General features: G+C 37.0%; 6 protein-coding genes across 15 annotated transcripts in view; 3 read left to right on the forward strand and 3 right to left on the reverse strand.

Moving 5' to 3' along the window:
• The first annotated feature begins 8204 nt into the window (after window positions 1-8204).
• On the forward strand, window positions 8205-9446 carry LOC121323050 (DEAD-box ATP-dependent RNA helicase 45-like). Its single transcript, XM_041263773.1, has 2 exons — window positions 8205-8659; window positions 9283-9446. Exons 1-2 carry the CDS (start codon window positions 8206-8208, stop codon window positions 9444-9446), a joined length of 618 nt encoding a protein of 205 aa, XP_041119707.1. The 5' UTR covers window position 8205.
• A 2025-nt stretch (window positions 9447-11471) lies between these two features.
• On the forward strand, window positions 11472-51572 carry LOC121322917 (glutaminase kidney isoform, mitochondrial-like). 5 transcript variants are annotated; one of them, XM_041263515.1, is made up of 18 exons: window positions 11474-11907; window positions 21927-22023; window positions 22846-22967; window positions 27221-27350; window positions 27844-27923; window positions 29164-29327; window positions 33747-33805; window positions 34685-34717; window positions 34807-34865; window positions 36113-36179; window positions 36545-36595; window positions 37977-38153; window positions 38544-38675; window positions 40183-40275; window positions 48292-48353; window positions 49057-49133; window positions 50640-50703; window positions 51109-51572. In XM_041263515.1, the coding sequence occupies exons 1-18, from the start codon at window positions 11588-11590 to the stop codon at window positions 51263-51265; spliced, it is 1944 nt and encodes a 647-aa protein (XP_041119449.1). In that variant the 5' UTR covers window positions 11474-11587; the 3' UTR covers window positions 51266-51572. The 5 variants fall into 5 exon arrangements, with proteins under 5 accessions (XP_041119451.1, XP_041119452.1, XP_041119453.1 ...); XM_041263516.1 differs by having other exon boundaries at window positions 21933-22023; XM_041263517.1 differs by lacking the exons at window positions 48292-48353; window positions 49057-49133; window positions 50640-50703; window positions 51109-51572 and adding an exon at window positions 40888-41939 and having other exon boundaries at window positions 11472-11907.
• A 3713-nt stretch (window positions 51573-55285) lies between these two features.
• On the reverse strand, window positions 55286-76252 carry LOC121322927 (signal transducer and activator of transcription 1-alpha/beta-like). 5 transcript variants are annotated; one of them, XM_041263552.1, is made up of 24 exons: window positions 76173-76252; window positions 75114-75245; window positions 73840-73984; window positions 71088-71186; window positions 70163-70252; window positions 69862-69940; window positions 69200-69291; window positions 68597-68748; window positions 67366-67524; window positions 66749-66841; window positions 66340-66399; window positions 65826-65852; window positions 65640-65733; window positions 65230-65271; window positions 65056-65139; window positions 64629-64727; window positions 64041-64176; window positions 63724-63776; window positions 62684-62772; window positions 62410-62549; window positions 61987-62175; window positions 61600-61678; window positions 57388-57490; window positions 55286-55680 (listed from the first exon to the last, which is right to left on the reverse strand). In XM_041263552.1, the coding sequence occupies exons 2-24, from the start codon at window positions 75239-75241 to the stop codon at window positions 55657-55659; spliced, it is 2256 nt and encodes a 751-aa protein (XP_041119486.1). In that variant the 5' UTR covers window positions 75242-75245; window positions 76173-76252; the 3' UTR covers window positions 55286-55656. The 5 variants fall into 5 exon arrangements, with proteins under 5 accessions (XP_041119486.1, XP_041119485.1, XP_041119488.1 ...); XM_041263551.1 differs by lacking the exon at window positions 76173-76252 and adding an exon at window positions 76040-76154; XM_041263554.1 differs by lacking the exon at window positions 76173-76252 and adding an exon at window positions 76040-76153 and having other exon boundaries at window positions 62684-62769.
• A 10514-nt stretch (window positions 76253-86766) lies between these two features.
• Window positions 86767-112817, reverse strand: LOC121323308 (signal transducer and activator of transcription 4-like). Of its 2 annotated transcripts, XM_041264294.1 has the most exons (24): window positions 112495-112813; window positions 108086-108214; window positions 105661-105796; window positions 98398-98496; window positions 97837-97929; window positions 97405-97483; window positions 97179-97264; window positions 95776-95927; window positions 95265-95423; window positions 94865-94957; window positions 94315-94374; window positions 93735-93755; window positions 92386-92479; window positions 92247-92291; window positions 91612-91695; window positions 91184-91282; window positions 90396-90531; window positions 89952-90004; window positions 89499-89593; window positions 88889-89025; window positions 88346-88537; window positions 88075-88117; window positions 87859-87967; window positions 86767-87351 (listed from the first exon to the last, which is right to left on the reverse strand). In XM_041264294.1, exons 2-24 carry the CDS (start codon window positions 108211-108213, stop codon window positions 87328-87330), a joined length of 2217 nt encoding a protein of 738 aa, XP_041120228.1. In that variant the 5' UTR covers window position 108214; window positions 112495-112813; the 3' UTR covers window positions 86767-87327. The 2 variants fall into 2 exon arrangements, with proteins under 2 accessions (XP_041120228.1, XP_041120227.1); XM_041264293.1 differs by lacking the exon at window positions 86767-87351 and having other exon boundaries at window positions 87389-87967; window positions 112495-112817.
• Window positions 112818-113405: 588 nt separating this feature from the next.
• Window positions 113406-124991, forward strand: LOC121322538 (bifunctional purine biosynthesis protein ATIC-like). Its single transcript, XM_041262640.1, has 16 exons — window positions 113406-113516; window positions 114150-114276; window positions 114563-114639; window positions 114738-114804; window positions 115383-115471; window positions 115563-115714; window positions 116549-116705; window positions 118092-118217; window positions 118676-118783; window positions 119646-119731; window positions 120191-120280; window positions 120521-120646; window positions 121260-121352; window positions 123883-124065; window positions 124285-124440; window positions 124734-124991. Exons 1-16 carry the CDS (start codon window positions 113498-113500, stop codon window positions 124851-124853), a joined length of 1776 nt encoding a protein of 591 aa, XP_041118574.1. The 5' UTR covers window positions 113406-113497; the 3' UTR covers window positions 124854-124991.
• A 2685-nt stretch (window positions 124992-127676) lies between these two features.
• Window positions 127677-144179, reverse strand: part of LOC121323388 (fibronectin-like) — a 26260-nt gene continuing 9757 nt past the window's right edge. The window contains exons 16-46 of the mRNA XM_041264424.1: window positions 144076-144179; window positions 143900-143989; window positions 143587-143781; window positions 142146-142424; window positions 141581-141844; window positions 141018-141112; window positions 140547-140715; window positions 140206-140289; window positions 139690-139881; window positions 138659-138931; window positions 138086-138268; window positions 137726-137815; window positions 137230-137496; window positions 136995-137111; window positions 136573-136737; window positions 136218-136373; window positions 135917-136030; window positions 135500-135769; window positions 135135-135322; window positions 134797-134884; window positions 134442-134618; window positions 134262-134351; window positions 133371-133559; window positions 133092-133181; window positions 131986-132464; window positions 131502-131640; window positions 130905-131069; window positions 129732-129857; window positions 129357-129463; window positions 128745-128849; window positions 127677-127858 (exon numbers count right to left, since the gene is read on the reverse strand). The exon at window positions 144076-144179 is cut by the window's right edge and continues 25 nt beyond it. Of these exons, the coding sequence (XP_041120358.1) occupies window positions 127787-127858; window positions 128745-128849; window positions 129357-129463; window positions 129732-129857; window positions 130905-131069; window positions 131502-131640; window positions 131986-132464; window positions 133092-133181; window positions 133371-133559; window positions 134262-134351; window positions 134442-134618; window positions 134797-134884; window positions 135135-135322; window positions 135500-135769; window positions 135917-136030; window positions 136218-136373; window positions 136573-136737; window positions 136995-137111; window positions 137230-137496; window positions 137726-137815; window positions 138086-138268; window positions 138659-138931; window positions 139690-139881; window positions 140206-140289; window positions 140547-140715; window positions 141018-141112; window positions 141581-141844; window positions 142146-142424; window positions 143587-143781; window positions 143900-143989; window positions 144076-144179 (5122 nt within the window). The 3' untranslated portion in view covers window positions 127677-127786. The remainder of the gene's footprint in view (window positions 127859-128744; window positions 128850-129356; window positions 129464-129731; window positions 129858-130904; window positions 131070-131501; window positions 131641-131985; window positions 132465-133091; window positions 133182-133370; window positions 133560-134261; window positions 134352-134441; window positions 134619-134796; window positions 134885-135134; window positions 135323-135499; window positions 135770-135916; window positions 136031-136217; window positions 136374-136572; window positions 136738-136994; window positions 137112-137229; window positions 137497-137725; window positions 137816-138085; window positions 138269-138658; window positions 138932-139689; window positions 139882-140205; window positions 140290-140546; window positions 140716-141017; window positions 141113-141580; window positions 141845-142145; window positions 142425-143586; window positions 143782-143899; window positions 143990-144075) is intronic.

Below are 144179 nucleotides of genomic sequence, written 5' to 3' on the forward strand. Positions count from 1 at the left end.
CGTTGGAGTGGCTTTTATGCATGGTTTCTCTTTCTGTCTCCTTGTTCATTGTTTCCCTCCTGGGCCCCAATGTATCATACTGCTAACTGCAGAATCCTTATTACATTGATCCCCGGGAGGGAAGACGCTGGTCTATCTAGTACTGCCCCCAGCAGACAGCACCTTTCATTTATATTGATCAAAATTATCAAGATTTAACCACGTCACACACTGAAGCATCACTAGATGCTGCAGTGAAAATACTCTGCAGACATTACATGCAGCAACAGTCCTACATACTCTATAGCCGTAATGTATTATATGTTTGCTGTTTTGTATTTCAGTGTTATCTGTGAAGGCGGCTTTGTGATGCAGAGCAATATGGCAGGATTTGAACAAGTCCCAGAGGTCGACAGTGTCTGCAGCAAGGGCATTCTGCACTGCCCAGGCCTCTAAGTGGGGGATATGCTATTGTCCACATGTTGCCTCTGCATGCCATGCATGGAGAGGATTTGCATTTTTTTCTCAATTTTATTTATTTAGCATACACCTTTATCCAAGGCAACTTACAGAGACTAGGGTGTGTGAATTATGCATCAGCTGCAGTCACTTACAACAACGTCTGACAAGGTTGTGACGGTTAAGGTCACACAGTGGACCTCCCGGTTACAAGCTCTTTTCTTTAAGCACCAGACCACACAGCCTTCATTTCCGCGCTTAACAACAGTGTTACTGTGCAGAAGGGTGTCTGTAAGGTATTCTTGGTTTTCCTGATATCAGAATGTGGATACGGCAAAACCAAAGGCACGTGAACTCAGGTAGCAGGTTCTAGGTTGCAGGTGGTGCAGAATGCAACTTCCTCCAGTGTGTACCTAAGATCACAGCAAGTAATCTACCATGCTTTCATGGTATTTACTGCCTACTTGAATATCTTTTTCTACACTTTTGTTGCGGCTACAGTGCTACTGTGAAATTCTAAAGCAAGTCAAGTCTCAAAACATTCACCAAATCTTTTGCAATGCAGAAACACCTGTAAATATCTGACCTAATTTACATCTGTAAACTCAATACTTTCTTTATTTGAAAAAATGCATTTAAAGGCAGGTCAGTACCCTGGTTCATCACCTCAATAAAAAAAGGTTACTTAATAACCACTGATGGGTAGGTTGGTTGGTCGGCCAACACATACACTTTTATTTTTGTCTTGTAAAGATTAAAAACCTGACGGTATATCAAAAGTTTTGCCAAATTTCTCATTACGATGTGCAGGTACCTTGGCTTATTCTCACGCAACAAATTTAGCTGAACGTAGCAAACCGCCTGTGGGCTGGCCTCCTGCGTCGCTCTTCGTTAGCATGTGCATCATATTTACACATTCTGAAACTCATTAATGACTCATCCATACGCCATCACAAAAGAAAAAGGGCTCTCTACTGCTTGTGCTAAACAGTCTGAAAAAGTACCACAGTGAACACCCACATGAACGGGCCCCATTCGAAGATGACTGTCTTCAGGACTGACAGATAGGTCACAGCACTCGCGCATTGTGTGGGTTGTAGCTCACTGGTGGGAGAGTGGGAGGAACCTTATTGTTGCACAGAGATGTTAGTAATGGACAGTGTTGCAGTGCTGAACGAAGCAGCCTGAACACATGTAGGCGGCAAATACTTTTTTTTTTTTATACTGTGAGATCAAGAACTCCACCAAACTGAATGCCCTATTTTATGATATTTCTTCTTCCTTATTTTATTTTTGTTTTGATTTTTTTAATATTAAATGCTTTTTACCGACTGCAAACTGGTGCAATGATGCAGCGTTCCAACAATGTGCACATCAGGCTCCGAGTTTGCTGATGTTACCAGCTTTACCTCTTACCTCTTGTGGAAAAGCTTCATATCTATTTCAGAACACAACTTGGCCCCTATTATCTGCTCTACAATGTGAAAGGAAAAAAAAACTGTCATTGTGCATAAAGTCCAACTGAATCTGTCTCTCGGAATCACACTGTGGAATGTCCCGTGGCCCCTTACATTATGTAGGCCCTGTCTAAATGTAAGGGATTTATCTTCATAAAGTAGGGTAAAAAAAGGCTTGCTCAGGAAACTACAGAAAAAGTAAACCTTTTGGATGGAGTGCTTCAACTATCTGAAAGCTGCTAAAGTCGAAGAAAGAAAAAATAGAAAAAGTAACTGAACTGTTCTAGTAAAAAGTGTGTTTCATAAACTACAGTCACAATTGATTTCACTTATCAACAAAGCGTCTGTTTAAGACAGGCATTTGCTTTTTCAGGGTGCCTCTGTAACAAAATCACTCAGAGCATCGATTTTCTCAAGTGCTAAGAATGACTTGTTTGGTGCAATAAAATGTACTGTACAGTCAACTTACCTTGCCTCCTGGAAATAACTATCTATGAAGTGCTGATCTACCTTCTAATAAAATGCATGCCTTATTGAAATTGTGTCCTAAGACATCTTGTGTATGCTCAATATTTATTTTCCATTTGAAAGCTCTTGTTTGGTTTGTGTGCTTTTAATTATTTTTTTCCAGGAGAAAAAAAATCTTCTCCAACTGTACCTTAGCACAATGCGCTCCCAATTACAGCATGATTATGTGCTGTACAGTATATCCACAGGTACAATGCAGAAAAGAAGATTCAACCAATTGCCATCTAATCAGACCGATTTTACTATGAAACATTAAAAAAAACATTCTGCTGGGCAAGACATTGATAACAAAGCACACAACAAATTGAATGAAGTAAGGATTCAGTTGCGGCATATTGTATAAGGGTTCAAATAATTTGCTTAATTAATTAATACTGTACTACAGGGATTCCCATCAAAGTCCTGGAGGACCATTCCACTCCAGGTTTTCATTTTAGTATGCAAGAAAATGTGTGATGTGTTACAAAATGCACCTTTTATTTTTTCTACAAATGTTCACTTTTAATAACCAGCACTGTACAGTTCCAATTATCCAGCTCTGTTTTAAAAAGTTATTCTCCTACAGCAGCTTTACCATTTTTGCATTGTCCAGTTCATCCAGAATGCTTTCTGGGATTATACAATGCTGTACCATACACTCATGTGCTTTATACAATTGCAGTCTTGTGTGCTGCAGTTTTCTTGTAAACATGTAGAGCAAATATTCAGAAACCTAATCTTGGACAACAACCTCATTTCAAAGTTGTGATAATTAAGGTTTTAAAATGCACAAACTTCTCTTTTGATGGCATTAATTGGACTGATCACTATGTTGTTTGCTTGTTTTTTTAAGTCATTTTTTTTTTACTTTAATATTCAGATTTTCTGATTACAACACAACTGGTTCAGAAGGTTAAACTGCTGTTTTCCTGTACCTTACTACATGTGCTTCACTTCCTTTTGCTTTATTTTCATTATTATTATTATTTTTTATTTAGAGTGTCCAATTACATTCCCTCACCGCAGCAATTCCCCACACAGCTCAGGAGAACTGAAGGTTCAGTGGGCGTCCTCCGATCCCACGACTAAGCCAATTTCCTCTTTTCCACTCAGGAAATCAAGAGCGGATGTCAGTGAGCTACCCGCCTCTGGAGGACAAAGATCAGTCCTGCAGGTGTCCGTTTGCACTCCCCTGGCTATGACTAATCCTGTACACCATGCTGCTGTGCCTTTTAGGTGAGCCACCAAGGAACCCTGTGTGCTTCACTTCCAAGCCCTGGCCTCTATGGTCTCATCACTAGCTTCTAAACTTTCTAAATCTAAATAAATGTGAAATTGAGGTAACAAAGTGGATTTCAATGGTTTGGCTATCCTTCTGTAACCTTGTACGCAGTAAAGGGAGCCACGAACATAAATCACCATTCAAGTGATCCTGCACGCTGAACCCACTCTGTCTGCCTCTCTGCAGTCTTAATGCCAGCTTACATTTTAAGATAACAGGTTACAGGAAGAAAATCTCTGGGCTTCTCAAAAGTGTGAGTGTGCAGCTGTCCACCCACTCCACTCCCCACAAATCATTCTGCACAGAACAATGTTATCATCAGCTCCAGCTGAAGGAGGGTCCAGATCTTAACTGCAACACCTAGTTCCACGCTTAGTTAAATGCTTGTTTATATTACTTCTATTCTTCTCAGAGGGTTCAAATTGTAATAAAATGAGAGCTACCTGTACAAACTCACAATTCTGGTGTCTGGCCATGTGTGTATGTATGCGGGGTGGAGAAGTGGGAATTCACCAAAAACAACAAGATTGATCAGATATGATAAATACAAAATTGGAAGCATGACGAAATAAATACTTGACATAGTGGGAGGATATAATATGAAAATGTGCATTATACAGTATTATAATATGAAAATGTGCATTATACAGTATTAAGTTACAGAGAAAATTCCCACCAGAAATACAAAATGAGAGTTATCGGTATCAAGAAAAAGCAAATAATTTCTATGAATTTGTAGACAGGTGAGTGTGGCATACAGATACATGTACTACACAGATTCATTCATACATACCCAGATTTTTACCTAACCATGTTCAAATAGGATATGCCGGTATGTGAAACTGTGTGGCATACACACATACAAATTGTCATTATTTCAAAGAGGAAAGTCCAACCAAAATACTGAGCTTCCTACAATTTGTGATAAATAGCTACGAAAATCTAGCCCATCATGTTTTAAAATGCTTTACCGTGCTTTCACAATGCCTTTATTTACTTTACTGCACTTTGCTATGCTTTTACTATGTTCCACCACAGTGCATATTAAAAGGACATTTTAATCCAGGCATAACTTATTTTACATGTTTCCAGAATGTTGTTAATTACACAAGCTGAATGTTTGTCTACCTGGTTTAATTTGTTAGTGATTGACTGCTCGAAGCCATGGGTGGATTATTTTTGCATTTCATTGTAACCGTTACTATTAGGTTTTACAGAGCTAAGAAGCCTAGCAAAGGGCACTCGATGAGTCATCCGACAAATGGGCTAAATATAATTTAAAGCTGACGTATATTAAACGCATGCTGGGACTATACTGTAAACTCTGCACTGCCAAGAGAGATTAAATCAAATTATCAATAATTTTATTATTTTGAAACTAGTATGTTAGACCCCTTTTTGTTTATTATATTTTCTGCTGTGCTTGTTTAGATATGTGTTTATTTTAACACTACAAAATGCCATTGAAGCGTGCATGGGGGAAGGCAGCATCAGGGCTGGTAAGTGACGTAATCACACACAGACACACCATAAGCCTGATATACCCTCCTTGTAAGGGCGCCGGCTCTTTTGTGCTATGCTTTAGTGTGTGAGGTCCTGGGTTCGCGCCCGCCCTCCACTCTGTGTGATGCGCCTGTCTGCTTTAACTGAGTTCGCTACATTGGTGTTAGGATGTGGAATGCAGGTATCCCAGCACGCTCTCGTCGGACTGTAGCCTGGTGAGCAAGTACGGGGTGGACTTGAGACTGGCAGGGGAGAGTGTAGAGTTCACGGGGAAGGGAGCAGCTGGGCTGATAGGGGGGCTGGTAGGTTACGCAAACACACATAAAGACATAACCCAATATACCCTCCTTGCAAGGGCTCCGGCTCTTCTATACAGCAGTATCGGCGCTATGTTTTAGTGCGAGAGGCCCTGGGTTTGCACCTGCCACCTAAACCTGTGTGTGGATTGCCTTGCCCTGTGTGATGCGCCTGTCTGCATTAACTGAAATCACTACAATATATAATAACACTGAGAGTGCTGAAGAGAACTTGAAGCATAGAATGTAGTTATCTGCTTCTAGTTTTGTAAAACCAACAGGCGTTTTACCTCTTTTTTTATTTTACCAAAAATATAAATGAATCAGAGACAAGAGCAAACACAGAAAATATGGCCCAATGTTTTGGAATAGAGCAATAAAGCAGCAGGGTGTGTTGGTGAAAGAGCAGCACTTACAGGAAAAATGAATTGGGTTAAAAAGAGTCAAAGGTATGAAGCTTATAATGCTATTGTAATACTGTTTGTGTTGTTGTTGTTGTTGTTGTTGTTGGTGGTGATGTTGTTGTCGTTTTTACCTTTTTATGAAGTTTGCAGTCATTTAGAGTGATTCTCAGCAGAAGCAATCCATTTTTCAGATATGTCCCCTGCCACAGTGCTACAGTAATCAAAATAAAAATGATGAGAAAATCAAAGGCATGTTTCAGCTAGTGCCATTATCAGTGTTATATTGTCTATTTGATTTTTACGTTTTAGAGGGTTTTTGACGTTACAGTAATTGCCTGCCACTTTTGTCTTTGCTTTCCCTGTTTCATTCTTGGCTGTGACATTCATTCGGCTAGATAAGGGAAGCCATTACACCGAATGGGTTCTCAGTTATTTTAAAAAAAAACTTGAATATATCATGTTAGTTTTTCAAGAGTAGGCCAGCAGAGGGTATTGTAACCCAAGAATGAAGTCTTTTCAAGAGTTTCCTAAATTAAAAGTACTGTATTGACAGTGGTTGCAGTTCCAAATAGCACCAGCAGGTGACAGCCATTCACTGTTTTCACATGCATTAAGTTACCTGCACATAACCAACAGTGACGTGTACAAAAGAACCTTTTTGTTTTCTTTGACTCTGGCAAACAACGCAAATATATATATATATATATATATATATATATATATATATATATATATATATATATATATATATAAAATAACTGTTTTACAGTTTGAGTCAGTTTAATTACTAATTTTGCATTTTTGTTGTTGTTGTTATAGTAAAATTGATATAAGTAATATAAGCTCTTAATGCTTAACACTTTGAATAAAAAACAGAAAACAGAACCAGCAACAGCTGGAAAGAGAAGGTTTAAAGGAGATTATTTTTAGCCTCAGCTCATCACTACCACCCCCACGCTGACTCGGGAGCTGCGAAGACAAACAAGCGCTGCCCTCGGAAGCGTGTGCCATCAGCCGACTGCTTCAGAGCTACAGGGTGGGAGGACAACACAGCTCTGGGCAGCTTACAGACAAGCAAGACTACAGGGGTCGCTGGGGTCCATTGAGCTGAGGACACCCTGGCCGACCCAATTCCAAAAATGCTCCACCACATATATTCCATTGTTTTGTTTAATTTCTCTAATCTTTCACCACATGTAATTTGCTCAATCTCCACAGGAAAAACTTGAAGTGACTCCACCTCGGCGTATGTTACATGCTACCCCAGGTTGTGTGACTGCACGCAGTTAAGGCTAAGCAACTGCCCAGTACCCCCTCGGTGCCTGAGAGCCTCAGTGCCTCAGGGCTTTGGAGTCCTGTGTGCTTAAATGCTCAATACCTCTGTGCCCCTGGTGCCCTCAGTTGCAAGTGCCCTTCAGTGCTTCGGTACCCTTGGTGCTTCGGTGCCCCAGCAAGTCGAAACTTCCATGATAAACCCTCTCCAGCTCTCGGCCCACAAACGAGAAGTAGCTTCATTACTTCTCAAACAAGCCATCCACCTTGTTAAACCCACCTCCCAAGACGAGGGGTTCTGAGGTATTTTTTGGTGCCAAAGAAGGATGCCGACTTTCGCTCCATCCTAGACCTGAGACACCTCAACGGGTTCTTGAGGGAGAGGCGGTTCCAAATGGTCACACACCATCACATTGCAAGTCTGTCTGGCCGTGTGACTGACTCACTACTGTGGACTTAAAGGATGCATATTTTCACGTCCCTATTCATCCTGCTTCGCTTTTCAGGGAAGTGACTTTGAGTTTTCTGTGCTACCATTCAGCCTCTCCTTAGCCCCCCGCACATTCTGAAAGTGCGTAGATGCCATCCTGGCCCCCCGGCTGCAAGGGATTAGGGTGTTGAATTACCTGGACGACTGGTTGATCTGTTCCCAGTCACAGGAAGGAGCAGTGGCCTACACAGTGATAGCAGCTGAGCATCTGTCGAGGTTCGGTCTCACCCTCAATGATGCCAAAAGCCAATTAATTCCAGTGCAAACTACAGTTTACCTGGGACTCCGGCTGGACTCCCTCACAATGTGGGCCTACCTGCCAGATGACAGAGTGACCACTATTCAGAACTGTCTATCTGTTGCTGAATTTGTATAAACTATTTGGAATGAGGAGTGGTGTACAATAAACTGCAATACAACCAACATCTACCAGTGACATCATCAGTGATGTAGTGTTTTGCATTATGCCATCAGTCCACTGTTGATGTCATCAATTTCTCCTTTTACAGATCACAAAGCTACTGATGTAATAAAGAGGAGCAGGCCATAAAAATAAATGACCTGCTATGATTTTCAACAGATTTCTTCCAGTATTGAAGACAAGAGCTTTGCTATATCCTGTTTAATAATAATGGCTAACTGTTGTATGTGCTGTGGAGGGAAAGGAACAGCAGGAGAGGAAGGTACTAGAGACAGTGTCGAGAGAGGGAGAGAGAGGAAGCGAGGCAGAGGAAGTGGACTCAGAGTGAGCAACAAAGACGGGGACAGGAACCACAGAGATAAAGAGACAAAAGAGAAGAAAGAAAAGAAAAAAAAGGAGCGATGGATGAAAGAAAAGATAATACAAAGAAATGGAAGAATAGAACCCAGGAAGAGGCTGGAGGAGAAACTAATACTAGAAGATGTGAAGATGGAGGATCTGGAGATGGAAGAGGAGATAAAGAAAGAAAAAGACAAGATAAGCGAGAATGAAGAGGATAACATTGTGAAGAACCAGCCATCTGTAAAAGGTAAGGAGCAGGAGGAGTGGGTGCAGAACTGAGGCCTGGAAAACAGAAGCCACAGCAACCACCAGGAGGCCAGACCCTCTGTGCCCAGAACCAATCTCTTAGTGCATAAAACATGTGGTTGTTTTATTCTATTGCTACTGCCATTAACCTGCTAATACTTGGAATAAAAAAGGTAACCTTTCCAATCACTACAACAACTAAACAGTCACTGCAACACTTAATATTCATGATACAGAACTTGAAAAAAAAGTCGACAATGTTTCTTAGAAATGCATTGTTTGTCAAAACAGATTCTTCTGTTTTGTACATGTGGTTCAAATTTTCAAAATCACCTCTCAAGACAGCGCATTAGTAGGAAGTTAAATGTAGATTTATTTGTAAAACTGTTTTTTTGGGGGTTTTTTTATGTTCCCAAAAGTTTCTCAGACAGCGTATTTTTAAGATTTATAGAAACTCTACACCATATATGAGGCCTAGTTAAGCGAAATTAGTTTTTAAGTGTACAAGGCCACATTCTGAATTCTAATAAACAACGAGGCCTGCCATTCCTTTATAGAGAGACACCCTGAAATGTGTTCTGTTTACTTTCTTATGTTTATATTCTTCTTTCTTGTGTACCTCAGTGCAGGACTCTGGGAGAGGAGGCAGGGTACAAGGGGGCGACCCACAGCTCTGGAGCCCTCTGGAGCAGCCCGAGAAGGAACAATCTCTTGTAATTATTTGTGAAGACAAAACCAAACCAAACAAACAAAATGATTCTTCCATCAATATTAATAAATCACTTTGAGAAAACATAATGAATTGGCTATTCTTTTATGTGTATTCTTTCTCTGTATGTTAATTCCCCAAAATTGCTTGTGTTTTGAAATGCAGGTGATATGATTGGATAGCTGTGTTATACTGCACACTGAGCTAAAAAATAAAGTGTTATGATATTGTGGTGTGCCAGGATTGTCAACTTCAAAAGATACATAACCTAATTAATCTGTTCACCTTAAAATAGAAGTGGGGGTAAAATTCGATCTGGTAAACTCATCAACAAAGTCATAATGTTTGACTGTCTTAGGTTAAAACACCTAAAGATAGCCTGCATTGTTTATAATGGATTTATTATTTATTAATGCCCAAGATTGCCTACTCCTACTCCCACTGTAACACCACCATAGCAATTCAACTGATGTTCATTGATCTCTACTGTCTCTAATAGGAATGAATAAGCTAAAATGTAGGATCAAAACATATTCGTACTATGATGGTAAATCTGCCCCAAACAGTATCAGAAAAGATTTATCCCATGCCACATTCAAGACTTGGGTATGATGTTAGATCGAATAGCAACCAATGTGGTGGTACTGTGCACGTCATTCATTTTAGACTGCCAACAAAGTTAAAAACATATATTCCTTTCAATCTGCAACAAACCACTGTGTTTCACCTCATCAGTGAGTCATATAGATAAATCAATCAGCCTGTTTTAATTTACAAGTGTCAAGGATTACAAAAGCTGCAGTGTCCCATAATTGCCATTTCACAGTAAATTAAAATGAATTAGTTTCTGTTTACTACTGTACATTCTCCACTAGACTTCTACACTCTGCTGTATCGTGACAAGGGTATCTTTAGCTGAAGGCACAAAAACCCAATATTACTCTTTGACACAACCAGGAACACTTGCACACGGGTTCTACTTCTGAAAAGCACGGGTCTGTAAGACGGGAATGTTTCCTACGACAGCCAAAAATGAAAAGTTTTACCATGGAAGTTGTTTGACCTTAAATGGAATAACCATCAGGTGCATTTGTAGAAATTAACTTGTCAATGGCCACATTCCTATTGTTTCCATGTACAACACATCCTATGTAGGCCCGCTTGTGAATTTTCCTACTTATTGTATTGTATTGTATTGTATTTATTTATTTATTTGTCAGACGCCTTTATACTTTGCATCAATTTGTAATCTCAGCACCATTTTTAACCAATATCATATATTTTTATTATGTATCATAACTCATAACCCTAAACAGCATACTGAAGACTCAAGTTTAAATGCAATCTATAGCATGCAATATATGTATCTGAACATGAAGTTATTTTGAGATATCTTTAAATGATTTAGAGATATCTCTAAATGAACAGGAATTAATGATTTAGAGATATCTCTAAATGAACAGGAATTAATGATTTAGAGATATCTCTAAATGAACAGGAAGTCATTTCGAGATATCTTAAATTGAATTTCAGATATCTAAAAAAACATTTAACGATATCTCAAACACATTTTGAGATATCGGAAATTATTTAAAGATATATGAAAATGCATTTTAGATACTTCATTTAAAGCTCCTTCTAACGGTATCTTAAAATATGTAGAGATATCTGGAAATGATTTAGAGATATCTTAAAATATTTTTAGATACAGTATCTATACATTCATTTGAAACATCTCTAAATAATCATTTGGCTTGCCATACGCCTTGCATAAATAGAATGTTAATGCAAGATATACCAAACCAAACCAATATGAAATGTTAAAAATGACACGTTATGAATAATGCATTCTGTATACCTGTAGTGTATGTGGTAGCAGTTTCAGTTCAAGGTAATCTGAGAAGCCAAGCCAGTTCTATCGCTCTTATTATCCACCGTATGCAAACCCAGCCGGCAAATCGCGTGTGTAGGAAGTGATGCAGCCAATAATTTGATTGATATGTCACAGTCCTAATCAGAACACAGAAATATGAGAGCCCTCAAATAAAACAACCAATAGGATTTCAATGGGCGTGTAGTCCAGGGATTGTGAGTGGATCGAGATGTTGTGAATGAGTCATTGCTCAGAGTATAGGACAGGGGGGTTGTTGAGGTTGCGTTTTATTTGTCTTTATTTTAGAATTAAAATTGTTCAAGTAATTACCGCTACGAGATTAAAACATGTTACAATTCAGGTCTTCGGCAGTGTTAAATGAGTTGTTTCAGTCTAGCCTAAAGCGCCCTTTGCCAGGTATTGTTAAAAATAAAAAGTTAGCGGTCTCCTACTGCTTTACTACTGCCTGCCCCGATGTCAAAAAAGTGGTGTCAAAATTCAAGTACCACCACGCTGGGAGGTACCGACCATTTCTTCAGCCGTTAGCCTGGGTCAGATCCTTGGGGACAGGATGCATGAGTTTCTGCACCAAGTCAGAAGATGTGATATCTGCTAATCAACAGCAAAAGCTTGATAATATTAGCAGCAAAGAGGCAGCTTCAGAAAAGTGAGTATTAAACGAGGGAAAATAAGTCTTTGCTTAACACGGTGAAGGGAAATACTTTACAAATGTTAAATTATGTAGTTTAAAAAAAAAAAAAAATCCGTATGTGACAATGTGACACAGTTACATTGTAGATTTATACAACCTAAAACGTAGTTCATTATTTTTAAAACTAAAAAAAAAAAAAAAAAAAAAAAAAAGCTGTAAAAATGTCTGTAAAGATTTTGGGGTTAAATGTATCGGATTTTACATTTCTTTGGTTGGGCGAAGATGCACAGGTGCAGGTGTGCCTTTTAGCCGGGTAATAATTAAAGAATCAGCTGAAGGTAAGGTAAAACGTGAAATGGCACAGTTATGAGGAAATAGATGGTTGTGTTGCGTGTGTGGAGAAATACTGTATTTGCATTGCCACACGTGCTTTCACCGAGGTCAAGGGGAGTGGTGCAGGCCTATCTTTTTCTTGCACAGCAGAGTCACACGATGACACTGAGGAATATGACTGTCTTTGGTAACCTCACACCGGCAACAAATATGCTGTTCTGGTATTTGTGAGAAAATAATAATACAATGAATGTTTAAGACTATTTTTTGATCATTTAAAACTGTATTTTTACACACACAAAAAAAAAAATTGTTGAAAGATAGTAGGTTATCATTTAAGGTGTGTACATGTAAACAAAAGCGTCGTGCCTCATTCCAGTCAGAGCGGTAAAGTTAACTGCCATTGACAGCCCTGTAAATATTACTTGTCAGTTTGTTTGAATGAGCTTATTGCCAATATCAATTAAATGCGACTGCTGTACAACACGAATAAAGGAATAAATAATTTGCTAAAGAGTAAAGATTTTTACAAAAACGGATCGTTCACAAATCTGATTTTATGGAGCTTTTACAAACTGAGCATTCTAGAATAATCCAGAAGTCCATATGTTCTTCCTGACACATTCCCAGACACAAGCATATTGAAGAGGTTTCTAGTGAAACTCCAACTTTCTATTTACTGTTTTCAGGTGTAGGAGGCTGATCTAATACTCTTAAAGGCACAAGGCTGAAGCGAACACAATGACTTTTAAAAAATAAGTTTTTCACATGCTAAATGAAGCTTGAAAATGCCCAGGTCACTTACTACTGTATTGTTTTTCCTTGCTGTAATATACATAGCGTTTCTTAATATTATTAACATATATTTTACGAATTTTTAAATCATACCCCTGTATTTATAAAATAAGGATTCAATTAGTCAGGTTTTTGATTTATTCATCTGCAAAGGTCCTTTGTACTTTAATTTAGTCCTAATGCAAAAACCGGAAATACGGCTGGAAGGTCATGCAAAACAATAGGTGTTCAATTTGAATGACTTTATTGATGTGCATAATATTTGGTAGTATAAATAGTGAGGTTTAGCTTTGTCCTCAATATGGCAAGGTTAAATGGGGAATGTTTGTGTATTGTATGGAATGCAGAATTTCCATTACGTTTGACCCTAAGATTTAGGAAGAGAAAGTGTTCAGTCACCCAAAGAGTGAACGAGAAGACACACTTAAACCGTAAGAGACAGTGGTAAACTACTAAAATATTTATACTGTATTAATGTTTTATAAATCAACTTAAAACAAAAAAAAGCATGTACTGTATAGGCCTAAATTCTGTTAACATCCACAATGTTGCCTCCTCTTTATAAAATAGTAAGTGCTTGTCATGGATTTGTTTGGTCAGTTTTCTATGAACAAGATTGCGCGGTTTCAAAACATACATCTCAGTAGGTGCTGTAACATGGTGTTTTGAGATCAACCAACTTGACTATGTTTTGAACCTGTTTGTATTTTTATTAATTAATGTATTTACTAAAGATTATATCTGTTGTATGATTGTCTGGTGCTCCACTGCTTCAGTTTATGTGCTGTTTCCTATGGCTTAAAATCTGCATTATTCCTGTTGAAAAAGAACTGCTCCAATTAAAACTGATGCAGTATCTATAGAAGTCATCTGTACATATCTGTTAGAAAATATTGCTTTCAGGTTCTAGAAGAGTACAGCAGCAAAGTCAGAGAGCACACTTTCTGGTTTGGTTTCAGGAACGCATGGGTCTAGCTAGAAAAAGTATGCAAGCTGACTGACTTAAGTTTCACAATTGCTAACCAAAACCGAGGAGATAACACATTACATACCGGTACATGTGCTTTTTGCCCCTCTATGTTAAAGAAAGCTGTATCTTCGGGAATTCAAACATTCCATGGACACTCCTACAACAAACTAATTTTTTATAATGGTTATTACAGCCTTTGTGGGGGATTCAATACTGTACATGCATTTTCTTTATTATTATTATATTTTTTTACATAGAAGTGATAAGCATTGGTTTAGCAAGCTCTAAATCCCAACACAGTGGCTTATCGCTGCTGCTACTGTAAGCCGTGTATCGTGATGTCATGCAGGCATAAACGATATCAAGCAGCTTTGGTCAAGTACTGAGAGATTTGCATTCTTAAGCACCTTGTACAAATTGATCAGTAGTTGTGAAATATCTTTGGTACTGTGCTTCCATTTGGTAATGCAGAGCTACTGCCCTCTCTGTGTCTTTGGTACAAATATTAGAAACCTACGAAACAATAAAACCTTTTGCTTTAGTATAGTGGAACACAGTGTTTTTGATTTGAGCCAAGCCATTCATGCTGTACATGTTCCATTGAATAGTGATATCTTACTGTCAGTACTAGGGTCAATCCAGAATAAGCCACTAGATATTGTACATGCTGTTATATTTTTCTGTGTCATTCCAGTACTCGTCAGCGATGCATCCTGTGCTTTTGTTTAAATTCTAGATAGTTGTTTTGTTTTTTGTGATTGATTGCTGTAATTGTCACAATCAGCTCACCTACAATAGGACTATATTGGTTCCAATAAGTACCCAGTATTAGAATAGCCTATATCAACATTTGTAGGATTTATTTTATGCCTGAAAGTGATGTTTTCACATTGAATCACATAAAGTCAGAAAAAAACAACATATGAATCCAAATTAACATGTATTTATACTAGAGTAATACAAAAATGACTACAAAAGATTTAGAAGTGAGTAGTTTTTCGAGACTTATGATTATACTGTAAATACTTAATTTAATTAGAAAATAACACTTATTATCCAGGAACAAAAAAAAATAAGAAAATTGTTACACAGTGATATTCAACGTGTTATACAGTTTATACAAAATTAGCTACAGTAGGACAGGTAGAACATTGTAATAAATTAGTCTACATTATCATTTGATGAAATATTTAACAGTTGTTGTCATGGTGATGTGATACAGTAATAAATTCCAGCATAATTAAAAAAGTGTCTCCTTAACTGTTAAGTTTCTACTGGACTATAAATAGACCAATAAATGTCTTTTATTTATTTATTTTTATTATTTACTGTATACATAAAAATCAGTCATGCTTTACCAAACAGGGAATATTTACTTTCCACTAAGGTTAACTGATACAAGATAAGGGCTTACACAAATAGTCTGGTTACAATTCCTCAGAGAAAGAGTATGGATACATAGTATAATACAGTGTAGGCCTAGTAGAGACAGAATATAGTACAGTATAAAGTCTCACATTTCCCTCCTGTCTTAATTGACGCTATAAAAGCAGTCTTAAACCCCTTTCACACTGGCACTCCTACCCGGGTTCTGGCTACCCGGGTCACGATCCCGTGTAGTGTGAAGTCACGTCCCAGTGGCCCACCTCAGGATGTGGGTCGACACGCATTGACCAGGGTTGAGTGAGACAAAATGTGTTCGTAAGCCGACAAAATAACAAACAGTTACACCTGCGCGTAGGTTTCACTTCCACAAGGAACTATTCTGTTTAGCCATATTAATGTTGCTTGAGACACATCATGAGCCAGATTGCATTAGGGATGAAGAAACATTTGCTCTAATCAAAGTTTGGCCCGACTGTTCAATTCAGAGAAGCTTGGATGTAATCGTCCTTAACAAGCTGCTTCGGGGGCATTGATATGTGCATTGTGCACTTGCATCTGTCACCCAGCTCAACCCTGCTTTTTTAAAAGCAGTGTGAAATTACGTAGTCGACCTGAATGATACCAGGTCCTGACCTGGGTAGAGCATACCAGTGTGAAAGGGGATTTAGTGGGCGGGTAAATACCGTATAGGTACCAGGGTTGTCCCCAGGAATTCTCTACAGCTGGGCAGCAGAACATTTAAGCTGTGTGCACTTTTAACGCAAAAATAAACTTGCCTTTCCTTAAATATATAATACGACAAAGAATTTGAATCCTGTGTTGTATTTCATTGACTATATCTGGTCGTTCTTTTTTGTGTTCTACATTTTTCTTTATTATGATAAATTACCATGATTATCTTGGCACCCTACGATTTGACTGGGGAAAGATAGCATAGGTTTATTGCAGTTAACAAAAAAAAAACCCAAAAAACTGTAACCTCTTTCCTTCCTTTTTTAGCTTAATTATTGAGTTTATTGCTTCATTTAAATTATTTTCTTTAAGTATTCAGTGCATTTTGTTAATGCATATCTATTTTTGTTTTTTGCTATTCGATATTTTTGGAATGCAATTTTTTTTTACAAAACAGTACTCGCAAACATTTGGTCACCATCATAACTGTTGCATGAAACCAGAGTAATAATCCAGCACCTCTACAGTTAAGCAATTGTATATCAGCTAACAAGTGTTCAGCTGATATCCCATCATGCCTTTTTCTTAAAGGCATACAGCCTCTATACATGGACCTCCCCCCTGCCCCGCAAATGATATAGTCTGCTAGATGTGCAATCAGTCCTTTTTGTTAAAGACACAGTAGCATTTGCAAGACGGGTAGATCAGGTTTTTATCTGAACAGGCCTGGGGAGAACCCTGGGTACATTTGGAAGAAGTGAGGTTGATTTTTTTTCTCTTTTTTTCTACAGGTTAACTGATTTTAAATGTTCTTAAATGAATGTCACATTATATGTTCCTCTAGAAACTGCTCCCCTGCATGTACTATTGGTACTGCCCATTGCCATGGATACTATAGTTAGAAGCTTGTTGCCATTGCTCCTGCAGAGGAACACACGCACACACAGAGCATCAAAGGGAGCTGCTGTAAGCCACTAGCTGAATGGCAATAGATGTGCTGTCACACTGCTGTTCTGTTGTCAAACGATGGATGCCCTTGACAACAATGCTAGATGCATTTCAAGATTATTGGTATTTAATTACAGTAATATGTTGCATATCCAATGCTGTGGAACCAGAGTAAGGGCGGCTATGTAAAAAGGCAGATGAATGATTCCTGTTTTAAATACCATTATGCACAGCTGTAACAATTACTATATTCACACAATTATTGTTTTGAGATTCAGCTTTTATTAGGGAGCTCTCATAAATCCCTTGTTTAGAAAGATACAGGGTATTAATGCTGTGACAAGGTATCTGTCTACCGTGTGGATGTGTGCATTCACTGCTAAATGACAGGCAGGAGATCGAGATGGAGGTTGAAGTTGATATGTCCGCAGGTTGAAGTTGACACAACCAGCTATGGTAGCGCATGGATCACGTACAACAAGCTGTACGAAAACTTTGGTAGGATCTACAATATCTGAACTAGTCTTCTCTTTTCAGTAATAAACTAATATTGCTGTTGAGGTTGATCATGGCGGATAAACAGCTAGGGAGGACGTGTGACGTGCATACTTTTCTGCTTAACTACAGACGGGATGTAATAGATTTATTTAATCCCATAGATGTCCTAGGTTAACCTTTCAGAGAGTTATGTTTAGATAATGACATCAGTTAATTGCAACAGAAATTGATGTTTGTTTTGACCATATTCCTACGCCAGCTGGTGCCTGCCCTTTTTTCCTGTGTTAATCATTCTGGTGATTTTTGTGTTCTGTAAACACACACTGTATACACAGCTAATTGGGCTGTTTGGCACTTAGACACTGATGTAAGAAAAATGTTCAGAAACTGCTACGGTCAGTAAAAATCCTTTAGTTGCACTTTTTCACCTAGCAAGCATAGGCCTTTGAGCAGATTTATTTTTTATTTATCTCATCAATTTAAAAAAAAAACGAAAATATATATATATATCAGTTTATTTGTGTAGTGGAGATTATTTTAAAAGCTAGACGCATGTTACTTCCAGTCTACAAAGCAGACAGTGATAGAGGTTTGCTCTGCTCTATAAAACAGTAACAGTCGACTTATTGATTCTGGTTCAGTACACGTGAAACGAATCAGTAGTGGAAACAGTGAAGGTACAGTAAGCACATGGGAGTCAAAATCACAAGACATGAGCCTCGCAGTTAAAGCTGTTACATAATGGGGAGAAAAACATGGAGCAGATTTAATTTTTTTTGTAAATGATTCATTACTTCTTTTTAAGGGTGTAACGAAGGGTACATTTTGACCTTCGAAGGTTCGGAACACATTACCGAAGGAAGATTTGAATCTTTAATGGTACTAATTTGCATAATTTACTGGTGACATCACCATAGCTACTAGTTTATATCTGATTACAAATACTATTATTTTATAGTTAATCCATAAAAATGGACATGTAGTTTTAAAAATATGTTATATAGAGCAGTAATGATGTTTTTATAATTTATATAAAAATACACATTGTTTAAGTACATGTAACTGATGCTGCTTGCGATTTTATATACAGTAAGCTACCTCTGGATAACATGAGCTGGAGTGGAGGGGGCTCAGTTTTTGATGTTAGAATTATTGGTGTTAGCGTATATTTTGAATGTTTCATGCTTATTCTATCATAACACTTCTCTTACTATGTCTTGTACACTAGGTATATATTTTCCTGAAGCAATACAGCCGCTACAGGTACCCCACCCTAATGCTTTTGGCATAATATACCCTGCTCCAGTGCACATTTGGTAGTGAATTTTAATACAACGACCTTTGTTTTTAAGTAATATGCATTTAACAGTAGTGAAACAAACAAAAGGAATGGATTCTATTTGTTCATCTTTGACATTTCATCTTGGGCCATGTCACTCTGCATAGCTTAGTTAATTGTGTACTGCACAAAATAAAATCTTGTGGTGGACACTGCCCTATCCCTTTTCTGCCATTCTGGAAATTTAAAATCAGGTTATATTTTGAGCACATTTACTAAAGCGAGGTAACTTTATCTTTTGAAGATCATAAAAAAATCCAGTTGAAGGACCATGGGAAGAAAATTCCAAGCAATTCAGAATTAATTTTAATGCAGTTGTTTGCATGGATTCTTTTGTGTTTTTCGCTTTTCTGTATGTACATTGCTGTGCCAGCAGAACTGATAGAGTGCCTGGATGTATTACAGTAATGTTATGTTCTTACATTAAGTTTCAAGAAAAACATCACTTAACCTAAAGCGACAAAACCTGATGTGCACTTTTTTGTTCTTTCTAAAAGCTAATGTAAATGCCCCTGTTTTTACATTTGGTCTGTTTGCAGTGGTTATAATCCGTGAATAATCTGAATGTTTACGCACCTTACGCAGCTGTTAATAAAGTTGTTTTTTTTTTTTTTTTTAGTGTTCATCTGCTGGGATGAGGTGTCGGTATAATAATTTACTTTTGACTAAAAAAGAAGAAAAAAAACCCGACTGCGGTGCTTTCTGTGTGACTACAGACTTATTTTAACATTGCAACTTCCATCCAGCAGACCTATTGCATGTTCATTGTATTTGGGTTTTAATTCTGCTAATTGACCTTATGGGATGTATTTAATGCTACATACCATTTTATATACCGGTTGTGTGTGGTTAAATAAAAAAGAGAATGGATCTGTGAAAACCGAAGTCGGAATAAACTTAAAAACATAACGTTTTTGTTGATGTTTGGTCTTGTGGATCTGTTTTTAGCAATTGTCATTAGACCACATCTTCTCCATTAGCCCCTACTGTCATCAAGAGTGATCAGCATTCATATGTCAGATGTTTGCACCCTAGACCACAACAGGTGGGTTTAGAGGATTGTTAATTGGGTTTAGAGGATTGTTAATTGGCACTGATACATATTTTGTTGTACAATTTTTAAAAGCAAAAATAAGTGTGTGGGCTGAATTAAATGTATTTTAACATACACTTATTTATTAGTACACTAATGGTCTGGATGTTGTATTTTGTTGTAGTAACACTAGTTCAGCTTTTTTTTTTATTTTTAAACTGCACCTGTAATGCTGTTTATGGGGTCAGTGGATCAAGTGATATTATTAACTTCTGTTTACATTGGAAGGATCGGAATAGAGAGAACCTTAGTACAGAAAATGACATCTCTTGAGTAGATCTTTTTCCCTAACCAGTAGAATATACCAAAATCTTAATGGAAAGAAGCATTCTGTTGATCCAGTGGTTCTCAAACTTTCAGGACCGCACCCCTTGTCCTCTGGTCTGTGGTACTTGACAAAATCCAACATGACACTGTTTTTTCTGTATGTCACTGCTGCTGTTTTTTTTTCTCTCTTTTGCTACCAATCCATTGTAATAAGAGCAAACTTAACACGGCAAATAAGTTTACCTATTGTGTCCAGCACTTATTATGTGGTGTGCACATTAATAAGCTGATCAATTAAATACATCACCAGCAGCAGACTTTATCCAATAATATACATGCTTAAAAGTCACCAGTCAGATGCACAACGCCATCTCAAAGCTGTGACGTGCCAGGTAGGTGTAAGCAGTTAGATTTGATTTAATTTAAAAGTTTAGGATGTGTGCAGTACTTTTTTTTTTTTTTTTTTTTTTTTTTTTTTTTCCCTTCTCATGGCCCCTCCTTCATACACTGACCTTCATAAACCCTCAGAGGAACAGCTGTGTCTCATGGTAGTAATTCAAGATGTCCTCTAGGACTTGCATGCTAAGTGACGTTTCCTGCATTCAGAAGAGGTGTTTTCTATTTTTATTTATTTTAGTCTTTAAACTGAGAGAAGATTGCCATCTACATCCATCCAAAAAATATGTAGGCAAAATAAACTCTATTTAAAATGACAACTTTTCAACATTATACACAAGAGTCATTTTATAAATTTAACACATCAATTTATGTGCACATTTGTGGACCCAGAGCCTGAAGAGCATGTAGAAATTGATGTTCCTGTTTTATTTATCATACATCCCTGGATATTATGAATTTTTGCTTTTCAATATAACTTCTCAGTATAACTTTTCTATTATTATTATTAATGTTATTTTAATAAATTGCTATATTTAACTATATATTCGTGTTGCAATCCCTATGTTTCATGACATTAATCTGGATACGTTTACACAAATAATAATTACACAGTACTAGCAGTGACTTGTGCCACTCATGGATTTGGGCCTGGCGAGTTTCCGATTAGCAGCACAAAAGGACACGCTGACAAGCCACGGGGGGGGGGGGTTTGATTAGCAAACCATTATGATTCATGCATTACTGTGCTGCAGTTTTGTATCGCTGCAGTATCTGAATGTTATGAAAGCTTGCACTTATTTTACGCATTTATATTCCCCTACTTTATACAATATCTAAATACATAAATTATTTCCTGTATGCACATAATCATGCAGGTACAATGCATGGTTTTAGATGCAAAATAAAATTTAGCAAATTTAATTAGCATTTATTTCTGTTCATTCTGTGCTTATCCAGTTATACTGTAGACTACTTCTGCTAAAACAGGCCAATCCAAAGGTCTTTTGTTGTTGCTATATATAGCCTAATCCGGACTACAATTGCTTAGCATATTGACCCATTCCAGGCTTTATCATAATTTTTTCATAATAGAATATCATAATAAAACTTGGAATTGACAGCTCTGTTTGCAATTTAAATCTAATTTCCATATCTGTTTATGTCCGCTTTGATGTTTCATTGAGCCGTTCTTGTTGTTTGGATGAGTTTATGCTTCTGTACAGTAACTGCTGTTTTTATTTTTTCCTCTGTGGCTGTGCACTTTAGCAGATTTCCTAATTCAGCTTCAAGGTGGATTTCCAGGCAGCAATTAATGTGTGTTTCATATTTTCCAGGAGAAGAAAAGCAGGTATTTTGCCCAGCCTAGAGGATCTCCTGTTCTACACAATTGCAGAAGGACAAGAAAGGATCCCTGTTCATAAGTTTATCACTGTGAGTGCTGCTGACAGGTGTAGGTCACTGTGGTTCTGTAGTTGCACACAGGTAACAGGTAATCTCTGCTTGCATCAGGAAGTAGTAACTCAACCCGATACCAGCCATGCCTGTCCTCCGTAAATGAATAGTCTGATACTATCAATTTCCATTTCACTCACTGCTTGGATTCTCTATTTATACATCTTTTTTTGCAAGAAGTTTAAAACAAAATGGAAAAGGAACCATTGTTTACCATGTGGTTCTGTTACTTTGTACTGTGCTGCTCCAATTACTGTAGGACTAATGTAGCTCATGAAACTGTTCCCAACATGTTGTTGAAATTCTTTCATGACAAACTTAATCTAATCAGTTAGCTGTTGTGTAAGATTACAATATGTCTAAAAAATGCTTAGTTTTATTTTTTGATAAAGGGCTCGTAGACTGAAAACATGCTTTGTACTCATCATCAATTATCAATCGTGGTGGTATAGAAAGTGTTCAGCTGTGACATCCACAAAGTTTATATTACTTTAGCAAAAGTGTCTAGTTTATACGGATGCCAGAGAACAAATTCTTAGATAATTGTAGGAGTACAGACCCTTAATAAACTAAACTATGAATAAAATTGTATGTATCCATAACTTGAAAACACTGTGTGTATGTGTGTGTGTGTGTGTGTGTGTGTGTGTGTGTGTGTGTGTGTGTGTGTGTGTATGTATATATATATATATATATATATATATATATATATATATATATATATATATATATATATATATATATATATATATATATAAATAAACCTTAATTACTTATATTTAAATATTTCAATCTGTACAGGCATTAAAAGCAACAGGATTACGAACTGGAGACCCAAGGCTGAAGGAATGCATGGATATGCTGAGACTGACCCTTCAGAACACTTCTGATGGAGTGATGCTTGACAAAGAGCTCTTTAAAAAGTAAGACAAGTCCACCAGTGTGTGCTTGATTTGCTTAGTTATAAGGATTTATATATAATCAAGAAGTGAGTACCTGAAATGTATTCAGCCCTGCATAAAGTTCAGTATATTGGGCTTTCTCCATGTAAAAGCATTTGAAGCGCCTGAAGTGAAATTACGTAGTACATGTACGTGAGAGCTTACCAGCAAGTGTCAGGGTGCAGCACCTTTTGTGTAAGGATAGTTAGGAAAACAGAATTTGAGTAATGATTGGTGTAAGCAAGCGATACCGTAATCTGAAATGTCAATCATCAAAAAGCAAATATTAAGCGTTTCTTTTGACAGGTGTTTTTAGCATTGTTCTGTGTGGTTTTGAGCAAAGAAACAAAGGCTGTGAAAGACAAGTGAGTTGCTTTATGAAGGATGCTTGTCTCATCCCTTGAAGGTCTGTTCCTTTGGAATATATAACAACACTACGCTCCACTTACACTACTTTTCATGTAACTTGTTTATTTATACTCTTGCTAAGACTCCTGTCAGTAACGAAACACTATCTTGGAAGTGGGTCAAAATGAAGTATTCAGTTTCGGCTTAGTTCTTCTTGCAGTTAGCAGTTGTTCTTTGTCTGGACCTTATCTAGTACTTTAGGTAGCAGGGGTAAATGCTGGCAGATTTAGACATTTAGTTTTTTTGTTAGGTTCCTGTTGTTGCTGTCATGGTATGTGTAATTTGTAGCTAAAGGCTGCTACCCACGAGACGCGATGTGGCAAGCGGAACTGTGCAAAATGAGTAGAACCTGTACTTTTGAGAAGTATCTTTCACGTGACAGATGATGCAGGAGTGGCATCAGGGCGGCACTGGAGCGACGCAAAATAGGATTGAGTCCTATTTTTTCGGTTTGACGCACGTCAGCTAGGGCATTAAGCAATTAGAGAACAGCTTCAGTGCACGTGGCCCAGCAGGTTGAAACAGTATTCAAAATGACAGAGGAAGCAATAATATTTGTTGTTTGGAAAAAATACCCAGAACATTTATAAAGATACTTCTCAACTATAAAGATATAGATTAGAAAGATAATATATGGGAGTCCATTTCGAAGGAACTGGATAAGTCTGGTGTGCATTATTTATTGCCAAATATGTTGAAATACCATCAGAGAAGACATTCATAATTTCCACATCATGTTGATGAATATGTACCAGTCTTAATCATAGTTTTTTCAATAGCAGTTTTGGATAGCTGTATAGATCTAGCAGTTTTCAAACCTGTCACATCACCTCTTTGTCGCTTCTGGTGTGCATGGTCATGTTGCTTCTAAAAGTGTCTCATCACCAATTAAAAAATCGCACTGCGTCTGGTGTGTGGAGACCTTACTACTTTATGTGCTGCTTATGTGGGTCGCCAATGATTGATAAAACAAGATCAGAGTGGGAGCGCTTCGTTGCACATGAGTAAGTCTATACATCTGAAACTGCCAACGCTGCTATCGCTCCGAACCTAATTGGCCATTTTATGCTGCAGTTTAAACAGCATGCATCAGCCAGACAACAAGTACTGCTTATGGAGTGGTGTGCGACTTGCTTGACACAGCAGTATAGATTCATAGATTCTGACATGTAATTTTTGTTGTTGTTGTTGTTGTCGTCATATGACCTTAAATAGAGGGCTCTGGCTTTCTCCAATGTTGGAAATTGCAGGACTTGGCTCAGCGTTGGCTACCAGCCGCGCCATCTGCTTCCTTGCCAGCAGTACATTTCCATATTCCTTGTGAAATGGATATGATTATGTCATGAAAGAGGCTTTAAACCACATTGCAGAAAAACTTATTTACAATTGGCTTTTAATATTGTGACACATGGCTTTTGATGTTGTTGCATATAAAGGAATGTCCTTACATGAAAAATTGAGATTATTTGACTAGCTTTACTATGGGTGGTGTTCCTTCTGACACATCTATCATCCGAGGTTAGTCTTACTGATTTTAATCCTTTCCTTTCTTTGTTCATTTATTACATTCTTTTAAACAATTTGCAAAATGTTCAGTTACTTAATACTTTAACAGATACTCTATTGCAGCATGTTATGTGGTTTCCAATTTCAGAAAATATACCTTCAGGTAAGACTCAGTACTTAGTCATTCTCTTAAATGACAGTTTCTTTATTTAACAACAATAGAACCATTTTGTTGCAGTTACTTGCAAATTTTGTTTAGACTGTTTTTATTTCAACCTAAAGACAAGTATTTCTGTAGCAATCAAAGGTACACCATTGGCAGGGAAAACAGAGGGGCTTTACTATTAAAGTAAAATCAACATGCACACCTATTATGAAAACGCTATAATTTGCAGCTTATGTTGAGCTTCAACTGACAGAAGCATGAACTGCAAATTGAATATATTAATGTCAGTGGTTTTGATGCTTGTCTATGCAAAAAGCCTCCAGCATATTTATTTTTTCCCCTTTTCTCAAAGGACCAAGGCTGTGTGTTTCAAATACTTTTAAGCCTTGCCCTCTGTCAATAGTAGCCATACTGTGTCTAAAATAACAAGACCTTCAAATGCCAGGGAAGATCACTGAGTCAATGGCCAAAATGCAGTTTATTTCCTTGTCTTCTACAAAGTCCACAATAACAACATATTGCAATGGAATGTCCATGCTGCCAAAATAAGCAATGATTTAGTTTCCTGCCTCTCCCACCCTCACACTCCAAACATGGCCCCATATAATTGCACATTATTTCCAGATCTGGCAGAGGGAGAATAGGGAAGCTGATAAGTTGCTGTTAGAGCAGTTCTTCTGTGGTCTGCCACACAATTACCTGTACTTTTTGCAAAACTGCAGGTAGGCCATTTTGGGGGGGAAAAAAAATAAAAAAGCGTAGAGTTGTCACTATAGAACTCTGTGGGTGTTTGGGTTCCAGAGCAGGTTCATCAGTTCTGTCAGTCAGACATTTTAAATGGAGGGTTTGACGGACAGGAGGTTTGGGTTGAGCGTGTTGTTAGGAATGAGGTAAAGGATAGGGTACTGTTTGACTGATTTACCAACCTGACACTATTTGTTTGGCTGCTAAACACATAGCCACAGCCGTTTTGAAAAGTTGACAAAAAGGTATAAATGCAAAATGTAACTGAGTTTTGTCCACAAAGTCCCACTGTTTTCAACCAGGTAAGTGCAAAGGTGTTTTTCATGCTCCTTTGTTACATGTGTTATGTAATAATTGTATTCCTGATTAAAATAAACAACATTGACCTTGCCCTATTGATCACTACACTATTTATATAAATCTATTTCAAGTAACGTCTCTAGTGTGTTTTATTGCCAGTGTACTGCTGTTACTGGGAATGAGACCAAGTTGCATGATAGTTAAATCAGTAAGATATTTGCATATAAAAAATACCACATGGCATTTGTGTTCATTATGGAAACCATTCTTCAGAGTTAAAGTAATATTTCAAACAGTTTTTTTAAATAACCACCAAGTATTAAAATGGTAACATAATACCCTGTTCTGTTTACAAAAAACGCATTCCTTTATATATATCGGAGGGGTGTATTTTTCAGCATCACCTTTTTATTTAATTTTTTTTTTTTTTTTTCAAAATTTGGAATTGCCAATTATTTTTCTTTTTAATTTTTTTTTTTCTCCCCAATTTGAAATGCCCAATTATTTTATTTCAACCTGGCCATCCGCTGCCACCCCTGCACTGACTTGACGAAGAAACAAAAGACGGACACACGTGTCCTCTGAAACATGTGCCATCAGCTGCCTGCTTCTTTTCACTCTGCAGGCCTGTCATGCAGCCACCCCAGAACTACAGCGTCGGAGGACAACGCAGCTCTGGGAAATTTACAGGCAGGCCTGCAGGCGCCCGAACAGAATAAAGGAGTTGCTGGCGCATGGTGAGCGGAGGATACCCTGGCCGAACTAAGCCCTCCCCCACCTGGACGGCGCGCGGTGCGTGGCCAATTGTGCACCGCCACCTGGGAGCTCCGGTCCATAGTCGGCAGTGGAATAGCCTGGACTCGAACCGGCGACCTCCAGGCTGTAGGGCGCATCCTGCACTCGCCCCCTAACATCTGTTTTGATATTTGATATTTGTATTCACACATCATGAGTCATAAATCAGCCAGCTAATGCAACTGCCATAATTTCTCAGTTTCCTTCAGGATTGAGGACAGTTTGGTGCGTCTGACAGATGCTGAAACAATAAAAGTTTCTCATAAAATCGTTCTACCATTTCAGTTTTCATTCACAGTATTGCCTGTGCTTGCAGGTGTGTACAGAGCAACATTGTGCTGCTGACTCAGGCATTCAGGAAGAAGTTTGTCATTCCTGATTTCGTGCCTTTCACTTCACACATCGACGAACTCTATGAGAGTGCAAAAAAGCTGTCTGGAGGGCAGGTAGGTTTCAATGCCAATCACATTTCAGTTGAACTTAAGATGACTTAGAATAAAAACTGCATAGTATACCGTTTCTGGATAAAAGTGGTGTGGCATAAGAAATGTCATTGGGACTGTGAAAATCTGAATCCCCCCCGCCCTTATCTAAATGCTAAATGTTCCGCTCAATGAGTCAAAGAGCATCTGTAAACATGTCAGCGCTCAACTGGAGCGTCTCCTGCCTTGAATAGCATAATGTTATGTTTTTTTTCTGTCGTGGTATCTGACTTTTGCCCCATGCGTTCTCTAACTTCAGCTAGTAAAGTGTTACAGATGAAGAACATCATTGGACAACAAACCTGTCTGCACTTGAAACTTTTTCTATAAAATGACTGAAGAAACCATGCATGCGTTGGCATTTGTAATGTGCTCATATTCTTTTGAATTGTGCCATTTTATTGTAGTTTTTATGGCCATCATTTGAATAAAATACTTTCTGAATTTTGTTTTGCAGGTTGCTGATTATATTCCCCAGCTTGCCAAGTTTAGTCCGGACTTGTGGGCAGTTTCTCTTTGCACAGTGGATGGACAAAGGTAAATGTGTTCTTTTTTTTTTTTTTTTTTTTTTTTTTATTAGGGCAAACTACTTACAAGGGAAAATATATTCATGATGTGTTTAACCAGTTAAAATAAATACATGTTCCTGAAGCTTGCCCATGTACCTTTTATATGCACTCATTTTGTTTGCCAGTTTAGAATATTTTCAAGTGGCAGTTGGTAAAGGGTATTTTAATGCCTGTACATTTTTTTTGTCTTCATGGTTGCAGCCGAAAAGCAGTCATTTGTATTTATTACCATGTTGAGTGTTTCACGAAAACAGTGTTACAGTAATCTTATGTTCCTGGGTAACATTAATGCAGTGAATATCTTTCTTCTGTACAGTACTTTAAAAGCATTGCCTTGTGATTGAAATTGGGTCAGATTTGTTTAATCCAGCAAATGCTAGTGGAAACGCTTTCCCGTTTTAGCCTTTGTGTATTATATTTAATCAGTAATGACTAGGGTTCCTAGTTTTCTGTGATAAAATCTAGAATTCTCAGATAATCTGTGTTTTTCCATTAGTTAAAATATAACGTTAAAGTTAAGTATTCAATGTCAACCCAAGGGACTTTACGACCTGAAAAAAGAAACAAGGACCAGGGGTCACAAATGGAGATTAAATAAAGAGGCATTCAGAACAGAAAATAGGAGGCAGTTTTTACACAGAGAATTGTGGGAGTCTGGAACCAACTCCCCAATAATGCGATTGAAGCTGACACCCTGGGATCCTTCAAGAAGCTGCTTGATGAGATTCAGGGATCAATAAGCTACTAACAACCAAACGAGCAAGATGGGCCGAGGTAGCATCCTCTCATTTGTAAACTTTCTTATGTTCCAATACTGTCCATGTGTAAATAAATAGTTCTGTTATAATACAGAATACGTAAGAAAATGTCACCTTCATTAATGCAGAAGGTCGAATGATAAACTGCTCAGGTTTAGAGCTGTTCTGGTCAGTATGGCTAAGGGAATAGGGTTCCATTTCAGTGACTGTATGATTAAATCTTTGAGCTGCATGGCTGCAGTTACCGTAGTATAATGGCTAACCTTAGTCTAGCCCATTGTATGCATGTAAATTATTAACGGAAGAGGTAGTTGGGAAGGTTACACTAAGTGCATTGTAAAATGTAAAATGATATGAGGTAACTAGCATATTTAACTGAATGGTCAGTTGTATTAAATGTGACATGTGCTGTTGTGACAGAATTATCATGTATATCTTTTCCTAACTCAGGCATTCAGTTGGAGATACGAAGGTCCCGTTTTGCCTGCAGTCTTGTGTGAAGCCTCTAAAGTATGCCATTGCTGTGAATGACCTTGGCACAGAGTATGTACACAGATATGTTGGTAAAGAGCCCAGCGGATTACGATTCAACAAACTGTTCCTGAATGAAGATGGTAGGGATCACAACCAGTAATGCAAATCTTTCATTTCCTGATTGGATTTTAATGGTCTACTACTTAGATTAGCAATTGTAATTAACAAGGAAATATTGCTTTTTGTAGATGTTTTATTGTTTCATAATGATTTTGGTGAATTTAAATTGCCTGCATATGTTTTAGGGCAGTAACGAAGGGTACATTTTGACCTTCGAAGGTTCGGAACACATTACAGAAGGAAGGTTCGAACCTTCAATGGTACTAATTTGCATAATTTGCTGGTGACGTCATCATAGCAACTAGTTTAGTTTATATTTGATAGAAAATCCTATTTTACAGGTAATCCATATACAGTGCCTATAGAAAGTCTATACCCCCTTTCAAAATGTTCACCTTTTGTTGCCTTATAGGTCGGAATTAAAATGCATTAAAATATATGTAATTTTTTTTTTTTTCATTTATCTACACATCCTACCCCACAACTTCCAAGTGAAAAAAATATTCTAGAAATTTGTAGAAAATTAACAATTAAATCTGAAGTAGCTTGGTTAGATAAGAGTCTACCCCCCTTGTAATAGCAATCCTAAATTTAACTTAGGTGTAAACAATCGCCTTCAGAATCAGACACCAAGTTAAGTGGCCTCCACCTGTGTTAAATTGTAGTGATTCACATGATTTCAGGATAATTTCAGCAGTTCTTATAGGTTCCCTCTGCTGGGTAGTGCATTTCTAAGCAAAGAATGAACCATGAGCACCAAGGCGCTTTCAGAAGAACTCTGGGCCAAAGTTGTTGAAAGGCACAGATCAGGGGATGGGTATAAAAAAATATCAAAGGTCTTGAATATTCCTTAGAGCACAGTCAAGACAATTATTAAGAAGTAGAAAGTGTATGGCACCACCAAGACTCTGCCTAGATCAGGCCGTCCCTCCAAACTGGAAGACGAGCAAGAAGGAGACTAATCAGAGAGGCTACCAAGAGGCCAATGGCAACTTTGCAAGAGCTAGAGGCTTTTATGGCCAAGACTGGTCAAAATGCATGTGACAACAATATCCCAAGAAATCCACAAATATGGCCTGTATGGTAGGATGGCAAGAAGGAAGGCATTACTCAAGAAAGCCCACCTTAAATCCCTGTTGAAGTATGTAAAAAAAGCACTCGGGAGATTCTGTGGCCATGTGACAAACAGTTTTGTGGTCTGACGAAACTAAAATGAAACTTTCTGGCTTAAATGCAAAGCGTTGTTTGGCGCAAACCCAACACAGTGCATCACCCAAAGAACACCGTCCCTACTGTGAAGCATGGTGGTGGCAGCATCATGTTATGGGCATGTTTCTCATCGGCAGGGACTGGGGCGCTTGTTAGGATAGAAGGGAAAATGAATGGAGCAAAGTACAAAGAAGTCCTTGAGGAAAACCTGCTACCCTCTTCAAGAAAGCTGAAACTGAGACGGAAGTTCACCTTTCAGCAAGACAACGACCCAAAGCACACAACCAAAGCTATACTGGAGTGGGCAAGGAACAAAAAGTTAAATGTCCTTGAGTGGCCCAGTCAGAGCCCTGACCTAAATCCAATCGAAAAATTCTGGCATGACTTGAAGATTGCTGACCATCAACGCTCCCCAAGGAACTTGACAGAGCTTGAACAGTTTTGTGAAGAAGAATCGTCAAATATTGCCAAATCTAGGTGTGCAAAGTTGGTAGAGACCTATCCCAACAGACTCACAGCTGTAATTGCTGCCAAAGGTGCTTCCACCAAGTATTAACTCAATGGGATGGAGACTTATCCAATTGTGATCTTTCCGTTTTGTATTTTTAATATATCATTTTTCTCAATAAAGACTTTTTTCCCCTTAACAGTGTGGAGTATCTTATGTAGATAAGTAGAAAAAAATCATCATTTAAATGCATGAAACTCTGAGGCACTGGCACAACAAAATGTCAAAAAAGTTCAAGGGGGTGTAGACTTTCTGTAGGCACTGTAAATGGAATAAAACATTTACATGTAGTTTAAAAATGTTCTGTAGAACAGTAAGCCGTGTTTTTATAATTTAAATAACAAAAAAGATTACACATTATTTATGTACACCTAACTGATGCTGCTTGCGATATATATATAATTACGCTTGCATTGCAGCAGCACCTTTTTGCAGCCAATTAAAAGAACTTCATCTGACTTGGGCAAACAAAGCTTTATTTAAGTCACCGTTCCAAGCAGGTTATCAGTCACATTTACTACAACTAAAAATGTAACAATAATAATAATAATAATAATAATAATACATTATTATTATTGTTATTAATATGAACTTATGCTTGTCAAGTGATCCCGGAGATTGGTTGTGCCTCCATGATACATCAAGTCGCTTGAAGTTTACATTCAATTTTTTTTTTTTTTTTTTTGGTCGTCAAGATATTTACAAAAAAATACCAAACAGAGGGGTTTTGAGACATTCTATCAATACAGCTTATGCTATACAACGCTTTGAAACATATTGTACCATAGCACTTCTCTTACACTGTCTTGTACACTAGGTATTCAGTACATATTTTACTGAAGCAATACAACTGCTATTGGTACCCCCCCTCTCCACAGTGCTTTGGCATAATATACCCTGGTCCAGTGCATGGCAGCAGCGCCATATACTTTTATGTATTAATGATCTCGTAGTGGATTTTAATACAAACACGTTTGTTTAAGCAATGTGTATTACATAAATCAAAACATCAAATTCTGCATGCTAGTGACATTTAATCTGTGAGTTTCATAGTATTCCCTCATTATCTAACAGTTTCTGTAAACAGAGAAAAAGAAAATAACATACAGTGCGTGAATGCCGCCTGACGAACCTTCGAAGGTTTAGAACTACCTACAGATTCCTGTCTAAGCAAACGAACCTTTGAACATAGCCCTAATATATTTCTTTGAGTTAGACATTGTTTATACAATTATTTTTTTTCTCAAATAATTGATTTTCAATCCTTAATAATTGAGTTTATGTACTTCTAATCTGTTTTTAGATTCAGTGTTCTTTTTGAATAGACACAATTCATTTAGTTAATTAAATAATAACTACCTTGTCATCACAATGGCTACAAATCAGATGTCCTTTGCAAATTAAAATAGAAATTAAAAAAAAAAAAAAAAAAAAAAACATACGTTACAAATGCAAAAGTGATTTAAGAAAGTTGAAACGCAGGGCCTTGGGTGACTGGCTTTTATTTGATTTAGGTCTTGACGCACATACAAATTCCCAGTAGATTTCATCTGAAATATGATGATGGAAAGTAAGCTGAGAAGGCCTTTACAGTCATTGTTGCCTTGGTGTTGCAATCAAATTTTAATGAACAAGAACTACAACAGAAAAGTGGACAAAGAAAAAAGAAAGCTAGAATCAGTGGTTTTAGTAGCAGTGTTGTGCTTTTGTTAAGTGTTTAAAAATACTTGTAAGTTATATATATTTTTTTTTTTATGTTTAACTCAATGTGATTATGAGTTAGATTTCACAACAGGGAAATTTAATGAATAGTAATATAACTAAAAAGTGGTCTCTTTTTTGTGTTTATTTTTCACTTTGCATCCTGTGATGTCTTCACTATGAATTTGGAGATAACAGATTGATTTATTTTGAAGGTTCAAGTCGGTACAAAATCACCTGCACCTTGAGAAAATTCATTACCTTTCTGTGGTTCTTTCAGTAATGAGCGTTGTGTTCACAGAGTTTTCACAGTAATCCTCTGGGTTTGGTGACCTTATTATCTTTATGATTCTGACTGTAGATTGTGGATTAGGAGAGGAAGTTTGGGGCCCTTCCCCCATTTTTATGACCACAGACGAAACCCTTGGAAACTATGGCCATAAAACTGGGATAATACAAATATTCCCTCCTAGTTTATTGATTGTTTTCAGCAGCCATTGGTTAAAACTTAAAAGATGGTTTCACTTTATTGTGTTATTAATTAATGGTTTTGAGGGCGCTACAGTGTGGCTCTGGCAGGAATACAAAAACTCTGGCCTTTTAAGACTGCTAACCTGCTAACCTGCTAACATTATACACAATGGTACATATGATTTAACAACAAATAAAAATAAATGAAAGCATCAGTAGTCTGAGCAAATATTCTTAAAAGTTGAATAAAATATAGATGAGCTGAGGGTTGCTCCCCAGAAGGGGGTAATTGTCATCTACCGGAAGCCATAATAGTAGTACAGTATTATGTTGGATTTCAAAATGGCCCATTTTTCAATTTGTCAGTTTTTCGTTAAGTATATGGGAAAACTACAAAGCGGTATGTAATTATATATGTTCACTTGACATTATTCAGCAAGTTTCATTTGACTTCATGAAGCAAAATTAGTGAATTCTGTAAGGTGATGCAAAACTTTTAGCCATAGCTGTACATGTTGTCCTCAACCTGTGTTGAAATTGTATTTTCTAGATAAGCCTCACAACCCCATGGTGAATGCTGGAGCAATCGTGATTACTTCCTTGATAAAGGTAAACAAAGCTGTTGTCCTGCCTTTTCTCTTATGAAGATGTTAGCTATGCAGGGATTGTTCTGTAAGTGACAATAGATGCTTCACAGTTAAAAATGTAGGTAGAGTAGGGGCTCCCGAATGGCGCTCTTTAGCCTGGAGGTTGCTATAGGGTTCGTGTCCAAGCTATTCCACTGCCGACCGTGGACAGGAGTTCCCAGGGGGCAGCGCACAATTGGCCGAGCGCCACTCGGGTGGTAAGGGTCTAGGTCAACAAGGATGTCCTCTGCTCACCGCGCACCAGCGACCCCTGTAGACTGGCCTGGTGCCTGCAGGCCTGCCTGTAAGCTACCCGGAGCTGTGTTGTCCTCCGACGCTGTAGCTCCGAGGTGGTGCATGGTGGGCTCGCAGAGTGAAAAGAAGTGAACGGCTGACGGCACACGTTTTGGAGGACGCGGTGTCCGTCTTTGTTCCTCTCGAGTCTGTGCGAGAGTGGCAGCGGTGAGCCGTGTTGAAATAAAGAAATAATTATACATCCAGATTGGGTTAAGTTGAGAAAGTAAGAAAAGTAATTGGCGATTCCACATTTTCTCAAAAAAAATAAAAATAAAATGTACACCTAGACTTTCCTGTAATCTATAAGTAAACCTGACACTGCGTACAGGGATTAAATAGCCAAAGTACAGTACTGGGTAATCGCTCAATAACGAGGTGCAAACAACTGATTGATCGATCGTCAAGCTTTTTTACTACAGAAAGTGCTGCCTCCTTTTCATTGAAATCTATGTGAATGGCAAGGTAAGGAGGTGCATTCATCTGATTTGTGGATTAGTATATAGTTTTTCCCACAATAGTCCTAATTAAAAGGTTGATGCTTATTTGAATATTTTTTGTCTTTCAGCAGGGGGTGAGCAATGCAGAGAAGTTTGACTATGTAAGTAATGTATAATATTGTACTTTTTATAACAATTTGTAAAGGCACCTTTCAACAGATTTACTCAATAGCGTGTTGCTGTTTTACAGGTGATGAGTTTTTTAAATAAAATGGCTGGCAATGAGTATGTTGGCTTCAATAATGCAACGTAAGTAAACTATTTTGCATTTTTTTAATTATTATTTTAAAGAATAAGAAACAAGAATAATGCACAATGGTGATGCCAGTACGTACTGATACATAAGTCGCATTTATAGACTTCTATTTTTAACTGCTGTATATCACAAGGTATGGACATTTCTTAGTCTACAGTAGGTAATAGAGACTTACTTCTGACCTCTAGTTCTATCATGCACATTTCTTAAAACTTTGCCTGGACATTTGCACTGATAACCTATTTCACACACCCAGTGTAGGTCACGGGCTGATGTTGAAAGCCACTTATCCTGTTTTTTTAATGGAGCTATTTATTTGTTTTGCGATATGTGTTCTACAGCACATGCTGTATGTAGTTTGTAGTGACCTGCTGTACTCTCTCTGTACTGACACTTGTAATGTGCCATCTCAGGTGGGGGTTGTGAATGGTAGTGACTTACCTTGTGACTTGCATCATTGTCAATCCAAACACGGTTTTGGGGTAGATGTAATAGAAAAAATAGGTGCACGTGTTATTGTAGACGATATGCATATACTACTCAGGGAAGCGCTGCCCAGGCACAGTCCAGGGGGGCTGTTCCACTCCAGGTTTAATAGGTCAAAGTATATAATTAACTACTTCAGTGTCTGGATGCAGCTTTAATTCATTCAATTAAACAATTTAGAACAGTTGGAACAAAGACCAGGGGCCTCATTTATCAGACTTGGTGTAAATTTTATTTTAATTTGGAGCGTACGCTCAAACCCATAAATTGAGTATGCAAGAAAAAATGATAATTTCACAAAGTCATTAAATGTGTTCATCATGTTATTCTTTGGATGTACATCGTTGTAATTATATTAACCATATGCTATTATCACAGTCTGGTTATCCACTTGTGCTGATACATTGATATGCTAATATATTTATTTGGACATTAACAGCAATAAAACAATAGCCCTTGAATAACTATTGTACAAACTCACAATATCTTATTTTACTTAACACATGTTTCAAGCGTGCAGTATCACTTTTCAGCCACTGGAAGTAGCGTAGAGTGTAGAGGTACACGCTATTCCACGTCAAGTTGAAATTTGATAAATCACAAAGTTTGCATGGAATCGAGCGTTCGCAGTTTACGCGCAGATCTGTGCTTACGCACTGTTGATAAATGAGGCCCCAGGAGTGGAAGGGCTAACATTGGCCAGCCCTGAGTTAAGGTAAAGGTGGTTGTTTAACATATTTTTTTTCTGATCCAGGTTTCAGTCTGAACGGGAAACTGGAGATAGGAATTTTGCTATAGGCTACTACCTAAAAGAGAAAAAGGTTTGTTTAACTAGTTACATGTATTTTTCTATTTAGCTTCACAACTTTTATTAAAATGTGTCTCCTAACTGTTTGTGTTTGCATTTTAAAAGCGTTTCAGGTGTGGTAGACCAAAAGTCAAAGCTTTTAATCACTGGTTACTCAACAGACAGCATGATTTGTACAGATCTTGATTGTTGTTTATTGTGTTTTGTTAAGTGCACATTTTGATTAAAGTGCATGTTAGGTCTTACTGCACAACAAGCTATAATGTTCTTTACGTTGTATTACTTAATCTAATTTATACCGTTAAAAGACATAGCCAGAGCAGTATAATACCTTTTTCAGATTCATGAGAGCTATTTTTAACCTTGTTTCTTTTACAGTGTTTCCCAGAAGGCACAGACATGACTGGAGTGTTGGATTTTTACTTCCAGGTGATTTAATTTGTTTACTCACAAAGATGCTAAAAAAATATATATATATTTTTGCAGATTTTCATTTCCCATGTATTTAATTCAGACCAGGATAACATTTTGTTCCTTTAGCCCCCAGAGGTGGTATATGCAAGGTTTTGGCAGACAGTAGTAATGTGTCTGGGACTAAAATATCGACGAAGCAGATCTGTGTGCCTGAAGGGTCTAAGTGAAATTCCAGTAGTCAGTGCTGGATATTCTGTTCCCATGGACAAAACTGAAACAATCCTGATGTTCATAACACTATGTAACACAATTTTTGTTCCTGGGTAGTAAGTGTTATTTCCTAATTGCTTATGCCTCAAAAGTATAGAAAATGGCTATTGTTCCCCACAAACTTTGCTTTCGTGACCGGGACAGTGATATTTCAAAATATCACTATGACCAATGGGAAAACGGGCAAATGTGTGTCTTTTCGTTCACATAGTCAGAAAAAAACAACATATGAATCCAAATTAACATGTATTTATACTAAAGTAATACAAAAATGACTACGGAAGATTTAGAAGTGAGTAGTTTTTCGAGATTTATGATTATACTGTAAATTTCTCATCTGGTTGAGATAGATATGAAAGCCCCTTCACGTTTAGTCATTTATGCATATCAGCTGCCTTTGTGTCCAACACAAACCCAGTCAACCCAGTATTCACTCCACACCATCGTTGAGCAATTATTGGGAGAACACTTTCCAGCAATAAAACTTGGTTGTTCATTTACCAGAGAGTTTGATATTTTTGAAGTTTTGTTAATCTGGTAAGTTCATGTTGACCTTGAAAAAGTACATCTTGCACAACTTGTATTATTAAATATGAATAATTTCAGAATATTGTATTGTGCACGGGTAGAGGTGAGGGCTGATAGGTGATGCAATCTAAAACATGAAGACATAAGCCTGATATATGCTACTGCAAGTGAGCCTGGATATTTTGTACAGTGGTATCGGTGCTATGCTTCAAAGCAGGAGGTCCTGGGTTCACATCCAATCTCCACCTGTGAGAAGCCCCTGCTTACAGGAACCGAAGTCAGCCACATTAACTTTCTAATGCTTAAGGAGGGATCTTTAGTGTTTACTGTATGCCATGGAATCACTGCCTCTGTTTTGAAAGATTATTTAAGGGGTATTATGATACAATGAACATGTGAAAAGGGTTTTGGAAAGACAGGACTTCATTTTATTTCTTTCAAACCTTTGAACTGTTATTTGTGCAGAGTTGGCATAGCAACAACACATATATTGTTTGCTAAAGATGTATTCGGTTATGAAACAAGTACATTTTGTATTCATATTCTTACATTTTGTTTCTTCAATCTAAGACATTTCCTTTCCCCTGATTTCCTATAGCTGTGCTCCCTTGAAGTGACCTCTGAGTCGGCCAGTGTAATGGCAGCGACTCTGGCCAATGGTGGATTCTGTCCAATTACCGGAGAACGAGTGCTGAGCCCTGAGGCTGTCAGGAACACGCTAAGTTTGATGCACTCCTGTGGCATGTATGACTTTTCGGGACAGTTTGCTTTCTACGTGAGTAGAATCCTTGATCTTAACTGTTAATGTCGGAGGCACAGCCAGAGAAAACTTCCAAAGCAAACATTACAGGGTTTTCAGCCTCCCTTGTGTACATAGTAGATATTCCAGTAGCTTACAATAAAACACACGAATAGTGTGCAGGTATTGACCCTTAAAAAATTAACCAAATATATGACTATTGATTTTACACTAGGCTGAACTTGGAAGAATTTGTGAAGCTAGTTCATATTTCAGTAGACTGGGAATGATGAGAATGTATTTATAACAAGTACTTGAAATATTATTGCCAGATATGTGCAAAGAAATGATTTTTTTTTTACAAATTCATTAGGCAAGTGTTATAATGGATGGTTGGATACAGTGGTAATGTTTTTGTTCACGTAGGTGGGACTTCCAGCTAAGTCAGGTGTTGCTGGTGGTATTCTACTCGTTGTACCCAATGTGATGGGTGTCATGTGCTGGTCTCCTCCACTGGATAAACTTGGCAACAGTGTCAGGGGCATTCAGTTCTGCACAGTAAGTGATCGCTAAGGAAACCCAAGCTTTTACGCATAACATAAGACTTAATTTTAGAGGAATGTGAAAATGCATTTACCATTAAAGAGCATTCTGTACCTCAAGTAAGCTTTCATTAGGAATTATGTTTCACTTTATAAAGTGTTTCATGTGTTGGCAGCAAATGGTCCCTCGAAGTTTGTATGAGAAGAAACATACATTTTGGACATGCGCTGTCTTCATGTCTGTAAAGAGATACTTACTTATTCCAATAAAAAAGCCCAGGAAATACTAATCTTCTAAGAAGTATTCTCCAAATTAACCAAGCATTTGTTTTGTATGACACAAACAAACAACAAATAATTCTTTCAACACCCAGCTCAAATATTTAAAAAAAAAACTTTTTTTTTTTACAATAATCAAATTACTGTGGTGTGATTTGGTTAGTAATTAATAGTCACTTAATCTCATGAAGAGTGAATTACTGTTACAAAATGCATCTTTTTGACCTTCTAATCCTGTGTGGAATTGTTTCCTGCACTAGCACAGTTTCCACTATGGGAGTTTAGGTACTAAACCATCTTTGGTTATCTCTGCCAGCTAGCTAGAAGCTTTCTTTGTAAGAGATGCATAATGAAGGCTGACCAGATAATAACTGAGATTGTGATGCTAAGGTCATCAGCATTTCCAAAAGTAGATATTAGTTAGGCTGTGGTCCTGTGAGCAAACTGGAAACCATATGTGGTTGGAATTATAAAAATGATTACATATGAATTTAATATTAGTTCTATTGCAAAGCAGTCTTCATTTATATTTCTTATATTCCATTATAAATGTATCAATATATGAACAATAACCCTTGAGTAACAGTAGATGTACAATAACCCTTGAGTCCTTGCATGGGATTAAGTATACAGTAAGTGTGCACTCTTTATGTGGTACTGTAATTCGGTTGCATTTTATTGTAGGTCACATAAGGAAAGGCAATACATTATTTAAAAGAAAATGAACCTACAGCACTGGTTACTCCTGCAAACAAGCACAGTTTAAACCATATCTACTTCGAACTGAAGTTTACTGTAATGATGCGCATTTTAATTCCACACACTCAAGACACCACAGGCCATCAATAGATATCACTCAACTTGATCTTATTTCACAAATTGTAGAGGGACAAGTCCAGACAAACTGCTTTTGATGATATATGCTAGACACTCAGATAGCCAGACACGCTTTTGGGGTTAATTGAGGTTTCTTTGAGTGTGAATGGCCTTGTATCATTATTTATTTGATTTTTTTTTTTGCTAGTTTCGTACAATTGTATTCCTCTGGAAATGTTCACTTCAAAATAGGGCCCTATAAGATTAGATACCAAATGACCTCTGTGAACTCTGAGATAGAATAGTGATTTTTAGTGCTATTTGACTAATTGAACAAGACCGTGCAGGTAGAAAAGCCTCATGATAAACTAGTATTTATACAGAGTTTGTAACAAGTTTAATCTAGAGCAACCTGTTTTATGTTTCAGGATCTGGTGTCGTTGTGCAATTTCCACAATTACGACAATCTGAGGCACTTTGCAAAGAAACTTGACCCCCGCAGGGAGGGTGGGGACCAAAGGGTAAGTCAAACAGAAACTTCAGGTTACTTCTCTTAGAACTGCAGTACCTGTAGGTCCAGCAGGGACCAGTCACTGACATCATGCACGTTGTGTTAAGAAACCCATTTGGATGATCGATATTGTATCGAGAGGTTTGTCTGGCCTGCTATACAGTTCGGTCATTTTTGGTTACACTAAAGAGGCCAAGGCTAAAGAACATATTTACATTGATTTGGGGGCCAGATGGCTGCAAAATTTTTTGGGGGGGAAAATATGAATTCAAGCAATAGTGAATCTGGTGTGATATTTATTTTGATTAAATGAACACTTAATTAGCTATTTGTATTAATTACACTCAAACAAATCTGTCTCAACAGTTGCTTCATTATTGCAATAATCTATATTCCCCCCCCCCCCCCAAAAAAAAAAAAATTCCCTGGGGTAAAACCTTGCAGAAGTAACAGATTGTGCTGATTCAAGACAGTGCCAGGACACAGGGCCAGACATGAGGTCATTGTGTGTAACATGCATCTCTCGACATCCAATGCACTGACTCATTATTTAAACTGTTGTTTTAAATCTTTTAACATTTTTAAAGTTTTTGTATACAAATCAAAATTGGTATTTTTGCAGAATATCAATGCCATGCACATGCATTCAAGAAAACTAATTCACTATTCATGTTGCTTAAAACAGCAGCATCCCAAAGGACCAATGAACTATGAAAGTCTTCAGCAAGAGCTAGCTCTTAAAGATACTCTGTGGAAAAAAGTGTCGCCCGAGTCCAGTGAGGACACATCTACAAGTGTAGTGTATAGAATGGAGAATGTGGCGACCGCAGCTAATGAGAGGGGTCTCGTTTCAAAATGATCTCCGGTTTATCCTCTTGACATCTCTAGCTCATTAAACCAGTTTTAAAAAGTATTTATTCCATTTAAGACTTGTGGGTTATTGTAATTGTTGTATTGTGCAACACTGTGTACACCTCTTTTGCCAATTTGCACTTATTATATATGTGTGCTTTTAAGAATGTAAATTGTGTAAATACATCTGAATACCAAAGACCGGGAGGAAAGTTGGGGCTTAGAATGTGTGTTATCCCATTTGTGCTTTTTTAAGTTGAAGTGTGTAAATGGTGTAAAATATTTAGACATATTTTAAGAACAAAACCCAAAGAAAGGAAAGGTATATGAAGCAAGTGCATTTTAGGATAATTCACGTTAGTATTGTTATCCATAATATTGCACATATTTCTGGTTTATTTTTTTATTGATCAGTTACAGTTTTTTTCAGCTATTACAAAGTAGGTCTTAAAGCACAGGGGTGTGCAATTCATATCGCCCGACACCTGGGACAACAAGATTTGTGTGAGGGACAACAAGTTTTATACTTTGTCCGTTGGTCAGATTTTTTTTTTTTTCCCTATGTTCGTTCTGTTTCTATAAAAACACTGCAGCATTTGTCTAGAGAGCCATGCACGTTTTTGAAAACTGAGCTGTAGAAGTGTAGCACTTGCACAAAACTTAAAAAAAAAAAAAAAAAAAAAGTGCTTTCTTCCCACTACTATCAATTCTGACTGGCTAGCGGTGGAAAAAGCATGCATTTTGGTAAAACAGAAAAAAAAAAAAAAAAAAAAATGCAGAGAAATTTGACAGGTTATTCGCAAGTCCTTTAAAAATCTCGGGTTCAGCAGTTACAAAACTGAAAGAATGTCAAGAAAAATCTGAATTCCACAAAGCAGCAGTAATAGTTGGCAATGATCTGTGATGCAACAAACTAAAACACCTGTACATCAGGAGTTGGATTCAGCTTATAGAGAAAGTTGGGGGGAAAACAGGCCGAAGCTATTTTTATATTTCAATAATTCCGCTATTGCTTATAGTTGTACTAATAGTATGTTACTTAAATTTACTAGCAAATGTTCCGAACTACACTGAAAGGAGCATTTCCTTAAAGTATGTTATAAATTTGCTAGAAGGCTAGATCTGCTCCTGTTAATCACTAATTGATTGATTGTGTTCACTGTTAAATAAAACCAAAACCCTACATGTTCTACTTTAGATAAGACAAATAGATTTTTCTCGCATTTTGTGCCTTGGATAAGGAGGTTTTTTTTTTGTTTTTTTTTCAAAAATTGCACACCCCTGAAGCAATATTCTACTCAAAGGGAAAATCTTTATGTACTTTCCTTGCATAGCATCAGTATTTACTATACCTACTTAAGTATTTAAAATAACAGACATTTGCACTTTAAACGTGCAGTATATGCAGAGGGTTTCTATCAGATGTACTGTAAATGCAGTACAATGCTATAGACAGAGGTCCTAAATGTGCTGCAGGATATTATGTGCCTGGTAAATGTACTTTATCTTTAGACTTTACACAATGAGAAAATAATAAAATAAAATCATGCAAAAACATCCTTATGCTGTTAATGTGGAAGAAGTAAAAACAGACTTTTTATCTACAAAACTTACATGCCAATATCAAATTGTTTGTAATTTCAGTGTACAGAAAAGAGTATGTTATCCTAACCTGGCCAAATGCATTCAATGATCACACATTGTTTTGTTTTTGTTTTTGTGTTTTTGTTTTTTTGTGTGTGTAAAAGAAGCACAACTATATTTATTATTTTTTTCAAATGTAATTGTTTTAATAGAGTGGGATTTTCTGTTACCAGTATAGGGAAAAAAAAACAAACAAAAAAACCCCACTGCAACCCAAATGCCTTATGAATATTGTCTTGAGCTATCACCTTGAGACAAAACCATGCCTTGAACTAGAAAGAAGGAATTAGGCCTATATTATGGACAGTTCTAATTTAGCATTTAGGTGATGGGGTTTAAAACAGTGGATAAGCAATTTGGCGTGACAATTGGCAGTTTTTTTCATTTATGTATGATGAAAAATATTGCACATATAATTTGTTGGAATAGAGTTTTGCATGCAATTTCATCATGCTACAGAGATATCAAGGTTTTATTAGAAATGTGAGTTTATTCACATGTTCGAAATGTTATGTTGCATATTTAACTTTATTTTATTCTCATGTTTGAGAAAATAGTCATTTTTGCTTTTGCATATATTTTTTTTTTTTTTTGCATAATTGTTTTGCAGCATGGCTATTTTGTATTGTTTTAATAAATTATTTTAAATCCCACTCACGGTTTTTTGGTTTTTTTTTTTTTTTTTTTTTTTTTTGTAATTCATGTTTTTTAAAAAAAAAAAAAAAAAAAAAAGCTTGATTAGTCACACTTGATGTGTTGAAGTCTGACAAGTTCATGGATGTATTTATAAACATCTCTAATTGTATCCCTTTTAAACTCTGACCAAAAACCTGGGGCAGTTGCAAATATTGAATTACCATACAAGTTTACTTGAATAAAGTAATTATTGTGTTCATAGGATTATGACTTGAAAACATAAGTTTTGAGAGGGGTGAATTATTTTTATCTTCACACTGCATGGTGGGCTGTGCATTCAGAAATGCAACATCATTTAAAAATGGAAAATACTGGTAGAACTTGCATGTTGCCATTTGAATATTTCTGACACCAAAAAATGCCACCTTATTCTAGGGTTCAATTGTTAGGTGCTGCAGTCTTTATTTTGGTACTGTTATCTTTTCTTATCTTCAAGAAACAAATGTAGATCTAAACATTTCTTGTTCCAGATTGTTGGTCACTTTCTCAAGTCCAGTAGACCAACATTGCAGCACGTTTTAATGGAGGCATCATCTGAAACGATGGTGTGCTTGCGTGTTCATCACATTAATTATGTTTAACCTCAGTTATTTTATTTGGCTCAAACTAAAAAGAAAAATGTTTTATACATTTTAATCTTCATCATTCTGTCACGGTACAGTGCTCCCCTTTTTATAAGGTGGCCCTTTATACTGTGGAACAGTTTATAAGGCAGTACAGTCATGGCTCCCATTTGCCTCATAATGCCATTACACTAACACTAATAGTCTCATAAGGTGTAACGCAAATAGCACAGCATCTTAATTATGGCTCCCAACTACATAGTTATAAAGGGGGAGCACTGCCTCAAGGTTTTACTGCGCATATGTTATTATACGCTTCCTGTTAATTAATTAATAAGACTTTGCTGCCAATAAAATGTTCTGGTTTTCAAATAAATGGAGAGCTTTTAAGTATAGTTTTCTTTTTGATGTGCTTTCACTTTACAGCTCCACAGATTGTTGATTCAAATCAGAAGTTGCAAGGGGTTGTTAAGATTATAAATTGTTTAACTCCTAAATTGAATGTTTCTATACTAAGAGTTCAATCATATTCTCACAGGAGTCAGACATTCAGTTTGCCAGGCAACAGATACCCACTTTATTGCTGCCACAACAGTTAATATTTATTGAGTAAACCATTTATCCAAATGAGTTTTGAAGGTAGCAGCATTATATAATGGGAACAGTGCAGCTTTTCAGTCTTTCCCTATGCCTGAGTTAAACCAGACCCTGTTAAATATTTGCCAGCATCACTTTGCATCTACAGGCCTCAGCTTGCTCTGGCTAGCAATTAAGCATCAGGGTTGACTTCTCTGTTCTTCATGTTATTTGCTTTCCGCACCTGCATGCTTCGAGTTCTGTTTCAGCCCATAAACAAAACACTTGAAATCGTGAATATATTAGGAAGGATGCTGAATTAAAACGAAGGGGGAGGGGGCTACACTACTTTACATTTGTTGGACATCATTTGCAAGTGAAATGGGGTGGAACCATAATTTTTACAAAAACATTTTGGGGGTTGACCTTACTGTTTTAACCTGAATCGGAACCCCTAATCTAAATTAAAAAACAAGATTATTTAACTGGGTGGCTCGCTTAGCTGTATTTATTAATAATAATAATAATACAACTAGGTGGGTTAACCAGAATTTTCAAGATACAGTATAAGTACTAACCAGAGAGGGTTCAGGTAAACCAGGAAAAACAAACCTGGTTTTAAAATGAGTCTGTACACCTGATTGCCTTGATTATTTCCTTGTCTGTGGTTAGCTCATCTGCATCTCCTCCTCATCAGTGCATGCATTGTGCTCTGGCATCCTTCCATTTTGGCTTGTGTGCGATTAACAAATGTATGGGGAATTGTGCTCTGCTTTGCTGAATCAACTAACACAGGTGTGACATTTTAACCTGTAAAGCATGTATTGCCTATTATATTTCAATGTGGTGGCTGAAGAATATAAGCAAAGCAAACTGTCCTTGGGAAATACTGTGTGCAGGTTCTGCGCCCTCAATGCAAGCTTGAAAACATAATTTTGTCATTGATTTTAGTTCTAAATTATTTCATCTGACAACTTTTATTTTATTAACTCGGTTGCATCTTTCAAATCCAAAGTTATTTAGCTCTAAAGATTTTAGAACGATTAACATTCAAATCCTTCATCGGCTTTGACATTTGGAGACACCTCAAGGCCATAGACATCTATTTACAGTAAATCTAATTGTAAATCAGCATCTCTAATTCTGAACCTAATCGCTTAACTTGTTCATGGTTATTTCCAAGGACAGTTCCCTTAAATGTTGACTGTGCTATTGCAATATGAATTTAGTTGTTATGGGGCAGATAACTGCTCACTTAGAGTGATTTGGTGTGGGTATGAATATCACTTATCCTAGCCAATGTAAAGGAGGTATGGTAAAGTATGGATGGGCACAATAGGTAGCGGAGATCTCTGTACTTGAAAACATCATTATATATATATATATATATATATATATATATATATATTATATATATATATATATTTATGTATTATTGTAGTATTAATGTGGCTTGTATTGCATGGTGAAAGCTTTCTTTTTTTTGCACTTGCTTTAATGCTTGTTTTTAATTTAAACATGTTCTGCTGCAGGCTTGGTTTAGACTCCCTACCACTACCTCCAGTCAGAGTCATGAAGAGTTATATTACAAAATTAATGGGTTTGATGCAAGTCGCAGCTTAATTATTTTGTATTGTTCTAGAGTAGACTACAGAATAATAAATGCAATCAACACAAGGTATATTTCAGTTCTTCTAGCAGGGTAGTGGTGGTATTATAATGCGGTAATCAGGTTATTAATATTTGTTATGCATCTTCAATATTGATTTTAAGATGTCTGTCATAAGGATATGTACTCTAAATAATACAAACTTGGGTACCAATACTATATGGGGAAAGTACCAATGTGATAAATATAGCAAGTGAATATTGCAGATACACAAGCTTACAGATTGAGGGCAATTTGTTGTAATATCTGACCCTGAACAACTGCTATCTCCCGAATTTAATAAAAACAAATAAATCTCCTGTGGGGAAAAAATGGGCCCCATCTAATGCATGTGCATGAGTCAAATAACCATGTCTCAGTTTACTGCATATTTATGACCCGTGCAGCGTAGTGGTGGCTGTCATGAGACTATAGATGTGGCTCTCCATGTGACTGGCTCTCAACAGGTTCGCTCAGTACAAGCTGATTTATTGCACTGCTTTTATTAGCACCAGCAGTCTATTGAAACCTCGTTCTTGTTTGATATTATTGCACTGTGAACAGCTTAGACAAGGACACCTACTGCCACCTAGTGGTAGTTTGAAATAAGCACTGTTAAATCTTCATTTGAAAGCACAGTGCAGAACGGAGTTGCAATTTAAAATAAAGAAAACAAAGCTGTTTGCTATTAAACAGGCGAGATGCATGCATCAGTAAAGGTATATTCTGTTTCAGACTAAGATAAATGTCTTATTATTATTATTATTATTAGTAGTAAGAATAATAATTTCAGCAGTCATTTAGCAGACGCTTGTATTCAAAGTGACAGGGATTAGGGGGTGAACTATGCATCACAACTGCTGTTGCAGAGTCACGGGCAAACTATATGGGCCTCACCTTTAAGGGGTGCTGATACAACAGATTAACCTTTTTTTAACATGGCAAGTGCCATATTGTACTGGTGAAACGGTTAGTTGAACTAAAACTAACATTGTAAAGTGCTTAGCTGTGTGCGTTTCATGGCAAAGCACACACAGTTCCCCTCACAATGGAGGTTAACTGTGCTGGTAATTTATTTGAAGTGCCTTTAATATACACACTAGTAGTTTGCGATGATGTGTGGTTATTTAAATAAAGAATTGTGCAGAAGTGTGGTGATAATAATGTGTTTATGTTAAGGAACAAAGAAAATAATAATTAACTAATGTTAAGTATAATTATTTGTGTTTCATTAGGCAGATTCTGTGTGTAACTTCCAGTTTTTACTGGTCACCCCCGTGTGTCCTGTGAAATATTACACCTTGTAATATTGTTTTTTTTATTCCTGGGTAGTACGTGTTATTTCCTAATTGCTTATGCCTCAAAAGTATAGAAAATGGCTATTATTCCCCACAGACTTTGCTTTGTGACCAGGACAGTGATATTTAAAAATATCACTATTTCCAATGGGAAAACGGGCAAATGTGTATCTTTTCGTCCAAAAATGACTACAAAAGATTTAGAAGTGCGTAGTTTTTCGAGATTTACGATTATACTGTATTTACAGTATAATCGTAAATCTCGAAAAACTACGCACTTCTAAATCTTTTGTAGTCATTTTTGTATTACTTTAGTATACATACATGTTAATTTGGATTCATATGTTTTTTTCTGACTTTATGTGAACGAAAAGACACACATTTGCCCGTTTTCCCTTTGGAAATAGTGATATTTTGAAATATCACTGTCCTGGTCACAAAAGCAAAGTTTGTGGGGAATAATAGCCATTTTCTGTACTTTTGAGGCATAAGCAATTAGGAAATAACACTTACTACCCAGGAACAAAAATTGTGTTACATAGTGTTATTCAGCCACCGAAGGTATACAAAATTGTTTGGAAACATTTGGAAACAAGGTTCTCACTGACCCTGCTCATGGAGTACATAGTTAAAAATCAAGGTAACTGGCAAGTATAGAGCTGAGTTTAAGATGGCCGCACAAAGAGACTCCAAGGGGTTTGTCATATCAACTTGCCTTCTTTTAAATGATCTTTTCCCTCCCCCTGCAGGTGAAATCAGTCATAAATCTTCTGTTTGCTGCATATACTGGTGATGTGTCTGCCCTCAGGAGGTATGTAACTTATCTACCTGTGCATGTGTTTACATATTAATAAAAAAAAGAACATTCTCTTGAATATCTTGGAAGATGTTCCCTTTCATATCCAGAGCCATTTTTTTCTTATCTAATATATTCATTGATAACTCCAAAACACTCAATTAAAACTATAAGGTAAAACTCAATCAATAGACAAACGTTTTGGCTGCTACATTCCTCAGCCTGTCGAGGCACAAAATATTTTGTAGTAACCACATGTTCATTAGGAGAAGGTTTTATTTTATAATTATGCTGCTCTTTAGACTGATGTAATACTTTAGAAACTGTGGGCCTTATTTTCAAGCCTGTTCATTTTACAAATGTAAAACCAAGTAAAATGATCCACGGTTTCATTTTGAAACATTTTATTGAATTTTTCTGCTTTCAAAAATAGGAGTTGATTTAAAGAATGGAGTAAACACTCTGAAAATATGACCCTGTGTGTTTTTAAAGCAAGCTGTGATGGGTTGCCATTGAACTCTATTTTAATGTTCTGGACATGGCTCTTTAAATAAAACACTTGGCATGACTGCCTTGTTAACTTGACTAAATGCAAAAAAAAATACTATGAAAAGCAGCTTTCTTAAGGTTTGCCATTGGTTAGTCCCCCAGGTGTCAGGCATGAACAGATATGAGCTGCTGTACTGAACACCAACTCCATGAAATCGTGTTTTTGCAGGTTTGCTTTGTCTTCAATGGACATGGAGCAGAGAGACTATGACTCCCGGACTGCCCTGCATGTTGCAGCAGCAGAAGGTAATGGTGTTTTATGTTGTTGTACAAAGCATTGATCATAAAAGCACATACTGTGGAGTCTATCAGGAGCACCAAACCGAATACTGCAATATGGTCTTAATAGGGAGTTGGTCCATCTGATCTCTTAATTGAGACAATGTGCCTAGTGGTCTTATTGGTGAACTGGTCCTTTATTTGGTGTTTTATTGTAGAGAGATGAAATACTAGCATCTCTATGCAACGGAATAATAAAACCTAAATCATGATCATCATTACTTGTTGACGGTTTCAGGATTCTGTTTGTATTTGAACACTGCCCACATGAGGGGATTATATATACAGTCTCTATGGTAAGTATTCACCCCCCTTGGACGTTTTCAGTTTGTTGTGTTACAACCTGAAATCTTGATGCATTTAAATGGGATTTTTTTCCCTTTGATTTACACAACCTACTCAAGACTCTGAAGAGGCAAGAGAATTTTTATTGTGAAACAGTTAATGAAAAATAAAAAAAAAAACTGAAATGTCTTGGTTAGATAAGTTTTCACCCTCCTGAGTCAACTTGATAGAACCACCTTTGGCAGCAATTACAGCTGTGAGTCTTTTGGGGTAAGTCTCTACCAGGTTTGCACATCTGGATTGTGCAATATTCGTCCATTCTTCTTGGCAAAATTGTTCAAGCTCTGTCAATTTGGATGGGGATCGTTGGTGGACAGCAATCTTCAAGTCTTGCGACAGATTCTCAATTGGATTCAAGTCCTGGCTTTGACTAGGCCACTCTAGGACATTCACTGTATTTAATCTGAAATTTCACATTCACTGTATTTAATCTAAAATCATGTGAACCACTTTTATTGCACACAGATGGACTCCATTTAACTTACTATGTGAATTCTGAAGGCAACTGGTTGCACCTGAGCTTATTTAGGAGTGTCACAGCAAAGGGGGTGAATACTTAGCTAATGAAGCCTTTTCAGGTTTTTATTTTTTTAATTGATTTGTTTTTTCACTCTCCCAATTTTTTCACACATTGAAAGTGTTGAGTGGGTTCTGTAAATCAAAGGAAAAAAATACCATTTAAATGCATCAAGGTTTCAGGTTGTAACACAACAAACTGTGAAAATGTCCACGCTTCTTATAGGCACTGTGTCCTAGTCTTAGGTCTTTTGCAGACTGAAGAAGGTTTTCCTCAAGGATTTGCCTGTATTTAGCTCCATCCATTTTGCCCTCTACCCTGACAAGCTTCCCAGTACCTGTTGATGAAAAGCATCCCCATAGCATGATGCTGCCACCACCATGCTTCACAGTAAGGATGGTATATACGGTCATCTTATAATTAAAGAAAGTGATCGACTCCATTTTCATTTGGAATGAAATTTGTTATCTATTAAAACAATGTGTTTCGTCGTCTTCATCAGGTATAATATAGCATTCAATCTGAGCTGAGTTGAATTATCATTTATATACACTTGAATTATTGTGTGTGTGTGTATAAGGGTATATTAGTATTATTTTTTTAATCCTTAGGCCATTCAGAGGTTGTTCGTTTTTTGCTGGAAGCGTGTAAAGTAAACCCGATTCCGAAGGACAGGTAACTCTCGTTTTACTTCTGTATTTTTCACATTGAAGCAGCTTTGTCCCAGAACCATATTTACACCAACACTAAATTATATGGTGTTTGTGTATTACATGCTTCCATATTTCAGCCTTCTGCGTTCACTGCTTTCTTACAGTAACAGACTTTATTCGTGGTACAGTTTGATTACAACCCCCAACAGTAAATTTAGCTGTAAGGATATGAGCTTCCCTCCCCATCTATACCTGCTTGTCATTACACTACCAAACATCATCTGCCAAAGACATGCTCCTGCTACTATTTGTAGCAGTTGGTTGTTATAAATGATATCTTCAGATAGCAATGTTAAACATGACTACAGCCTTCTTGCATACATAATAAACTGTTTTTTAAAAACTTCTATGAATATATTTTATATAGGTGGGGCAACACCCCCATGGACGAGGCCATCCATTTTGGACACCACGATGTAGTGACTATCCTTCAGGACTACCATAACAAATACAACCCCCAGGACAATCCCAACAATGGAAAGGAAATCCAAACCGCAGAGAAGAACCTGGATGGAATGCTGTAATCCATTCCACATCGTTATTAACAAAACTGCTTTTGCACTAGAGACCATGTTGTTGGGTGATGTGAGTGTATGATAGTGCTGTGTTGTGGGAGAGTGTTAAACTGTCACTGCTTTGCTTTTTTGTGATTGCTGAAATTGCTCAACTGTCTTTTAAACAAACTTCCTTGAGCAATATGTTGAATGTAAAGCACTATGTTGTAATGTTTGATGATTATTTAATTAGCGTAGTATTCAATCCATATATATATTATTCGGTAGCGAATAATAATTATATATAGAAATTTAAAAAATGAACACCTACCTCCCTGTTTTTAAATAGACTGAATATCCCAAACTATCACATAGTAGACCTATATTTAAATCAGAAAGTATTTATTGAAACCACCTTGTGCTCAACTAAGTAATGGAACTAATGCACCTCAAGATTGTATTTCGTCTGTTATTTGTACTGATAAAACAAGGCAGCTGTGAGTGAAACAAGGGTTAACATTATAACAAAACCGGAGCTGCCATTCTCCATGACCAGGATTAAATTAGAATTTTATAGACACTGAATAAACATTATATCCTGTTCGGTCATTATCTGTTATCGTATACATTTGTAACGTTTTTAACAGTTATTTCACTTTACTTTTGGTCTATAAAATAAACGTCATACTTTTAAATAGTATCCATATTGTTCTGGTACTGTGGGTATGTGTACTGCATTGTCCAAACAATAACATTTGCATTGTGAGCCTCGCATGTGTCTACATCATGGGGTGATATAAACCTCTGTCATCTTACAGGGAAACTCGATTAGCAATTGTTTCCCGCTTTATGAAAGATACTAATTATGTACGTGTTTAAATTAAAAAAAAAAAAAAAAACGAATGCAGGTGTAGTGTTAGAAAGTGGTACATGTACCAAAATATGACGTCTAATGTCAGCAAGTGGTACTTTGTCAAATTTTGGTACATGTGCAATCAATTGCCATCTGATGGGTGTTTCTCTGATGTGAAAAGGAGGTACATGGTTCACTTTCTAATGAGTGTTTTGCAGCTGTGCATAAGTGGTACATGCTTATTATTTAACTCTTTCAGGACCAAGCATTTTCTGGAAGTATTTGACCTACAAAATTTCACTGAAAATCAATTTTTTACAGTAGCATCTTGGACGGTGTCCTTTTTTTCAGAACACTCTGGGGTACATTATAAAGTACGCAAGAAACCGCAATATATACATCTATATATTTTATGTAAAGTATTTATTATGTATTGTGCTTTAGAGATAAATGAATAAAAATGTGTTATTCTCTGACCCGAAGGACGTTACAATACGTCCTGAAAGTTCTGTTGAAAAATACTGATGTTTGGACAAATTACAAGCCTTTGTTTAACCTGAGTGATTGCAATGACATAATACAATAATTCTCAGGGTCTTTGTAAGCAATAATGGACACTACTCTCGGTTACTTTCTCAAAATAAATATTTATATATAAAATAAGCTATTCATTCCATTATTACCAGTAGTAAGAAAAATGCACCTGATAGCTTTAGTTAATGAAATGTTTTCATCCATGATTCACAAAAAAACGGTTGAAAAAAGTTGATAAATGTAATTCTCTGCGGGAGTTTAAATAGTTACATTGTCTTTGCACACAGTACAGTAGCTACGTTTTATTTCTATCCCAATATTCATTTTAAATCATATGATTTAGCGTCCTGCTCCATACAAAGCTATTCACAACGAAGACAAAATGAGAAGCCCACCGCAAAGTTGCAGAAGAAAAAAAGTACAACACCCAATGTATTGCATATGATAAATATGTGCATACTACTTATTTTCTTAATGGTGGAAAAATATAATAAAATAAAAAAAATGAAAAAGACAGAAAACAGCATAACGTTCCAGATTTCAACTGACATTTCCGTGTATTCAAAGCGAAAGTTGTTTAGGCGTGCAGGAGAAAGCACAGTGCGCTGTGTACCACTTTTTATCCTCGTACCTGAAAATAACACTACACCGGTGTTTGTGTACCTGTTCACTCAGGGTAGGTAATATAAACTGTAGCATAAGGTACCAGAAAAATACTACTACAGAAAAACAAAATAAATATATAAAAAATAGTAAGTAGCAAATTAAGAGTTTTCTGTAGCAAAATGCTACCAAATATGTTAACTTTAAGATAACTGAACATTTCAGAGTGATCAATTCAAATGCTGCAGGCATGGCTGCTTTTTAAATGTTATGTAAACTTTAGGACCAATTATGTTTACCAAAGACTATTTTTATTTTAGATTATTTTATGTTATTACTGGTGTAGAATATGCTACGTTTACAATTACTGTATAGTAAGTCAACTTTACCCTCTCACCAAAAAGCAGGTTTCAGAAACGTCAGATAAACGTTATCAAGAAGTTGAGCAGCAACTCTCCAAACTTCTAGTTTTTTTAGCTTAATACATGAAAGTTGGTTACTATCACCTGTTTGTACAGTAAATGTGGCTCTAGATAGCAGCTGCTTTCAAAAGTTTTGCATCACCCTGTAGAATAACCGGTTTTGCTTCATAAATTCAAATGAAACCTGCTGAATAATGATTGACATACCGCTTTGTAATTTTTCCATATACTTAAAGAAAAAATGATAACTTCAGATACTTTTGCGCTATCATTGTGTAGTTTCTTTGATTACAAAATAAAATATCAATATAATGTGTTTTTAGTGTCTCAATTCTAGGTGATGCAAAACTTGTATCCATAGCTGTGTGTTTAGTGTTTGCGTTCTTGATAAAGCAAAATCAGCCAAAGCTTCTGTGGAGGTATGTCTGTTTGACAGGGAGAGGGAATGAGAGAAAATATAACTTGATTATACTGCACCGCATGTGTGCAATTTACTTGATGCACTGAAAACAGTAAAACTAGTTTTCAAAATCTGGGAAACATGGTTTGCACTAGCAGAGTCAATGGTTGAAAACTGTAGCACATTTATGAGATGACGTTATCTGTGATTGTTATACTGGACATGGAAGACAGCAAATTGAGTGTGTGTATGTATGTATACGCACACACACACACACACAGAGTATTATTTGTAAAGGTATCCTCTGCTTTTTGTATTCCAAGAACAAATCTATTAATTGTATATGTAAGCACTGCACTCTTCCTAATGTATTAGTAATATATGGCAATTACAATAACTCAGCATTTCAATCTTAGTTTTTTTGTTTTTTTTTAAAACCCTTGAGGTTCTGGAATTCTATTCCATAGTATACTTATTTAGTTCAGTAGCTGGAGTCATGATGATATTTAATGGATTTACAGATTTACAGATGCACTGTCTCAGTTTTCATGTTGTTTTTTTCATGTCACAGCTTGTGTGTTTTTGTGTAGGTGCAAATAGGTATATAGAAGGTAGAATTCTGACCTTGCTGTATGCACTGCATTGCTGTTTTATATTCCTTTAAGCATATTTTCAATCTGAACAGTGGGAGGTGTATTTAGTCTGTTAGTGTTGCAGGCAATGAAAGATGTTTATTTTGATGAAGAATTTTAAATAAAGTACTGCTTTTAAGGCATAGTAAAGCTTATGTGTTTCTTTTACATGCATCCAAAAATACTGATTGTCAGATTTAATTGAAACAAAAATGCAATACATTTTAAATTCCTCAAATATATATATAGTATTATATATATTATATATATATATATATATATATATATATATATATTATATTATATATATATATCAGAATAGTATATATATATTAATTAAAATGCACATAGCTACAATATGCAATAAGCCATTTCATATAAAATTAGTACGTGTTGATATTACCATTTCAAATTTAATTTACAACATTTATGAAATGGGGCATGAGCAAGTAATTAATGTGGGTAAAGTGCTGTACAAACAGATACATCTTGATGTATAGTGAATGTGTACTTAATGTTGTTTTTCTTTTGGTACCTGTTTTCCTATACATGTATGTATACAGTGTATGCATATCTATCTTTGACTAGACATTTTATTTGTCCTTGTATATTACTGTTTGTACAAGGGGTACTGTTTCTTACAAAATATTTTATGAATAGACATTTACCTACAACTCTGTCTACAGCATAAGCAAATACTCAAAAAATCAAAACAGTAATGCAGCGGTTATTTCTAACTTTCTCTAAACCACAAGCTGGATGCATTTGTGAGAGTCACTGTTTCTAACAGGCTAGTTTTTTTTTGTTTTTTTTTCCCTACTCAGCCAAAGTAACCCTTGCTAAAATGTTTAGAGTAAGTCACTTGGAATAGCTGTTTTCAGAAAACAGTACATAGTCACATAGAGTATGGAGGTCATTTTGAGAACCCATTTGTAGTACAGATATTTTATGAAGTCCAGGTGCATGACTGTCCATACTTAGTTTGGATACGTTGAACACATCTGTTAACAAAAAACAAATGAGAATTAGTTTAACATATCCCGAAAAGATAAGTCTGCTCAAAACTTAAAACGCATCCTGACATCCCTGTACTGCTGTCACTTACTGTTTTGAAATACACTGTATGGTCTTTTTGTAAATGGTCTACAGTTAACTCTATCAGTTTCCTGTATTCTATTCAGCATCCATTTGTTTTCTCCTTTTCCACCAACTTACACAACAACAGAACTTATTTCATTATATATGCTAGTAACATGATCGTTTTAGATCTTATTCAGAGTGTTTGTTTGCCTATGTAATAGTAGTACAGTACTAGTTTTTAGTTTCCAATAAAAAAATATATCAAAAAGTGACTACCACTGTTAATGGAAATGACCTTAACATCCATTTGCTTGTATGCTAATATATCAGTCGTCAATGTACTTTAGCTCGGTGGTTTTCAACCCTGGTCCTGGGGATCCCCTGTGTCTGCTGGTTTTCATTCCAAAGGAGCTCTCAGTTACTTAACTAGACCCTTAATTTTAGTGATACTTTGCTTAATTAGACTTCAGAGTTCAAGTTACTTATAAAATGTTATAGATAAAATGAAATCTGCAAATGTTTGAGCTGAAAACAATTAAGGTCTAATTAAGCAAAATGATAAGTTCAATTAAGAGTCTAGTTAAGTAATTGAGAGCTTAGGTGGAATTTAAAGCAGTAGACACAGTCAGTCCGATTTTCAGAAAGGGCACAGGAAAAAGCAGCTTGCACAAAACCTTTGCAACACCAAAAAGGTGTCAAACTGTACTTTCAGAAGTCCGTCAGGGGCAATTCAGGGGTGCGCTTTTGAAAATGCACTCTCATTACAGCTTGTTAAGTAATTAAAGTCCGTAATTAGTTCTGTTTTGGAAATAACGACTTATTTTCAAAAGGAGCAAAATACGAATGTGCCTCAAAATACACTGGCTAAATAAGACATGACCCCTCTCGTGTCGTAAACTGTCTGCAACCAAAAGGGTTGACTGCAACTTGTTTTTTTTTTATTATTAAAGATCAGAGAATTAGAACAGAGCTATTAGCTACTTCGTTCATAACCAACAACAGGTCTCTATTTTAGGAATAAATACTTTGTACAGAAATCGTACAGCCCTCTGCAGTGTGTAGCAAACTAAACCTGTCGTCAAATCCCAAGACAGTGAACAGTGTTAATAAGATTTTTTTTTTATTTTTTATTTTTTTAGTGATAAAACAATAGATTTGCACTGCTGTTCTTTTAAAAGGGGAAATTACAGGAGAATCTCTTTACAGCAATGGGTAACGCAAAAAAAAAAAAAAAAAATCTTTAAACTATAGGCCTACCCTTGTCATTTGCTTTTAAAAAATATTTCATGAGAAAATAAACCGCAAAGTAAAACAGAAGGCTACAGTATACCATATTTCCAAACGGGGAGGCTGAAGAATAATAATAAGCAGGCATTTTATTAATTGTCAGGCTTTCCTAACGATGTGTAAAACTTTACGTTCTTTAACATTCCTCCTTTTGAAAATAGAGCTGTATAATTAGTGAGCAAAAAGTCATAGTGAAAATGCCATGACTTCTAAATGTGCCCCTTCTGAAAATCAGGCCGAGTGTGTCCCTACAACCAGGGTTGAAAACCACTGCTTTAGCTGACTATTTTCAGGTATAACAATCCCTCTTGGATGTTTTATGAACCCTGTACTTGACATACCACAGTGTTGATTTCTGCAGGGTTAATAATCCGCTCAAGTTCACCATATTCGTCTGGGGACATGGGACACAGGTTTTCTGGTGATTGAAGTCTGGAGGGGTGGCTAAAAGAAATTAAGTTTGCTGATTTGAAAAAAGTGCAATTCTTTTCAAAACGAATACCTTTATATGTGTGTGTTTGTTTTTTTTTTTTATTTCTTAAGGATGGCAAGTAGTCCAAGCTTATAATTAATAATTTAAAAAACCTCAAGCAAAAGGTTTAAATTCTGCATAATATTTTGTTGAGAATTTCTGGCACTTTTTGTACTTCCCTGGAACACATTTATTTATTTATTTAAAATTTGGCAATTATTTTTTCTAAGTTCCTCCCTAACTTGGAAAGCCCAATTATTATATTATTTTTTATTTCAACCGGGCTCACCCTTCCCACCCGGGCGGCGCTCGGCCAATTGTGCGCCACCCCCTGGAAACTCCCGTTCACGGTCAGCAGTGGAATAGCTTGGACTTGAACCAGAGATCTCCAGGCTATAGGTAAAGGCACTCCCTGTGGCGTGCAGGATGCAGCACTCCGGAGTACCGGAACTCCAAATTTCTAACCCTTTTGAATAAATCCAATTTAGAATGGTAGTCTGTTAATTACTAATAAAATATGCTATCTGGCTTGTCATGGAATGCCAACACACAGTATATAGTAATATACAATACAAAAAGTCCTTCAAAACAGTTTCATTCAAATTAGGTTTGTTTACACACAATGTATGCTAGTGCTAGCCCCTTAACTCTTAAGGATCAAGTGTTTTAACCCTTTGCTGCCGACACGCTCTAATTTCGTAACTTGTAAACATGATATATCTCAGCCGTCCAATCAACGACCTTGTTTTCCATTGGGCCATATCCTCACGTAATTGGTTCAGGGCTGCGGTGGGTGTGGCTTTTTAAAATTTGTGTTTCACATTTGACTCCGCTATTTTCTGAGACAAAAAAATAATTACTGGAAAGAGATCTAAGATGCCCCTCTTATAAATGTTTTACTGTTATTTTTAATTATATACATTTTTATTTTATTTCGTGTCCTGTTTTGAAAATTATTCTTTGGACGAAGGCAAAAGTAAATATGACATGGAACTGATCTCTAACTAGCTAACTTAGTATAATTGCAGTGTCAGTGTTGTTTTCTCATTATTCTGTTTATTATTATTAGTGTACTTTGTTTCTGTGTGTGTAAATGATGGATAAGTATTTAGCTGAAGTCATTACTTTTATTATTGCTTAGCTGTTTATTATTGGTAGTTTTTTTTTTTTTTAACCCTATACAGTATTCTCAAGTTTCTTCTTTTTTTTTTAAAATAAAGAAATAAAAATAATAATAAACATACTCAACATCTCATGAAGCATACATATTGAGACCTCTACTCATAAATAATGAACTTTAATCACAAACGGAATTATATTATATTTCCAGGTTTCTTCAGTTTCACTTTCAGTTCTACAACTGCCATTTCAGCTCTTTTATGCACATTGTTTTGCATTACAAAACCTTATGTAGCTCTGCAACTGTACAAGCAATTTCAATTCTGATTAAATATTTGAAATCGTCATAAAATTGCACATCTCCCATATACTCTAACTTTTTTTTTCTACATCATTTGGAAAGATATGAAAATGTGCACATTTTTAAAATATTATTATTGATATTTCATATTTCAATAATTTTTTGGAGGTGTTTCTTATAAGTCTATATATCACCCTACAACAAAACAGATGATATCATTGGAAAGGTCTACTCAATACCTGTCTGTTGATATATTGTGTTTTAATTTGTGATTTATGGTTATTAAACTACTAGCGTTAAAATAGAAAGTTGTTGGATACATGCGCAATTTATAGTCATTCCCAGTAGGCGGCATAGGGTTAAAGTGGGATGCTCCTCCAGGACAAGGGGTTTTTGGCTGTATTTGACTCTCTTCCTATAAAAACCTCACAAAACAAAACTTTTTACAGCAGTATCTTAGAACTGGAGTTATTTTTTTCAGTATACTCAAGAGAACAGTATCTATTTTTTCACCTATATATATATATATATATATATATATATATATATATATATATATATATATATGTGTGTGTGTGTGTGTGTGTGTATATGTGTTTTCCAAGAGATACATAGATACAAACATTTCATTCTATGACCTGAAAGGGCTTACAATACTTCCTAAAGGTTTTGTTGAAAAATATTGATGTTTGGGTAAATTACAAAACATTGTTTCACCTGAGTGATTTTGTGATTTTCTTTACACATTTCTGGTTAAAGGTACAAGCTACAACTGTCCCTGAAAGTTTTTTTTTCATTTTTAATACGGGCAAAATATAAGACATTCTTTCACTTGAGTGATTTTATGAATTTAGAGGCTTGTTAAAAAAACAAAAACAAAAAACAAACAAAACACATAGTTTAGAACGAAACGTTTTAGAACACCTATACTATATAAACTGAATCACTGTCAGAAATTTCTGATTCATCAGAATCGGACGATCATATTTCTGCCTGATTCAACCCCTCTAATCGTCTTACCATCTTGAAATGAGTGGAAACAGCTAGGCCTATATTATGGTGTACAGGTCAATTTCTGTACATAAACAGTTACACATATATTCTATTATCAAAGCAGTCATTTACAAACAGCAAGAACAACATAACAGTAAGAACAACAACAGAAGCTAACTATTACAAGCAAACCTAGTAACATTGAAATGCCATCAGAGACGTTTATTCTCAGGATGTTTATAAGCAGTAATAGACACTGTTCTCGATTACTTTCTCAAATATTTATAATAGTTCTTCATTCTATTATTAGTGGTAATAAGGGAAAAAATGTAACAGATCAATTTAGTTCCTGAAACATTATCTTCTTATTGCTGCTTGTTTCTTGTTGTTTAGAAATGTAGTAAAACATACATATTAAATCCAAAGACAGAACAAACGCTCTAATGTAATAATGTCAAATACATCGGATTCACAGTGTGTTTCTGTTTTTTTCTTATCTCTAAACAAGTTCCTGTGATGTTATGTTTTGCGTGCTGCTGTAAACGGTCTCCTCCCTTTAAAAATGAAATGCCCACCTCAGTGATGTCACATGAAAAAAAAACAGAAAAACAATTAAATTCAATCCCTCCCCTATCCAATGATATGAGTCTCCAACCTATACTATGGTGGCCCGGTAAGACAATGAAATTAAGTGCGTTTTCTAACACTATGTAACACAATTTTTGTTCCTGAGTAGTAAGTGTTATTTCCTAATTGCTTATGCCTCAAAAGTATAGAAAATGGCTATTATTCCCCACAAACTTTGCTTTTGTGACCAGGACAGTGATATTTCAAAATATCACTATTTCCAATGGGAAAACAGGCAAATTAACATGTATTTATACTAAAGTAATACAAAAATGACTACAAAAGATTTAGAAGTGAGTAGTTTTTCGAGATTTACGATTATACTGTATTTACAGTATAATCGTAAATCTCGAAAAACTACTCACTTCTAAATCTTTTGTAGTCATTTTTGTATTACTTTAGTATAAATACATGTTAATTTGGATTCATAAGTTGTTTTTTTCTGACTTTATGTGAACAAAAAGACACACATTTGCCAGTTTTCTCATTGGAAATAGTGATATTTTGAAATATCACTGTCCTGGTCACAAAGCAAAGTTTGTGGGGAATAATAGCCATTTTCTATACTTTTGAGGCATAAGCAATTAGGAAATAACACTTACTACCCAGGAACAGAAAAAAAAATAAAAATTGTTACACGGTGTCAAGGGCCCAGAAAGACACTTCAGTATTATTGATTTTACATGATCTCTGTCCTTAAAGTTTTCCATACCATAGTGAACAACTAGGCCCCAATATTGTGTTTTACCAGTCAGACCCAGGAGCGGGGCTCATCATAATCTACCCACTGAATTGTGAAAACATGTATTGTGACATTCTCCTTCATTTCAATATTTAAGAAAACCCTACCATGGATCAGGATTAATTTGACCAGACAAAACCAAAAAAAAAAAAAAATCTGTCCTGTCTTAAATGATATGCAACACAACCAATTCTGCACTGAATTCTACAATCACGGATTTCCCCTGGATGTACACGGTGCATTCTGTAAACGCCTACAGTTTTCAAAAGCATTACGATTTAAAAATGAATTATACTTACACTTCTGATATAGAGATTAATTCAGTTCGCATGTAGCCATTACTTCTTTTATCATTATCCACATCCATAGGTTCTGAGGCTGAAATGGCAACATGTCAAAATATGTCACTTGAGATTCAGCACGCACTTCTCGTCAGTAAAATTCAGTCTTTCCTGCTGTTTTTTTTTCCTAAACAGTCTGCTTATTTGCCTAACTCATTATTTGGGAAACCTGTTTCTATTTAATAATTCAGTACAAAGATTTTTCTGCAGACCTGGAAGACAGTATATATTTAATATATAAAAATGTTACATTTGGTAATTTTATGCTAGTTATTTTACTGTAGTCTAAAACCCTTCCAAGCAGTCCCGGTGTCCCGGTGTTAATTAAGTGAATACTCCACTTACGCTCTGTTGGTCTGGAGTAGTATTTTCCAAAAGCATTATCCTTGGGAATATCAGGGTGAAGGAATCGGAGCGGGTTTTCAGGGATATTCTCAGCAGCCATCACTTTGTAATTTCGGATTATGTCTGGGAATGACACAGCCGACAGCTCTTTCTTGGTATAGGGCTCCACTGCGTGGAATTGAGGTTCATCTACAAAGAAACAAAGACATCTCAAAAAGGCAAAACCAGCCATGAAGTGAAAGATGTTTTTTTTGCATCTCATTTGCCTGCAAACACATCAGTCTAAGGGGCTCTTTTTTTATTAAAGCATGGGTACAGTGGTCAACACGTGGGACTTCTCTGCACTACTTAGGCTAGTTCATGAATATGAATATGGTGCTGTAATCAATGGACCTTTACAGCAATGATGTCCCCATCACTCACCGTTGTGTGACCTTTCCACCCACGTGAAGGTTATGGCCCCCTCTCTGCTGCTTTCACTGAATCTCAGTAGGAACGTGCCAGGACTTTTGTTATTCAGCAAAGCACGTTCCCTCTCCTTGCTAACAAACCCCATGATGCAGCTAAAAAAAGGAAACCACGCTATTAAATACAGTTAGAAGACTCCAACCTTTTTTTAAGTCGAAACATTATTGCTATAACAAGAAGATCAATCCTTATACTGTGGCAGTTTCTCTAAAATTGCTTAGATTCTTACCCATCATTCCACAGTGGCAGAAGGTGCCTTTTAATAAGCTCCAAGATCCCTTCAATCCATAACCAGAAGGATTTTTCATTTACATTCTCCTTAAAAGAAATTAAAAACAAAAACAAAAACAAAAAAACACTAAAACATATTCGGTATTAAAACCCACAACTACCACAAGTGCTCTGCCAACAAGCAAGTACATGTATTCAATGGTACTTGTAAACTCCTTTTATAGACTTTTGGAAAGCAACCACCTTAATAGTCCTATAATACTGATGTTTTATATGTGCAAGTTCACCACATTTGGGTCAGAAATAACAAAAATATAATCCTTCAATAGCACAGACATGTGGAATAAATTAAAAAAGCAACGGGAATTTGAATGGGATTCAGACAAGCAGTTACTAAGACGTAAAATTCTATAGGTCTGCTTACAATAAGCCAGACATCATAAACACAGTGCTATTTACACTTCTAAATCTGTGAATTTATTTACAGTCAACTCTTGTTACACTGTCTTCCCATTTTAATAGAAAAAGTATTCATTATATAAAGAAAACACCAAAAAAAACCAAAACATTCTTGGGGCTCCTGAGTAGCGCATCCAGTAAAAGCACTCACACAGAGTGCAGGATGCACCCTATACTCTGGTCGTCGCTGGTTCGAGTCCAGGCTATTTCCAGGGTGTCCTCGGCTCACCGCACACCAGCGACCCCTGTGGTCTGGCCGGGTGCCTGCAGGCTTGCCTGTAAGCTGCCCAGGGCTGTGTTGTCCTCCGACACTGTAGCTCTGGGTCACTACATGGTGAGTCTGCAGTGTGTAAAAAGCGGGCAGCTAATGGCACACGCTTTGGAGGACAGCGTGTGTTCGTCTTCACCCCTCCCCTGGTAGCGGTGAACTGAGCTAAACAAAATAATTGGACACTACTAAATTGGGGAGAAAATAATAAAAATAAAAAATTTAAAAAAACTAACTGGTGACTACTAAATAAAAAAAAATAATTAAAAAACAAACAACATTCTTGTTATTTACAATTTATTTACGCCCACCTTGCAAAACTTGGTCCAGGGAATTAGGCCTTCAGGGTTACTGGCATTAGGACCTGTAATATGCACAAGCATGTAACTGAAAGTATGACACGGGTCTCAACACACTGTCCATTTCCAGTAATATCAAACAAAAGGCAGTCTTCTCTTAGTTGTCCTGTTGCATGCAGTACTGCACCATACACTAAACATGAATACTGTTATAAATAAGCTTTAAAACTGAATTTGTTCTTCATGGTGTACAATGCCACTGCACCTGCTGAGGTATGACCACTATGAATTATGAAACGAAGCTCTGTAGCTGTTGTATCTCTGTTTACCCAGCAGTTTCTCCCCCAGCATGGTGAGCTGCTCAGAGTTCAGCCCTCGTTTGGTGACCGATGAGAACTGCCAGCTCAGAACCTCGGACAGCTGGCTCCATCTGGCAGCAGGGGGGTTCAGGAAGAAGAACAGATTCTGAGGATGAACCAATGGAATCAATTAGTCTTATTACAGTCAGTACAGCGCTTTGCTTGGCATGCATTTCTCATTCATTTTCCGTACATTTAAACTCCCACCGCAATTAGGACCCAGTCCTATGCTTTGCAGTCACTGCACCTGGGATTTTAGATGAGGTCAAGTGGGGACCTAATACCTCCTGCACAAAGACTTTACAACAGGGTGGAAGTAAAAATTGGCTCTGTACGAGTAAAAGGTAAAGTAAAACTAAACCATCTACAGTAAAATGATGCTAATGAGATCTAGGCAAATGTTTTTGTATATAACCAAGACAATCAAAGATTATTCCCAGGTCTCAGCTAAGGCAGAGTAGTACAATTGTACAATTGTGCACACTATATCACTATATGAATACAGATAAAGACATTATAAAAGTCATGTTGCTGCCAGTAATAGCATTAAGGTACTACCTTGGGCTCATTAGTCAACATGTTGTACCACAGAATGGAAGCCCAGCCACTGGGAAGTTGGCTCACATTAGAGATAACCACCAGAGGAAGAGAGGACGTCTGACAAGTTAAAAAGAAAACAAGGTCATCTTTAAGAACAACATGCAGTCACTCTCAACAGTTGCACATTTCAAGTTAGCTGTAACATTTTATAAGTAACTTGAACTGCAACTGTTTAACAGCTGAAAACAAGTAAAAATGTCAATTAAGCAAATTATCACTTCAGTTACAGGTCTAGTTAAGTAATTGACCCAGTCTGAGAAGCCCTGCTTTAAATGACTGGAGGTATGCAGCAGCAAAAAATAAAGCACTAGGCAGTACTGAAAACAAAATGAACAAAGGTAATCTACAAAGTGGACTGGTGAAAGAGAACAGAAAGAAAGCTTACCTCTAAATCTATTACCAGTCCGGGCTGGCAGAGCTGTGTCTCAAAGCTGATAGAGTGGAGCTCCTCAGTCACATTGAGAGGACCCTGAAAGAACACAAAATAACATACAAACTGCTCACTGGAGGCGTGTCACTCTGTAAATGACCTGCACTGAAACACAGAAAATCACTGTACCTCGTTGGTTCTGCTTCCTGTGTTTTTCTGCTCTTTCAGTTGCTGCAATGTGAAAGTTGCATGTTTTAGTAAACCACGACACACAAGAGAGAGTGATTCATTTTCTAGCGAGAGCTATCTTAACTGTTGGACTTCCTAAAACAAAGAAGACACACATCAATTCAGTAGGAAGGACAAAAAGCTCACATTCCACTCTGAACTGTTCTTTATTCAATTTAGTTCACCCAGTAAAAACTTCCATTTACACAATTTTTTTCTTCCCTGAACTTCTGTCTTTCCGTTCGAAGTGGAAGTAACATTTGTATCCACTAGCTGACAATGGAGTCATTTGTATACAGTGCAGAGAAATGGATGGATATGGTAATGTGTGGAGCTACTTTATTTTTAATTATCTTTTAAATAACACTTACCAGATGTCTGAACTCAGCAGCTAAACTTCCATTTGTTGACTCCTCCATGTTCATTACTTTTGTACTGGTCCCCAGAATGTTAAACTTTCGGAATCTGCAGTCAGAAGACAAACGTGCATTATAATAAAATCAAACACATAAACCTTTCCCAAATCTTGAACATTTCTAGTATGTTTTAATACATACCCTTTCACATTCTTCTCATTCACATCTCTGAAAACAAGGCAAAGATTGAAAACGTTTTTTTATAAATGTTAAGACCGTACATTACATATAAGCATGCTAGCATTTCTTACATGTTATAGACACAGCACACACTAGCTAAGCCTATGATACAGCTGTCAGTCATTATATTAACCCAAATGAAATATTGCAGGATATTTTCCTTTTTTTAAATGTACTGAATTTTACATTTTACTGTCAATAGACTAAAACATTGACAACAATCTCCAAAACACACAAAGTGCTTATGTGACAACATACTGTAAACTTACACTATGCAGGGTTACTGTACACAATCAATCAATAAAATATCCAAGGGTTAAATTGAGATGTAATATATATCAAAGCAGCAGACTTGGATATTTTACCCAAAGTCATGCTTTTTATAAAATATTTTCTGAGCAAACTAATTGTTTGAACTGTGGCTAAACTATGTGCTTCTGCCGTCACAGCAATGGCTTGAATGTTTGTTACATACTTATCAAATGATCCTTTAACACGCAGCTGATAATTCAGTTCATGAAGTTTAACCAGGAGCCTAAAAAAAAAAGTTAGTAAAAAAGGAAAAATTACTAAAAACTAACAACAAAATATAATGTCATCTGCTTCAATCATCTCATTCAATCAGTAATGAAGGCATGTGCATTTAAGGACACCAGTTTGTGGAGAAATAGTCCACCTTGGCTATTTTTGCCACATTGTGACGAAGTAACTGCATTTACCATATTTGATTAATTTTAATGCAAAGTGTCTTGTGCTATCATGTTGGTCTGTGCCCATGTTTGTGAGCCAGTTCACTAAGGTACAGTAATTATTAATCTAAAAATACCACGTTCACATAGATAGATGCAGGGCTGTGATATTCAGAAACACTTGCTTTTACAAACCTTAGCTTCACCGTGAACTGCACCCCGGTCTTCAAGACCAAGGGTCTCTGAGGGTGAGTTGGCATGCAGGGTTGCCTCTCCACCACAAAAGAACTGAAACAGACAAGTGTACATTGACCACAGTTAAGTACTTTCTTTGCACTTCTACCACAAACAAACTGAAAACAGTGTGAAGCAATGACCATTTTAGCCACGTACACCATTTTACAGAATTGTTCATGTCATTTTTTAATATTATAACTGAGCAATCAATAAAAAAGAAGTGCAATTATCAAAAAATGTTTTGAATTCTCAAAGCTAGTATAGTTTTAAATGTAATTTATTCCAGATTGTGAAATGAAAACAGTTATTTCTTATTTTGTAACATATCCTATTTAATAAATAAATACAGTTTTCCCCAACTAGGAATATGAGGTTAACAAAAAGGCATTGTTTCCATTTTAGACTAAATATTGGATTCCAATACTCAAAACAGGAACTCGATTATACAGCCAGCATAAGACTTCATCTATCGCCATTCACAATAATGTGACAGCAGGTTGCAGCATTGATGTCATAAACTTACAGGCATGGCACAATACAAACATATGATTTCAAACACCTGAACGGGCTTTTACCTCTGAATCAGACTGCGGAACAGCAGCTGTGCTCTGTCCTCCAGGAAATGCTTCTTCTGTGTGATTGGGTCATTCTCGTACGTGTATTTCTGCTCCAGCTCCTCCAACTTCTTTAACTGCTGTCGGACCTGCTGCAGACTCTCGGCCACTATTGTAAACCTGGAGTGCATGTTTGGTGGTTATACGGTGCTTAAAATAACGAATACACAAAGGAGACACTGAAATGATGAAAACCAGTACACTTGCACTTACTACCATTTTCAATTTTAACCTTAACACAAAATAGTGCAACTGAGCACTGCATTGGAACGAAAACCAGCTGATACTGTGTGCCGCCAGGAACAGGGCTGGGAAACTGATCTAGGCAACATGTTTTATTTGGGCTAGCACAGTATATCCTTAACCCTTTGTGGTCCTATGTCGGACCAGGTCTGACATTACAATTTTCCCTTTCCAGTCTGATGTTAAGCACAGGTCTCTATTCGTTTTTTCTCTGGAAAGAGCCGAGAAATCCTTTCAATGGCCGAGTGAGACCAACAGAAGCCGAAAAAAAAGGGGCATATCTAACAGCCCCATGCACCACATAAATAACATGAACATAAACGGAACTTTGAGATGTTATTGTAATAAAATCATGACTTGGATCGCATTATTGAGGAGTTTGGTGATAAAACGAGTGATCAGCTGAGGATTTATCAGTATGCACGTCTATAAAGAGGTATGTGAAAAATACAGCGAACACGGGGTGGGGCTTGGCTGGAGACGCAGTACTGAGTGTGCTTTTGCGATTCAGTGCCTTTTAAACCTGTTTTACGCTGGAAAAAAAAAAATTTAAACAGCTCATGTGAAAATAAATTGAACCTAACGTGCCTGACAAGCACTGAATAAATGGACTGCAAAGAGTTAATATTTTAGCCTAAACTGTATGAGTTTATAGGTGTATTCTTAAAGATATTATGTGCTTCCCCAGTCACCAGTTATCGAAATCCAGTATTAGACACACATTGGCTTGACATGTATTTTAAGTTGAAACTTAAATAGTTTACAATATTTATAACCTGGTATTGAAATCATTTGGAAGGTGGTATACAACCATAAAGTTTTCCTAAAATCAATTAAAATATATCGTTCAGTTTTAGCAGGAGACCAGTAATATGCAGCATAACCTGGGTGCCACACTGATGGATTATATAGGGTCACAAAGGGTGTACACACAAGGGCTGAGGCTCACCAAGTCTGCAGCTGGTCCAGACATGCGTTTGGAGGCCCTCCAATGCAAGCAATCTGCTGGCGACGTTTCCACTCCACAAGCTCGTCTGTTATGAGGGCAGTCTGAATCTGTTCTGTGAGATTCAAGGCTTCTGCTATTTTACACACTACATCCTGGAGGTCAAATCACAAAGCAGCTTGTTTTTAAACATGACAGGGCCTATTTTAGCAGACTAAAGAGTGGCGGATCTAAATATGACTTTGGCGTTTAAACTACAATTAAGAAATACAGAAGAGGTCTGCTTTATTAACAACCACATTAAACCTGTCTCACTATAATAGAACCTCAAAGCATTGGAGGAACTTGCTGCAACTTTGTTGCCTATTGGACTTTATTTTGTTTAGCTTTATTTAGATGTTTTTATTGGCTGCTTTATATTGTCAAAATACGTCTTTAAAATCAAAGGAAATGCTATTTAAAGGTTTACTCATTAAAAAAAACAAAACAAAAAAAAAAAAAAACTGTGCCACACACCCATTAAACAAGTCCGAGTCAACTAGGGAACTTTCCAGAAGACTTGAACTGATCAGCTAGACAGAACTACAAAAAGTACTAAAAGCATACCTCTCTTTTCATGTTCAGTTCTATAAACATGTTTTTGATGATCATTTCTTCACGTTTGATTTCAATTGGGGTTGTGCCACTTGATTCGTGCTCTGTCAAGACAAAACATGCTGTTATAAAAATACCAAACATTATATAGTACAACAGTATGAAATTGTGTCATGTACCGTTCATTGTACTACTAGGGCCATCTGTCTAACAGTATCTCCAAGCACAGAAGGAAAATAAAAAGAACTATTTTAGTGCTACAGCATAACTACTGTACCTTGAATTCTGTAACAGCATTATCAGCTAAAGGTAATTTCCTTCTAAGCCCATGTTACCAAGTGTTTCCTGTGAGATGTTATCAAGAAAACAAAACATCTCTTCTTTCAGCATCTGTTTTGCTCCCTGAGCTATAACAAAGCGTGGAAACTTGCATGGCCTCTTACTGCTTCAAGTCCTGCAGTAGAAGAAGCACATCCATTTAGCTGACAAATTTTACATTTTGAGGGGAAAGGAAGCTTGACGCCTACATCCTTGGGGACGTAAACAAACTGGGCAATCTGTTTTACGATGAAAGAAAGTTCACAAACTGCTCACTATACAGAATGAATATGTTTTGCTGTAAAAAGGAATAGTATTGTTGGACACAAGCAGTCATTAAGCTGTAATGATTTTACCTCTGCTCTGTAGAGTTTTGTATTTGAAGTCATGTTCGTCTTGCAGGTCCTCAAGTGACTTAATCCTCTGTTCTGTTTCCTTAAAAGTGCATAATCACAAATGACAAAGAATTGCAGAATCAAATGACAGCTTTATATTCTATTGACAAAGAACTGCAGAATCAAATGACAGCTTTATATTCCATTGACAAAGAATTCCAGAATCAAATGACATTCCCAAAGTAAAGTTTATCCATATTGTGACTGAATTTCAAACATCTCAGATCTACATGATTTCCGAAGAGTAAAATAAAGAAATTACCTGAACTCTGTTCTTTATATCTCTCACTTTGTAATCCAATTCCTTCTGTTTCTCCAGCATTGCAGTATTCTGTGTGCTCCCTATGTTGTCCTACAAAGAACATTTTCAGTAAATGTTTTTTAAACTACAGCACATTGTAATGAGTTATAGACACAGTTAATATTCAGTTAACGTTTTCACCACTTCTCTAATCTTATCAGACTGATGAGTTTCAGTATGTACAAGTTATTTACCCTATGTGAATGTAGGTTGTGTTTTATTCCCATCCACAGAGCCAGGTGTCACTATACACAGAGTTATACTGTACTATACATATCTCAGGCATTACTATCCATTACTATCTAGGCGGGTTCATCAGGACTACAATACAGAGAAACCTGAAATGACCTGTCACAAAAAGGGCTGCCCATGTGTGTCAGTCTATTCAAGGTGCATCTTCTTTACAGTTTTCTGACTGTTAAGAGCAGGTGACTGTGATCTGCACCAGTTTAACAGTAGTTCAGATTCTAGAATCAGCAAGTTCAAGGTAGAAGACACCATTTTTAGGATCAGACCTACTTTCAATAAACCGGTAAGTAATTCACCAGTGCAAGTGACAAATAGCATCAGCCTTCCCTCATATTTCAAGGGCTGTGCTTGAAACCTACTGCAAACAACCTAAAAAGAAACATTACTGTGGCAACACCGAAGTAGTATTTTATAACATATGCAGTATGTCTACATGTGTTTCTTCTTGCTTTCTGAAGGGCACTAATTCAAGAGGTTAAAATTCTAAAATACCTTTAAAAAAATGTCTGTCATTCCAGGGCCTACACTTCTCCAACGGGAAATTGTGCAGCAAATTTTCCCTTCCACAGTAATTGTATTATTTGCCCACAGTAGAAAACCAGCCCCCATCTGTACAAGCTCAACATTCAAAAAGTACCTGGTCAGCTTTCTTTGCCATGTCTAATATCTTCTCTTCTTCTTTCAGACAGCTGCAAATGATCATTGCCATCTGGATCGGATCTTCCTGAAAGTGAACCTATGCAAACACATGAAATAAAAAGAGCAAAAACGGGGGTAAAAAAACAAGTTGATAAATCTTCTTAAGCATTGTTATATAATACCAGTAATTAACTATTTATCTTTAAATAGAAACAGTGCAGTATGCTACATAAATATCAAATGACCAGTCTGGAGTGATTAGTGTTTGACTGTTTAAATGAAAACTGTAACATATAATATGTATTATAATTAGTGCTGGGACAAATATCCGAATATTCGAAAATATATATATTAGCTGGAAATATATATATATATATATATATATATATATATATATATATATATATATATATATATAAAATAGCAAAAAGTAAACAAACCAGATTATGGATGTGCACTCATAGTGATCTCTATGGAAAGCCATCTGGGACAAATACACATTGTGCTGCGCGAGTAGTAATGTGCATTTGATGGGATTTTTGGAATCGGTTCCGAACCGGGTATCTGTCATTGGAACCGGGTATTTCGATTCCGATTCCGGTTCCGGTTCCCAAACTATGTAGAAAAATATTTCCGTATGTCAATGTGTGAGCAAAAGGGGGGTGCATCTTATACATATAAACATAGGCGCCAGTGTCGTGCCGAATTTTGCCCCTTGCGGAACTGCCCCTTGAAAAAAACTTCAACGAAACACTCACATATGAGCATATCTCAAAGTAGTGCAAAATTCCCCAAGTGGCAAAATTCAGCACGACACTGGCACTGTTGCATATAAAGTACTAGGCTACAGATCTACGTCAGGATTAAAAAAAAATGAAATTTTTTTTTTAAAATGACCACAACAATCACAGAGCAGAAAATAAGTTAAACTAAACTCATCACAGCTGCGACCAGTTAGTCCAAAACAAGGACAACAAATGCAAATATAAGCTAAGTGCATGTTTTTCTGTGTCAGTTACAGTTTTGACAGAAATTAAAATTCTTTGATCACTGTAACGGTTTTATGTTTTTAATAGTCAGTTTTATTGTAGTACTCACTGGAACCAGATCCTTGAGACCGAGGTTTGTACCGCCCCATGTAGATACACGCAACGCCCACAATGCAAATCGTATTGGACAGTGGAGTACAAATACATACAGTACAGAACAACGTGGATACAATTGAAAAGATATGACGTTTATTTTATAGACCAAAAGTAAAATTAAATAACTGTTAAAAACATTATGGTTTTATAAGATAACAGTTAATGACCTAAGAGGTCATTAAGGTTATTCAGTGTCTATAAAATGCTAACTGAATCTGTCATGGAGATTATTTTGTTATAATGTTAACCCTGGTAATTATTACTTTATCAAAATTCTGACCACGAAAAAAGCAAAACACATTAGCAAATATTAGCTATAACGTTACCATAATCCAAGAAATGTCTTCCTTGTTTTATCAGTAAGAGTAATAGATGAAATACAATCTTGCAGTGCATTAATTTATCTATCTGTTTTCTTTTTATAATAGATTATCACTACCTTGCGTACTTCTTCTGTTTAACTAGTGAAACGTGTGCTTTAACACAAAATTTTGGTTTGGTGGCAAATTATTACATATATAGCTTTCATTTTCTAAACAGTTTGTTGTGATTGTAACCTTATAATTTATAAGGTCATACAATGCAGGATTCAATGAAATTGTGCGTTACTTTTTTATTATATTGTTATTATTATTTTTTTAATCGCTGTCTTTAAGGTGTGTATGATTTGTTAGTTACCGAAATCTCAGTCAACAACTGAAGACATAAGACATAAGACATTTCGTACGACTTCATTTGCACTGATGAAACATAACCCGGTTAACTGTAAACCACTACCGAATAAGACCATTTTGCTACCTACTTTCCAGGCACGTAGCAAATCCTTACTACTACCTTAAAGTTAACTTCTAAACCCTGATATTATATATTTTTTTGTTGTGACTTTCTGTTATGCGGAACGTAACAAACGAGAAGCAAAACAAAACGTTTTTTTCACCTTCATTTAACAAGGCCATTTCTGCAATTGTTTTATTGGAAGTGTTTAAAGTTTAAATTTCAGTTTTCGTTTGCTTGTTCAGCTGCAAAACGACACAAGTAAACCTTGTGTTATTAGTTTATGAAAACGTGTCGATGGTCACTGTTTACTGTGAAGAAACGGCAATGGCAAGGAATGAAAAAAAAAAATTAAATGTGGTGTTTATTTTGGGAATAAACAAAACAATGTTTAACTTGAACTGTTATTTGGCATCCTTTGTTTTGTAGTTAATTATCTGGGGTAAAGAACACCCTACACAATGTATTCTTTACTCCTGGGATAATTTTCTATTTTAACGTGTTACATATTGTAAGGTCTTGCTGTAAAATAAAGGCACACACACAGGGGCCACGGACACGCCCCCGGCCCCTGCTGCTATGCTGTCTCTGCCTGCGTTCAGAGTTTACTTATTGAAAAACAAACGACTATTTAAATTATGAGTGAATATCCGAACATGAATATCCAAGCATGAAAATCCCGTGTTCGTCCCAGAACTAATTATAATTGTACTGGTCTAAATGAATCCACACAGACAAGCGAAAAGGCAGTTTTTTTTTTCTCATTCTATGAATTTACCATGATAATCCATAGTATGCTTTGCTGTTGTCAACTTGTTTGAATGTGAATACCTGAAGATTGCGTTTTATTTTCCGGATATTGTGCTGCATCAGGAAGTTGTTCTCCAGTGTAAAGCGACTGTATTGGTCATCTAATTGTGAAAGCAGGTCATGAAACCGCAAGGTGGCCAGGGAATCATTTGTGGCTGCAAGATCCCTAAAAGTATTACAATTACAGGTATATTCAATTTAGTATCAGATTGGTAACAACAAGGTGTGCGAAAACTAGGAACATATCACAATAGCAAATTGCCATCTGCTAAACAGATCAAGGTGCTGATGGCTTTAGAATAGGTTATGTTATATGCAAAACATACACAATTCCTGAAAAGAAACAGTATGGATTTACTTTTGATTTACCAAGGGTAACACACTATGCATTCTTCTTATTCTTTCTTAGATTCATTTTGTATGCCATTTTCTGTTTCAGTCACCAGTCTCCAAACTTTTTCAAACTGAGAGGTTTAAGGACCCTGTGACCTCAGTAGAATTCTCAGTATAAATCTACACTCTAAAGCCAGGTCCACACCTGGGCGATCAGTTGCACAACCAATAAATTTGCACAACTTAACTGCCTGCAACTGTTTTGTCCACACCTGAGCAACCAGTTGCTCAACAAGTTTCCCATGTTTAGAAGTGTGTGTAGTTTTCTTTTTTTTCTGGCAATGCTGAACCTGCTGGTGTTGTACTTTCCTTCAGTTTGTCATTATCTTTAGTGAACGATGGCTTAACTCATTATTCGATGAACAACTGGCTGTTATAGTCGTCTCATCTGTAGTTATTTTAAATGAAATATTAAAAGCAGAAGCCAAACCAAGTAAATGCTTGACAAGACCTTGGCTGAGGCATTGTCAGAAACATGGGGCGTATAGTTGACATATTTTTAAATGTACCGCCTCTTTACCATAGAAAAGTAAACAACAGTCAGGAGAGTAACAACCAATCATATTTCTCAAAAAAACATCACTACAAATGCTTGAAAGTAGAGCTTGTCTCTACTGTTCGCAACCAGCTGTGACTCAGTTGCATGCAAAACTGACAGCTCAGGTGTGGACCCACTTAAGTGTGTAACAGTTAATCACCACCTTGCAAAATCGTCTCCCCATGTGGATGGTAGCAATGAAACGTTCTGCTCCAGACAAGTGACTGAAATAGAAAACAATCCAAAGTGAATCTAAAGCTCATCAATACTTTAGTAACAACATATTTCACACCAGTACCAAGTTTACTTTCTTTGGAATAACATTTATGGTTAAAAGTACACTTTTATTAAAACATGCTCTTACCAGTCTTGGCTTTCAATCCACTGGCTTAGGTACTGTCTAATTTCCATTGGAAAGCTGTCATCATAGAGCTGATCAACTTGCTCCAGATATTTCGACTCTAGTTGCTGCAGCTCATACCACTGAGTCATTTTGCTGTAAAATATATCAATAATACATAAATCTATATTGAAGATCGATTCAATCAGTAACAGATGTTAGATCTTATGGACACATTTTATACAGTATAATTTCTTGTGAGAAATGTCATCACTAAAAAACACACCCACACAAAAATGCAAGGTGTCATATATAAGACTGTACCCTGCATCCCACGGAATACAGGATTTTGCTGTATTCACAACAAGTAATAATCGCTCTTAAATCAGCATGCTTAAGGGTGGAAGTTAACTGTGTTTTTGCCCTTGTAACTTTATGAACAACAGCAGCTACAAATAACCATCCATCCCGCAAAAAAATTAAGAATGTATTTTAATAAGAGAGAGGATCAGGTCGGAATACTGACACTCTTTCAAGCATTTACAAACAGTGGACATACTTAACCAGCATACAGTAGTTAGTTAAAAGTCAAGATAACTAAGTGTACGCTGACTATATATATTCTTGCACGACCCGCCTCTCATTTCGACCTACGTCCATCAAACAAATACCATGTAACTTCGGTCGCAGGCATGAGACAAAAACGATTCTATACAGCGACGCCTAAATAGCATATGTCTTTGGTGTCTTCACTATACATAAATATGTATAATTTAATAATGACATTAGAAACGTTACAACTGCACAAGAAATAAAAACAAAAAAACAGGATGCTCGCTGCTATTGCCAAACAAATGCATGGTAGCTCACCGCAGCAAAACCAAAAAATCAAGTGCACCCTAAAATTAACCTCTGTATCTCAGAAAACGTTAAACAGCAGAAGCAGATACCCTAGATCTCACGCCTCTCTTCGTCAAAAGTTCAACGACCCTCAAAGACTTCAGAATAGTTAGTCGGTCACAGTTCAAAAATGAAACTAAATATGCAGAACTCTGTTTAAATAAAACCCAATTTGTACAGTACCGAAAAACACACGCGTCACACCAGTCTCAGCCAACCAAGTCTCACGGTTTGCTTCAAGAATCCCTTCTCTGACCTTCAACCGCCAATTATAACAAAGAGAAGGCTGGCTTTCCTTGTTCGGGAGAAAGGCTGTGGATGTTCTTATAAGTGTCCTCCCTCCCTCATCTGCTGACTACTGACAGCAAGCAGCACGAGAAATAGAAAATATTAGAATGACTTTAAGTTTCGTGCAGGTGTTAAGATAAATGTATTAGTCAGGTTAAAATAATAGCCGTGTTTCGTTAGCCAGACACCGCCAAAAATAAACAGAATTATTGGTAATCTTGTATACAAGCATTTCATTAGATCTCCAGTAAGACATATTGTTCCATCCTAAACCGCTCATTCAAAAGAGCTGACTAATTAGTCCCACAATTAAAAGGACACACACTTCTAAAACAAATAATTTTATATTGATTTCAGCCCGGTTGAAAATAACAACCTGAAATGAAAAGTATGCCATGAACTCATGCTCAGACTTTTGACTTTAATAGGAATTTAATTTGGAATCAGTAGGAAATCGTGTGTTAGTTACATTGGGATCACAGACACTTATTTTAAACTGTTACACATGTCTTGTTTCCAGTTAAAATTGCACGACTATTTTTATGCAAACGGTTTTTTTTCCCATACAAAACAAGAAATGTGGTCATAATTGTAACAAATATTGTATATTATTTTATTATGATCATACAATGTATACAGTAGCTTATATTGATGATATTTTTTGACAAGGCTCAAACAGTATTTTTATATAAAGTATATACCTTTTTCCAAATGTGTTAAGTTTCTATTGTAGTAGACATCATTTGATAAGAAAATATTTCGGCGGGGATGAATTCTTAAATATTTAAATATACATATTAGCACCACCATAACTTTGCTGTAACTATATTTTTTACAGCAAGCCATTATAAAACAAGGTTATGTATTTAGGCTGTGCACTCACTTTGTATATATAAGGTACTGGGCTGGCACTCAACACAACGTGTTACTGTCAGTAGAACACCAAAATCAATATATTTCGATCTGTAGTTTACTGCTGATAATCTATAGCCATTGCATTTTAATGTATTTATTGGTGTTCATAAAGTGGGCAATGGCGTGTGGTGACTTCGCAAGGCATGCACAACTTTTAAATGACAAACATTTTCTTATAATATATGGTAATTATAGGGATTCAATAAATCAAATACCTGAAATCGCTGAAATACCGTTTCAGCTCTTTTCCTGTTTTTCTGTAAGTACTTACTACTTGAAATGTTGGCTTTGGCCTTCTAATTTGTATAATTTCTGTTTTTGTTGCAATATCTCTTGCGGATTAGTCGACACACTTTTTTTCCAAAAAGTTTGACTTGAATGGCTATTGCAATGATAATCGGCAATATGTTAATTTCAGCATTACAAAATCCAATCACATCGCGTGAAAGCACAAAGAGGGCTGAGCTCATTTGCATACAAACACCAAATTTAGCTGGCCTGTTAAATATTTAGTTAAATGTTAAATCTTATAATTATAATTATAAATTATATCTGAATGTGCATATTTAAAACAAATATTTATTTTCACAACATTTACAAATCTGGGGAAAAAATACAAGATTTAAGTTAAATCTAGGGGGAAAAAAAGCCATGTTAAAGTATTACCGTATATTTTACACATGGCAGGCCATATTGCAGCGCATGGACTCGAGGACGTGAGGTGCACGCTGCGTCGCGTTGCATGCCTCGATCAACAAAACAAAACGACTCCCTAAACGAACTGATTGCTTGCATACAGGGCTATCGTATACTTCAAAATGTTGTGGAATAAATATTTTTCGATCATGTTAAAAATGTTTGGGAATTCCAACGCATGCCCGCCCCAGCTCCGCCTGTGTGATGCGCCTGTCTGCATTAACCGAGACCGCTACAATATTATTCATTGTGTTGTTCTGCAACTTTGGCTCCGGGAGCTACGTTGTACTGACTCCAATAATTACAACAAGGTTAACCTGCGCATGCCATGGACGTAAAGTGCTGTTAAGTGCGTTTCCTTTCCCTCACCTAATTCATATCCTCACTGCTGAGGGAAGTAGGTATTAGGGCAGCAGTGAAAACTGTGCAACACTTTGAACAAAACACCTGCAGGATGTAGCATATCGATTTGTTTATAGAACTAATAATTTCAATACAACAACATAACAACAGTAATACAATATGCGGACAGGTGGTCAATGGGGATTGTAATGGTGAGCATAATAATAATAGCTTGTCTAAAGTAGACAATAATTATGAAAAGTCTTTGCAAAGCAACAATTATTTGCAACATACTGTTCCTGATGCCTCAAAAACTTTTCTACAAGGGAAGAAGCGAAGCAACAAAAACATACCATATATTATATATGAATTTCCGCCTGTCAGAGAAGTAGGACAATTAAAGACTCAAAAACAATAGCAACCTGAGCAGCACTAACCACGTGGCAAACCCACCCAACTGTAAACAAAACACGTCCTAGCAGTTCGTCTTAAGAAAAAAAAAATAGCGTGTATCTTTAACTGCCGTAGCTGCTAGTGGGAGGGAGTCTAACTGAAGTAAGAGCCATATAACCACGAGGTTTCCGAGAAAGCGAGAAAATCTGGGAGTTAGTGACGTTGAGAGGAAACCGTGAAACGAAACTTAGACTACAGCCAAAAATTGTATAGATGTAGAAAACTTGAACCGTATACTCCTTTGTACTGCCGTAACAAAATACTTTTATGCACGGTTAGTTAAAAATAAATAAAGAAATACATAAATAAATAAATAAATAAATAATGTGTGCTTTTTTTTTTCGAAAAAAAAACCAGTAATTTTAAAATTTTGTCATTTTAAAAATTGTTGTAACACTGATATGTAATCGGAATAGCCTTATATATATATAATTTATATATAGATATTATATATATATATATATTATATATATATTTCTGTTTAAATATGTTTGGGTAGTTTATCTTTTCAATACTATATGTGCATATATGCATTGCAAGGTCATTTTATTTGTATATATTTCAATAGAAGAATAACCTTACAGAGATTTGTGAAAATGTTTCATAAAACACGTTACTTTTTCACTATTTTTTATTAAGGTTTATTTTGAAATTTTAATACAACTAATCATTGCAATATATACTATACAGGCACTTTTTTTCCAATGTTAATTTATTTATATTGTAATGTTCCAAATCTATAAATCTGCTATTCCTGAGTTGTCTACTGTACTCTGTGAGCTAGCACCAACAAGCTGAGTTTTGCAGCAGTCTGGGAGAACTCAGCATTCTGTGTTTTCTATAACATCCAATGTTAATGTGACAGTATATCATTTTAATTGAAATAACTAATCTATGTTATGTCATTTATGGACAGGGTTGCCCAGGGTTGTTACCCTACTTTTGGATTTGTTTCAGCTTGATAAACTCCCATGAATTCAGCTTACCTGTACATATTTTCTATAAATTGATGTTAATATCACAATATTGAAACAGTATTTTTAAATTATTCAACACTGTCTTACACCAAAAATGTGGGTTGTAAGGAGGTGCTGCTATCACTTTCAGACACCTTTACAGTTTGATAACATTAAAAAATAAATTCAACAGATTGACCAACCAAAAAAAACAAAAAGAAAAAAAACTACAGCAAAACTAAAAAACAAAAGGCTTTCCAAGTCTTAGCTTGGGACTACTCTTGTAATAATTTGCATACTGTCTGTTGAACCCTTCTGTTGAACTATTTATCTTTCTGTCATCTGCTGGTTACCCTGTAGCCACACAAATAAAAACAGATCCTCATCCTTGATGGTTGGGTGACTTCTTGCTATACAGCTGTGGTCAATTTCTGTAACAAATTTTGCTTCATAAAGTTGAATGAAACCTGCTAAATAATGTTAGGTTAAAGTATTGAATTACATACTGCTTAGTAGTTTTCCATGTACTTGTGACATAACCTAATCTAACATGAAACACTGTACTGCCATTATGGCTTCATCCTGGATTTGAACTTGTGATCTCCAGGCAATAAGTCACATCTGTGTGAAGTTCTTTTACTGGATGCGCCACTTGGGAGCTCTGAAGCACCACATTTTTAAAGCAACCACTTAGAAGAAAGGATGCATGAGGAACGGGAAACCACATACTAACAAAAATGTTCACACACTTGTACATAAGTCCTAAGTACTGTAATTAGTGCCATTGATAAGAGATGTTAAAAAGCAACTAGATATGGGTACGAAAGATTACAGTGAGTTTTAAAAAGTCACCAGGATGTGTAGACTGAAACTAATGTCAAGTGAATCTAGACACAAAGAATACAGTAGTTAAGAAAACTGGGATATGCCATATCTATATCAAGTTGTTGTTTAACATGCAAGGTTGAAATCATGCTAAGACTAATCTTGGAATAATACAGTCCATTTCTGTGAGGGCTGGCATTTGTTTTGGATTCTGGAAACATGTACATAGAGAGGCCATGTAAGGGGTTATAATTGAGCATAAGAATAACAATGTCCAGTAGATGCATCCGCACAATGTTCACATCTGCTCACACAGTACTGTGTTGTCAAATGTTTCTACAGCACTGCACATAATAATACTACAACCCAAGTTGTTTAGAGTCCTATACTGTGCAATAAAATCCCCACTTCTGAAGATCTGCATCTATAAGGACCAACTTGCTACTGTACAATACAAAGAATTGGAAAGGTGTTGATCCTGTCACAAAGACTAACAGGTAATTCCAGTTCAACCAAATTCAGGCAAGGAGTTTCTTGTTTGTGACCAATAAAACATAAACCAAATGTGATGGAGAAAAGGGTTCCATGGAAAATTTCTACATGACCTAGATATAACATTAACATTAATATCATTAATATCATTTTAATGCTTGTTTCAAAATTACGAACAGGGTTTTTCCATATATATATATATATATATATATATATATATATATATATATATATATATTATATATATATGCCTATGCAGGGTTCTGCCCAAGACGATTATTAAGAAGTGAAAGGTGTATGACACCACCAAGACCCTGTCTAGATCAGGCTGTCCCTCCAAACTGGATGACCGAGTAATAAAGAGACTGATTAGAGAGGCTACCAAGAGACCAATGGCAACTTTACAAGAGCAACAGGTTTTTATGTGCATGTGACAACAATATCCTAAGCACACCACACATCTGGCCATTACTCAAGAAAGCCCACCTTGAATCCGTTTTGAAGTATGCAAAAAAACACTCAGGAGATTCTGTAGCCAAAAAAAAAAAAAAAAAAAAAAAAAAAAAAAAAAAAAAAAAAAAAAAAAAAAAATATGGCAAAAAGTTTTGTGGTTTGACAAAACTAAAATGGAACTTTTTGGCCTAAATGAAAAGCGTTGTTTGGCGCAAACCCAACACAGCACATAACTTAAAGAACACCACCCCTACTGTGAAGCATGGTGGTGGCAGCATCATGTTATGGGGATGCTTCTCATCGGCAGGGATTGGGGCACTTGTCAGGATAGAAGGGAAAATGAATGGAGCAAAGTACAAAGAAGTCCTTGAGGAAAACCTGCTGCCCTCTGCAAGAAAGCTGAAATTGGGATGGAAGTTTACCTTTCAGCATGACAACGACCCAAAGCACACAGCCAAAGCTACACTGGAGTGGCTAAGGAACAAACAGGTAAATGTCCTTGAGTGGCCCAGTCACAACCCTGACCTAAATCCAATTGAAAATTTGTAGGATGACTTGAAGATTGCTGTCCATCAACGCTCCCCAAGGAACTTGACAGAGCTTGAATAGTTTTATAACGAAGAATGGTCAAATATTGCCAAATCTAGGTGTGCAAAGTTGGTAGAAACCTATCCCAACAGACTCACAGCTGTAATTGCTGCCAAAGGTGTTTCCACCAAGTATTAACTCAATGGGATGGGGACTTATCCAATTGTGATCTTTCAGTTTTGTATTTTTAATAAGTAATTTTTTTTCTCAATAAAAACTTTTTTCCCCTTAACAGTGTGGAGTATGATGTGTAGAATAAATTAAATTAAATTTAAATTTAAATGCATGAAACTCTGAGCCTCTGACACAACAAAATGTGAAAAAAAAAAAGTCCAAGGGGGTGTAGACTTTCTATAGGCGCTGTATATACAGTGCCTTGCAAAAGTATTCAGAACCCTGACCAATTCTCTCATATTACTGAATTACAAATGGTACATTGAAATTTCGTTCTGTTTGATATTTTATTTTAAAACACTTAAACTCAAAATCAATTATTTTAAGGTGACATTGGTCTTATGTTGGGAAATATTTTTAAGAAAAATAAAAAACTGAAATATCTTGCTTGCATAAGTATTCAACCCCTGTGCTGTGGAAGCTTCCAGTTTGCACCGATGAAAGAAATTGCCCAAACGAGGACACAATTACCTTACCATTGGCCTCCACCTGTGAACCATTAAAGTTCCTGTCACATTTTCTGGATAAAAACCCCACTGTTGAAGGATCATTGTTAAGGCTGTGAATCTGAAGGAAAATGAAGATCAAGAGCATTCTACAGAAGTTAGAGATAAAGTAATACAAACTAATAGATTAGGGAAAGGGTACAAAATAATATCCAAGTGTTTGTATATCCCAGTGAGCACAGCTGGATCAATAATCAGGAAGTGGAAGCTGCATCACACCACCCAGGCACTGCCAAGAAAAGGCCGTCCCTCAAAACTCAGCGCTCAAACAAGAAGGAGACTTGTGAGAGAAGCCACAGAGAGGCCAACAATCACTTTGAAGGAGCTACAGAGTTCAATGGCTGGGAGTGGAGTAGTGGTGCACCAGTCAGCCATATCAAGAGCTCTGCATAACACTGGCCTGTATGGGAGGGTGGCAAGAAAGAAGCCGTTACTCAAAAAGTACCATCTGAAAGCACGTCTGGAGTTTGCCAGAAAGCATGAGAGTGACCCAGCTGCGATGTGGGAAAAGGTTTTGTGGTCAGATGAGACCAAGATAGAGCTTTTTGGCCAAAACTCAAAGCGCTATGTGTGGCGCAAACCTAACACTGCCCATGCCTCAAGACACACCATCCCTTCAGTGAAGTATGGTGGTGGCAGCATCATGCTGTGGGGATGCTTCTCATCAGCAGGGACTGGGCATCTTGTTACAATTGAAGGAAGAATGGATGGAGCAAAATACAGGAAAATACTGCAAGAGAATATGCTTCAGTCTGCTAAAAAACTGAAGCTTGGGAGGAAAGGACATGATCCCAAGCACAAGGCCAAAGCAACATTGAGTGGCTCAAGAACAAAAAGGTGAATGTCCCACAGTGGCCCAGTCAAAGTCCTGATCTCAATCCCATTGAGAATCTGTGGCACTATTTGAAAATTGCGGTCCACAAGCGTCGTCCAACCAACCTAACAACCTGGAGCAAATCTGCCAAGAAGAATGGGCCAAAATCACTCAGACACTGTGTGCAAAGCTGGTACATACTTACCCCAAAAGACTTAAAGCTGTTATTGAAGCGAAAGGTGGCTCTACCAAATATTAATGTATGGGGGTTGAATACTCATGCAAGCAAGATATTTCAGTTTTTTATTTTTCTTAAAAATTGTTTTAAAATAAAATATCGAACAGAACGAAATTTCAATGTACCATTTGTAATTCAGTAATATGAGAGAATTGGTCAGGGGTCTGAATAGTTTTGCAAGGCACTGTGTGTGTGTGTGTGTGTGTGTGTGTGTGTGTGTGTGTGTGTGTGTGTGTGTGTGTGTGTGTGTGTGTGTGTGTGTGTGTGTGTGTGTGTGTGTGTGTGTGTGTCAGATGGAATACATAGCAAACATACCAACCACATTTACTGAACAGTAAATCCCAACTTGGTTTGATTAAAAGCGCACATTAAGCTTAATATGAAAGCTAAAAATACATTTTAATAAATAACGACTTTTTTTAATAACAAAACAATTCTAGCGTACTTCACTAAAGTGAGACCATGGTTTTGTAATTTTGAAATACCACTGCTTCAGATTATTACTTGTGCTTAATAACAGTAACAAGGTTTCATTTAGATTTGGTGCTGAATTTAAATCTGTTCATGGCCCCGCAGAAACACAAACCTTCTTCCTTATTATAACCCCCCCCCCCCCCAAAAAAAAGGTGGTTCTCTCGTCTTTTTTAATACAACTGAATTAATACATCATACAAAAAAAAATTCAACTAACAACTACCTAGCCTATATTATTTAATACATATTTGTTTTGTACTCTCCAAACCAAAACGGCCCCGCATCTTATTGCAGACGCGTTTCTGCTAACTTCAGCTGTAAACAGTGCAGTGCGGACTTGGGTCAACCCAATGTTCGTGTAAGGTGAATTTTATTGTGTTTTTTTTTTTTTCTCTCTCTTTTTTTCTTGTTTTATCAACATCAGACTTCTGGTGTATTCTGAATGACTTTCATTTTTTTTTTAAATTACTTTTTACATTTGAAGCCGTTCAAAGGAAAAACCATAACAAAATAATAGTGTCTCCTGAGCAAAAAAGGGACAAAATGTATACCGGTATTGCCTCCCCTGTGCTCTATGGGTTAGGCGCCTACGGTCTCAAAGAAGTTACAGTCACAAGAACCAAGTGCCTGCAAAAACATTTTTACAGTTTTCCACGATAAAAACAAATACACACCCCTTCGTTATATGCCTTCGTTGCTAAATTTGTTTCTTAGCAACCACAGAAAATAGAACTAAAATCCGCATAAACAGCCATGGAAACAGACAGAAAACAAAACGGTAGTCTTAAACAACATATAGTTCAAACATTTTCTTTTTTTTTTTTTTTTTTATCACTTTACAATACTTTTTTTCATGCCTGGAAATCGCTGTTTTAAAATTCCATGTGCTTCTATACTTTGATACTTGTTAGCATTGAATTTAAATCAAGGGAAGTAATGTTAAAACTGTACAATGCATTAGTAAGACCTCATCTTGAATATTGTGTTCAGTTCTGGTCACCTCGCTACAAAAAGGATATTGCTGCTCTAGAAAGAGTGCAAAGGAGAGCGACCAGAATTATTCTGGGTTTAAAAGGCAGGTCATATGCAGACAGGCTAAAACAATTGAATCTATTCAGTCTTGAACAAATAAGACTACGTGGCGACCTGATTCAAGCATTCAAAATTATAAAAGGTATTTTCAGGTCGACCCAAGGGACTTTTTCGACCTGACAAAAGAAACAAGAACCAGGGGTCACAATGGAGATTAGACAAAAGGGCATTCAGAACAGAAAATAGGAGGCACTTTTTTACAGAGAATCGTGAGGGTCTGGAATCAACTCCCCAGTAACGTTGTTGAGCTGACGCCTTGGGATCCTTCACGAAGCTGCTTGATGAGATTCTGGGATCAATAAGCTACTAACAACCAAACGAGCAAGATGGGCCAAATGGCCTCCTCTCATTTGTAAACTTTCTTATGTTCTTATTAACATGTAGTTTTAATAAAAGTTCTTAGCTGCTTAACATAGACAGGATCTCCAGCCCTTACTGACGAAATAGAAGAACAAGGTGACTGTTTTCATTTGAAATTAAATCATACAATGCTCCATCTAAGGTTTTGGTGATCATAATAATTCTGTAACTTTCATTTGCCTCAGTCTGCTGGTCTTTTCTCGTTGACGTTTTAGCAGCAGAGGTGCTTAATACACCACACGCAATTCATTACGTGATTACAGGTGCGTTCGGTTGATTAGACAGTATGGTTGGATAATTGAGAACACTGTAATAATTTCAGTTTACTTTGATTTGCACACATGACTTTAAAAGCTTTAGATTGCATTTTATTGTCAAAGTTACAATACACACATTTCATACACAAACTCCCTTTTAATCATCTTTATTTATTTCAAAACACAATCATGAAAATTAAAATACACCTTACAACAATACAACACAGTACAACAAATTAATCTGTAATGTTGGAAATGATAGTGCCTAATCACGTGATTGAAAGACTCTACCAGCTCTACCAGAGATGCTGGAACTAGGGGCGCTGGGGGAGGGGAAGCACCCCCTGGGTTTGCATGGCTTCCATCATATACAGGGGTTACAGTTTTGTTCAATGGCTTTCAGCACCCCCACTTCAAAAATTGTTCCAGTGCCACTGAGCTCTACAGAGGCAACTTTCCTGCTTTGTAAAAATTAAAGTAGCTGAGCAATACTTTGAATTGAAGGAAACCTTATGGATATCAAGATAAGACCAACAGCAAGAAACAAATATGACCCCTATTACATATCACACGTCAAACCCCCATAGTCAGTATTTGTAATGAAAATAAAAAATGGCAATTAAGTGGAATGTAAACTTTAAAATTTTAACTTTTTTATGTAAGTCTGTGATATTTTTGTTTTTGTTTTTTCCGTATGTACATGTAAACTTATTTTACATCGGTACATACATTAATTAATGATGTAAATATATATAGTTACTAATTTATATATATATAGTGACTTATCTATATTAGATATATAATATAGATATATATTTATATCCGTTTATATGACATTTGGCAAATATACTGTAAACCTTTACAGTATTAGGTGACATTTTAACAACTCCCTTAAAATCTTTGAATGCATAAACACAATACATTGCATATACGAGAAGTACTTGAAGGCTGATTTTTAATATTAATATGCTTAAATATACAATATCTGTACAAGACATGACAACATTTAAAAAACACTGAGATTTAATCACGTTTATAAAAAGACATTGCAGATACTTCCATATCCTGTTTCAATTTTATAGTTCTTTTGATAACACAATAATATGCCTGTCTGTTATGAACTAATGTTGAGCCATTACCTCATATGAAATACAGCAACTGAGAACATTCTATAGTCTTGTATGGCACCATGCTTCTTTCAAAATGGCAAACATGATGAGATCTGCAATGGACAGTAAATGAAAGTGCACACTAGCTATCATTGTTTGAATTATTTTAATTAGCCCAAAGAATATGTATTAAGTAATTTCAGGCATGATCTGAGATCCTAGATTTCTGACAGTTTCCAGAGCTCAACCAGAAAAGGTTTAAGAAATGGTTGAAGAGATTGTCTTCACTTCCTCAGATAGTCCATATTACTCTGAATATGGAGAACTCATCTGAAAATAAAAAACAAGTAAATATGTTTATCATTAAACAGCAACTAAAGGCAGAAGACACAATTTTTTTTTTTAATTCTGCATTTCGGTTGTGTGATGACAACTTGGCTTGACAAAATTTGGCTTACCAAATTTTATTTACAAGTATGTTCCATGTTCGAAATAAATGTCCTTGTTGAAAGGATATTGTTTACTGAATGGGTTATGAAGCTTGACCAAGAGAATTACAGAAAACACTGTACATGAAACCAAGTCTCTAAGCGCTTGGTCGGTATGAACCAGAAATAAAAAAAAAATACAAAGCCAGTATCTCAAATAGAATATGGAGATAACTGTTAAACTGTATAAAAAAAACCCAGTAATAACAACTCTCAATACATAATCTCCCCTTACATGATTCTTAAAATTGTACATTGTTACTCTGAATATGATATAGTTAGACCTAGGCCACAGTGTAATTATTTGGCATATATGTAACTTATTGTTTGTTAAAACTGAAGGACATACAGCAGTCTTGATTTCCACAGGACTAAGTTTCTGTGTGAGTTCATCAAACATCCCGGGAGACATAGGCAGAAGGTCGAGTGAGGAGAATGAGGCTGAAGAAGCATTTGTACTAAAACAATACAAGAAGCACAATGTTATGTTAAACGAGCCAAAGTTTTTTGTTTGTTTGTTTGTTTTTTTTAATAAATTAGTTAATAGAATGTTTTAGTTACTTACAACTGGGAGACAGGGATGAAAACAGATGGAATATACTGTGATTCTGTAAAGAAAAAATAGAAGTACAAAAGTATAATTCATCAGTTGTTGGTTGCCGTCTTTTTGAGAATTAACCTTGATTCTAAAATCGAAACATACTATATGCCCAGTATTTACCACAGTATGTTTTGATTAACAGGTTGTGGGTTGTGACTCATTAGGAGGTGGCTACCATAGCACATGGTAGACAATAATAATAATAATAATAATAATAATAATAATAATAACCTACCTGTACTTGGTTGACTATTGTAATGTTTTCCAAAAGCATCATCTTTCGGGATGCCTGGGTAGAGTAACTTTAGCGGGTTCTCCGGAACATTTCTATCAACTATCACTTTGTAGTCTCTGATAATGTCAGCGAAAGGCAGTGCAGTCAGACGACTCTTGGTGTAAGGCTCCACTGAATTAAACTTCACTTCTCCTACAACACAGAACAAGTCAGAGGTCAATGTCACTCACACATGTAGAATGGAGTGTTAACCCTGTATATATGAAACAATTTCCCTCTCTGAAATATCCACAATAGAACCTGACCTAGAGCATCGTATAATATAATGTGTATCTATTCCGGAAACACAAAAGTAATAGCAACATAATTCTATTTCATTGTCAAGACAGTTTTCGTTGCTTGTTTTTGTCGTCTAACTTGCATTGCACCGATTACACAGAATTAAAAAACAGCAACAATTATTAAGGCAATGCAAATACCCGTCTTCAGCACAAAATGAAATGCATCCCCCTTTTCATAACACAATAAAAAAACCGTGCTTACCGCTCTCCGACTGATCCACCCACGTGAAGGTGATTCCTCCTAAGTGGCTCTCGCTGAATCTCAACAGGAAGGTCCCAGGCTCCTTCTCTTTCAGCAAGGCACGCTCAGTCTCCTTGCTCACAAACCCCATGATATATCTGAAGAGGCAGTTATCAAATTCATTCACACTGGGCTTTGATTTACAAAAACAACTACAAGTATTTGGATGTTATGAAACTATGTATCTGATCAAAAATATCTGCAGTATTTTACACTACTGTCCAAATCAATAATAAAACATTTATGGAACAAGAGGAAGGCAGACATGTGTAACAAATCAGGAAAAGGAGGGACAACGTATTATTGTTGCAATCTCATGATTCAGCTGAAACCAAGTTGGTTTAGGCTGTAGCTGAGCTAGAGACTACATTTATTGGCTTTTATACATGTATGTTTTATATATATATATATATATATATATATATATATATATATATATATATATATATATATATATATACATATACACACTGTTGCTAGTTGGGGGAAAAACTGATGGTGGACATTGTAAGAGAAAAAACATTTATCTACCTAAAATGTTTATAAAAACAGTATTTAAAGCAATGCTTACCCATCTATCCAAAGAGGCAGGAGGTACTTCTTTATTAGTTCCAGTATTGAATCTAACCAGTGCCAGAAACTGAAAGGCTTCCCAGGTATGTTCTCCTGCGTTGGAAAATGTGTCAGTAAACTTCATCTCCAAAGATAGCTGTCTTTCACTGCTTTTTATTGCAGCTTATTTTCAAAGGCCAAAAAATACAGCAGTCAGTGTTTACCCTTAATCAGTAGCTGTGCTTGTCTGTTACTTTATTGTTGTTCTTAGTGTCTGCGCACATTAATGCACATTTTACATTACAACAAGTTGCCTTCTTAGGGAACATACTTTGTTTGGTAAGAAATGTTTCGTTCCTATTTTATAAAAGCAGTAATAAATGCCAAATATGGAGTGTCTTATTGATATTATACATTGCACGTTTAACATTAACATTTAAAAAACAAAAAACTATGGATTTTTATAGCTTACCTTACAGAACTTTGACCAGTAAACCTGGCACTCATTGCGGGAAATGTGTTGACCTAAAAAAAAGTAACATAGCAGTTACCGGATCAATTCGAAATATATTTCTGTACCCTGAGATATGACTCAGTCTAGTACTCTCTTACAGAAACAGTACTTTGTCATCTTGCATTAAGATTGTTAAGAAAATAACTTAAACCAAAAAAAAAATATAAAGCGATACATAAGCACTAATATATATATTTCCCCATAGAGAGGACAGAGGGCTATGGTGAGAAATGTCAAAGTGAGCATCAATGGGTATAGTTGTCATTGCCAGATTGTATTGTCATTACTACCTCCACGATGTTAACTGGGGTTTGTGTATTTGTGCATGTAGAAAAAAACAAACAAACATCACATACATATGACGCTATATGACCCAAACAACAACACTCTACTTGCGCCTACCCAGGAGTTTCTCTCCCAGCATGCCGAGTTGTTCGTTATTGAGACCTCGTCCAACAAACGACGAAAACTGCCAGCTCAGTACTTCAGACAGCTGGCTCCAGGTGGCAGGGGGAGGGCTGGTGAAGAAAGACAGGTTCTGTGGGGAAAGAAATGTATATATGGGAAGACTTGAAAAGACATGGTTTCTCTTACTCCAGGTTGTACGGAATTTCTTGATTGTGACGCAAACGCAGGATTCCAGATAGTGATGCACTGTGGCATGGTGTAGCAACTTTAAACCACCCAAGCTGCCTACACCTCACCTGTACAGACTAGACACAGTTATATGTGTTAAAAGAAAAATATTTAAAAGAAGACTTAAATAGTGAGTGGGAGATCAGAGAAAAAAAAAGCATGTGCTAAATATGCAGTACACACACACACACACACACACACACACACACACACACACACACACACACACACACACACCATTGAGCTGAATCAAATGTATTTTTCACTTTAATTAAACTCTTCCATTTTAGCATAGCCCAACCTCAATTAAAATACACTGACACCCACTTCAGGCCACACACACGTTTGTTGTAAACCTTCCTATAAATTCAGGTAAATCCAAAATGTTATCATATTACAAAGGTACACCAACAGAGTACCAGTCCCCTTTTTCCCTGTTGTAAACAAATCCAGTTACTATTTATATCTAGCACTTTTTGAATCTCTAAAGTAGGGCCCTACATTGTAGTTTCTAAGGTGGGAAATGGTTTGCTTTTTACTGTAAAAAATCCTACCTTAAGTTCATCTGTCAGTAGGTTGTACCATATAACAGAAGCCCAGCCACCAGGAAGCTGACTCACATTGGAAATAACAACAACAGGCAAGGAGCTTGTCTGAAAAAGTACAAGATTACAGTTTAACATTTACTGGATGACACCTACAAATGCATTTCATAAATGTACAGATCATTTAGTCTTTAATGAAAGGTTTACTAAGAGCACACTGGGCTGGATTCTCAAAGCTATTTATTCCAAATCGTCATCAGAATAAAAAATAACTTAAAACATATTTTTTTTATTTCTGGTTTAATACAGGTGTGTTTCTCCTTTCTGAAATACAATTGCGCTCATGCTGCATTGGAGTAAATTGCTTTGAGAATTTAACCCACTATTTTTTCATGAATTTAGTTACAAATACATATATATCAGATACTAATCCATACCTCTAAATCTATTGTTAATCCCTGTACACAGAACTGTGCCTCAAAACTTATGGAATGAAGCTCTTCTGTGACGAACAGAGGGCCCTGTGAGGATATTGAAATGAATTAGTCACACTCAAGTACAGTATCTAACAATGGCTTCAAATGCAGTACAAGGTTATGTTTATTTGTTTAAACCTAAGCGTGGTAGATGTCATCTTCTTGACTATTACCAGATTGTAATGCTTTCACTTTCAGCCCAATGTTACTGCAATTAGTTTTTTGCGACATAACCTCCAGTTGGAATAATCTACATCAAAAGCATTACTATGTGAATTAATTAAACATGAACTTTGAATTATATATACACTGTACAGATCCATGTTGTTGTAAATGTTTAAACAGTGAAATATAAACATACAGTATACCTACATTATAGAGAGTGCCTTGGTTAAAACAAAAAGAAAGAAAATGAAAGAAATCAAAGGTAGGTTAAATATCGCACCTAACATATATGTAAGAGAGGTTAATATATAGTTATATATATATATATATATATATATATATATATATATATATATATATATATATACACACACACACACACACACACACCAATGAAGACAATAAGTGGTAAACTCAGTGCTTTTTCTCACCTCATTTCCCTTTGATCCATTCACATATTTGCGTTCCTTGAGTTGCTAAATAAATACAATTAACCAAAAGGAAAATGTAAATACATTAATTTACTGACAAAAAGCACAGCAAAATTTCATTAAACAAACATCACATTACCAGGTGCCGGAACTCCACAGACAAGCACCCGTTGGAGGATTCTTCTACGTCCATCAGTTTTGTGTTCGTTCCTAATATGAAAAACTGACGACTCCTACAAAAAAAAACTCAAAATGAGTCTCTGAATCATTTAGAGCTGAAGCTTCCAAGAAGACTTGGATCAGAAAAAAATAGAGATTACATGGTCAGAGATTAAATCAATGTTGTAATGAAATATAATGGAAATGTACAGAAGAAATTTAAGAAAAACTGTATTGTCTGTCTTGCAAAAACCTACAAAGTCACTCAATTGTAATACGGCACAGTAGCCATATTATATTGGCTCCAAAATGAGCACTTTTCATTTAGGAGGACTTTGAATTTATAATTTGGAAGCAAGGAAAAAAGGACAATTTCAGAGCTGTAATTTAGAAAGGAGTAAGATCATTTAAACACATAACACAAAGGAACACAATGCTGACTCAAGCACAGAAGACTGTGTAACAAGAATCAACATCAAACGCAAGAATGCTGTGGCTAAATTTTCTGAACTAGATTTGTACTTTGAGCCTTCACTTGGAATTACCCAACCCAGCTGAAATTACCCCACCTTCTGATTTTATCTGCATGTTTTGCTTCTAAAACATCACAATCAAAATGCTGTTTAATTTTAAATTCTCAGGTAGTTCAGTTTTAGTTTTACTGAGGAAACATGAATAATTTGTATAAAAGGCTAATACTGTACTTGGTAGTATGGTCTTCACGCTTGTATTTTTTGGTGTTTTGTGTTACAAAATTGCCATTCAAAGAAAAGAAATACAGTTGTATTTAACCATTATATACACACAACAAGGATTAGATTAAAATCCTCCCTGCCACAAAATGTGTTAATTGTTTTTATTATTTGTTTAATTGTTAATTATCACCTGAACCTGGCTATTATTGTAAATTAGAGCCAGGTGCAGGGTATTAAAGGAGAGCAGGCAGCCTGTTCGAGGCTGCTGTGCTCAATCGTAACAAAAGGTACAGTTTTGTTATAAAAATGTGTGTTTTGGTTATTTGCCAGGTAAACAGCTTAGCCATCCTGCGAGTGAGTCAGGGAACCTACAAATGTTTAGTAAGAGCTCAGAAGGAGCTAGATGTTTTGTTTGGTTTTTGTTTATTTAGTTTTATTAAAAGTGTACATAAGCGCTTTAAACTTCAAGTCCTGGGTCTGTTCAATAGTGACAAACGAATGAGCATGAGTGACGCCGTGTTAATATATAAATATATACATATATATAAATATATACATATATATACACACACACATAATCTTTTGTCACTAAAGGTTTAAAAAAGTAAGCCTAATTTAAATAGAAAATACTTACACTCTGCCTGCCTGAAGATCCCTAAAAAAACAAAAACAAACACATGAATTCTTCAAATTCTTCAATAATATCATCCAAAACTCATATAACTCACTGACGACACACATTTAATCTTCCTATGGGAATTAACATGTCAATTAATTACATTACAGAACTTGGTATGTATTTAAACAGGAATATTAAGATGTGATGTGGTTTTGAAAGACATGCCATTTTCCATGTAAGTGTTACATCATCTAGTCTGCGTGATGCATACATTTCTATTTGCATTTGTTTACATTGGTAACATTTATGTTGTTTCCTTCAGCTGAATGTTGTTATGTGTATAATCCAAAAGGAATTTTATAATTCATGTCACAACTTGTATTTTAACAGGATACAAAACTAAACTAAACAAAAACTGAAGGCTGTTGCTATAGCTGGTTTCACAACCACTGATTAGTATTCATCTTGGACTACCTTAGCTAAGTTAACATTAGCTAGTGCATGATTAATGCCAATCAGGGTCTGTGAAACCAGCTATTTGTCTTGATCATGAGCATGTGATTATGTATCCTTAACTTTTAATTGTTTAACTTACTTGTCAAATGTTGCCTTGACCTTCAGCTGATAGTTTACTTCTGGTAGTTTAACCAGCAACCTGTGCAGAAACAAAGTAAGAATTGTTTTACTTATTAAACACCTATCTTGCTTGTGTTTCCTCCTAATGACAACACCCTAAGATTACAGGTATGATGTATTGTTTTGTTCCCAATTCTAAGGACCTCTCAGGTTTCAACCTTCTCCTAAGTTACTAATTCATTTAAACTGAATTACCACATAGGTCGAAGGAGCTGTAAGGCTTGTACTAGAAGGCTTAAAACAAGGTCTATCAATAACACATGTGGTATAAATAGTATAAAAAGGTAAGGTCACCATGATCTACTTTGACAGCATACAGAATAGCACAGCATATCAAATGCCCATGCATATAATAGGTTAATCAAAACTAGACATGCTATTCCCAAGATATAGCCTTTAAGGCATATGCATGCCAAGTTTCATCATAATTAAATGAATATGGTGATATACATACTATAATAAGTGTTGGTCAAAAACCTGGACTTTTTACAGTGCCTGACTCGTTCTACCTGAGCTTGGTGGTAAACAGCACTCCAGTTTTAATGATAAGCGGCCTCTGAAGATGGGTTGGCATGCAAGGCTGCCTTTCGACCACAAAGGAGCTAGCGTTGAAAGAAACAAATCAATTGTTAAACACTTCACTTACAAGACAAGCAGGACATTATTAGATTTCACGGTTAATAGTTAGGATTATTTGTATTGATGTTACGAGAAACATTTTTAAAAAGGTTCCAAAAGACGTCCCAGGACTGACAATGAAATATTAAAATTGTAAAACAGTGTTCCCTCATTTTTTCACTTTCATTCACAGTTAGGCCAGTTTGGAGATATACTATACTGTGCAGTGCTGATGCCATTACAAATTCACTGCCATTCATATTTCACACATTTGAACCTATTCTACTATACCTTTTAATGAGGTGGTAGATCAATAATTTGACCCTTTCTTCCAGCTGAGGTTTTTCTAAGGGAATAGGGTCTCCATCATATGTTACTTTCATCACAAGCTCTTCCAACTTATCCAGCTGCCTTCTGACTTGAAATAAGCTCTGTGCTGTCAATGTAAACCTATTGGCAAAACGGAAAAGAAAATGTGGTTTGTGATGTTCGTAATGATGTTTACAGTGTTTATTGTTCTTATAATTATTATTTTAAATATAGATTATTAGGGATAAGGGGGCTTGTAAAGGACAACAATGGTTACTTCATATGTAACATACATGGGTTCCACAAAACCTCTGTACAATTTGTGAGGCCCAGAACTAGTTCAGGATGAGACTGAGTTTATTGAGTTGTTATTTGAGGCAGTTGAGCCTGTCTAGAAGGCCAGTGTCATTGGTAATGTAGAAATGATTTGTACAAACAAGACATTATTATTAGAACCCATTGGTAAAAGAAGAATAAAAAGCCAGTCACACACCAGTTCTGCAGCTGGTCGAGCCCTGTTAGAAGAGGCCCTCCAATGCAGGTGATCTGCTGCCGTCTCTTCCAGTCCATTAGCTCTTCATTCAGCGGCGTGTTCATTAGTGATTCAATTTCCTTTATGAGGTCTGTCATCTTACCAAGTGTTTCCTAAGGTAAGAAATTGGACACATTGGCTAAGATACTGGATAAGGACATATATTCTTTTTTTTTTTTAATTATTATTACACATTGGATTTATATCTAATTAAAAACAGTTGAGTTTGAAACAGGTACAGCAAACATAGCGATATAATAACAACAATCACATTTTCACCTAATCCTCATTTGTCAGTTTATTTTGTTAAGATATGCTTCCGCACATCCCCAGAAACAAGGCTTGTGCTAGGACCAAGCAAGACATGCAGGACCACAAGCGCAAGTTTGAAGCAAGAACCTTGCAAGTTTGACAAAAGGATAAGGAATGATTTCAAGCATGCCTTGATCAAAAAAATGCCAAGGTTATGATGGAAGGGATACCAGTGTGCCTGCAATCCTTCTTTATCTTTGTATCATACATACGCAACACTTGGTTTAAAGAAAATATCTTGCTCGATCTTAGCATAATCCTTGGCACTGTATATGTCATTGCATATTGCAACACAGCGCTGTGCAGTACGTAAGTACCAGGTAGGTACAGTACCAGGAAGCAGCAATAACTTTTCATCTAGAGTACCTTTCAAAGAAAGTGAGAAATTGCATTAAGTAACATGTTTTTGCTAACTTCAAATTAAATTACATATACTACACAGGCACATGCTTTCTCCATGCGTTTAAAAACAGATTGAGTTGCCAGGCTGGTATTAAAAAAACACCATCTTGCCCTGACTAGTTTAGGTTATCCTTCCACTTGAATTATACCAGCAGGCTGCTTGGTGGAGGTCAACAAAGACTTGTCACTAATTTATTTCTCTGAACTCCAGGGGGCACTAGTGGGTTATTTAATAAAATAAAATGTCAGGGTGTACCCATACTTAGGCATTCTCACTTTTGTTTTACCGTAGGAAATACAAGAGTCGTAACAATAAAACAACTTTAACAGCTTTAAATACTGTGTTATCCTTTCAACCATTTTTCATGGCAGGTTTGCACAATAATGCTGCTGTTTACAATGCCCTCTCTTCTTCTGCCTTTAACCTGCTTTATCACAGTTAACCATTTTTTTTTTTTAACAAGACATGCTTCATCCTACTCCTGCGAGTTCCTGTGCTTTACCATGCTTTCCCTAAGCTTTCAATTTGCCATGTTTTTACCATCACAATCTGCTGGACACCTTAACAAGTTGTATTATTGCTGAGCACAAAATGTAGCTATGTTGTGGAAAAAAAAGAGAAAAACGTGTTTCCTGTGCTCCACTCTTACCTTCCTCTTGTAGTCCAGTGTGTTCAGCATATCCTGCAGTCTGACAACCTCCTGCCTGACATGGTCATTGTTCCTTTCAGCTGGGTCTGACAAATGCAATAAAATGACATAACCCAACAGTCCCAACGTTTAACTGAAGTGAATCTTTTAATATCAAAATGCAGAATGACTGCATTATTAAAGAGTTAGAATAGTAGCAGTAATGTGATAAAACAATAAAACTCACCTCTGGATTGTAGTGTTTTGAATCTGAAATCAAACTCGTCCTGCATGTCTTCCAAATATTTCACACCTTGTTCGATTATCTGTTTTATAAGGGCTCAAACTCATTACATGATCTTTTATGTGTTATTCAAATCTGTGAATGCTAAACTGCTGCTTAATCTAAGAAACAATGTACACCCAACTGTACTGTTTTTATAATATGGATGCAATTCTGGTAAACACACAAATGGGAAGCACAAACTTTAAAGCTTTATACTTTATACAGCTATGGCCAAAAGTTTAGCATCATCTAGAATTTTAGGATTGAGACAAAAAAAAAAAAAAATCTATATGAGCATAATTTTGATGTTTTTTTTTAACATCATACAATTGAATAAACTACAAAATTATATCGCAAAAGTCTACCGGAAGCCATAATAGTAGTACAGCTTACCAGCACACTGCTCCGTATCACAGCTACCCTGTTTTCCAAATTTCTTTGTCTTTCGAAAACAACCGAGTTCTGCATAGATGTCTCCAGTGGTCCCTGAAGCAAAGTCAAGTAAAGAATGTGTGGTTGTTTATACACCTGTGAAATGTCTCATCATAAATACAATTTCTGTTTCTCTTACTAGAAATTGGACACAGAGTGGGTCTGTAAAATGCAATGCACAAACGTAACTATGTGATGCCTCTATGTGGAGTTTTATGAAAACCCTCATTACAAGGTAGTGATCTGTGTGTGGCTGAGGGTCGAGGCAGTGCAGAAAGTTTCTCATGTCTTATTCGTCATTTTAAAAGCAGAGGCCCAAGCTGAAACACACAACAGCTTCACCTGTAAAGGTAAATATAACCTTTAACCTGGCACAGCTACACGACGTTGCAGGTTTTCAGACATGCGCTTGAAACGCTCTAAAAGGTGTAGGTGGAACCTCCCTAGAGATGTTTAACTCTCTTGGTCCCCTGTAGCAAAATGTCCTTTTTAATTCTGTAAATAGTGATGTCAACACAGTACCTGTTCCAACATACATGAAGTAGCGATTATCCTCCTCTCCTCTCTAAGGCAATTCAGTATAACTCCTGCCATGTGCAAAGGATTTGCTCTATATTTCACCTGGAAAACAAATAACAAAAGTTTTCATAGTAAAACATCTGATTTAAGTCAATAAAACATTCCCTTATTTGCAGTAAATATTAAGTTTCATGCACTGTGTAGACAGGTTGTTCCAACTGAAAGAAAACTATTTATAGGTATGTGTTTGGGTAAAATGAACATTTTTGTTTTATTCTATAAACTACTGACAACATTTCTCCCAAATTCCAAATAAAAATATGGTCATTTAGAGCATTTATTTGCAGAAAATGACAACCGGTCAAAATAACAAAAAAGATGCAGTGTTGTCAGACCTCGAATATTGCAAAGAAAATAAGTTCATATTCATTTCTGAACAACACAATACTAATGTTTTAACTTAGGAAGAGTTCAGAAATCAATATTTGGTGGAATAACCCTGATTTTCAATCACAGCTTTCATGCGTCTTGGCATGCTCTCCACCAGTCTTTCACATTGATGTTGGGTGACTTTATGCCACTCCTGGAGCAAAAATTCAAGCAGCTCGGCTTTGTTTGATGGGTTGTGACCATCCATCTTCCTCTTGATCACATTCAAGAGGTATTCAGTGGGGTTCAGGTCTGGAGATTGGGCTGGCCATGACAGGGTCTTGATCTAGTGGTCCTCCATCCACACCTTGATTGACCTGGCTGTGTGGCATGGAGCATTGTCCTGCTGGAAAATCTAATCCTCAGAGTTGGGGAACATTGTCAGAGCAGAAGGAAGCAAGTTTTCTTCCAGGACAACCTTGTACTTGGCTTGATTCATGCCAAAGCTGCCCGATTCCAGCCTTGCTGAAGCACCCCCAGATCATCACCGATCCTCCACCACAATTCACAGTGGGTGCGAGACACTGTGGCTTGTAGGCCTCTCCAGGTCTCCGTCTAACCATTAGACAATGAGGTGTTGGGCAAAGCTGAAAATTGGACTCATCTGGGGGTGCTGACAGATTTGACTTTGTGAAGGGCGCATGAATCAAGCCAAGTACAAGGTTGTCCTGGAAGAACACTTGCTTCCTTCTGCTCTGACAATGTTCCCCAACTCTGAGGATTGGATTTTCCAGCAGGACAATGCTCCATGCCACACAGCCAAGTCAATCAAGGTGTGGATGGAGGACCACCAGATCAAGACCCTGTCATGGCCAGCCCAATCTCCAGACCTGAACCCCACTGAATACCTCTTGAATGTGATCAAGAGGAAGATGGATGGTCACAAGCCATCAAACAAAGCCGAGCTGCTTGAATTTTTGCTCCAGGAGTGGCATAAAGTCACCCAACATCAATGTGAAAGACTGGTGGAGAGCATGCCAAGACGCATGAAAGCTGTGGTTGAAAATCAGGGTTATTCCACCAAATATTGATTTCTGAACTCTTCCTAAGTTAAAACATTAGTATTGTTTTGTTTAAAAATGAATATGAACTTACTTTCTTTGCATTATTCGAGGTCTGACAACACTGCATCTTTTTTGTTATTTTGACCGGTTGTCATTTTCTGCAAATAAATGCTCTAAATGACAATATTTTTATTTGGAATTTGGGAGAAATGTTGTCAGCAGTTTATAGAATAAAACAAAAATGTTCATTTTACCCAAACACATACCTATAAATAGTAAAACCAGAGAAACTGATAATTTTGCAGTGGTCTCTTAATTTTTTCCAGAGCTGTATATTAAGTCACTTAATTAAATTTGGTATTAAACGACACATATTGTAACTAGGAAAGCAGTTTAAATCACTTCATATGTTTACTCAAGCTTGACAAGTTAATGGAATTTTGTAACGGTACAACTGACTCCTTGACGTCTCATATGCAAATGTACCCACAGAAAATGGGAGCAGTTACATAACCCTTAAAATGTCAGATAATGAGCTTAACACTGTGATGTAAGTAGGTGGTTAAACACCAGCCATAATTTAAATAATACTGATCAAAACCTGCACACCACATTTCAAAATGCATTTGTAGTTTCAAGTGTAAATGTCCTGCTGATGTTGTTCATTACGCAGATTTGCTAAATCAAGTACAACCAACATTAGTTTGAATTAAACAGAAGATGCTGTTTGGATTGCATGACAAATACAAAAAAAAACGAAATAACAAAAAAGTGTGAAAGGAACTCCAGCTGCAACCCACATAGTGAAGGGATTTCCCCACAGCTTGAGTTAAATGTGTTCCTGGTTAACAACACGTGGGAGAACGTTCCTTCTTTAATGGAAATAAATATATAAAGCAGCTTCCACCAAAAAATGTCAGGTGACTTGTATTAACCAAATAAGCAGGGTGTTGGGGGTGAGGGGGGTTATACACAACCACAGACTGCACATGACAGGAAGCTCAGAAGGTTCTGTGCTTTTCAGCTTTCTATAGTAACAACACAAACAGCTAATAACATATTTAGCACCTTTCATAGTGGACCACCATCACAAAGCGCTTTACAGAGGTAGGCTGTGAACGATGCATTATATGCAGAGTCACTTTCAATAGGACATTGATTTTACAATCTCATCCACAGGATGGTGCACAAGGAGGTTAAGTGACTTGCTCATGGTCATACAGTGGCAGTGGTGGGATCTGAACCAGTGCCCTTCTAGTTACAAGCCCTGGGCTTTAACCACTGGACCACACGGCATCCTTAAATGCTTTATCACATTTTCCTTATAAAGATATATCCACAAGGCTTTGCATTTTTCATATCAAGTTCTACTCCCAAATTCCTTTGTCTTTGCCTGCAGTGTGCTGAACCTTAATCCAATCTATAGTGTGAATAGGTCACATTCCCCCAAACTTTTCAATATGCATCTAGTAAAAGCAGATTTTTTTTAATTTTATTTTTATTTCAGATAAATGGTTTGACCACTCCACTTTCTATACTTCTGTGAGGTTTCATTGACTATCACTGGTGCCAAAGTGGATTCCAATGTAAAAATCTGATAAAACAAGGTCAAGTCTGATAAACAAAGCTCTCATACACAGCAACAAAATAGCTAATTTCTCCATGAAACAAAGGTGCTAAGGGATAAATATAGAGTTCTGTACCCAAAAAGGCAACAGCAGTTACAAAGCACACAGAAAAGGTAAACAATCTTAAAATGACTTACTTTTACACAATTTTCCATTTTTCAATTAAATAAATGGAAACCATCCATTAAACTATGGCAAACGTTTAACAGAATGACGCTACTCACTAAGGTGTTAGCTATTGAAGATATTTTAACATGAACTGAATGACAACATTTTGTTATCTTGTTTTGAGAGGTGCCCTGTGCAAGTTCATAGACTGGTATGAGAATTAGTCAGGCTAGAAGTAGGGGTTGGCCAATACTGGAAATTACTATTTAAAAAAAAAAAAAATGTTTTCCAAATAGGGTCATTGTCTTAGTTAAAACCCATAGAGTGGAGTAGACCCCCCCCCCCCCCCCCCCCCCCCCCCCCCCCCCCCCCCCCCCCCCCCCCCCCCCCCCCCCTGAGCCACAACACTCGGTGTTTGTGGTGAAGGACAACGTGTTAGAGACCTCTTTTTTCATTTTTACAAAAATACAAAAAATACAGCAGAATTCTTTCTGAATTCATCTCCCATACCTTATACCAGGCACATGTTTTACTTCACTCCCAGTGACATTTACAACATTTTACCTACATGATAGGGTCTATTGTAACAATGTAGACATTGACAAATCTAAATACTGCTGCTCTAAATACCCCCGCCCCCGCCAAACCTCTATATTCATACATATATGAATAACGTAACAAGTGCACTGTGAGAGTGTCACATGATTCCTTTAACTGGGGCCACCAATTCTTGTGTCTTTATAAATTAATTCATGCGTATAATGAAGAGGCCCTTGTTTACATGTAAGGAATGTGAGGTATGGTTTTGATATACAGGGGAAATCCTTTAGAATCCAGAAGTGGTAAATAGCATTCAGTTAAGAACATAAGAACATAAGAAAGTTTACAAACGAGAGGAGGCCATTCGGCCCATCTTGCTCGTTTGGTTGTTAGTAGCATATTGATCCCAAGATCTCATCAAGCAGCTTCTTGAAGAATCCCAGGGTGTCAGCTTCAACAACATTAAAAGTTGCTGAAGGAACTATATTGAAGGAACTATAAGGAACTATATTATCCCCAAGTGGGAATATACAGTGCATGTGATCAAAATGTATAATACAACCTATATAAAAGTTTCTCATAGTAAAAGCATAGAGAAGTATAATGAAGCATAATGAAAACATGGTCAAATATAGGTAAGCACTGTAATGCCCATATCATTAAAGTGGTTCACATAAGAAAAAAAAAAAAAAAAACAACACAAGCCTGTACCCTCTGTTGTGCAAAAACGTTTCTGTCACATATTGTGCCTTTCATTTGAACAGGATGTTTGAAACCACACTTTTCCATCCTCTCAAACAGTTTGGCTCTGCAGAACTCTTTAAAAAACAAAACATAATACACAAGGGGATTCAGAGGTCAAATGAATCCATCAACTTTCAAGAGGGTAGCTTTTTTATGCCTTCAATCAATAAGTACTGGTCACAAAGCTTTAACCTGTGGGCTATTTAAACATGTAAAGGGTGTTATTAATAAGCCAATTATATAAGATTTGTACTTATTAAAAATGACTTTCTCTAAAAAATGCATACATAAATTTTAAAAGGAATCAGTTCTATCTGGTTTTGTTGTTGCTTTTTTTGTTTTTGTTAACAATTGCTACGTACAGTGCTCTGAGATGTTCTACAGCAAAAGCAATATATAAAAATAAAATTGATTGATTGATTGATATCAATAGTGGCAATACTAAAATGAGAACAGAGATATTTAAAGTACTTATTCACTGTTAATATTTTAAAACTAGAAAGAACCTAAGAACTAAGAACTGCCCCTCTATCTGCAGTGTCCTGTAAGTTTTCAGAAGCAAAACTTCCAAACTTTTTAGAAAATACCTGAAAAAGGTTGAGGAAGTCAATATTTATTGAGCTATCAGGTACACAAATAATTCTTAAGAATATGTTTAGGCTAAATGTGCGTCACACAGCAATTCGTCTGAACAGGTTTTTTCTTTCTTCAACAAACTATTGAGCCACAGATGCCTTATCAAGTGAAAGATCGAGAAGGTGGTTTTGGCTATTACAGTGAGGCAGATTTCTTAGAAAACTGTTTTTCTCTAGCATTCTAGAGGCATATATGCAAGAAAAATGTGGGGCAATACAAGTTAAACTGTAAGCACAAATTCAGTCTTGAAATCACTGTTGTTTAAGTTGTTTGTTTATCATTTGTTAACACTTTCCCTATTTCTATAATATATTGCATAATTCAGTAAAACCTCTGATGAAGCACTGTAATTCTCAAGCTAGGGATTTTTTTAAAACATCAGACTTCACATACGTTAGCTTTAAACAAAGCATTTCCACAATCTGCAATCTGCTAAATGTTTTCTTGTTGTTATCTTTTTGTACTGAGTTGCTAAGTGTACAGCATGGGCTTTTTAATTGTTTACAGGAAGCTCAGAAATAAAAGCGTCTTCTTGCATTGGATTGTCGCATAACAATGTGTTTGTAAGATGGAATAAAAACAGCTGCAGTCTGCTGAAAATCCCAGCCTGTTGTTTCAACTCTAATCTTGGACTTGCTTTACTTAAGGAAACACTAGGTAGTCCTAGATCATTGTTAGTCAGTTAAGAAATCAATTCCCAGGTGGTACCACATTCTCCCTCCGTTTACTCCGGCCACCCCACCACCCAACCCCCCCCCCCCCCCCCCCCCCCCCCCTCACAACCCATAGGGGTCCCCCCCACCCTCCCAACCCCCCCCCCCCCCCCACCCCCACCTCCTCTTCTTCCACCCCCCCCCCCCCCCACCCCCCCCCCCCCCCCCCCCCCCCCCCCCCCCCCCCCCCCCCCTTTTTTTTTAACCACCTGCAGTTGCTATGACAGACATTTACTTCACCTGAAGTATCAGTTTTATACCAGTATGTAAGCGCAGAAGCTGTTTGACCAGAAAGCTAGCTTTGATATTTGTGACTGGTGACTGTCGAACAGTCTAGACTCTAACAACTCTTTCTTTTTACAATTCATCGACGAGACAAAAAACTCAAAGTGTTTACCCCAGTCTGTTATTTACTCCTTTTTTTTAAAGGATAAAAACAACTGTTGATATTACATAAGGAGAAACAAACCATCACTATCTATTAAGCGCTGTTGTTAAAGGTCCTCTAAGTATTTAAAAAAAATATATGCCTCCGCTTCTACAATACTAAATACAATTTCCCAATTTCTCTGCTACAAATCATACCACACATTTAAAGAACACACTTCTTTCTCCTATACAAAATCTATTTTCACAATTTCTTATTTTGATCAGCATTGACAGTCAATGTAAGAACACATTTATATCAGAAAATATATCTGACTTTATTACTTCGTTACTTACAGTATTCCTGGTATCATTCTGATTTTCCACTTGTCAACCCACCATTTAGGTCTAATTAAGCATATTATTTGTTCAATAAGAGTCTAGTTAAGTAATTGAGAGCTAATTTGGATTGAAAACCAGAAGGCACATGGGGTCCTATGCTCTGCATGTCCCTTATAGAAGTTGACCACTGTAAATTTGCATGGTAATTTTGCAGTTTTCCCAGTCTTCCTCATGGTTATACTATGCCTTTACCATAGTTTACGATGATTAGCTTTTTTTAAAATATGCTTTACCATACCGCTTTGGGTTTTACAATGCTTACTTATGCTGTACCATGCTTTCACTATTTCACTATTTTCACTTTATTACACTTTGCTATGCATTTACAATTGTAATCTTTTATAATGGGTATACATTACAACTCCCCTAAAAAAAAAACACATAAACGACATAATTTAATCTGAAGACACTGAAGAAAACATTTAAAACCATGTCTGCTGTATGTCATTTTGGAGGAATGCATTTTGTTTGAAATTGTAGTCTGCTTCTAGCAGTTGTGATTAACCCACATATCAATTCCACACTCATAACTACAGGGTTACCAATCTGATCCCTGTCTCTGTGTATTTTGATAACTATAGTGTATATAATTAAGGAGTGACTGGACCTGCTCTTACATCTGATGACTATGTTTGATTTGAGCCAGAGATGGGCAGTACCGTACATTGTTTAATAAGACAGGGCGGAGAGACTTACCTCAATCTGCTGTTTGATTCTTTTCATGTTGTGTCTCTGCAGAAACATCTTCTCCTGGGAACACTGCTCTTCCAGCTGTGACAGTAGATTGTGAAAGAGGACTGTGGCCATTGACTCACTGTTTGAAGCAGTATCCCTGTTATATACAAATACATATATTCCCATGTACACATGAAAATAAAATACATGTGTTCATTTAACATCACAGGTTTCACAATTATCTTCCCTCCACTATAAATCAAAAGTCTAAGTCTTCCTAAAGCTTTTTTAATAATTTATTTTTGTATTTCTACACAGGTGTTTTATTGTTTTAGGATAATTGTACTGCCTATAGTGTCACATGAAAGAAACAAACTGTAATATAGCAAGGACACTTAAATGAATTTCTGGAATTCCTTGTGGTGGGTATTACTGTTGTCCTCCCACTGTTTACATATGTATTAATGGATATGTGAGGGTTAGTTACGGTTAACTATGACTTTTTATTTGATTTTCCTCAGTTATATTTGACTCTGCCTGTCTGCTTTTTTTGTTTCACTATTAGAGTTTTTTTTCCCTGTATTTCTTTTTTTTTTAAGTGGGTGATCTATTTTATATTTGCTTCTGTTTCGGGTGTGGGCCTTGCTGATGATTCTGGTGTGGGTGATTTTTTCCCAGCAGTCTCCGCCTACTGTGTCTGGAAAAGGAGAGGTAAGATCCCTGTGATGACGCTGATGTAAGTTTGACTTGATTTTAACCATTATAATTACAAACAACATAAACAGTTACAAAACAAAACATTTATCTTTAAAAAATGTGCCTAGGTATCCAAATATGTAAAAGAAAGAAAGGGGTGCCTGATTACTATAAACTTGTGGAGACCGATACTTTCCAACAAGAATTGAGACAGACGACTAAAAGCAAAAACTACACACACACACACACACACACACACACACACACACACACACACACACACACACACACACACACACACACACACACACTGCTGTGCAAAAGTCTTAGACATGTTGCATTTTTCTACTCTGATGCATTACGTGCATCAACAATTTACTCAAAGCCTCCACAAGTGTTTTCTACTATTATAACAACCTTGACTTGCACAAAGAAGAACATTGAGTGTAATAGCTCGCATTACTTAATTTTCAAAGTGTAGTATATGAAGCATAATCAACAAGTACAGAGAATCATCTGTAATTGACAAACCCAGGACTGGAAGACCTAAAAAGCTGTCTAACAAGGTTGAGCAATACTTGAAGATAATATGCTTAAGGAATAGAAAGAAGACAAGCACTGAATTGACAGCAGAACTGGAAGAAGGCATAGGTGTCACTGCAATCCATCAACAGTCCAAAGCCCCTTTGACCATTGTTCCATTGTCCAATTTCCGTGTTCTTGTGCATATTTTAGCCTTTTAGCCTTGCGCCCCTTTCTTAACAGAGGTATTCTTACTGCAACCAATCCTCATTTTAAGTGACCTTTGTATAAACATTTTTGGCACAGATATCTTTGTGCTGTACATATAATGAAGTAATATACTACTACCAGTGCTACAGCTTTCCAGCATTTCTGGAGCAAAATAGGTTTTATGAGTGTGATTCACCAAATATTTTGGTTGCAAATATTTATGGCTTTACAGTATGTTGTTTAAATATAGCTCATAAAGCATACTCTAAGTAAATAACTAAAAAACATAAATAAATAATAGAAAACATTTTTGAAGATCGTGCCACAATTTTTTTTCTTTCTTTTGTAATATGTTTTGTAATTCATTTTCTGCCTCAGAACTGCCGTTCAGCAGTTTTTTCATTCAGCCGTTTTTATGTTGTTTAGGAGTGGAGGTGGAGGGCGTTACTTTGAAAAGGACTGACAGTGATGTGAACCAATCACATGGCAGACTGAGACTATTGCCCAGTGGTGTAAGAATGTGTGGGTAATCGTTAAATCTGTTTTTGCTCCTATGACAAGGTTTTAACCAATCACAGGCTAGAATTTCAAAGTACGGTATGTATATAGACATACTCTCCTTTTCAAATATATGTACATTATGAAGCTGCCTCATGAGTGAAGTGGTCCTCCAAATACTACAGCCAAGAATGACTAGATGGGATGTTCATTTTACTATGAACAACAGTAATGATCCAATAATTTCAGTGCTAATAATTTGGTCACTACATCTCTCAAGATGGCTGTGTTTTGACTGGTTTTCCAATACGAGCTGATTGGCCAAGCGACTTTCAGAAAATACATTTTATGGAGAAATACTATGTTGCCACAGTGCCAATGTGTATGCCAACATTCAAACACCAGCTGGTAAGGCTTAGGCTGCCTGCAAAAGTTATTATAGAACCAGATAAAGCATGGTTTTCCACATTGCAAACCTTAAAGGTCAATCTAAAAATATAAAACAACCAACTACTCATACCAGTCCTGATTTTCAATCCAGTCTGCTAGAAACTGTCGAATTTCCATGGGGAAGTTATCATCATAAAAATGGTCCACCTGCTCCAAAAACTTAATTTCTAAGTGCTGGACCTGTTTCCACTGAGTCATGCTGTGGAAAAAGAAAAAGTTTGTTACTCCAAAAGTCTGACCTGAAAATTGATTGAGACTATGCCTGAGATCTTCTGAAATTATGTTTCCAGCATACTCTAGCAGTGAATTGCCTGACATCTTTATAATAACAAGAAGACCTTTCATCTTTCAACTACAGTGTTTATCTGCAGTTTATAATGATCTACTGCATGTGCCAAAATAATCTGACATTGTGTTGTGTGTTACTTACTCATAGAAAATACACTTTCAAAACTAGAAAGAAAAAAAAAATCATATATATAACCAACTAAACTTGTACTGCTTTTCTCATAATTGATTATAATTTGAATATAGGCTTTTAAGGTGTAACTCCAGCAGTCTATAACTTTCTACATTTTAATGACTTAAAACCCACTGTATCTGAAACTGACATCATTCCATACTGAAAATGTAAATCACCCAAAGGGCACTTTGAACTAGGCAAAATGAGTGTAAGCTTTGAGATGAAAAGCCACAGTATCAATGTACCAGTTTAACAAAACAGTGCCAGATTAAATATAATTAACATACAATTAACATATAATTAGTCATGTGTTTTTTCAGAAATACTTATCAAGAACAGATAAGGATGAAGAATCATAAGCAAACAGTTAATTACAGGCATATGATATGACTGCATATTACTGATATATTTCACATAGTATAGGATTCTAAGGTAACAACCCTCTTCAATATGTAAACACCATTTTTATAACTCCAGGACTATTGCTTTAAGGATCTAGCTGGGTTCTAACCAACATTAATCTGCACTGCAGCTAATCTAGCCATTTTATATGGAGAGTTGTTCTAATCCCCTGCACAATCTGTAAAGCCATATACAATATTGTTGCAACCCTGTTACCTTCCAAGGCATGCAATGTCAAAAGGAAGGGACACTCTTCATTATTGGAAAACCTCAACTAGGTATAAACTTGAAGGGCCCTGTGACTGTGCTTGACTTCCTGTCCGAGAAAGACCCCATTTCTATCTTCCTTAATTACTCGTTACCTACCATCAAGTTCTTGGGAGGAAATGTGTTTTCTATAACAACTTGTCATTTCAACATAATTCCTTCAAAATGCATTGAGCTTCATGGTGAAACTTTCATATGTAAAACTCCACCTTTTCAACTGTGCTTAAATGTATTTATTTTTTTGTTAGAAAATGAGTGAATTTATTCATCAAATGCATTCCTTGTGTGTTACTGTGATAGCCAGGCATTGTGTAGGCACATGTTCACACCCAGGCCATCAAAGGGGAAAGGCTTGAGTTCTCTAACGAATCACAAATACTTTGCTGAATTGGAAATGATAAATAAACATGTTATGCTGAGGGTTTTTTTGTATAATAAAGGTAAACAATAGACTAGAAATGCACAGATTTACACATATGATTGGGTAACTAATGAAACATTAATGGCAGGCTTTAAAATAAAAATTCCCCCCAGTAAAAGTTAATCTAGTGGTCAGAAAATCCTACACACTGGAGTGGTGTCATTTTATGCTGGGGTTTTCTGCACCATAAACCGCAAAACTTAAGATACTGTCTAGGTACAATCATTACAACAGTATGTGTAACCTAGAGAAAATACTTATAATATTCAGTACCATACCAAAATATTTTCTGTATCTTAAAGTCACAATCAGTGAGGGACCCCCCCCCCCCCCCCCCCCCCCCCCCCCCCCCCCCCCCCCCCCCCCCATAAAATAAAAATAAATAAGCGTTCCTGTTGACAGAATCTCACACAACAAACTTATGTAACTTAAGTAACCATTCTATAATTGCAACGTTAGTTGCTGTGCCAAAGCAAATATACTGTATCATTGTTCAAAGACCTTTTCACAGAGATTAATTTGCTAAGTACTGGTCCTCTTATGTTGCACAACACTAGCACTTAACAATGACAAGTGTATGCAGCTGGTCCTGTCGGTTATATACAGTATATATCTCATTTTCTGTCCAAAATCCCTTTTGCTGGCAAGATGTTGAGTGTTATACAGAATGTACTGGTGCTTGGTAAGTACATGTCGTCTGGCTACTTACTATCGCTACCAAAACACAATTTACTGTTGATTAAAATACAACATATTTGATTTGTGTTTGGAAATCTACAATCACTATAGATTGCATTATTGTTTTCAAACACGCAAGACATAATGAAAATGTTTTTTTTTTTTTTTTTTTTTTTTCAGAAATAACGGGAAACATTTGCACTGGCGCAAAAGCTTTGACAAATCGGTGACACCAACTCATACTATACTCTATACTCATTATAGAGGGGTGTGCAATTCATATCGCCCGACACCTGGGGCAAGATTTGTGTGAGCTGTTATAGTTTGCACATTGGGCAAATGTTTTTTATTTATTTATGTATTCTATGTTCGTTCCGTTGCTATAAAGACACTGCTGTATATTTCTAGAGAGCCATGCACGTTTCCGAAACGTGAACTGCAGAAGTGTAGCGCTTTAAAAAAAAAAAAAAAAAAAGCGTTTACGTCCCACCCCTATCAATTCTGATTGGTTAACTGTGGAAAAAGCTGATCTTCTATTGGTTACAAATAAATCCAGAAATTGCTACCAAGAGAGCCTTTGGTAAAGTCACAGACTAATCTTTTAAACTGATGGTATTATTAACGTTTTTTCTTTTTTGTTTGGTAAAATAACAAACCAGTAATACTGCTTTCTTAATACATTAACCTGACATTTATATGTAGCAATCTAGTAAATTTAAAAATAAAAAAGGTATTGGCGTATTAGAAAAAATGTATAAAATTATTTCTGAGTCTACTTTGTAGTGAAGCGTGTACTTGTTGGGTGTTTAAAACAAAAACAAACAAAAAAACGTGAAGTTTACTGTTCAGAAGCAGTTCAAGACCAACTTTCCCTTACAAAAAATATAATAATCTGTTTTCTTTCGGTATAATCTAGTATATATATATATATATATATATATATATATATATATATATATATATATATATATATATATATATATATACTACTAGATTTGAACAGAAGCGATATTAGTTATTTATTGTACATGCACAATCTATCAATTTTGTCAAACTATTAAAACATGAAGATTGACAAATATGTTTATAATGATAGAATTATATGTACGATATTTTATTTTTTTTAAATAAAATACAGGCTGTAAATCGCAATGGCAATGTGTTTATATATTAATTAATTTTTCAGTGAGTAGTGCAGGAAAAAAGCCCATATGAAACTAGGATCACCCTGCTGCAGTGGTGTAGCAGTTAGCCATCATGGGACAAGATGTAAGATGAGGAAAAATAGCTGTAAAATCTTGTACACTGTAAAAAAATAATAAAAATAAAAATAAATAAATAATAATAAAAAAAAAAGTATATAATAGAAACAAACAAAAGAAAAAAAAAAAGTCTTTGCAGAATTTGATGGCGCCTACTATAAATATTGCTGCATTTTGGTAGAAAAACAGTAAAAAAAATGCAGAGTAACCTGACAGGTTACACACGTCCTTAAATCTGGGGTTCAGCAGTTACAAAACTGAAAGAATGTCAAGAAAAATCTGAATTCCACAAAGCAGCAGTAATAGTTGGCAATGATTTTGTATCTGTGATGCAACAAACTAAAACACCTGTACATCAGGAGTTGGATTCAGCTTATAGAGAAAGTTGGGGGGAAAACAGGCCGAAGCTATTTTTATATTTCAATAACTCGAAATATTGCTTGTTATAGTTGAACTCTTAATATGTTACTTACATTTGCTAGCGAATGTGTTCCAAACTACACTTAAAGAAACATTTCCTTAAAGTATGTTATAAATTTGTTGGAACCTTTTGTGTATCTTTAAGAATTTAGTGAAGTCAAGTCCCGCTAGAAGGCTAGATCTGCCCCTGTTACTTGATTGATTGTGTTCACTATTAAATAAAACCAACATCCTACAAGTTGTATTCTACTTTGTGTGTGTTTTGTGAGACGGTGAGGGGGCAAGTAGAGTTTTCTAGCAATTAAAAAATATTTCACACCCCTGCTCTTATACTGTGGTTATCACTATTGTACTCGTGCAACGTGCAATAATACATTTCGACAATACTATTCATATTGTTAAATATGAGAGTATGTTACCAAACTGAATACCCACAGCATCTTAAATTATGTTGTAGCTACTACAACTACTAATATTACTAATACTACTACTACTACTAATAATAATAATAATAATAATAATAATAATAATAAAAACCACGTCTATAGTGTAAAACCTGCACTCACCTGGTGTCTTTTCAGTTACCCTTGGATTTGGGAAGCCCCGTGGATTAAACTCGTTCATATACCAAGTGAACCTGTTTCTAGTTTTTCTGTTCTCAGTTGTTTTCGTCTGTAGGCTGGCTTTACGTTTTTAGATTTGGAAAGTACATGCCCCCGTCGCTGACATAATTGTGACAGTTTAGACTACCCCCGCCACAAAAAAGAAAAAAAAAAAGAAAAGAAAAAAGAAAGAAGACATGACGACTTCACAGCGGTTAAGCAAATTTCACTTATCCGCCCTAGCCTTGATTTACATTTTACGAACAATGTTCTGCATTTACAGCACGTGCTCAACGCCTGCCCTTATAATAAACGTGTTTTTGACGCACTTTTGTGACATAGTTTAGTTAATACATTTCAGCGCATTTTTGTTTTACCATTTCTTAATATTCTGTGGAATTTGAGGACTAATACAAAATCCTGCAGTCAAACAAAAAACAACAGTTTCTTTAACTGAAAAAATGACTGTATATGTATTTTCCTTTTAAAAAAAAAATAGATACGTTTGTCAATTACTATTTGCGAACGTGCAGTCCATCAAATAGCTATTACATACTTTTTCTTTTAAATATGGAATTCCCCAAACCAAATTGTCATTGCATCCACTAGCCATCAATGATAAATTATTTTCCAGACTACATTTTAAATTCTTAAACATAAATACATGATTTCAGCAAGATAATGGATTCCAATGCATAGTATATGTTTATGGTATATTTTAATAAAACAATGTATACTTTCCCTATAATTCCATACTGCTCGTGCTGTTCCAATTTGTGTACAATACTGCACCCTTCTGCTGGCTGCTGGTAATTAATCGAGATGGAGTTCTAAAGTTCCCAGCATGCTTTGTGAAGCGCATTAACCATTACCGTATAAATTGGAATCCACGTGGACTAGGTGAAAGGCAGTGGGGGAGCTGTAGTAATTATCTCTGGAGGCAAAGCGATCAAACAAAAACAACACAATGGATGCAACAGAAATAGGTAATGCATGCTACCAGTTTCGTTTTAAGATAATAAGATAGATATTTCGTTTTAAGATAGTGTGTGATGGGGCTAGAAAGGTACAGTCAGTTACTTACAGTAAGGTGGGTAATGAATGATATGATGCAAAAATGAATACCAGTTGATTTTGTATTCCGATTCCAAGTGTATTAACTGGAGAAGTGTTTATGCTAAAGTTCTATGTTGTTCTGCTTTGTGTTGGCATGTGCACGAAGTTTATCGACATGTACTTGCAGAGGATTACAGTACTGCAACTGTAGTACATCGCCACATTTAATTGTGATTGCAATAAGAATGCCAAGGTCGAGATTGCAGGCTGAGAGCTTTTCAGCGGGATCCAGAAGTTTAGATTAAATGTTATGGGCAAGACTTTTAGTACTTAAAGGGATTATAAACAGGCTGTATATGTTTTGAATTTGAATCCTAAACAATTCAGACGTGTGCAGCATTAACAAATAGACATTATGTTCAACTATGTGTCTGATTCTGTCTTTGGGTCTGGTTTTAAAAGTTCTGTAAAATGACAACATCAGTGTTTTGTCATTAGTGTTAATAATGTGTTATAAATTGTGACCCACTAACAATGCACTGTTTGCTGCTTCTGGTTTCCAGCCCTCCTCAGTGTCTCTGATAAAACTGGTCTGGTAGACTTTGCCAAGCGTCTGTCAGCCACAGGTCTGTCCCTAGTTGCTTCTGGGGGGACAGCCAAAGCTCTGCGAGAAGCTGGGCTCCCTGTCAGGTAGGTCTGTGCGATACCTGAATATATTATACACATACCCTAATGTAATTGATATAGGGTATAGCAGTGGACTAATTGAAGGTTGTGTGTTAATGTTTTTAATGGTGTGTGCTTTGTCTGATCATTACAGCTTGATGAAGGCCATCTGCTGCTTTGTGTTTTTTAAAACTGTTCTTTTTAAATAATAAAGAATTAACATTTGATCTACAATCTTAGGACCTTTCCGTGGTGTTTTCTCTGTGCATTGTGAAGCATGGAGATATTTATCGGTTTATTTCCACCGCAGGGATGTGTCTGATGTCACTGGGTTTCCTGAGATGCTGGGGGGAAGAGTGAAAACGTTACACCCAGCAATTCACGGAGGTAAAAGTTCTGAGTGTGTCTTCAACTGATCTAAAGGGTAATCTAAACCTGGGGGTTACCAATATATTGCTGCCATAAAATAATAATTCTCTCCACAGGGATTCTGGCGAGGAAGACTCCATCAGACAAAACTGATATGGACAAACTCTCTTTCAGTCTTGTGAGGTACAATATGGGGGGAGAAAAACACATTTGTGTTCACCTCCCTTTTAATAAGGAGAAACTTACATTTCCTTGTTTTGGTTATCTTCAAAGGATTGCCTCCCTGTAATTGAATGAAGCTCATGTGATACACTCCTGAGTGTGGGGAAATCAGTGATCATGTATTTACACTGGTATTGCTGGTCATGCATGAACAATTGAGTACAGTTAATTAATGGAATGCTGTCTCCTGTTAAAGATGTGAATGTGTGTCATCGGACTGTTCAGTTTCAAACACATTTAATCTCTTGAGAGTCAACTATATAGAAATGATGGAAAGCAGGCTTTTATATTAAAAAAAAAAAAAAAAAAAAAAAAAAAAAATATTGGTCTTAATCACATGCACCAGTTTGGACCACCTCATGTGGCAATAAAAGCGTGAACACACCTGGGCATCTACATAGTTTTAGCGTGCATCCTGTGTGTGTGCGTGCAGTGTTTTAAATGAAGACCTCAATTCTATTGTTGTATTTTATTAATTCATTTAATATTCACCTTGGTTCTTTCAATTGTTTTCATTGATTGTAATGTAATCTCTTTAGGGTTGTTGTGTGTAACCTGTATCCATTTGTGAAGACCGTCTCTTCTGCTGATGTCACAGTAGAGCAGGCTGTAGAACAGATTGATATTGGTAAGCTTTTTGGTTCCACAGTATAGATGTTTAAGTTTCTTTTGGTATTCAGATACTCTGAGAGATATGACTTGCAACTGTATTTCTGTAGGTGGTGTGACACTGCTGCGTGCTGCAGCCAAGAACCACGTCCGGGTGACCATTGTGTGTGATCCCGACGACTATGACAGGGTTGCCAAGGAGATGGAAGGTTCGGAGGCCAAGGACACTTCTTTGAAGATGCGGAAAATTCTGGCTTTAAAGGTATTGTAAGAGAATTAATATTAACCTCAAAAGAACATTTGGAAACAGTTGGTATCCTGATATACAGTATTTATCTGGGTTTACTATATGCTATGCTTGTGTATCAACTACACAGTTGGTGGGCAAGTTTTTAGGTGGCTTCTCTTGCTTGCTCTTCAGGATATGAAAACTATTTCATTATAATTGGTGTAAAGCTATTGCATGGTATACCTGCATATATGCTACAAACTTTATAAAGCAGAAAGGATGCGTGTTTAAGTAACCAGGACTCCATTGAAGCAGACAAATGTATTGCAACTTAATCAAATTGATGCTTCCAATTTAACAAGGGCTTTGTAGCAAATTAAGCTAATATATAGCTACAGACCATTTATCCAGATTACTCTTGTTCAGAGTGTTTGAAATGCTTGTTACAATTTTGAAATGAGCTCCTGATAAGACTGCAGATGAGGTGAGCAGGTTGCAGCATTGTCAGTTGTGAATCAAGGAGAATCTTTCTTGTGAAAACACTTAATGATTAACCATTAAGTATACATGTTAAAAATGTACAAGATGATGGAGTAGATTGTAAGTAAACTCTGCCCTTGTTGCCCAATTCTTAGACAGGACACACTGTAAACATGATGAGACACTTAGTCTGTGTATTCCTATAAATATTTTATTAAATAGATATGGAGACATTTTTGTAAATTAAAAAAAATTCTTCTCTGACCCTTGCGTGGTAGAAATAGAGATTTCACTGTACATCATATTTATAAAATGTTTTCATGTTTTATAAATGTAGTAAAATGTGACAACACTTTTTTTTTCCCCCCTCCCCTCCCCAATCTTCAGGCTTTTACTCACACAGCTCAATATGATGAAGCCATTTCAGATTATTTCAGAAAGGAATACAGCAAGGGGGTCTCCCAGCTCCCCCTGCGCTATGGGACGAACCCCCACCAGGCACCTGCTCAGCTCTACACCCTCCGCCCCAAGCTCCCCATCACAGGTATGGGGTGGGGGGGGAATTCCCCTTAACCCCCTTCACCCCCTTCAACACTGGCTATTGCCGTTCTGTTTAGTGGTTCTGATCTCAAAGAAACTTTTTCATCAGGCTTTATCCCTGCTCAGATAGGGTAGAGTGCAGTTAGGTTCTGTTTCAACATGCTCTTTTTTTAAAATGTTTTTTGTTTTGGAAGAAATCAAATTAGATAATTTACAGTACAGAAAAGTAAAGGAAAATAAATGGATAAATAAACTAAATACCTTGATTCCTGTTCAAATAGAAAGGAGTAGTAGATTGTTACATCAGTAGTTACCATGGCATCAAAAGCTTAGAAGTGCCTCCACTTGGTTTTAAACACACTTTCCCTTTTTCTTTGGAGCAAAAGTGTGTAATTATATATTTTATTACACACACACACACACCCAGAGTGTTCCCTTGGTTATAACATGCCTACAGCATGCCCCTCATGCCCCAGTGATTCATGCAATATTTTGACAGTAAGTACACTACCGACGTTCAGACTATAACAGCTTCTTAGTCTAACTTCATTTCCTTTTGATACAGTATCTGAACTGAAGAAATGCTGCACTGGCACCAACACATACATCTTATTCAGCATTCTTTTAACTAAATACATGTTAGGCCTATTACGTGGTCATCTTTCCTAATGTATTTACTTTTTTTTTTTTTTTTTTTTGTTGCGAGTGGAGCTGCGGCTTTCTCTAGGAGACGAGATGCTTTAGCCCCGCTCCGGCAGCCAAACCTGGGGCGAGCCCATTCCCTCTTCCCCTCTCCTGACTCGCTGTCCTTCTCGCAGTTGGTCTGCTTGTCTGTCGCTTCGAACTGAACTGACCGCCATTTAGCCAGGCTATTTATAGTTTAAAAACGGATTATTAAAATGATCCATGAGTGGGGAATGTTACCTTTTTAAATGGTGTTGATTACATGGTGTTTTTATGGAGGGTTAATTAACAGTTACATTTTTTTCTTCACTATATGCATTATTTTATTTTTTCTTAGTCAGATGTGTGTTGTGTGCCATCCCCCCCCATTTAACGCTCATATTGTGTGTCCCCGAGACCTGCGTTATAGCGAGGGAGCACTGTGATATATACACACGCATGCACAGAGAGTGTTGTAGTCAAAAGTTTACATACCCCAAAGGGTATGAATACTTTTGAATTGACATTTCTGCACACTATTTTAAAGGTATTGGGCCTTCTGGTTCACAGTTAGGAGAGCAGAACCACTTATCTGTGCTATGTACTTCTCTGTCTCTCCCAGAATGACTGCATTGTAACTGAGCATCTATTGGAGTATTCTGTAAATGCAATAATACACTCTGTCAAGGTTTTTTATAGTGTGGATTATTTCTCCATGTGTCTGCAGTGGTGAATGGCTCCCCTGGCTTCATCAATCTATGTGATGCTCTGAATGCCTGGCAGCTAGTGAGAGACCTGAAGAAAGCTCTGGACCTACCCGCTGCCACTTCTTTCAAACATGTGAGCCCTGCCGGTAAGGGTAAAGGGTTCTTAACTCCTGCTTGAGACTGCACTCTTTACCTCAGCAACTTTAAAATCATATAATGTACATTGTCATCATCCCCATAAAGCTTTGCCTTGTTTAGGAGCCTTGCCTACAATCTACTAATTGTGTTTGCGTATATACACTGCAGGAGTCATCCTTGCAAAGGTGTAGAAATTTAATGGATTTAGTGGGGGTTATTTGCTAGACACGTTTTCAGTAATTGTGAAAATAGAATTCATGGGTAGATCTTTGATGCAGTACCTATATTATATTTTCAATTTCACCATCTTGATCGTAAACTTAATTGTTTCAAGACATAGTATGCAGTAGATGTACTTCTTTATTCTCATGATTAGTTTAATTCATTAAAGGCCCATCTACAATTGAGTTTCCTTGCAATTCTGTATGAATATAGACATAATGTCCTGTATGAATTTGTCCACTAGGTGCTGCTGTTGGGGTGCTATTGAGTGAAGAGGAGGCTAAAGTTTGTATGGTGCACGACATGTACAAGGATCTTACACCACTGGCAACTGCTTACGCAAGAGCTAGAGGTACTGGCAGCCTCACTGTTAAGTAAAAAAAGAGAAATATGTACAAATACGTGGGTACTGAATGTTGAAGTGTGATGTACACTGGCCATTTTATTGGCGCCCCCCCCCCCCCCCCCCCCAAAAAAAAAAAAAAAGGGTTGGGTAGGGTTGCCACCTGGCTCCATAATTCCGGAACACTTTGGGATGGGACAGGATTAAGTTGCCCTTGAACTGAAAGAAATAAACACGTGAATTAAGCACTGAACACTTGCTCAATTATCCGAATTATTGTGATAATACAAATCTTGCAAGATTAAAAAAAAAAAAAAAAAAAGCATCTTGAATAAGTGTAGGTTTATTCAAGATACTAATTTTGCAAAATAAAGTATTTCAGTTCTCAATATTTAAGAAATGCTATTTTATATCCTGTTGATTAGTAATATATAGCCCTAATTTACACTGACTCTCCCAGTTACATAACACTGATCAGGTGTTCATGCTGTCTGGTGTCAGGAATAGTGAACAACTGCTCAGTATTAATGGTTTCAGTGGGAGAAGGAGATGTACTATTAAACTTTTAATAAAATAAATAAATATAGAGGATACTTATTTAATTTGTTAAAAGCTATTGTCATGCTTCCTCATGATAATTAATCAATTTAGCGCTCAATTCGTGTGTTGATTTCCTTTAGTTTAAAGGCAGCTTCAAAATCCTGTTCTTTCTCGCAGTGTTCTTGAATTACGTGGGCAGGTGGTAACCCTAGTGGTAGGTGAATATGAGTTATTAAGTATGTCCCAAAATCCATTTTCAATAAAAACTGTGACTCTGTTGTTTTTGTATTTTTTTTTTTTTTTCCCCCCACAAGTCTGTTCTTGTTTCCAGGTTCTGACCGGATGTCCTCATTTGGAGACTTTGTTGCTGTGTCAGATATCTGTGATGTTCCTACTGCCAAAATCATCTCCAGAGAGGCAAGTTCAAGCAGCATGGCTTGAAACAATAAGTGAATGAAAAAGAAATAAACAAATGTTGCGGTGATCTTTTTAGTGTGAAGTCAGTTATGTCATGTGTTTTTCAGACTTGAGCTGAATATGTTGGATTTGTTAATAACCTACTCTGGAAGTAGGAACGCTTTGGGCAAAGCAGATTGTCAGGCAACAGTTGAAAGACACACGCCATTGTCAGACGCAAAACAATTTTGCATTTATTTTATTACTGTCTAGTTATTTACAAGCACAGTATGACGTATACAATTGCATTTGAATTTGATGTTCAGGTTGTGGTCTTTATCTAGTCCCCCACTTAATATACATATTTTGGTTGGATCTAGGCCTAGAAGGCAAGATTTTCCTTCTAAGAAAATGTATTTTATATTGCAAAATATCCTGCACAATTGAGTGAATGTCAATGTGTAATCTTTTCATTTACAGGTATCTGATGGAATAATTGCTCCTGGTTACGAAGCAGAGGCATTAAAAATTCTGTCCAAGAAGAAAAATGGAAACTATTGTGTCTTGCAGGTGAGAATAATTTTAAACATGCTTTCGCTGTTTACGATCTTGGTCAGGTACGATTGTCTGTGTCCATTAAAACCTGACTTTAGTGGTCCTGTTAGCTTCAGGTTGGCTTTTTGATGTTGAACATACAGATGTCGCAAGTTGTGTTGAGCCATTATATGCTGTGCAAAGGGCTGCTTTGTTTCTGCTTGCATAAAAACAACAATTGCCTTTCTTTTTCTTCCCCTGCTGGGTTTGAATTAGGTGGACCCCGAATATGAGCCAGATGAAACTGAAGTGCGTGTTCTGTTTGGGTTACATTTGATGCAGAAGAGGAACAATGCAGTTATTGACCGGTCGCTGTTCAGCAAAGTCGTCACCAAAGGAGAAGTAGGTGGACCAAAAACAACACGGATTGTGATAGAACAGCAGCTGACATTTATTACTCGGTAAACCTTTTCATTTCACCATGAAATGAAATCGCCAGGGGGTAGCATAAGCACCTGCATGAAGAAAATGCGGTACTTCATAACGCTTTGCTAGATGAATGCTTTGCTTCAGCACTAGAAGCAACAACACTTGCAAATGTAAATAAAGCCCCTAATTTAAGTTATTGTACCTCACCCAAGTTGGTACTTGACTAATCAAAGTACAGATTACACATGCACTTTACAAAACCAACATAACTTGACTGCTTCATGGATATACCATCTGTACAATAGTTGCTCAATGTGACCAATACAGTAAGGTGCTACCTGCCAATTTTCACTGGATATATGTGAACCAGTACTACAGTAGTTTGCACGCTAACATTAAAGGAATTGTACTGACATGTCTGTTTTACCTTGCTTTTCCTTATAAAACAAAACCCATTCATTTTACAGGAAAAGTTTCAACAACAAAAAAAGCTTTCAAGCCTTCAAAGATTGCTGTCAGAAAATAATATGGATAAACCTTAAACTAGATATTCCAAGCTGATTGCTAATCTTCATTGTTATTTCAGCTGCCTGAGCATGCAGTCCGGGACCTCATTGTAGCCAGCATTGCTGTCAAGTACACCCAGTCTAATTCTGTGTGCTACGCCAAGGATGGACAGGTAATTGGACTAGGAGAGAAAGCTGAGGGGATTGTGTTTCAGCTAGACTGTTCTTCTGGGAGGTCTGGCTTCACTCCAGTGCATTAGTTATAATGCTTGCTTGGTAATTGCTCATGAACCAGTATACAGAGCACTGCCTTTGTGCTCATTGGGGTGTAGGCACAGGTTACCTATTTTACACAGAACAAGCAAGACTGTGATCTCATTGAACCAGGCTATTTCTGCCACTGGTAAGTTTTCCGTGGTCGTTGGTAATTCCAAAATACTTGTTTGTATAAAACTGTCTACTGCCGAACCATTAAATAAATGTACTGATTCCGACGTCTTGCAGGACTTGTCAGGCTTTTGTTATGCTTCAATTAAGAAGCACAGTACAGTCCTACATGTCATTTGAGTTCAGTATAAAAGAATAGCTCTACTTCAAAAGGCCAAGTAGGAGTTGAGATTGTAAATAAAGCACAGATGGAAGGCTAAAATTAAATTTGTGTAAATAAAATGTCAAAGTTGGTCAACCAAACTTTCCTGCCCAGTTTCTATGGTGCTGTGTCCTGGGACAACAAACATAGTGTCTTAAGACAGATTGTGTGATGGCTGTATTTTGGCAACCTTAATTTTACCATTGGTGAACGCAACACTCTGTTTTAAACGTCGTCTCCACACACGTTGTCTTCCGTCAGGTCTGTCATGGGCAAAATGGCATTCATCGGTGAATAAAACACTCCACCACACTCTCACTCTCTCTCTCTCTCTGCCACCACCTCAGATGTTCTCTGGCCCACAAGACAGCGATTTCGCCTCTCATCTGTCAACATGTTACCCCTGAACAGCCTCCGAGCGTGCAAATCATTTTCATGCAGATGGCAAGCTGCAGTCATTCTGCTGATGCGCGGGTTATTTCTTCCTGGAATTTCTCGTGCTGTAGCCACTGCAGTCTGAAAACTGTTACGCAGATGGATCAGTCAGATGTGATCGTCCTGGGCCAGTGTGGTGACCCTCTGCCTTCCAGGACGTGGCCTGTCCCTCTCAGCCAGTTTCCTGGTTTCTCTTGACTAGTCTGCTGAATTTTGTTTAAGCAGAACATCTCATTCGCTGGGCAACTTCTGTCACAGACAGGCTTCCTTCAATCACGCTGATAGCAACCAGGTGATCTTCAGTACTCGATGGGGCATGTTTGTATCGTTCACTGTTCTTGCGTTAATTAAAATCGTGTCTTTTTTTGAATGGCTATATATACAGGTTATTAAACTCATTTGGGCTTTTTTTTAAATTATTTTTACTGGAAAAATATGAGCTATAATTGGCTCGTTTACAATGGTGTCCAACAGCAAATTACAATCAAAAACACAGAATACACATTTAAAACTACACATCATACACAGGGCTTCAACACATTTTTTAACTGACGATGGGAAGTCTCTGATCGAAGTCCCATTGGCAATGCTCAACTTAATACCAAACACTGAGCACCTGACTTGAGCTCACTATTTTGTTACCCCAAGGAACAATACTACTCAAACAATCAACAAACCTATCTGCTCACTGTTGAAAATGTAAATATTATATATGCGCTAAGTGAGCTATTGATGTAAAACTTAGTGTTGCATTTTCATTGTGCATCAGTGTATGTCTGTCTGTCTATTACAGCTAGATCAAGGGGGATAAAGCAAAAAAATAGTGCTTCTGAAATATGAACAGTCCCGGAGACTGCCTTAATAATCCAGGCCATCTTGAGTTTAGTGTAATAAAGCAGACCGATTTGTTGCAGCCTGGGGATTCAGTACATTGTATAGATTGCATGTGTACTATTTGATTTTGAAGATGGAAAGATTTGGTGTTGTGGAGACCTCTGTTGGAAGCAGTAGCAATTTTGTTATAAGCCATGCTGGCAGGAGTGCAGCTCCTCTTACCATGTACAGCATTGGTCTGGAACTAGATTGGCAGAGGTTTGTTATCGTTGTAATTGACAACCTCTTGTATTTTTAATATAAGAATTGTGAACCAATTCTATAAAGTTGAACTGTCAAATTTATGCCCTTTTTAGGTGCAGACTTTAAAATAGGGAACTAAAGCATACTTTTATTTTATTTTGTTCCCCAATTCCCCCCCCCCCCCACAACATCTGTTATTTTAAGTAGTCAAATAGTATAATATTAGGGTTATCTTTTCTGTTTTACATTAACTTAATATTGGAGCAACATAACCCAGAACCAGTTCGAATCATAGTTAAACAGTAAACATTTAATTAACTAACTAAAGTAAAAAAAAAAAAAAAAAAAAAAAAAAAAAAAAAATTCAAAATGAGTTTGAAGCTACTTCCTCCTTTATGATAAATGTCTTCCACCCATCTGCAGAAATGTATGAAATGCTGTTTTATTCCTGAATCATATTCCCCTTGATTGGGCATGTCCTGGCTACAAACAAAACCAATGCTTCTGAACTCCAGACCAACAAGGTATGGTTAAACGTTGTTCTGGTATTCCATTTAGCTGGTTCCGGTCCTTCTGATGACATTTTTGTGTTTGTATTGAAGGTGATTGGTATTGGTGCCGGACAGCAGTCCCGTATCCACTGCACACGCTTGGCTGGTGACAAGGCGAACAACTGGTGGTTGAGGCACCACCCCACTGTGTTGTCAATGAAGTTCAAGACCGGAGTGAAGAGAGCAGAAATTGCCAACGCTATTGACCAGTATGTTAGCGGCACCATCGGTGAGGTAAGGAAACTTTAAGCTAAATCTTCATCAGTGTTATAAGGAAGAGCAGACTTTAGGGATTTTAAAGGGATTGAATGGGCAGATACTTTGATTACCAAGGCATGACTAGCTACCAAAAAAAGTGCTTTTTTTTTTTTTTGGCCGCTTTTAGGTGAAAGCTTCATTCTAGTGCCTGCTATTTACACCCCTTACTGAAACACTCCTGTCCCCTTCTTCCAGGATGCTGATCTGGAGGCATGGAAGGGGTTGTTTGAGGAGGTCCCTGCGCTGCTTTCTGAGAGTGAGAAAAAGAACTGGGTCAGCGAACTGAAGGGGGTAGCTCTGAGCTCGGATGCCTTTTTCCCTTTTAGAGACAATGTGGATAGAGCTAAAAAGGTACCTGCCGTCTGCTTTCATTCCTAGAACTCCAGTACAAGTGCATGTCTGAGATGTATAGTAAACAATAGTTTTGCATCCATTCGCTATTCTGGCCACTTGAACTATGTATTTAAAATGCCACATCTTTGACTGATCTCTTTGAGTATGTAGTATTTTGTAAGTGACTTAAAAATAGACGATGCTTCAAAGTGGTGATTTAACCCCCCCATTTCTTTATCGGTAAGCCTTATGATGCATGCTGTATTGTTTAAAAGTGGAGCTGAGTTTTGGTTTTACCCTTTTGTTTCCAGAGCGGAGTGGAGTTCATAGCAGCGCCATCTGGATCTGCAGCTGACCAGGTTGTGATCGATGCCTGTAATGAGCTGGGCATTGTTCTGGCACACACCAGCCTGCGTCTCTTCCACCACTGATAATCTCCATCTGCTACATTCCACTTGCATGTTTACCTCTCTTCATATGAAATACTACTGCCTTTATTTGTAATACTAGTGATTATACTGGAACAATAAAACCTTTTCTGCATAAACTTGGCCTGTTGTCATTCTAGGGAGGATTAAATGTTGCTGTTTAGAAATCTACCCATACTCAATTAACACAGAAAAAAAAAACTAATAAAAAAAAAAAAAAAAAAAAAAACTTTGGTTTTTACAGTAAAAAAAACTGGCAGCTGGGTTGCCAGTAGTATACAGTATAAAAATAGTATAATACTTAATGTTTATACATACATTAGGGTAATTTTTACAGTTAAAGTTTAGCAAATTAACTCTTAATAAAAAGAGCTGCTACAGCAATAGCATTTCCACTCCTGCTCATAAGCTACGATACTGTCAACAAATCAAGGCAATAAAGGGGTAGCCCACTCTAAGATCTGACCTACCACAAGATGGTGACCACACAAAACATGAACAAAACACAAAATGGCGGGGGAACACAGGGCATGAACATTTACATATAATTGTGAAACTGCACAGCCAATTTAACACACTAACTGTTAAAACACTACTCTTTACAATCAGCCCTGCAATGGATTCTGGGATTCTACTTTTAAGGTAATTAGATGTAATAGCTATGGTATTTAACAGTCAACGCTAGCCCTATGTTAAATTTAAGGTAAATTGTCATTTTATAAGAGAAGGCAATTTACTTTTGCTGTTTCCCATAATTTTACTGTTGAATTTAGACTTTTTTTTACAGTACCTTTCACCTCATTCACAGCTGTGTTGGTTGTGCATTATTTAGGCATGTACTTTGGTACAGTTTGAGATGTCAGATAGTCTTGCATACAGATGCAATTATAGTACATAACCACGTGTGATTTTAGATAGTACTATAAATGACGTGTTACTGTGTGGTGGATCAAATGCATATACAATCAGAGCCTCTAATGGGAAATGTTTAATTTCTCCCATGCCATTAATGTGTGTTCAATTTGACTTTTTGAATTGTCCATTTAAACATGCAAGTCTGACTGCATCTTACACACATTTGCATGCACCATCTTGGCATTCTGCTGTCATACTTAGCCTTTGTGGACAGCAACAGTGGCTTTTAGGCATGAGAGACCCCTTTTCAGTGAGACTAACTTCAGAAAGTAGACATTTATTTTACACTAAATTAGACTTGGAATGTTTTCCTTCTGGAATTTCTGTTATTTTGAGACTGCCAGTATTTTGACCTTTAAGTTGTACTTTACCATTACAGCACTGTAAAATAGTGTCCCTTGGCACAACTCACCCTCACTGTTTCCAGCCAGTTAGCCCCACTTACAAGTTAGCTGCTGTATAGAGCAGAATTTTGAATTGTTCTATTTTTGATGTTAACCCAGCAATGCAAAATGTGTTTATTGCATGTCTCTTTAAATTAAATAAATAAATGCAAGCAAAACTACGTAATCAATTATAATAACATTTTCTATGCTCCTGTAGAAGGCTTTCAAAACCCAAATCAGTTGGGAAAGCAAAATGTACTTGTTTGCCCTTATCCTTACACAGTGACCTTTGGTTTATCCGCAGTAGCATAAAAGTATTGGGACTTATACTGTATATCAGCTGGGAATGGGGCATATCTTACAATCTCCAGCCACCGTGCTTGCTTAATATCTTGGTTTTATTGCATATGAAACATGCAAGTGCATGTATTGGAAGATGGTTGTACCAACAGGTCCAGGGGAAACCCAATCATTATACAGCCTATGCAGAACTGGGAGGAATATTGTTTAATCCAATTGAGATCCACTATATTGAATGTTGTACCAGTCTTTGTAGTTGCCATTTAAAAAACAAACCACCTGTTCTTATCTTGCATGTAAATAAGAACAGGTGGTTAAGTAATTTTGGGCTCTACTATTCAAACCTACAGAAGGCAGACTAGCAAAAGAAACTAAACCACACGCGAGTTCTTTGTAAAACTTTATTAAAAAAGGGAATTTGTCCACAGTAGTAATGACTTTGGCACCTACAGTATATTAAAAAAAAAAAAAAAAAAATTACACCAATCTTAGTTTGACATCAGTCAAACTGTAAACAAAGTTTTATACACAAATGCTTTGATAAAAAGATTACAGGTTAAATAAAATAGGGTACAGCTTGAAAATTACAATCAGTAAAAGGAGGGAGAACTGTGCAGGTCGTGTCACAGTAAAAGCAGTGCGCAGGTTCTAGACAGTCACCCTTTGAGTGGAATGGGTGCTTCATTACATTTTCATTTAGAGAAAGTGATTTGGAACCAGATTTAGTATGAGGCAGGGCAATACAGCTTTACCGTTTCCCTGCGAGATGGGATGGTAAATTGACAACTACATTTGAATGCCATTACCAAAGGTTGTGACATCAATGCATGTTTCTGTGAAACATATGCTTGCTTTATTAATACTACATTTAGTTATGCCAAAATCATGTAACATTAATAGTAGACAGGCAAGCCTAAAAACAAACAAAAAAATAACACACACCACAAGATATTACAAGTCTGGTGTAAAGATATTTTAAACTATTCAGGTCATCCTTATATCATGGTTCCAACCACCACTTGGCTTGCAAATGCATAAAAATAAAAAATACCAAATGGTATCAGTAACACTTTGCATGGAATGTTTAAAAAAGTCTTAAGACATTTTGATTGCTTTCATTTCAATAAAAAAAACCAACACAATACAAGTGATGCTCCGAAAAGCTGCAATTTGGAGACGCCAAAAGTTTTTTTTTTTTTTTTTTTGGTTTAAAAAAAAAAAAAAAAAAAAAAAAAAAGACACCACACAAAAAGGCATAGTTTTCAGGTGAAGTAGTCAGCAGCATCACTCGCTTGGGATGGAGTCTTCGGTAAGGCGTGCTTGCATGGTGGCCCTTCACTCTCCTGGTGGATTGTGTGTGTCAGCAAGGAGATCTGGTCTTATGCACTCAATGGGGCATTTCACCTGCTGCAGGAGGAGACAGATCAGGAGAAGTGAACATTTTGGCAATTCAAAGAAACCCCAGGTTTTGTTTTTTGGTGTGTCCTGTAGTTAGCAGATGCCAGCATTGTTTTTTTTTTTGTTTTTTTTTTTTTAAATAAATAAACCTAACAAAAAAACATTTTTTGCATACGATATATATAGTTTTTGCTGCAGCAGAAAAAAAGGTTTTTTTTTTTTAAACTCTTTACACACAGCACTATTTCTGCCTGTTTTCATTTATATATGTATGAACTACTAGATAGTTTGTACTTCGTTAAAGTAACACATCAAATGAAAGGCTGCAAAAATGTCCTTTCATATTATGCAAGTTGCAACAGGACCAGGCATACTATGTAATAGAGCCGAGAATATAAGTTAAATAAAAAATGGTTCGGTCACTGCTATAAATTAATTTATTTTTTTAAATAAAAATGAATAGGGCAGAGTTTTAAAAGAGTTAAAGTGAAAGTCACCGCTTGCAAAACACCTAGATAGACTTAATGTATTTTTCCAATACGGTGTACAGAGTTTCTATAATGTTTAAAGAGAGCGGCTGAGAATCAGTCTCACGGCACTTAATATCCAGCACTAATTTAAATAATTTTAACCAGAACTACTCAGTATGCGGCTCAATGCTTTCGTCACGGACACCCACTTCCTCAGAGATTCCTGCAGCTTTCAGGCATTCTAAAATTGGGTGCAAAATAGAGTAGCTTGGTGTCTTAATATCTCTGCAGGATTTTCCCACACTGAAAGTTGCAGATATTTGGGAGCAACTTGGAAAATGTGCGATTCCCATGATCCCGCACTGAAACAGAGGTGTACATTTTATTTTTCTATATTAGGTACTGCATACGATATAGTAACTTACAAATTTTGTCATGATGTTTTCTCTGTATCGATCCGAGGGGTGCATGGCAGACACGGTGGCATCCACATCAACATTGGGTCGACGACAGTTCTCACAACGCCAGCCCTAACGAAGAGCAGAAATACATTAGCCTGAATAGCCAGTTAAATAAATCTCATCTGTCCCAACACACAATGCAAATGAGTCTACATTAACTTCATAAAATATTACTAGGAGCCAAACAAAATCAGCTTTTCACTAGATAATGATCGATGCCTCCACATACCCCCTCCCAAGGTATATGCATCCGCAGAAGCACATGTTGCCATTAAAAAAAGGTGAATTCCCACTGGTCTTTACATTTACAAGATGCACATTATTCAAGATTACCCACATGATTATTTTCTTTGTGTATGAACATTAATGTAATAACTAAATACTCAGATGGAAAAAGTATTTACTGTTCATGTAATGAGAAGTTAAATGCTGGCAGATACCCACAGCAAGTTGTAAGCTTGGTAAATTGTGACCCCCCCAAAAAATACTTACAAGCTACTTAAAACAGCCATTTGGTTTAGATCTGCATTTAAAAAATGCCATGACTATGCCAAGATATTTACTACATTAGCTTACCTGCTGTCCGCCAAAGCATGTGCAGGTGCAGATGGCTCCAAGGTACTCCTTCTGCCACTGCTGTCCAACTTTGTACATTGCCCCTTCATCATAGCAAGTAGCCTCATCTGAAAGCATGGACATTATGCATGGGATGAGATGACTGCAGCAGTAGTAGTTTATGCAAAATGCTCACATTGGTTTCCCCCACCCCAACACCATTAGAGTTACTCGTCTGGCTATGTATGCATTCATGATGTGTCAAGTTAAAATCCCCAGCAAACGCAGCATTAACAGTTTGCTCCCAGAACAGTGTGAACATGCACCAAAGTGGTGGAAGAAAGAGAATTCATATTCTGTTTGCATAGCATCTTCACAGTATACAGTACCACTTACGAGGTTCGCACTTGAACTCTCCCTTTCCATTGCCCAAGCAGGTGCAGCTCATCATGTGGCCATTCTCAGCCTGCCGGTCCCATTTCTCACCGATTCTGTAGTTGTTTCCGTTATCATGGCACCATTCTGCATTAGAGGAAATAAGACTCCCACATCACATTCCATTCCAAAACATCGCTACTTCAATGAAAAAAAAAAATCCAAAAAAGTTAACCAGATATGTGGATATAGATAGATAGATATATATAAGAGAGACCATGCAAAGTTTCTAAAACTTTAGGCCTCGCCAACCCCAAAACATTAAAAACTCATGGGGAAAAATAACGTAACTAGTCTTAAAATGTGTTGGCCAAAACATTTTCCATCTCGTAGCGACTTAAACCTGCAAATCACCTTTTGTGCCAAAACTATATTACTCCAATTTAAAATGGTAGTTTTTAAATCCTGCTGTTAACTGTACCTGTAGTTTTGCAACACATTTTCTATATTCCCCAACATTAAAAAAAACAGCAAGCCATTAATATTTAGGCACACAAGACAATATTCCTTGGTTATTTTTCTGAAGCCAACAATTTTAGAACATCTGGCACTCAGTTTGTCAAACATTTTCCAAAACACAAATTCACTGGTCTGCATGAAAATGGTTTTACTGTAAATGCTTATAATCTTAAGAGGCCTAGAGGTTAAACATGAGTGGTTTGTCAGGTTCTTGAGCATTAGCTTGAAAAGTATTGCCCCAGCAGAAACTAAACAATAGAGTTCTATTTTCACTTCAGAATTGATCCTGTTCTGTGTTGGATCCAGACAAAGTTAAAGCACATGTCTGTGTGACATATGTTGCACATGTTCCATAAGACACGCCATTACTGATATACAACCAAATCACAGGCTACAACACATTAAAACTGTATATGCAAATGAAAGCCATCTAGAAATTGAGATTAACCAGGCGCTCAAAGCTTCCATTCTGTAAACCAGAAATGCAGAGCAGTCTTACCCATGTGATTAGAAGCATCACATACAAAGATTATGCATGTCTAAGTCACATGATGATTGGTATGGATGGTGTCAAGTTGTAAAAGATTCAGAATCACTTTGTTAAATGGCACGGACAATGCAAATCTTAAACTTTACATTGTGCCGTATATGGAGGGTGAAGAGGGAGCTACTCACTAGATGAATCGCATCTGAAATGACCGCTGCCAAAGCCTAAGCATTTACACCACAGCTTAAAGCCACTTTCTGACATGCGTTCCCACTCGTCTCCAACTTCATGGTTAGATCCAGTGAATGTGTCATAACACGTGTCTTTAGTGGACGGGTGTACTCCTTCTGAAACTGGGAGAAGCCAAAACATAGGCATTGTTAAAACACTGCATTGGTTACACATTAAAATTGACTCATTGTCGAAATGAGGGGGGGTCCCTGTATACATGAAGCCAAACAAGTATGCAGCTTTCTCAGCATAAAAAGCTGTACATAAAAGCTTCAGAGTCACGCTAATTTCATTTATTACATGAACAGTATAATGTTACACCATTTGAAATAAAATGTACATACAAACTTCCTACAAGAGGAATTTGTGAGTTTAAACTTTTTCTAAAAACACACTGCTGGTTCATGCAAACCAGACTCCGAGGGGCTATGCATGTGTTGTTCTGAACCCCCAGCTCCAAGCTCCTCAAGTTTGACTGCCTTTATGTTGGAGTATCAGTAGAGGAAGGGTTGAATAATCATCTGCAAGTTCAGCATTGTGTAAACTGTTCTTACCCGAGTTTCCCACTGTAATAAGCTCTTCAAAAACTTTTTGCTTAAGGGCTCCATTGAGCGCTTCCACAATGACATTATAGGATGCCCCTGCTGTCAGACCAGTTAGCGTAGCGCTGGTGGAGGTCCCTGGAACGCGTATCTGAATTTAAAAGCAAAATTATTCGGTGGTTTATTTAAAGAAAAAAAGTCAATAAAAATTTAGAATACGGATATTGTGCAACTACTTGAAACGTGTTCATAGTGCTTAGTATCTGTTGGGCCAGCAACAATTCTGACAACACCCTAACACAAAGTTTAGACAAACTTTAGCCTGAAGAGCATTAGATAGATCAATCAAAACAAACAAACTAAGCCACTACCTGGGGCTTGGAGAGAGGCAGGGCACAAGACTGTCAAAAAGCACCTCTTGCAGCTTTATCCCTCACACATTATATACATACACACTAAAAATAATAAAAACACCCACCACACAAACAGTAGTTACCTGGTACATTTCTTCATTAGGACTCAGAGGGTTGCAGGAAATGAGGTATTCAGAAGTCTGCAGCAACGGCCTCCAGGATATGGTTGTTTGGGACTGTGCTTCCTGGGTGCTGACTGTGCCATTGCCTGGAATACCGAATGGAGAACCCCCAATAGCTTCAGTGACCTGTACCGTAGTGTGGACTGGGTGCTGGCCACCAATCCTAACCCCTCCGTCACCTTCAGGAATGTACAGGCGATGGTCTGGACTATGTGGCACTCCTGGTGTAAGATTCTGGTACTCTGTGTAAATGTGTTGGCCTTGTTGTCCCAACCTTTCCTGCCCATTGGTGCCCGTGAGTTGGACACCATTATCATCCTCAAAGCGGGTGTGTGTGGAGAATGGGGAGTGCTCTAGTGTCTCAGGGACGTCTAGGATATCGGGCACAGGGCGCTGTGGGTTTGGTAGGATTTCCAGCGTTGGCAGCTGAGCTTCAAATTCTAACCGAGAAATGGGGGTTAGAAGCAACAGAGCAAGCAAATTAGAAACCAGCAGTTAGCTGCTTTAGCAAGCATGTTGGATAAAAATAATAAAAAAAACCAAATTCAGCAGTACTGCACCATATATAACATTGATTCAAGCACAAAAAAAATTAAATTACAATTAGCAAGCTTGCACATCACCTGTATAACTAAGCTTACACATTTAAGTGGACTAAAGCATTTTGTAAGCTTTCAAAATAAATCTTTTGATACAGGTTAATGGCTTGGAAGGGCTTTGTTCAGCTTCCAAAGAAAAGAATTCTATTAATTAAAAGCCATGTGCATTTCAGTGCAACACATATGGTCTTTATAGCTGTAACATCTAGGATGCTTGCAAACCAAGTGAATAAAGCTTTGAACATTTAGTGCCATATCTGGACAGTGCCAACTTGTTTAGTACAAACATGTTTTACTGAACAATGTGGGAAATTCCTTACCAGTCCCATTACAGAACACAAGACATTCATAGGATTCAACCATTGTGAATGCAAGTATTAAACCAATTACCAATATTTCTAGTGTTGTACTGGGGGGGGGGGGGGGGGGGGGGGGATAAATCTGTTTGCATCTCAATTTCTCACTTACGTGTTCTGGCTTTTCCCACCAATGGCTGGCTTCTCAAAGCATTCTGTAAAGCTATGATCTTGATGATGTATTCTGTTCCTGGTCTCAGGCCTAGTGAGGGAAAACAAAAAAACCAAACAAAATCAGTTTTGCTTCTAATATTGCAAATTTACTTAGTCTAGGGATGGGAAAACTTGGTTGCTTTGTAACTGCCATTTCAATCTTTTGCCTGAATAAAATACAAAAATAAATAATAAATAAGCTACATACTATAGAAGAATCAACTCAGTGATTCAATACCATTAATTGTAGCCCGACTGATTCCTGCATGTGGCCGTGGAGTCAGTTCCCTGGGCGGGCCACCAGCCTCCTCGTAAGTGATGAAGTAGCCAGTGATCCTGGTGCGTGGAGGCTCCCACGTGAATGAAATGGAGCTTGGGGTTGTGGAGGTGAATCGTAGGTTTGATGGAGACTCAACTAATGGTTTAGCTGGAATAGAAACATACCGCATTCTTGTTTAAATGGAAGGAAGTAGCTGTGTTGAATGTGTAGTTTGTCCATAATGCCACAGATGGGAGAGTATCGTTCCAATTTGAAACAATGAGATTTGAAAGCAAGAGCCATCAATGATTCCATTTGAAATCTAAAAAATCACTACTGTATACACCGAATATACCATCAATTAATAAAAACTGTCAATTTGGTTTTAGAAATACCTAGCTTTAGCATTTTATGCATTTATAGCAGGAGGTGTCCAATCCCATTCCTGGAGGGCCATTCAACTCCAGGCTTAACAGGTGAAATTATCCAATTAACTAAATCAGGGTTTGGATGGAGGTTTAAAAGGTCCAAGTAAACAATTTGAACAAAAGATCTGGACTGGAAGGGCCAAATTCTGCTACTGTTCTGACAGATCTCTTAGTTGAAGTAATGCACACACACACACACACACACACACAATATAAAAAAATCGTATTTATGGCAACTTCAAAAAGGCTCATTTGAGATGATCAATGTAAATAGGGCCTACAAAAGTCTAACAAAGCATTTTACTAATTCAGAAAAATCTAACTTGCTAAAAATAATTTTGGGAAAAAAAAATAAAAAATTGCAGGGATCATACACTGGATTTAGATACCAGCATGCACAAACACAGATGCAAATGACAGAGCGTCTTGAAGAGCTACATACTGGTAGTGGCAGTAAGAGTGAAAGGAGCACTGCGAGCATCCCCGTTCAGGGTGAAGATATGGATGGTATACTGAGTGCCTGGATTTAGACCTGTAACAGGGAAAAACAACAATTATATGAAAATCAAGGTCTGGACAAAATTACAGAATGAAAGCGTCGTTAGCCCTGGTCTGTGGGTACCTGTGACGGTAAAGGTTCTGGCATCGGGGCTGACCCTCTTCTGGATGGGGGACTGACCGCCAGTAGGAATAGCATCGATATGGAAGCCAGTGATGGTTTCAGTTTTGGAGCGCCATGTGAGTGTGATGCTAGAATCTGTGACATCAGAAATACGAACTCTGCGTGGCGGGCTAATGTCTGCAGAAGAGGGAGAAACAATTAATTTTAAAGTCTACCTTCAAATGCAATTCAAAATGTAGTTTTTGACCCAAGGTGAACAGTCAATTGGCTAGACCAGTTCTTACACCTACAGGAGGTTATGTGCTTACTATTTTTACCCACCCCCCCACAATGAAATGATTACAAAGACACTTACTGTCAAGTGTGGTGACATCACCATGCACAGGTCGGCTGGTCATAGAATTCTTCAGAGCATAAACATACACTTCATACCTGGTTGCAACCTATAGAATGAATGAAGCACAATACTGACTGGTCTTTCCTCTCAAACACATCAGTTAAATATAGAATGGGCAAAAGACACACATTGCTAATCAAAACCAGGCATGAGGTGAAGATGTTTTTTTATTTTAATTACTGCTCAGATTTAACAGAAAGACACCATGTTCTTAAACATGAACAAACCTACAATTCTGGTGTTGGCAATGAAGCATATTCATTCCAATTTTAGACTGAAAGAGGAGTAGCAGTTACCATTAATCCAGTCACAACAGCAGTGGTGGTGTCAGGCGCAAGGTCAATCTCTTTGGTTGGTCCACTCTTATCCTTTGGATTGACCACTAAGCGATAGCCGGTGAGCTGGACATTAGGAGCCCGCCATGTGATAGCCACACTGGATGGGGCAACCTGACTGAATGTCAGGTCAGTTGGAGAAGGTATCGCTGGAAAAAATTAAAGTAAATAATTTCTGAAATGTACTTTAAATCAAACAAGCTGATCAATATAAAAAAAACAAATCTTAAAAAAAAAAAAAAACCAGTTACCAAATGCTATGGTTTAGTTTACATGGACATCAAAATAGTTCTATTAAATTTAATAAAATATAGAAGAACTTTTACCTGTAGACTGGGTTCCAGTGAGGGGCTGGCTTTCCAGGTCCTCATGCAGAGCAACAACACTGATGGTGTAGTCAGTGCCAGGCCTCAAGCCATGCAGCTCGGCAGTGTCCTCCTCGCCATCGGGGGCAGGGATGAGCTCTCTTACGCCATCTTCCGGGCTGGAGTAAGTCACTCTGTATCTAGACACCTGACCTTCGGGGCTTTCCCAGGCGATTTTGATGGAAGTCATACCAACATCTGTGAAAGAGAGTCCTTTAGGACGGTCAAGGCCTGTTGAACAGAAGGAAGAAAAAAAAAATTATAACTTTTATAGAAAACCTTCAAAATATCAAATTCTATTTATATGCAGAGTGCTACAAGGTAACCTGGTGGTCCTTTACTGCAGAAGGAACCCAGAATTGTAAAAAGCACACTTACTGGTGACTGCAGTCACAACCAGGGGAGCGCTCTCTCCATTCTGACCTTGGGCATACACACTGAGCACATACTCTACTCCTGGCATCAGTCCTGAAATGGTCATTTCAGTTTGATCTGAAAACAAAGGATGCCCAGCTTATTGTTTGTTACACAAATGCTTGAATTGTTAATTATAGGCACATGGTACAAAAAACAAACCCACCACCCGTCAGGTCTTACAGTTGTCTAGCATTGTCTACATACAGCTTGGTTAATGCATGGACTGACCATCAAATAGGAACAGGAAAATGCCATTTCTTACCAGGGGGTGCAATTTGTGAGACAGTTTGTCCACGACCATTCTTGGGCACGCCAGTTACTCTGTAACCCGTAACAGATCCGGACGATGGAGTCCACCTCACAGAAATGGTTTTGTCCTTCACATCAGTCACCTCCATGCCAGAGGGAGAGTCCATGTCTGCAAAAACATTCAAAACAGGTACCACAGTTAGCATGCAAGTGACTTTCCAGAACATTAACCTGTAACAGACATACTATCAATAAACCCTACTGCTAGTAGTAAATCAGTAGGAACTTTCCAGAAAGACAATAGGGGTACATACATTTATTTTTTTTTTTTTAGAAATGTCTAAGACAAGTCAGCTTTATTGAAATACCTGTTTTGTGAGTGACTGTGATGGGCGTGCTGGAAGCTGGGCTGTCTCCTCGTCCAGTAACCGCGTATACGGTCACTGTGTACTCTGTACCAGGTTTCAGGTTTTCAACAGTGGCTGTTGACTGGGAGCCAGGGACAGTGAACTCTTTGACAGGACTGTGACCACCTTTGTGCATTGGTGGGGGAGAAAGAAAAGAAAAGAAAAAAAGGGTTTTCCAATAGAGTTGTTTGGCAATTGAAGCAATTGGTAGTGGCGATCAGTGCAGACAATTACACTACATTATCACACAAGACACACAGATATGCTTTGCTTTCCAATAACAGTAAGGAAGTCACTTTCTGGAGGTCTCTCAGGGCAGGACTAAATGAGAGCAATGGGATGAGGTCACATGCACAAGGCAAGTCAGAGTAAGGGTCACCAACCTGTCTCTCCATGAGTGATTCTGTAGTATCTCACAGAGACAGAGGGCGCATCCCAACTGACTGTTAAGCTTGTCGGAGTGGAAGAAACAATTTCCAGATCAGTGGGAGCATCAGAAACTGAGGGGAAAGCAGAGATCAATACTGAATGTATTAAATCAGTGAAAAAAACACAAGTATTAGTAAAAGCATGGACAAAGTAAAAGAGATAAGGCATGAAATAGAAGGAACCCCTTACTGGTAGCTTGGCGGCCGGTGAGAGGCAGGCTCTCATCACTGCCGCTCACAGCAAAGATGTGGATGATGTACTCTGTTCCTGGGTTGAGGCCAGTCAGAGTAAAGTAGTTACGGGAAGGAGGCAGACGCTCATCCTTTGTCCTCCCACCGCTTGCCATCTGATACCTGATCCTGTACCCGGTGATGACGGCTCGGGGAGCAAGCCAGTGGACAGTGAGGGAGTTGGGGTACACCTCGGAGAAATCTATGCCAGTTGGGGAATCCAGAGCTGGAGGGTGTGAAGACAGAATGAATACCTGCGCCAACGAGGGGCTTTGAAAGAGGTTATCCAATTCCGACCTACCGAAACTCTAAAATTACTTGCTCAAGACATCTATACTGCACAAATCTACTATAAAAATAAGACAGGATGCAAAACATTTCACCTAAGGAATCAATGCAAACAACCTGTTTAGGACGATGAAAATATCTTCCCCCATTTATTCAGAAGAACCTACCAGTTTTCTGAGTTCCAGTGAGCGGTGCACTCTGCCGTTCCTCATACACACAGAAGACACTAACACGGTATGCAGTGTGAGGTAGAAGATCTGAAAAACAGCGAAGACAGACTGAGCACAAAGTATACATGCAAAGTTTACAGGATTAATTGAGGGGAAAAAAAGTTATCCTTAACATTTAAAGCAGGGCCTTTATACCAAGTCACCTTTCATACACATTGAGGGAAAAGGTGACCAAAGTGAGCTAAATACTGGGCCATTGGCAGTTTTGATAAACAGATTATTCAAACAAGTGAAACCAGCACTTGATTAGGATTAATACACTAAGTCTTGCATATCGCTTAGCTAGGAAGGTCTTACTTCTCAGTATGATGTTGTTGCTTGTTCCAGGTACACTCTGCTCAACAGAGTCATCCTCATTCCTCACAGGAGAGTAGCGCACAATGAATCTGGAGATATCTATCGATTCAGGGGCGGACCACATTACTTGCATGGACTCTGGACCCACAGCATTAAACTGCAGATTGGTTGCAGGAGGAACAGCTGTGTTTTAAAAGAACGCAATCCGGTATGTTAACAGTTTATACAATAAACATGTATGATATACCACAGAATACATTGAAATTAGCCCCAGCCATTAAAAAGTCCAAAACAGACATTCAACGTACTGTAGTAGATTAATATAAAATGTGGTTTAAAAGAAAAAAAAACTTCCCAATGTAAAGAAATGCCCCCCCCAAAAGAAAATAAATACATTTTTCAAGGTGTGAAAGCATGCTAGATACCCAGCAAATGACGCTTCCACAAAATAGTCACATGGATTTCAAAATAATTATCGCTTAAAAGGCATTTGTAGCAAAGCACATTAACTCCATAAAAAAGCTTTTGAAACATTTAATAAACATGTAAAACTAAAAAAAGTATTCAATTCACCAGTTTGCTGTGTTAGTGTAGTGGGCACACTCTCGCCACCCTCAGTGAGAGTGATTACACTGATGTCATAATCAATCCCGGGCTCCAGTCCATACACTGTGTAGTATCCTGTAGTGGGCTCCACAAAATCTTCAAAAATGGGGATGCTTTCTCCTGCAGCAACTACCATAATGCGGTAGCCAGTAATGGCAGTATAGTTAAGCGGGCTCCACCTCAGGCCAATGGTTGTGTCAGTAACATCGACAAAGCCGAGGTCAGTAAGCTGGGGGACTTCTAGCGGGTTTAAATAGCAAAGGGAGGCGAAAATCAGCAATGATCATATTACAAGAACTATGGGATGTTAAGCATTTCATTAAAAAGGTGATATGCTGAATTCTAAATGTTACCATACCAATTAAGCTAGCTGCTACACTGGATGCCTAAAATTTGACAGAATAAGTTCCTTGTTAATATTTCAGTTGATGTACTAAACTGATTTCATCGAACCCAATTGCCCAATGTTTTAGATTACCAAATATCTAATAAGGTAATCCAAGATGTGTCAATAGGGTTCTAAAAACATCACAATAAAAAGTACCACTGAATTTAAAATGCATGGATTCATATTTAAAAACTTGCATGGTAATTCTCACATCACCTTTACTACAGCATGACAATTAAAACCACCACTAAAAAATAGCACAGTGAGTTAGTGAAATGGTATGGAATTACTGTTGCAGGCAGCACAGCATGAGTTATACTGCTTTCAATTACTGGGACAAGTAACTGAAGGTCACTTTCCCTTTCAACAGAAGCCATCTTTCCAAGCAGACGTCAAAAGGCAAGCTAGCAAAAGTGATTTGTGAGAAGTGAAAAGTGATTCCAGAGAACGAATTATGCTATAAAATGAGCCTCTTCTTTTTAATGTTCCATTGATTTAAAGATATAAGCCACATGCACATGTAAGCTCTCTGCTGTGGCTAGGTTTCTGATATTGTAGAGCGATATACCACAAGATGACATTTCTTTAGTAGCCATCTCCCCCCTCCTACCTTGAGTTATTGTAGTAGAGACCGGCATGCTCTCCATGTCATCTTTGACAGTGTAGACGCTCACGTTGTATTCAATGCCAGGGCTCAGATTGTCCAGTGTGCAGGAGTTCTGTCCAATCTTAACAAATTCTTCCAAGGAGTTACCGTGCTGTCCACCGGTAGGGGTGCAAGTCACTCTGTAGCCAGTGGCATCTGGGGGAAAAAAAAAAAGATTGATTCATAGTTAAAAAAAAAAAGTAAGAGAAGGAGGATGGATGGTTTAATAGGACACTGCATGGATCATATACCAGCATTCCGTGAACTAAACTTTTCAATGAAATAGGGAGTCAGAAGTTCTGCATTTTAAATCTCAATCCAACTCCCTACTTAAATTGAAAAGTTTAGTTCACTGAATGCTGGTATATGACCGAAAATCCATAAACTGTAAAACCAGGTTTCATTTATTTCCCCACCCCCAGTTAACAGCAAAAGATTTCTCTGCAGCTTTACAGCATATAAAAGTGAAAATCTATTTACCAGGAGTTTTGGCGTCTGTCCAGGAGACAGTCAGCTCTCCAGTGTTTGGATTAGACTCCAGGTTCAGGTCGGTAGAGTCTAAGGCTAAGGAAAGAGCAGAAACTTTTCTCGTCTATATATAATATAAGGATATATATATATATATATATATATATATATATATATATATATATATATATATATATATATATATATATATATATATATATATATTATAAAGCAGCAAATGAGTAGTCTGGAATCAAAGTTTTGGCATTTCAGAAGCAGGAAGGATAGAAATCCTCTGTCAGTAGTTTTACTGTACTGGGATCTCACTGTTACAAGGCAGAGCGTGAACTTACGTGTGACGACAGTCTTGGTGACTGGAGCTCCACGTGCCTGTCCATTCACAAGTGGCTGGATGCTGTAGGTGTACTCCACTCCAGGAGTGAGGCCAGAGATGAAGATACTGCCCGACTCCGAGATCACTTCTCTGGCCGCCTCGCCTCCTTGGCTTGGTCTGACTTCCAGCTGAAAAAAATGTTGAGTCCAAGGTCAGACAGTATAAAAATAAATAAAATAAATACATTTAATCGTGAACCCTGAATGCTAAACTTGATTTCCTCCCATTTTTGTTGGAATGCAACAAAATATGAAATTATATTTTGTATGTTTAAGTTTTAGATGCATTTAACATGTTTATATGTGGTATAGGTTTTCTACAATTGGAATAGGTCATTGGGTGCTCCATGCAAGGTAATATAATTGTCCCGTACAGCTAAAAGAACGAGTTCAGCACAATTCACCAATACATTATTCTTAACAGAAAATACCTTGAATCCTATTCTTGGCACAGGTGTCCAAGTAATGACAATGGAGGTGTCGGTCACTTCAGTGCTGTAACGTGGGGCATTACCCATACGTTCCACTGCAAAAATGAGCATGGGTTACCAAATGAAAGAAAGGACTTCTAAAAGCTGCCTTAAAGCCAACAAAAGAAAATTTGAAGATAGTTTTGGGCAGCTTCTGTTTCTTGTGGCCATTTGCTTTTTACTTATTGTGGAGAGGAACTTGGCACCTCCTCAAAACATTCTTTTGTAGCAGCCAACATTTAACTTACTTTATGAATGAGGTTGCAATTGGATAGCTTAGTTAACATTTCCAACAGGCATGGGAGCTACTGCATCTGGAAGCAGATTACAAGCCCACTTGCTGCAATCAGGGGGTCCCTGGTTCAAATCCCAGCTCAGCCACCCACTCATTAGTGTGACTGAGCAAGTCACTTAATCTCCTTGTGCTCCGTCTTTCAGGTGATGCATAGTTCACAAACCCTAGTGTTCCACTATGAAAGCCGCTATATAAAAATAAAGATTATTATTATTGACTGAATACATACGTGTACTGAAGCGTCCTGTTATTTCTGGACTTTGCTGGTTGCCCTTCACTGCGATGACTGTGACAGTGTACTGTGTATCAGGCTGCAGGTTTCTTAGAGGATAACGATTAACCTTTGGAGCCACGTTGAATGGTCTGGGCTGCTCCCCAGAAATGCTCAGCAGTAGTCTGTATCCAGCAATTTTAGCCCGTGGAGCACCCCAAATAACAATGGCACTGCTGTCTGTTACATTGACAAACTGCAGATTGGTTGGGCTATCAATTTCTAAAGGAAAAAAAAAAAAAAGAAATTAAATGCAAGCACTCCCAACCCATCATTATGTGGCTATATAATGCTCTGCAGTGCCAGCTTTATGGCTATCTGCATCACAAGGTGTCACTCAACTATACATTCAGGTGAGCAAAAAAATGTAGCAAGTAGTCTGTAAACCAATAGAATTAAATGAATGGTACTCTACCACTATTCTGCCAAACACCAATGTGTTCAATGTTGGAGGTACAGTACAAAAAGCTAGGATTTCATGGATATTATAATGTGGTTAACCAATACAGGAATCTGTACTTACTGGTGGTATGATCCCCCTCCAATGGCTCACTCTCTTTGCCCCTGTGAACAGCATAGACCTGGAAGTGGTAGGTAGTGCCAGGCTGGAGCCCGGTAACCTCTGCGAAGGAGTTTCTGCCGACTGGGAGCTCTAGTTTTTCTCCGCTAGTGCCAGGGAGGTTGATTGGAAGAACAGTCACGCGGTAACCAGAGACCTCACCCTGCGGAGGGGACCACATAACGGTGATCTTCACATCCGTCACGTCTCCAAACTGCAGGTCAGTGGGGCATGGAACGGTGTCTGAAAAAAAAGAAAAAGTACAAAAACAGACTGTTAAGGTGACTGCAGTAAAGCAGCAGTAGGTTTTACTACCAAAAAATAAGTGGCACAGGCCCTAGCAGACGGCACATGTACTAAAACCACTAGTTTGGACAGGCATCTTAAATCATTCAGACATGTGCTTGAGTTTGCACATTGGAGAGCATGTTAATTATTCTTGCAAAGGCAAGAACACACCTGCACTCAAAAGTGAGGGAGGGACAAACCGTTTAACATGCAGATCAAGGAAGATTTGCAGAACAGCTTGAGAAAAATTTGGAAAGAACCAAAAATGACCTACAGTACCATAACTCCTGCCGAGCTGGAAACAGATCCAGTCAGATACACCAGGCAATTAAACGCAGCACAGTCACGTAGCTGCTGATTCTTCGCTCAAGTTTGAGTACTGTTACAGCCTACAGCCCTTCACCCCCTGCATACACACATTTTGTTGATTTATTAACTACACAAATTGCTTTGCATTTGAAAATCAGAAAGGGCCAGCTGGTATATTTCCAAAAGCTCTTAATCTGGAGTCTATTAACAAATGTACCAGACAGACAATTTTGTCCCTATATGGATAGAGGCACCCTGGAATCCCAGAACCTTGGAATGCCCTGAAGAATTAGTCTGGCATTACACCTGGTGTTATTTCATTTAAAAAAAAAAGTCCTAATTACAACCACCTTTGGACCTGTTTGCAGTTATTTATTCCTCAATAAAGCCTGTACTTGTGAAGTCAGCCTGGCAAAGGACTGCCACAAAAACACTCATTTTTTATAATGCAACACAGCTTTTAAATGTTACAACATTTGGTGCGTCTGGCTTTGCCGTTCCATTGTTCAGACTTGCTTACATCAATAAGTTCTGTGGTTTTTACAAAGAATTTCCCCATTGTAAAATGCTCCAAATCCTGATCACTACCGTAACTTGATTCAACAGGAGCTGGGTATAATGCTTGAATCTAAATCAAAGCATGTTTTAAAATTCTAAACACACTTGAAATAAAAGGCCCAAGTAACTAGTAGCACTAGACAGCATTGCCGTTTTGTTTTATTTCACCACAATGAATCGCGTTGCAATTTATTAATTTGAACCATGTATGTACATTTCAACATTGCAGTAGACTCCTACAGACCACTACCTGGCTGTGGATCCCCAGCAGTGGTCTGCTGGACGACGAGCGGAACGCTCTCCTGGTTCTCTTCCACTGCGTAGATGCTGATGTTGTATTCAATGCCAGGTAGGAGGTCGCTCAGGGTGACAGAGGTGGCTGTATCAGGCAGGGTAAGTTCAGTGCTTTCTCCTTCCAAAGAGGGGGTGTAGACCACACGGTAACCTTAGGGATGCAAGATGACATGTTTAGCATGATCAGTTAAGATTTAAAAAAAAAAAAAAACCACACACACACCTCAATTCCCGTCTGTATAGTTAACAGATCTAAATGCATGGATTACCTGTAATAGGAGCTGCAGGTCTGGACCACTTTATGACAATAGAGGTTTCTCCTACTTCACCCACATTATAGTTAGTTGGCGCATCAGGAGCTGTAGAAATATGTATATAGTTTCGTCAGTCAACGTTGACATGCTGCAATACATTAAAGAACCCTCAAGAAGTGCCATAAACATACCGGTTGTCTGGGATGTAGTAAGAATAAGGTTCTGTTCTCCTTCCTCTGAAACTTCGTAGACGTTGACAGTGTACTTGCGACCTGGGAGCAGGTCAGGGATGCTG

Source organism: Polyodon spathula, chromosome 11 (assembly GCF_017654505.1).
Source record: "Polyodon spathula isolate WHYD16114869_AA chromosome 11, ASM1765450v1, whole genome shotgun sequence".
Lineage (NCBI taxonomy): Eukaryota > Metazoa > Chordata > Actinopteri > Acipenseriformes > Polyodontidae > Polyodon > Polyodon spathula.

Coding starts and splice junctions, on each gene's coding strand:
- LOC121323050 (XM_041263773.1), top strand. CDS start 8,206: ATGACCTGCTATGATTTTCAACAGATTTCTTCCAGTATTGAAGACAAG. Junction 8,660..9,282: donor GAACCAGCCATCTGTAAAAG/GTAAGGAGCAGG, acceptor TGTGTACCTCAG/TGCAGGACTCTGGGAGAGGA.
- LOC121322917 (XM_041263515.1), top strand. CDS start 11,588: ATGTTACAATTCAGGTCTTCGGCAGTGTTAAATGAGTTGTTTCAGTCT. Junction 38,676..40,182: donor GGGGCATTCAGTTCTGCACA/GTAAGTGATCGC, acceptor TTTATGTTTCAG/GATCTGGTGTCGTTGTGCAA. Junction 49,134..50,639: donor GCATGTTGCAGCAGCAGAAG/GTAATGGTGTTT, acceptor TTTAATCCTTAG/GCCATTCAGAGGTTGTTCGT.
- LOC121322927 (XM_041263552.1), bottom strand. CDS start 75,241: ATGACTCAGTGGTATGAGCTGCAGCAACTAGAGTCGAAATATCTGGAG. Junction 70,253..71,087: donor TGGCAAAGAAAGCTGACCAG/GTACTTTTTGAA, acceptor TGTTCTTTGTAG/GACAACATAGGGAGCACACA. Junction 69,292..69,861: donor CAAAACTCTACAGAGCAGAG/GTAAAATCATTA, acceptor TTGTCTTGACAG/AGCACGAATCAAGTGGCACA.
- LOC121323308 (XM_041264293.1), bottom strand. CDS start 108,213: ATGACTCAGTGGAAACAGGTCCAGCACTTAGAAATTAAGTTTTTGGAG. Junction 95,424..95,775: donor CTCGACCAGCTGCAGAACTG/GTGTGTGACTGG, acceptor TTTTGCCAATAG/GTTTACATTGACAGCACAGA. Junction 92,480..93,734: donor GATCTTCAGGCAGGCAGAGT/GTAAGTATTTTC, acceptor TTTTTTTTGTAG/GAGTCGTCAGTTTTTCATAT.
- LOC121322538 (XM_041262640.1), top strand. Junction 118,784..119,645: donor TGCTTACGCAAGAGCTAGAG/GTACTGGCAGCC, acceptor TCTTGTTTCCAG/GTTCTGACCGGATGTCCTCA. Junction 119,732..120,190: donor CCAAAATCATCTCCAGAGAG/GCAAGTTCAAGC, acceptor TTTCATTTACAG/GTATCTGATGGAATAATTGC.